Raw genomic sequence first — 144179 nt, 5'->3', positions numbered from 1 at the left:
ACAAAATTTACTTCTGGATACTTTCTTATGATCATAAACAAGCTTCTGTCCAAGTTTGGTAGAAATTCAGTATAGTTTAAGAAAGTTATTAAAATTTCAAAAACTTTAACCACAGAGTGAATAATTGTGGACGCCGCCGACGACGACGACGACGCCGACGACGACGGAATGAAGGATCGCTTAGTCTCGCTTTTTCGACTAAAGTCGAAGGCTCGACAAAAATTAGAGCAAGGGGCTTTGCCCCAAGCTCTTATTTTCATAGTATATACCTTTCTATACAATATCCAATTTAGCACATATTTACAACTTGAGTAATCCTGTAATTAGTCTATTGATATGTTTTGGCTGACTGGATGTAGCTCATTTACGTAGTTTTGTAAATCTACTCACTATAATATCATCATTGTAAAAATGGGATTTCAAAAGGCCCTTGACTTTAGAATGTAAAGAAGGTAGCTGCTGGTGTAAGTATGTTTATTGATATAAAGCGTTGTTAGATTACTATACATGTACTTATTTACATGGTAAGATGACGAAATGAATTGACCAAGAGCAGACAATTCTTAAATTGCAGTGAAAGCTTTACATTCTTGAAAACATTTTGTAATATCACATAAAACCTAAAATTATCTTGAACATGCTTTTTAATGAGTACAAACAGTTGGACCCCCCCTCCACATCTTTGGTTGAAACACCTTCTAAAAATGGCTGGATCTGCCCCTGGTATGTACCCATAGGTAGTCTAGTGGATAGTTGATAAGTTGATATGCATGAAATATTTGTCACTGGACATTAGGCAACCAATTATCGACCAATTTATGACTAAATATCAAATTGCTTTATTAATAATTTCCCTTCAAATGATTCATGGTTGACTCTATTTGTGTACAAAGTAACTGCATGGAAGATAAAGGATTACAAATTTTAGATTGAGTTGTACTTTAATCAAGATATAAAGCACCATAATTGTTACTCTTTATTTTAATGAAAGAAACTTTTTTAATTGTCAAAACAAAATTTAGATCAAAAGATTGATTAGTAGGATGTTAAAAATCTGTTAAAAATCTGTTTGAAAACTAATTACAAACTATTTAGTTAAATTTGGAACACAGAATTTGTTTCAAAATAGCCAGTAGCAATTTTTGTTCTAATATCTTGATTACAATACAATGAAATCTTACCCTTGTGGTCATTCATGCGTAGTTACTTAGTACACGGAAAAAGTCTGTACTATGAAAATTAGAAGGTAAATTCAACCAATTTGATTGGACGAGAAGTTGTAAGTATGTGCTAAACGTGTATGCAGAAAAAAATAAAATCTCAAAAAAAACTGAACTCCGAGGAAAATTCAAAACTGAAAGTCCCTAATAAAATGACAAGACCAAAAGATAAAACACATGAAACGACTGGACAACCACTGTCATATTCCTGACTTGGTACAGGCATTTTCTTATGTAGAAAATGGTGATGGATTGAACCTGGTTTTAAAGAGCTTAACCTCTCACTTGTATGACAGTCGCATCACATTCCATTATATTGATAATGATGCGCGAACAAAAAAGAAATGCTAGGTAAAATTGTCAAAAAAGGGGAACAGCAGTCATCACCGTGCCACAATCTCAATCAGAACAAAAAACAAACACATATTTAACAAAGAAGCACAAAAATGATTCAGTACTGTTCTGAGTCTTGACTTTTTTTTTCAAATCATACGTACACCGTAATTACATTTCATTTAAATGACTGGATACGTTTTTCGTGATATCTCACAATGTACTTGTAAACGTCCGCATCTTTATCTTTGCAAATCACATACTATTATATTGAGGACATGTGATAATACATATCTTTATTTAAAAATCTCGTTCATTTTGGCCTCGCCAATGTACATATTTAAAAATACAAAGTTTAAAAACAACCAAACAAGATAACTTAATTTATGAACAAGTGTTATCTGAAAATATACTTAAATCTGTTTATATGGAGTGTTTAACATCAGAAACTTGAAGACAAACTTTATTTCATCGTAAGTATTTGGTTCTTTCATTTACTATTCATTTGTATATGAAAATCGGTTGATCTTTTCGTTTATCATATAGAGAGAAGATACTTTTCAGCTAAATACTTTTAAATAATTTTTTACAGAAAAAGTTTTAACAATTTTAAATATATTTACACAGTGTTTTACTTATATTTTTAATTCATATTTTGATGTATTACTCAGTGGTCAGTATTAAAGATTTAAAATAATTATGTAGTTTCCAAAATATTTATGATTGAAATTCACCAAATGAATTTCTTACAAATGCGGATAACATGGTTCTCCATAAAATCTGATATTAATATAAAGTTAATCATTCGGTTGTTCAGGTTAATATGTTACTTTTCTAATACTTTTCTTTTCAGATTTGTTTCCTTTTCTGTTTTACTGTTGTGTAGTATATCCTTTGAATGTATAGTGTATTCAATTGCCTTTGTAATTTCTTTACATCTTATTAGTGGTGTTTAAAGAAAAGAATATAAGACCCAATGTTATCCTCTTTGTAGTCAATCACAAAAATGGCAGATAACGAGTTTTGCAAACCCTGTTCACGTGAAAATGGGACAAATACCGCTTGTATGTTCTGCGTAGATTGCGAGGAAGCTATTTGTTCAGACTGTAACATCGCTCATAGGAAAAATAAACTAACACTAAAACATTCTATTATTGATATTCAAAATGTTTCATCTTTACCCGTGGCTTTGGTTCAGTCAAGCCCTGTTTGCCCTAAACACCGTCTATTCGTACAGGATTTAGTGTGTTGCATCCATGATGAAATATGTTGCCGACCATGTATGCTTGAGATTCACAAGCATTGTGATAATGTTCTACCAGTTGAAAGTGCCTCATTGAAAATAAAGCAGACAGGTTTAATAGACGACCTTGTCAAAGAGAGTAAGCAGATATTTTCGACCAGCAACAAAATTGTAAATGTAGGGAATGAAAATATAAAGGAAATTTCTCATCAAGAGGAAATTATATCTGCTGATATTGGATCCGTAAAATCATCATTCATTGCTACAGTCAAAAATGTAGAACAAAAATTGACAAAGGACCTGACACAAACTGTAAAAAGCAATGTTAACGAAATTGAGAAATACGAACAAGAACTTCAGGAGTTAAAAAACCGTGCTGTTGTTTATCAACAAGAAATGGATTTTATCCGAAAACATGCATCAGAAAACAAAGCACTTCTCCTAATTGAAAGATTGAAGCTAGATTTACATCGAGATCAAATGAAAATGAAAAGCGTTACGTCCAATGTTCGGAATGTAAAGTTGATGTATAAAGACACAGTTAACTATTCTGTAAAGTCGTTAGGTAACATTGTGGTACAGAATGCACCTTGCCCAGTGAAGTACGTACCTGGTACCGATATATTGCGCAGAAAAATTAATTATAGAGGTAATCAATTATCAATTCATAATTTCAGAAAATAAAAGTGAAGGACTTTAGTCTTTTTACAAGGAAGTTACGTAGATAAATATATAAACCCCATTGGATGACATAGTTAAGATATTAATTTTGTTTACATTTTGATAATGATAAAAATATAATATTATCTATATTAGCCCATAATAAATTGATAACTTTATTCTGTGTTAAATGAAAGTTTCTCACGATTCTTAACTAAACCTTTAGATGTTTAAAAATTAAAAAGAATAAATTTGTTTTCCGTTTACGTCATTTCTGAAGATTTTCCATTGTCCCGTTTTTATGAGAAATTGTCCACAAATCTTAAGATATCGTAAAAAAAAAAAAAAGAAAAAAAAGATATCATATTTACTTGCAATGTACTTACAAGCTGAAAAGGAAATATGATAATAACCTTATTATTAAAAAAACTAAATTAAAAACGAAAAACCAACATTAAAGAAACAACATATATAGACAGCCTTGCGGTTTCAACAATATAAAGTGAAGATATCACTTAGTGCGTCCTCATTGTTGTTTTTCAAGAAAGTTATAGAAACAAGGGATACCTGAATAATAAGGTCAAGGCAGACTATGACTGCTAACATGTCTTAATTATGTTATCGGGTTGCTGTCTCATTGTTGTTTTCTTAAATGTCCCCGCTGCATTTTTGCGCCTGTCCCAAGTCAGGAGCCTCTGGCCTTTGTTAGTCTTGTATCATTTTAACTTTTAGTTTCTTGTGTACAATTTGGAGTTTAGCATGGTGTTCATTATCACTGAACCAGTATATATTTGTTTAGGGGCCAGCTGAAGGACGCCTCCGGGTGCGAGAATTTCTCGTTGCATTGAAGACCTGTTGGTGACCTTCTGCTGTTGTCTGCTCTATGGTCGGGTTGTTGTCTCTTTGGCACATTCCCCATTTCCATTCTCAATTTTATTTTTGTTCACTTATGATAACAGTTATGATGACAATATATTATCACTTTCTTATTCAGAAGACTCAGAAGACCACATTTTGGACAGGGAAAGATTAAGTCAAACTGAGAAAAGCAAGCAACAGGTATAACATCAACAATGTTTTCTTAATAAAATTATACACCAAACCATTCTTTTTTTAATTATACGTTAAGTCACTTAATAGTAGTTGAAACAATCAGCACACCTTTTTTTCTATCAATATCCACTTTTCGGCATTAATAATCTTTTAAAACACAGTTGCAATTTGCGCTAAAATACCAGGGCCGTAACTAGGGTTCGAATTCAGGGGAGGCAGGGGTTTGGGGGCCGCCGATTGAGCCCCCTTTGATAGGGTGTAGGGGGCGCAGCCCCCCGCCGATTTTTTTTTTCTCTAGAAGTCATTGGCTAAAAATTACCTGCTTCCCTTCGATTTCCTTACTTTAAGAAACATCAATATTGCTTGAACCTGGAAGCAACTTTTATGCAAAAACAAGCTGAGATTACTGTTCGGGTGAGCCAAGGCTAGCTCCGTCTTGAAGGCTGTACTTTTACCTATAATTGTTAACATTAAATATATTGTGACCGTGGATTTTTTCTCAAATGATATGGCTAAATTACCCGTTTTCCTTCGATTTCCTTACTTTAAGAAAGATCAGTTTTGCTGGATCCTTGGAGCAATTTTCATGCAAACAATTATTATCTGTATTTTCTGTATTTAAAGATATTTTTTTTAGAAACTGGTAAGTTCAAAAAACATATAAAGCAAGATTATAAACGCAAGATATTTTTTTTTATCGAGGATCTTGAATTTCAATATTGTTGAAAGCTGAACAGACATGTATATAACTACAACCAGGGACTTTCTATACTAGACTGAAAATAAAACAAATACTGAAACGGTTTACTTTCGATCAAAAATCCGAAAAATGACAGATATTACGTATCATGATAACACTGTTAAAACTGTTAACTTGTGTTGTTTATAATATAAATTCAAGTTCTTCGTGTACATATTGTCAATATTTTATTTTTTTACTTCAAAAAAAAAATTTTGGTGTAGAAAATTCAGGGGAGGCAGTTGCCTCCCCTGAACTGCCTCCCCTGCCTCATAGGTAGTTACGGCCCTGAATACACATAAATCCCAAAATGAAAACAACTTGACGGTACCGAAATGTTATTTTTTCATGGCTATAATTTTTTATTTAATATTTTATTTACTCATTTTGTCAAAATCATTTATCCTGCATGAATTCACCCTGTCGTATAAACTTTGCAGTTTGTGGCCAACATGTATTACCAAAATAGACATATCAAACATACACAATAACAACAGCATCAAAATTTAATCTCCTGTCCTCAGTTCTAATGACTTTTTCAAGAAGGATCCTTACTTATTTGTTTATAAAGGGCGTTGATGGATTTAGTAAATAATGATTTTTTTCTTCTTCATTTAAATTATTAAAGTTATTATTTTTAGTACACATGTGTTCAAAAAAGGCATTTCTTAGTGTTTTATAATAATCACAATAGAGTAAAAAATCTTTCTCATCCTCTAGTAGTTTACATTTATGACAAAGTCGTTCCTCTCTTGGGATTTTAAAACATCTCCCCTTTTCAATTAAGAAGGAGTAATCATTTAACGACCTTGCTTGGCTAAACAGCCTTTGCACGGTCGGTAAAGATTTAATTTTCAATATATAATCCATGTAAATTATGATTTTTGTAGGAGGAAGATATAGACAACAGTTCAGTGTATGATGACATACACGAAGTGACCAAACAAATAAAAAAAGGAAGTACATATGTTAAATCGGCAGGTAATAAATATAAATCAGAATAGTTACATGTTTTTGAGATATGAATTATTTGAAGAAGAGAAGAAAATCAAGTGTCCATACAGTATGTCTAGTTCTTAATATTTCTAGAATAGTTACGAATAAGAAGAAGGTATGATAAGACAATAATTTGTTTAAGCCCTTGAATAAAAAAAATAATCATAAGGATAAAAAATCGACTTAAAAACATCCGTCAGATTAAGACAAGAATGTCAATATTTATGTTTTTGAATTTTGAATTTTGTCTTGTATTTGCATTAGGACTTCTTGTATTTAATAACACTGCATATATTACTGTTTGTAATAGACAATAACTGTTTAGTGTCTTTAAATATCAGCTGTATTTGTACGACGCTAGGAAACAAGGTGTATGCGAGCTTTTGGCGAGCTACTACACCTGTTTCGAGCCGAGTACAAATACAGCTGATATTTAAAGACACTAAACAGTTATTGTCTTTATCCTGCAATTAATTCTGTACATTGTTTGTGTTTTGAAAGACACAAAAACTAACATATTTAGCATTTATTTTCGGTTTGTAATCCCTTGAGGCCCGCGTAGTAATATCAAAATCACACATTACGCTGAAGACGGGTTCGCAAAAAAGAATCTCGAATGGTCAACAATAATACATCGCTCAAGGTGAATAATTATCTATTTTAACATAACATCTAATTTCAACAGTAAAAACAAATAACAAAACATTATCAAATTTGAAACAGAAGTTTACGAGTTGTCCTACGCTTCAGACTTGACATTCACTAAACATGCATGCTGAAATTGACATGGTGGATTTTGTAACACAATCATACACATTCAAGTTTTGAAATCGACAATTGTCATCGTCACTGGAATGCAACTGGAATACACATTCTGAGGTCACACAGGTTCAGACAATACTCAGTCCGGCAGTGGGCGGAGCTTTAAAGCGATATCTGTATAGTATACAGATACAGTATAGCGATATCTGTAGGGCTGTATCTGTATAGTAGAACACCCAATTGCATGATAAAAATAAATATTTGGTTGAGACTGTTGCTCATTTCTATTTTATCCAAAAAGTCATTTCAACATGTTAATATTTCTCACTAAATACATGTAGTTAAAAAAAATTGTGACTTTGTTGAAGGCAGGAAATTAAAAGTTTTCTTTTGATAAAAACACCAAACGAAACATGTCTTCGTACCAAAACGTTAAAAGGATTGAAACTATTTGTAGATATAGATTATTTGTTACAGATATCTAACATATAAAAAAGAAGATGTGGTATGATTGCCAATGAGACAACTATCCACAAAAGACCAAAATAACACAGACACTAACAACTATAGGTCACCGTACGGCCTTCAACAATGAGCAAAGCTCATACCGCATAGTGAGCTATAAAAGGCCCCGATAAGACAATGTAAAACAATTCATACAAGAAAACTAACGGCCTTATTTATGTAAAAAAATGAACGAAAAACAAATATGTAACACATAAACAAACGACGACCACTGAATTACAGGCTCCTGGCTTGGGACAGGCACATACATAAATAATGTTGCGGGGTTAAACATGTTAGCGGGATTCCAACCCTCCCCCTAACCTGGGACAGTGGTATAACAGTACAACATAAGAACGAACTATAAAAATCAGTTGAAAAAGGCTTAACTCATCAGATGGACAAAAATACAGTGGTACATGTACAATGCATCTGTAAAACGGGTAGAGTTAAGTTATTTCCTGATTATTATAATAAATATCAACGAAAAAAAGGTTATCAATGAAATGGAATATATACATACATATTGCAAAACATTAGATAATTGAAATAAGAATAACCATTGCGATATATTATCAATATTAATTCCATGGAATAACGTATGTCGTTTGTAACTCACTTGACTCAAAGGGCTAATTGTCCTTTAATCGTCACTTGACATCCGTTGTCCATTGTCGTCGACCGTTAACTAGAAACTACTGTCTCAAATTAAACTAAGTTTGGCCACAATAATGATTTTGGTATTTAGTTCGAAAAATGTGTCCGATAAAATGAAAGTTTTATCTATTACCTTGAAAATCGAAAGAGAAAGAAAATCTGATAGTAGAAAAATGTCAAAAATGTTGAGATCTATATCAAGATGAGCGCTTCTGTTTTGTTATCTGTATTTTGCATTTGTTGCCAAACACCTTGAAAACTTTAAAACATACATGAAAATTCATCAGCAGGATAATTTCTATAAATATGTGTACATGATTAAATTTTCAGGGAACTCTTGATAGTGTGTTCCCCCTTTATTAGTAATTTGTTCCCATAAGGGGCCACTATGAAAGAAACAGATAAGCGACACAGGCATTTTAGAAACTTCAGTTTTCTTCTATACAATGTTTATCTTACAGATTTAGCACGCATCAGTATGGAAGAGGATCACCACAAAACTGAAAAGCTATCCGAGAAACTGGTATGAATTTATGAATTATTGTTAATAATATTATTTAAATCTAGCTCATTCATGTACTCATTTCGCTATTTTAAAAATATTTCTCATGGAAAACTGATTAACTAATAAAAAAATCCTTTTAATTAATTTTCCATTCAACAAAAAATAGTTTTGTTGGCACAAATCTGGGGAAAAAACACTTACCTACTACACACTTAACAATAAGAAATAAAAAAAAAGTATAATTTTTATCACAAGACTGGATGATATTCAAAAAGAAATTGTACAAACAAATCATTCAACTTCATATGATTGCTAAACACTATATATATATTTTTTAAATTTTGTAGACGGATGAAGTTTATGAGGATATATCAGAGGTCACAAATGAAATTTCCAAAGAACCTTCATATGTAAAATCTGCAGGTATACAATATAAGTTGGGCGGCTAGAAAAGAGAACATTTTTTATTATGCCGAAATAATTGGGGTTTTATGAAGGAACCTAGTATCAATAAATATTGAAGCCTTCCTTCAATAACGTAATGATCTTCAGAACCTGAGTTTATCATGACGGGTAATTTGGAAAAAAAAACTGTTTGAAATGCACGAATTACACGATAAACATCTTTTATCATTATTTTGAAGTCATGTCTAGTAGTGAGTGCCACAAACGGAATAGTGACAAATGTATCATGGAATAAAGGAATAACATTTTTATTTAAGAATTGAATGCTTCTTTTTGTAAATTTATTGGGGTGTAAAAGCGTTGACCGAAGTACATTTTGTTTCCGCGCTTCATTCTAAAAATGTGCACACGGTCAACGCTTTTACAACCCTATAAAGTTACAAAAAAGGCATTCAATACTTATAATTACATTTTTTAACTATGATCATGAAAACACGAATTTTATATATTTTTTTATTTAATTCACCTGTGCACTTTATTGTTGGACCACGTGTTATCATGAATGAAAAGTTGTATTGAGCAATGCAACTGCTTACGGAATAACACGTGATGTGCAGTTAGCCAATCATAATAAAGTATTATAATGAAACATACATCTAATGTAATTATTTGAAAATATACCTACGTTGATATGGGATTTGACAGTCGCATATATATTTGTGAAAATCAAGTTCTTATTAGATATTCGGAAACAGACAACTCTTTTTGTTCTAAGACTTAGTATACACAGTATTCGTAAAAGGATTTAAGATATCCCGGAAACGTTTGTAAATTACTCGTTACCCAGGTACTACTGAATTTACAATGTCACATATCATTTCATTTCAGGTCGGCATAATAATTTATCACCAAACGAAGTTATGTTAGAACACAAACTGAGCACTGGATATTTTACAGAGACATGGAAAGGTAACGAATATGTTCTTTACTAAATCATATTTTTATAAACGTACAAATGAATTAATGATGTAATATATTTCAAGATATGTTTACAAATACGAAACTATACATTGAATAGGTAAATTGAGACAGAACATTCCAGTGGTAGTCAAGATATTCAAGGTGGGGGCCAAAAACATTTCAGTAGAACAAATTACAGAAACAACACACGAAAACATCGTCAAGTTTTATGGAGCATTTGAAGAGAAAGCATCCAACAACATTGTTTTCCAGTACATGGCGCAAAATCTCGTACAATATTTACATTCGAAGCAGGGACAATCACTTCATCAAACAGAGTTGCTTGCTGTTGCAGCCCAGGTAAGACAATGATTTCAAAAAGGGTATACCAACATAAACTCGTTTTTATATAATACATGTATTTATGTAAAAAGTAAAATAAAAACAATACCGAACTCCAAGCAAAATTCAAAATGAAAAGTTCTTTAAAGAAATAACCAAATCAAAAGATCAAACATATCTAACGAATAGAAAACAACTGTCATATTCCTGAACTGGTAGAAGCATTTCATTATGTAGAAAATGGTGGATATATTGTTTTAAATCTAGACAAACCTCTCCCTATACTCATACGTCAATACAACAGCTAGCTTAACCTCTCAAAAACTTGAACCTCAGTGAAAAAGAATTTGCGGTAGTGATTTAGGGAATCTGAAATTACACTGCAGAAAAGATCTTATAATTATCTTTAAAAAATACTCTCATCATATTTGTTAAATTTATCTCATACTCCAATTTTTTTTTGTGCTATCATTTTTAGGTCTTAGATTGAAAGGGTATACTAACTAGCTTAAAGAGTTTTATACAGTCAGCAGGAACTATGTTACTGTACTTCATGTTTTGAGTCCAAGTCATTCAGTCGTGTCAATAATTCTTAATAAACACTTATGTTGGCAAATAAGTGGCAAGTACTTATGCTGAATAACATGTGATCCTTTATGATTTACTTAATTTACATGTGAAAAAACATACTGAAATGAGAATAAAGGTTATGTATAAATGTTCCAGGACTGATCTACTCACTACCCATCAAAATAGTTATTCACCAATGATAGGAACAAACCAAGGTGAAAATCAAACATCTCAACTGGAAGTAAAACATAACATGATATCAAATATCATTCAAACAGCGCAAAGAAGATAAAGTTTTAAGCGATGAGAACCTATTTTTAACCCGAAATTATTATTGTGCCCCAGGTATATTAGCATTTGATACCACTTATGCCATCCAAATTTGTGCTATGAGTAAGCGGATCATTATACAATTATATCTCTGTTAACATGCTTGCTATATTTGTAAAAGGTTGCACGAGGAATGTCCTGGTTGGAGACCAAAAAAATTGTACATTGTGGTTTACAAGCAAGTAAAATTCGAATTGGAGACAATGAGGAGGCTAAAATTTCTGGATTGGAATATGTGACTAGTATGTGCAATAACCTTTCTCACTAAATTTTATTTACCATTTATTCACAACAATGGACGAGTTTACGTTTACAACGTCATCACTTTCACACCGTCATTTTGTAGAACTAATTTCAACTCATATCTGACGGAATCTTCATTATGTATCTGGTGAAGGTTTTGTAATCTGTACATTTACTAACATAATAATAAACATATCGATATCGCTAATACATGATATAGACTTACAATGAGGAGTGTGCTTACGCAACTTTGAAATGGAGTTTGAATTTCCCTCTAGTATCTTTCACCTCTATTTTTTTGGCATCAATTATCAAATTATTACAAAAGGACATTCAAACTCATAAGTCGAAATTAACTGAACTCGTCGACTAAAAAATAAAAAAAAAAAAATAGACGAACAGCAGTATACAAAACACATCATGCAACACTAAAGACTGAGCAACACGAACCCCATCAAAACGGGGGTGCTTTCAGGTGCTCCTGGACGGTAAGCAGGTCCTTATCCACATTTTTCAATTCTCATTCTTCTCTAAGAAAAATGAAGTATTTTACCATGTCTTTTAATATTCAATCCAAACTAAAATATTTCAGCTGAAAAAGTCATTGCACTTTATCCATACGCTGCTGCTAGCAGTGACGAATTGTCATTTCAAAAGAATGACGTTATCACAGTTATTGGTACCGAGGATGAAAATTGGTGGGAAGGTGAAATGAAAGAACAAAGAGGTTTTTTTCCAGAAAATTATGTTGGAGCACCTCAAAAATATATCGGTAAGTTTAATATATGGATTTGATACAGTTAATTATGTTATCCATCTGAGGCTCTCCCCTTCCTCTTGGAAAATAAACATAATGAATCTTACAAGATAATTTTCATTCTAAATGAAAAAAAATGTTTCAAACGTGGTTTAAACTTGAATCTGTAGCAAACCAAAATTACTCTCAATGCAATAAAAAGGTAGTGAGAGGGCGGATTTCACATTTATTCCTAGTTTACTGCTGATCAAAGGGATAACTAACTATCTACTCGTGTAAATCATTGTGTTTTCGGTTTCTCTTCGACACTTATGGATAACGACTCTCTGTTTGGGTTTGGATATTCAACGAAATTTCCTAACATACAATATAACCTAGAAGTCGTAGTGAAATTGACATTTTGAAAGTAATACCGGTTAACAAAGATTTCCTTTACTTCAAATTGATCGTTTTACATATTGTTATCACCACTTTGATCAATCCTCATATTGTTCTAAGATTTTTGGGACGCGGCGTTCAAGATCTGAAAACATAAATTTGAATACACACAGCTTCAATCACAATCTCGCCTTTCAAACTTTTAGATTTTTTTGTCCTATTGACTCCCAAAAACATTTTCGGATGTACTGCGAAATATTGCCGAACTACGAAGACTCAATGGTTTATGCATTTTATTTGAAGACGAATTTTGGCATAACAGTTCTATTGTTTCAGTCAATTTTTATATCATAAATCGTAAATTTATATGACAAAATCATAAATATAAAAGTATCCATTCTGATAATTTATGTTTTCGTGCAAAATTTGTAATCGAAATGTCGCCCTGTCACCCGAAATAATCGGTTAATTAAAGATTTGTATTAAAAGTTATGTAACATGACCCTTTTATTAGATTTTATCAGATATTACACATCGCGACAACAAACTACGGAAAAAGAAAGATCTGATCTGAAATCGGAGTATTCAATCACTACTTTGTAACTACTAGTACGCTTTTGTAACTTTCATATAACTTTACGACGCATTGTTATGATAAGTTTCAATAATTCATAATACCAAATCAACATTAAATTTTATAATTGACACATCAACATATCCGTTGAATAAAAATTATATATTACTCTTTGGATGAAAGGTAAATGAAAAAATAGCTTTAAATTTAGGTCGACCCTGTATATTAGCTTTTGTCTAAGCTACATGTATAAACTGTATGAACTTTCTACCCTATAATTTATTGTAGACATTGATTCGTCTCTGTTCAAATGGTATGCATTGGAAACTCTTCAAAGCGGACAATGTTGTGTAAAATCAAATGTTTGGTCATATGGAATTTTGCTTGTGGAACTCCTGACACATGGGCAAGTCCCATATCAAGGTATTTAATTCATTTTCTTTGAATACAAATCTATTGTTTCTTCTGTTATTCCATTAACATAATGTATTCATAGTGACTTCATCTTAACGAAGTTCTTTACGATAGCTTATCGTATAAACTTAATTCATCATCGATACTAGTGTGAACATTTTACCACCAGACGCGCGTTTCGTCAACCAGTGAGGCTCGAATAAAAAAATAGTAAGACCAAATAAAGTACGAAGTTAAAGAGCAACGAGGATCAAAATTGAAAAGTTTTGACAAATTTGGAGTAGATAAAGAGTAGATGAGGACTTTCGCGACTAAATGTCTTCAAAATTCAAATTTTGCGACACACCAACAGATCCGTAGAATAAACATAAGATATTACTCTTAGTATAACAGATAGTAAAAACCTTGCAATTTTTAAACAATGTTGAATTCATTTATTATTTATTCAGCGATTCGAATTACAATAGCATCACTGTTCTTTTTTTAAAGGTGTAAAAGACACTGAAGTATTATCTAAATTAAAGCAAGGTTATCGACATCCAGAGCCAACAAACTGTCCTGATGATTTGTATGATATGATGCTGAAATGCTGGAACGAAAATCAAGAGAAGAGACCAAAATTTGAAAAGCTATATAACTTTCTTGAAGACATGATATTTGGATTTTAAAACTCTGATTTTTTTTTCATTTGAATACATATGTAGTAACTTTATAAAATCATGTTAAGACATTGTCTTTTCAAATATAACGTCAGAAAACACTAAAGGATTAATCAAAGGTAGCTGTGAGAAATATATAAATTATTTAATCATGAACTCATAAAAGAGAGAGGAGATTACCAGTAGAAAATCAGTTCAAATCAAAATATGATTAACGATAATGAAACAATTGAAGCAAACCTTTTATCAAGTATATTGATTTACGTGAAATAAAGACATTTAACATCAAAATACGTTCTCTTTTTATGGGTCACCTGGAGTATATTAGTACGAACACTAAACGTTTTTACCTGTTTTATATGATTATAATGCCGTTTTCACTACTTACTAGATGTCATTTTACAATCGTGCGACGGTTTTTAACGGTTAAGTAGCAGATGTCTAACAATTCAATATACAAGGTCTCACTACTTCTTTTTATGATTATTCAGTGCAGCCTGATTTCACTCTAATTGTATCTGTTTTGTCGTGATTTTGCAATCTTTAACTATGAGATACCGGTATACTAGTAGTCTTCTTTTATTCAATTTTACCGATTGTTACATGTTTGACTGAGTATGTATTCTCATGACGGGTGCTGCATTGTCAGCTACAGAGTTTTCCTGTAGACGCACCTGGTGTTGCTCATGTTCCTTATGTTGTAACTACAATACCCTTCCATTTTCACGAATGTGACCTATCGAATTAGATTATTTACCGGATTTGTAATAACATAAGCAACACGACGGGTGCCACATGTGGAGCAGAATCTGCTTACCCTTCCGTAGCACCTGAGATCACCTCCAGTTTTTTTTATTGGGTTCGTGTTGCTTAGTCTTTAGTTTTGTATGTTGTGTCATTTTTACTACTATTTGTCTGTTTTTTATTCTTCAGTGATAGCGTTGTCAGTTTATTTTCAATCTATGAGTTTGGCTGTCACTCTGGTATCTTTCGACCTTTTTTTTAAGGGTTTATGCGATTCGCTTAGTTTTCGTTTGCAACCTTGATTTTCTTGTCTTCTTCGATTAACTAGATTTGAACACCGGTAAATAGTATCAAAGGTACCAGGACTATCATTTAATACGCCAGACGCGCGTTTCGTCTACATAGGACTCATCAGTGGCGCTCAGATCAAAATAGTTATAAAATAAAGCCAAACAAGTACAAAGTTGAAAAGCATTGAGGACCCAAAATTCCAAAAAAGTTGGGCCAAATACGGCTAAGGTAAATTATATAAAAAAGAAGATGTGGTATGATTGTCAATGAGACAACTGTTCACAAGAGACCAAAATGACACAGACATTAACATGCCTGGGATAAGAAAATCCTTAGTTTTTCGAAAAAATCAATGTTTTGTAAACAGGAAATTTATAAAAAAAAGTACCATAAAACTACTGTCTTAACTTACGACTTGACTGAATATCTATAACTATATGTACGTTTAAATTTGAATAAATCTTCAATTATTCTGGCTGAACTTAAAAAAAAGTTGTTTTTATAGAATCGATTAACAATATTTCTACTTTTTAACCCTTTCAATATCAGTCTAAAAGGTAAAATCACAAAAATACTGAACTCAGAGGAAAATCAAATCGGAAAGTCCCTAATCACATGGCAAAATCAATAAAAAACGAATGGATAAGAACTGTCATATTCCTGACTTGGTACAATCAACCCAATCTGAACATATGCATTTGTAATATGTATTCGGTTGGCGTTAAATTGTACGAACTTCTTTGTTAGTGAGGATTCTCTATCTATCAGCATGCAACTTATATCACAAAAAAATATTTCAAAACGGAAACTGTTAAAATGTTGTATGGTCAATACTTTTAAAACTGATGAATTTTGTACTCATATTCTCCATATTGAAGATACTGTTGACAATACTTAAATCAATTATAAGTTAAACGTAGTGAACATTGGTTTTTACTTTCATTTTTAAATTATCAAACAAAATTCCTGACATGTGATTCACAAGCAATGATAATGGTATATCCAACATTACCCATATCTTCATCCCTCTTATGACTGTGTATATTGATTACAGTTGCACCATCAGACATTCTAAGTTGTGAGCATCCATCATGGTAAACAGGAAATAAATAGTCTTAAGATGTGTACATTTGAAGGCCGTACTATTATATCATTAGGATGAAGATGAGCTTTAGAGGCACCGTTACTTTGGTTTTGGATGATCAATGGTTTGATTTACTTCAGTGTCGTAAAAAATGAATAACTAAAAAATCCATACCCTTTTTATTATACTATACTAGAGACCAGCAAATCGATTCACAGTTTTTTTTATAATCATCATAACTGATAGTAAGTTATAAAGTAAAAGCCAGAGACAATTGTCATAACAATGGGAGGTTTAGATAGCTATTAAACCAGGTTTAACTTCGAAAAATGCCTAAACCAAGTTAGGAATATGAAAGTTGTTTTCCATTCGTTCTGTATGTTTGTTAAAGTCCAAAGTTCGATTATGTCAGTTTTTATGGACTTCCCGTTGTCTATTTTATCTGGGGGCTCAGTAATTTTGTTTGACTGCATTTTACTGAATTATCGAGAATTCATATTTTCAGACATACACGAAAACTATTAGCATATAATTTTTTCTTAATTTTATGTAAAACGAAGGAATGACTTTTTTTCTTTTTTATTGCATTAATTGAACATAATTTTCTGCACCAGATTCGCAATTTCACAGCAAATTTCAATAGCACAATATCCGTATTTATATGCCAGTGCCGAAGTACGGGCTACAGGGCTGCTGGTACTTTCATGGACTAACAATCTACTATCAGGGGTATCTATCTAGTGGTAGTAGTTACATTAACAGTACCAGCTGGTCTGAACAAGATAAGTATTTCGACAAAGAAAAAATCAAAAATCAAACACATATTCAAAAATTGAGGACTTGATAAAACTAAAAAGGACACAAAGTGAAATCAAAGCCATGCAGCAAAGGAATCAGAGCTTGATGGAAATATATGTCTTAATTGGAACTCATTTCAATAACACAATATTCGTAATTAAATACAAGTACCGAATTTATAAAATTACTCCGTATTCAAGTCGAAGCCATTTAACGTCACAGTACCAAATTGCAACTATTTAGCAAAAAAGTCAGCGAAATTTTACAAGTTTTCTGAAGGGCTTAACAATTTGTATTTCCTATTGCTAGTATTAGACATTAAGCACGTCTTTCAATAGGTAAGTATAATAAACAATTCACAAAACGTTCACAGTATAAATCAACAGATGAAGTATTCACTGTAAAAAGTAAAATCTACAGAAACTTCTTTATTTATATCCTTTATTGACCATTTTTTTCTATTCTGTAAACCATATCAACACCCTCATATAAACATAATCTCATCGTAGGTTGTATTATATCCCATCTCAATATTTTGGTATTTATGCAAATTTTTGTTAGAACGTCAACAAGAGAGTCGTAGTGTCTGATCCATGACTTTATGTGGTTTCATTATTACGTGATTATATTTTGTCTTTACATATGCTATGGTTTTGATAATATCACTTCATAATGTTTTCACATAATTACATGATGTTTTGTTATTTTTCAACTTTTTTACTTGGTATGGTAAAAATCCGATGAAAAATCAATAGCTCAAACACATAACTTTATAGGATTTCAACACTATTGAATATGGTTCTAGAGAATCACTGAATGGAATGAAACCAACAACGAAATGAATGATCTTCATGAGGTGCTGACTAAGTGTTGTTACTTTGTAGCTGATCCATCATCTAAAATGGCTGCCAGCGGAAGGACTTCGTTTGACATAGGACCGTATGGGAAATACATACAAATAAAATTGAGAATGGAAATGGGGAATGTGTCAAAGAGACAACAACCCGACCGTAGAAAAAAACACAACAGCAGAAGGTCACCAACAGGTCTTCAATGTAGCGAGAAATTCCCGCACCCGGAGGCGTCCTTCAGCTGGCCCCTAAACAAATATATACTAGTTCAGTGATAATGAACGTCATACTAATTTCCAAATTGTACACAAGAAACTAAAATAAAAATAATACAAGACTAACAAAGGCCAGAGGCTCCTGACTTGGGATAGGCGCAAAAATGCAGCGGGGTTAAACATGTTTGTGAGATCTCAACCCTCCCCCTATACCTCTAGCCAATGTAGAAAAGTAAACGCATAACAATACGCACATTAAAATTCAGTTCAAGAGAAGTCCGAGTCTGATGTCAGAAGATGTAACCAAAGAAAAAAAAAACAAAATGACAATAATACATAAATAACAACAGACTAGCAGTTAACTGACATGCCAGCTCCAGACTTCAATTAAACTGACTGAAAGATTATGCTCTCATCATATGAACATCAGGTACAATCCTTCCCGTTAGGGGTTTAGTATCATACCATCATAGCATATATGAGAAGAACATAACCCGTGTCATGTCAACAACTGGATTTTGAATAAATTTGTTTAGTTCCGACGCAAAGACCCTATAATTGAATCAATATTAACGCCAAAATATGCAATCTTTAATGACCTGACGACAGTATCGTAACTATATCCCTTCTTAATAAGTCTATTCAAAGGTTTTGTTAGTTTCTGAGGTGAATACTGACACCTTTGTGCTTTATAAAGAATATTTCCATAAAAAATTGGATGTGAAATACCTGAACTTATAAGAAGTCTGCATGTTGAGCTATATTTACGAATGATACCGATGATAAAATTTAGTAAATGTTTTGACTAGTTTGTGATATCGAAAACCCTGATGTTATAATTTTTCAGTAATACATAAATTTCTCTCTTTAAAATCTAAAACACTGTTACATACACGAGCGAATCGTACAAGTTGAGATATATAAACACCGTAAGATGGTGACAAAATGTCTTCTTTTAGAGAACCACTAAATGGAATGAAATAAAGCATGACATAAGTATTCCTTATGAGAAACCTACCGACAATACATGTCAAGGTCGTTATAAACTACTCCCATCATCATTGAGATGCTTTCAAGTGGTGTTTCTGTGAAGCCGATTTATAGTCCAAGTTGTCACCAGTGGGGACTTCGTTTAGCATAGGACCATATGGACAATGCATACAAATGTCTTCATTTAAAGAACCACTGAATGGAATACAACCACACATGGCATGCATGTTCCTTATGAGGTGCCGACCAAGTGTTGTTACTTTAAAGTCGATCCATTGCTCAAGATAGCAGCCAAAGTGGGACTTAGTTTAACACAGGACACTATGACAAAAACATAAAAATGTCTTCTTTGAAAGAACCACTAAATGGAATGGAATAAAACATGGCACAAATGTCCCTTATGAGGTGCCGACCAAGTGTTTTGACTTTGTAGGCGATCATACATCCAGGATGGTCGCCAGCACTAGACTGTGTTTGTAATAGGACCTTATGGACAATACATACAAATGTCTTCTTTAAGAGAACCACTGAATGGAATGAAATCAATGACATGAATGTCCCCTTATGAGATGCTGACCAAGTGTTGATACTTTGAATTCAATCCATCATGTAAGATGGCCGCCAGAAAGGCACTTAATTTAACATATGACACTATAACGACTACGTACAAAAAAACCCAGAATCGAATGAAATAAAACATGCCAGAAATGTTCCTTATGAGGTGCTGACCAGTTGTTTTAACTTTGAATGTGATCAATCAGTCACGATGGCCGACAGCAGGGACTTAGTTTAAATAAGGATGTTGTAAGAATTACAAACACTATTTTTTTTAGAAAACCACTGAATGGAAAAAATTTCAACAATGAATGTTCCAAATGTGATCCTGGCTAAGTATTGTTACTGTGTAGCTAATCAATCATCCATGATGGCTGTCGGCGTTGAACTTTGTTTAACAAAGGACCTTATTTGAAATACATACAAAAGGTTTCTTTTGAAGAACCACTAACTTAATGAAATCAACATGGCATGAATGTTCCTTATGAGGTGCTGACCAAGTGTTGTCATTTTGTAGCAAATTCATCAACCAAGACGACTGCCAACAGGGGACTTAGTTGAACAAAGGACTACATGGGAAATATATACAAATGTATTCTTCTAGAAAACCGATAAATGGTTTACAACAAAACAGGGTATGGATGTTTCTTTTGAGGTGCTGACCTGAACTGGCATTGACTTGTCTTCTACAATTTCACTGAATGTAAGATTCTTCTTCTACTTTTGATTAATTAGGAGGCAAATATAAAACAAATTTGGACTCATTCATTTTTAGGGTACCTGTTATGATTTAAATCAACTTTTACATGATTTCCAAAACCAAAATAGAATCAGGTGAGCAACACAGGCTCTGGGAAGTCTCTAGTTTTAGGTCGTTTTGGGTTTAAAGTTCTTCAACTTGTTAGGTTTTTCTACATCCTTGGCTTTCAAATATTCAGCTATCGGCGTTCCTGCTGGAGGTAAATTCAGGAAAACGCTTCGGACTCGGAAATGTAGAACTTTTTATTTTCATTTTTTTTAAAAGTGCCTAAACAATATTTCTAGGTACATTTGTAAGTCTACAAGAGTACACAAAGAAAAAACAGTGATCAAGAAATTCATCTTACTCTTTTGAATACCGACTTATTCATGTTAGTAGTAATGCAATCAACAAAAGCAAAGCAGTGATAATTTCTGTATAATTGTCTTACGTTATTGCTAACGTTTTTTGTCTGTATGCCTTTTTGTGTTTTTTTCTTGCATAAGACGTTACTCTGTAATAATAAATCTAGTCATTGTGTTATCGTGTCATGGTAAATGTTTGTTTATATATCTGTTTGTTTTATAGGGATAAAGATAATAACACAACGTTGACTGCTGTACCTCTAATTTTGTATTATGTCTGTTTGTTTTGTTCACACATCGTTGTTCATATAATGGAATTTCATACGACTATCATACATGAAAGATGTTAAGCTAGCTATAAAAGCCAGGTTTAATCCACCATTTATACATGAGAAAATGACTGTATCCAGTCAGGAATATGACAGTTGTTGTCAATTCGTTTGATGTGTTTGAGCCTTTGATTTTGTCATTTGATTAGGGACTTTACGTTTTTGAATTTTCCTCTGAGTTCAGTATTTTAGCACCTTTACTTTTTATTAACTATAGATTTCCAGTTATCATCATATCACGGTGAATGAATAGAAAAAAATAATTTAAATTGAAGGATTGTATATATTCTCCGATGTAAGATCATATACATTGTATATATATATACTGTACTAGCTATATTTATTTGCTTTTTGTGTTTTTAATGTGATTTTGGCACCGATTAAATCACTGTTTCGTAAGCAGACCTATCATTTATAAATTAGTATGTCTTACAAAGAGCAACAATCCGTTGAGTTTAATAAAATGTGCACATTTATCAAAATAATTAATTATCGCATAGAAATTCTTTTGTATTGACTTTATGTCTCTTTCTTATATTTGTATTTGTATTTCATACTCCGTAAGATTATTTACTTGTACTTTGGTTATTGATAATAATAAGAGATATATTTAGATATACGACATTCACATTGAGAGTGTTTTTGATATAACAAAAGAATGTTTTGAACTAGTTTTAAAGACCATCTCATCGTTGTTTTGTTAACAAAAAAGAATGTCATAAGACTGTATAATAGTTTAAAAAAAAGTATTGGCACATTATGTAGGGTTATTGAGCATTATTCAAAAACTTCCTTCTTGAGAAAAATTAAACTAACAATTTCGAATTAAAAAACTATTTTTGAATATGTCTTTTCATACTTTTCTGCAATATTGGAAATCTTCCAGGTGAAAGCATTTCTGTCACCAAATATGCTCTATGAATATAATCGTTTAGGAAATATACACACATACTCACATATGTTGTAGACGTACGTATATCTTTGATTGCAACAACTCCACCAATAGACGCAATAAACACTATATACAGATGTTTTACCATTTCCATCAGTTAAACAAAACGTCGTGTATTCATGTAGCCCAATTATATTAGAAATGTATTGTATACTTTCAATTTTATACGATTTCGTCCCTTCCTTTCCTATAACAGACACTTTCATTGTCGACCTGATCTATGGACAAAAAGAAGATATAAATATATGCAACCGCTGACAAAATTTTAAATGATGACAGAATACCAGTCTTTGAGTAAAACGATTATAAACAAACTAGTACAAATCCGCGACATTGCGGGTCCGTGACGGAATTAAAATACTAACGCCTCATTTTCGGTTTTGGTTTAATATTCGTAATGTAATCAGATTAAGTCATAATGATTATAACGTGCACAGTTTTCTCTGTTTTCAAAATCTTTCGTTTTGAAACCATCTTGGTTTTCTTAATACATAGATAAATACGAAACCGTACGGAAAGACAAACATTACAGCACAAAATGTGATGAAATTCTCGGAGTTATAGGACAAACAATATTTAACAGTGAAATGAATAAGGAAACGAAACCAATCATTGTTTTTTGCTTTACATTATGCTATGATAGTGCATCTATAGATCAAATGTGTGATCTTTTGTTATGTATCCTAGATGGTTTTGAGTCATATAAAACATCAAAAGAAAAAAAACCAATTTCAACTATAATATTATTCCCTGTACCAATATTTGACTATTGACTTCCTTTCTCGTATGCATTGACCATTACTACGAAACCTCTTGTTAAAACTTCTTCAACCACACAGCTCATGTAAGTGCGAGGGGAAAACTGTGATAAAAGAATGCAAACACGTGCTTTTGAAGGTACATAAGACTACCAGTTTCTTAAAGGACTTATTTTAAAACAAATCATTTAACAACTGTTAATGAATAGTTATCAACAATTGGGAACGCACGGGAAACATAAAGACTTATGGCATGCCTCTTTCAATTCACTTATCTGCCATGCTTTCCTCGTCCGTTGTTTAAACTGTTTGTCATTATCACGATCCGGTAAAAATCGGCAACCAAATCGAAAGTTAATTAGCTTGCGATCAACAGCCACTGATTGCCATATCTTTGTTGATAATACGATATAGATATGTAAAAAATGTCAAGAAACTCGTTCCATATGACTTTAATACGGAACATTTACTTTCAAATTGTACATATCCAAACCTATCAATAAAAGGTTTTTTTTGTGTTTTTACCTTACTTTTGTACAACTGTCGATTTTGAATTTCGTTCAACAGTGTTAAACTCATTTTAACTTGTTCAGACCTTGTTCAAGGTATTGCTTTGTATATTAACCTGAAGTTGAACTTGTCTGTTCTGTCTGTCTGACGTTCAATATCCATATCTAACAAGAAAACTAACAAGAATGCAACATATATATTTTTGTGTAATGCTTGGTCCGTTTCTGTGTGTTTCCCTCAGTTTTAGTTTGTTACCCCGATTTTGTTTTTTTGTCCATGGATTTACGAGTTTTGAACAGCGGTATACTATTGTTGCCTTTATATATAACGTTTACAATCAAACGTTGTTATATTTTGAAATAATAGAAAATATAGTATACAAACAGTAGCGAAAAAACGTTCTGATAAAAGACTCAGGCAGGGTGGGATTAACAAAACCGAATTCAAAAAGTTTATTTATCAGGCACTGATCTATAATAATATGTTGACACAGCAGATATACAATGCATACATGATGTTCTTTTTTAAGTGTTAACTAAATAAAACCAAACGTCTTTTGCGCCGCTGTAATTGCAGCTGCATATGACAGAAAACAATTGACATGAAATTGATATTACATGCATAAAACATATCATCTTTATTATATTTTGAAATTGTAGACAATAAGAATTGGCACAGTTGTAATTGAATAATAAGTTTTGACAGGCTACCGACAGAATTTTATTTAATCTGTCTGTGAAAGCACTTTGCAATCTTAGTATAATAGCATATACATGTTTGAATAAGAATAACCAAACTATGTTTTTTTATCACCTGACAACCAGTTGAACGTTTTTAGAAAAATGATTTGTTTACTTCACATGCTATAGTTTCGTATATAATAGTAATCACAACTTATACACTTTATTAAGGACAACTTATAAATAATATGAATGCAACAATTGAACTAGTTAAAGGTATGGCGTCATGCGTATTCAATAACTTCCTTTTCTACTTCCACGAATTGGTTATTTTCAATGTTCAAATAGTATAAGTATTCAAAAACATATGAAACTATCCAGAAGAATACTTTGTTGGTTCCAATTAAACCATATACTATTTAAATTTTAGGGAATTAAGAAGTCTAATCCAAATCTATTAAGATATACTCAACTTGTAAGAAGGACAGATAAATATAGGAGGTATGTTACACCATAATTATTTTTTTAAATTTGAAAAATGTAATCATTATTTTCATTTTTTAAATAATAATAATAATAATAATAATAATAATAATAATAATAATAATAATAATAATAATGATAATAATAATAATAATAATAATAATAATAATAATAATAATAAAATGATTAATATCGGAAATTACTATTATTATAAATTTTCACAAAGTCATACAAGTATAACAAAAGCTATACTTGTTATTTTATTTGTACCTTCATGAACATTTGATCTGATCAGATTTATTATCATTTTTACTATTATTATATATGTTTATTATTACTATGCTGTTATGTTCGCTTATGGTTCAGAGCTTCATTTTTATTCTTTTCATTTAAATTTATAACCGATTACGAATAATTATCAAAATTCTAGATGTTTTAAAACATTTTGATATCATTACAAGGGTGCCATAATCTCAATGTTGTGTGCAATATTAATCTCGAGTGTTCAATGCATTTGGAATTCTTTTTTTTTCTTCTCTCTGAACATGGTGTTTTCTTTTTTTTATCTTAAGGATAGATTACTTTAACTGTTTTTGGCAAATCTTTTAAGAATTTATGGTATTCAATGCTCTTCAACTTCGTATTTTATTTGGCCTTAAATATACACCATTGCGTTTCGAGTTTCACTGATAAAGCTTTTTCATTTTTAGCCATGGCGTTGTCAGTTTGTTTTGGATTTATGAGTTTGACTGTCCCTTTGGTATCTTTCGTCCCTCTTTTGTAGACGAAACGACTAAATTTCAATCAATCCTGGTATCTATGATAAGTTTATTCCTTAACATACAAAAAAGAAAACGTGGTATGATTGCCAAAGAGACAACTCTCCACAAGAGACCAAAATGAAACAAAAATTAACAACTATATGTCACGGTACGGCCTTCAACAATGTGCAAAAACCATACCGCATAGTCAGCTATAAAAGGCCCGAAATGACAATATTAAACGATTCAAACGAGAAAAGTAACGGCCTATCTACATAAGAAAATGAACGAAAAACAAATATGTAACACATAAACAAACGACAACCACTGAATTACAGACTCCTGATTTGGAACAGGCACATATATACATAATATGGCGGGATTAAACATGTAAGCAGGATCCCAATCCTCCACCTAACCTAGGACAGTGGCATAACAGTACAACAAAAGAACGAACTATAAAAATCAGTTAAAAAAGGCTTAACTCATCAGATGGACAAAAATACAAGTGTACGTGGACGGGTACTTGTACATCCCAACAACAAGAAGAGACTAAGAACAGACATACATAGTTGTACTAGGAAGAAACATGCATAGTTGTACTTTGGTTACTGAACAAAAAGAAAAATGAAACATCAAACGTTATGTTATGTTTCATTAATTCATATATTTAATCAGTGATTGTTAAGATATTTATAACACCGTATGAATTACAAACCAATTTCTACATCGTCGATCATCTTTGGTTCTCAAGTTAAATGATACTAAATGAATTTTCATTGATCTGCAGAACTGGTATTATGAAAATGAAATAATAATTTTTCAACATGTTTATCTAAAAAAAAAAATAATCTGAGACTTAATTTAAAGTTTTTTGGTTTTCAAGTGCTTAAACGATACATTTTGATTTTTTTTAATTTATGAAATTAGACAACTTGCATGTTGCTCCCATTATAATCTGTATCATCCATTGCGTTTCATATGTCACATATTATTAACACAGTAGATTTTCCCCAGTTCATGATATAGATATATATGAGAACATAATTATTTTTTTCAGAATTTTAGCGATAAACATGAAACAGTCTGCTTGGATATTTCTGTTGATAGTTCCACTGGTTGTAGGCAATATACTCGAAGATGTAGTAAGTATATTTTAGAAGTGTTACCATGACAACATCATCCTGAGTATGAAATAATTATTACATGTTACATAAAACGCAGAAAAAGGTAATAAGATTTATATTATCCGCATTGCGAAAAATAAATTCGTTATTCTTTATTTTAAAGTCATAGTGTTCAACGAGTTTGCAAAACTCTCACCTCAACGCAAGTTTATAACGGCTCTTCACCACCGGTTTGGGTGTACTAAGCGACAATCACGCCACAAATGAATACACCTGCGGTGAAATATCAATACATCATACAAATTTTATGAAATTATGGTATGTCTGACAAAAAAAAACATCTCGATAATCTCATTGAAAAATACATCAGCAAAACAAACATTTAGTGAACAACTGGACAAATCAAAAGATATGTTACATAACTCTGCATGTAGATTCGTATGCTAAAGGAAGATTCAATGTATACCGCCATCTTGGATTGCCCAATTACAGTACACAATCCGTCGAATTCTTTGCCCAATTCTGAAAATTTGTAGATAGATTTGCACCTTATTGGTTAGACTGTTTATTTATATAAAGAAAACTTAGTGATCTGTTTCATTTACTTATATGTTTAAACAAATGCCAAATAAATGTTTTTCATAATTAATTTTCAACTTAGCAATTTAAGGGGAGATCATTCTTTTAATAACAAAATTATACTGGCTTGATAGGGAAATTATAAATTTTCACTTGTAGCAAGAATACAAATTCTTTGTATTTTCTTAAACATATTATAAAACCTATTTCCTAATATTTTATTTCAAAATTCTATCTCATAGATTTATTTTCATGAACAATAAAGTGCTTTTTCACGAATAATCTAGGCAAATTTTGGCAATTTTGAAGGATTCGGAGCTTGAAAAGTAGCACTTTTTATTAGATTTGTGAAAAAAAATCAATGTAATTATTCATACGATTTGTCCTGAAAGATCTATTCATTTTCTTTTTATCATTTAGATAAATAAATTTCAAAATGAAAGAGACAACACAAATGTTTGTAGTCTCCCAACTGATCGTGAACTTCTCAGATGTGAGGTCCAACCACTGAATAACGTGGTTTTGGAAGGGACGAAGTGCTCCTTTATGGATACCGATAATTCTCGATCGGAAAGAGTTGTTGTCAACTACGTTTGCGAACGTAGAATGCTAATTGCGATAAATCACATGCACAGAGGTGAGTGAGGATTATCATATCATTGTCAGTTCAAATATACAATAATCAATCATTAAAATTACAATATTATAACCCCTTCCATATAAATGGTATTCATTACATCTAAAGGTACATAAACTGCCATATTCATTACTCATATACTCGTCGTATAAAAGTTTATAAAATATAATAATCAAAGCATTGTAATACAACGTCAGCACTCGGGCATATTTTAGGACTAAGCAACATCTTATTGATCATCGAATTGATATTAAAAACCTACCGATGTTCGTGTGACCATGTATATAAAAACTGTTATCACAGAGATATGTCTCGCTTTTTTGTAAGTTTATGCAAATGTTGAAACTAAAATAGCAATACTTAACATGTTACATACGTTAGACAAATATTCAAAGTCAATGAACCATGACTGAAGGTACATGGCTAAATAATATCCTTGTGAATGTGCTCTGCCAATGCTAATACAACTGCTTACCAAATATCATTGACTTATAAGTTGTACCCTTTAAACAAACCTAAACAGAAACATTAACTTGTAAACTATGTAAAAGTTTCAAAGTCAATGAACCATGCAGAGGATGTGGAGCTATATAATATCCACGAAACAACACTTTCAAATGTCATTTTTTTTTATACCAGACATCATTGAATTTACATTATCAGTTCATCTTAATCTAATCTAACCACAAACAAATACATTCAAACTAATCAAAAGTTTCAAAATCGATAGACCATGACTGAGGGGACTAGATCAACTATTCTCCATTGAAAAGAGATGTACTAATGCTTATACTACTGAACATCAATAAACATTGGCCTAGAACTAATAGTTCTTCTTGAACTGACCTAATTACAAACTAAAACATGTTAACTAAGCTAAATTTGCAAAGTCAATACACCATGGCTGCGGGGGCAGGGCCAAATAATTTATTCGAAAATGAGATATGCCAATGCTTATACAACAGCATACCAAATATGATTGACCTACCACTTGTGGTTCACCACAAACTAGACCTAGTCACAAACTAATACATTATTGACGCCGCTGACGCCGGAAACAGCATACCCATGTCTCGCTTTATGATTCCGTAAAGCGAGACAAAAACTATCTGGCAAAAGGATACTTGTGGTCCGAATTAGTCAACGATAAGGTTCTTCCTGGTAGCTCACTTGGTTTTACTTTTCAAGCGTGATGTTCTTTTCTTTTGGACTTACTGAACATGTTGATCACATGTGGCAACCAAACTAAAGACGAATGAAACATACGAACCATAATGACATCACACAACTGTCTTGCACGACGATAATATATCAGCTATGTTGTTGAGATTATGGTACAAAGTTGAGCTAAATTGCCTTCATGTAACGCGACTTTTAATTTTAATATTACCCTTTTATTAAATTTAAACACAAAAGAAACTTCACTATTTGATGGTCCTAATCGTAGTGAATGCCTTTCAGTTAATGTACGAAAAGTTTGTTTTCACTTTTCGAGCAACAGAATTCGAAATCACAAATATTGAAAATATGGCTCGTTTCATATGCCACTCAGTGAAATTGTACAAGCTTTTATATACTTCAGAACGTTGGCCCGTTTTAAGTTTGTCCCTGTGCGTATGTTAAAAAATTGTTGCCACTGTAAAACATAGAATTGTTTCGGTTTTGCAATTTGGTATGATTAATACCCTTGCATGTTTGAAGCATCGACACAAATCAAATTGTAACTTTAGATTTAGTACCATCCAATATGTTCAATATTGGAAAACATATTATTTAATCGTGTTACTTTAATTTTCATTATAACGTCTCGATGCAGTGGGGAAATGAATGACAATTCACATATTAACGGTACACATCAAGTTTAAATTATATTGATATAATATTTTGATTTTTTTATACATTGGAATGAATCAGCTATATTTAAGAATATAATTGAATAAAAATAACATTCCATTTTGTTCTTTGCAGGAACGGGCGAGCATCATGTCATAACGAAACGATTTTTCGGAGCTTTCCTTTCTATCATATCAGTTGCAACCGGCATCGCAGCATTTATATGTGGTTTCTTTTGTCGAGGCGGCGGCACAAGTAGTTCAGGTGGCAGTAGTAATTCAGGTAATAAAACATATCATACTGCTTTCCGTGCACATAAAACACATGTCTGGAAAATACGTCGTCAGGTACACATAAGAATAAACATTTCGAAAATCAATTTTAAATTTGTAATATTGAGGTCATTGATAAAGGATGATATTTATTAACCAGTACTGTATTTTAATTAACTTCATGACACAGTTTGCTTTTACTTATAAATTCATGTAACTCGATAAAACCTTGGTTATTATGTAATCATACACTATTTTATTATAAAATCAGTTCCAAATAACTTTGAAGCAAAATAACTTATTTTACGTAATCAAAACATTCACGTAGTTAAATTAAGGCAACAGAAGTATACAGCTATTTTATAGTCATAATTCGCTTAAGCAAAAACAAATTATGGTCACAAACTAGAACCGAGGGAAACACATCAACTATAAGAGGAAAACAGCTACACAGAGACGGACTTTAGATAACAACTGCCATATTCCTGAATTGGTACAGAATATTTTGTGAAAAAATATGGGTTGAACTTGGTTTGATAGCTATCCGAACCCCCCGCTTATATGTTAAAGAATGAATGGTCTGTAGATTTTCAAATAAAAATCAAACAAATGTTCTTTAATGCTACCATATGTGTGAATATGATGAATGAAAATATATCCTATACTACACCATCTTCGCTAGCAAAGTGTTACGATACACTCTCCTCCTCTTCACCCTTGGCGGATTAAGATAGGATTGCTAATCCCCGAAGTAATGATTTTCATTGGTCGCAGGTTTAACTGGCTGCATCTAATTAAAAAGCGCCATTAAAGATCACATGTGAATGTGGAAAATGTAAATAAACAATTGCCTCGTGTTGAATGTTCAACACATATTCATTCCCAAAACATTAGACGATATTTAGTGACAATTTATAATTTCTTTATATATCAACTAATAAGAGTTCCTGGATATGTTTTCTGCGCAAATTTTGCAATGTCAACGTATATTTTTGGTTTCTGCTTCCCACATTTTGTAAATACTATATTCACCGTTTAGAACACTACATGCGGGGTGTCGGATATGTTTGACACGGAGTGGCGGCTTTGAAGCAGTAAAAAACGATCAAGTATCAAAATTTCATTTTTGAGAATTGTCAGTACCAAATAATGTATTGCGCGGAAGGAACCGAATCATAATGTATTTCCAGCAAGCAGAAGCAGGCGTTTACAGTGATCTTGTTTCTCAAACATCTCTCTCTAGTTTTCCGTTCCGTCTTGCAGATTTTGAGGTTTTATATGCAAGTTTCAGGATAAAAAAATACTAATTTTGACGATGGTTTCCCGTATGATTTATATAGAAATAAATTCCAATCAAAGAATCTTACCAAATCGTAGTTTCTTAGATACATTTTATTTGTTTTAAAAGTATTGTTCATCAAAATTAAAATGTATCGCTCGGGGTGTCAGATTTTTTGCCTCAAGGGGTAAAAGCATTTATTAAAAAAAAAATGCATATATTTCGGCCTTTATCTAATACTTTATAAATTAAACGCGCCTACTCTTTTATGAAAACAAATAACAGACTTCGTGTATTTCATTTTGCCCGTTTTTAGTCTCATAAGATGTGTGCTTTTTAATTTTAGAAATAGTGAAAAAAAGACTTAAAGTATTTTGTTTTATACATAAATATGTTTTTTTTTATTCCTTCACGACTTTTGCTCAATGCACTCAAACATGGAGCAAAATCACAGAGTAGGCCTCCGTATAAGATTTGCCCGAAGCCATCAACAGTTAAAATCCATAAAATTCTTCAACAGTTTCCAATACAAAGCACGTGTTCACGTCGAAAAAAGCACTCACTCCCAAAAGATTTCGAATACTCTCTCGATAGAAATTATTATCGGCATCTATATCAACAAATGACAGCTTTAAGTGGACCCGAAGACGATAACGCACCTTTTCTAAACGATTTCCGTGCAATACATAAGTTGGTCAACATTATTCTGAAAAAAAACAATTTTGATACTTGAACTTGCCTTGATAGTTTTTATCTTCGCTTCAAAACCACAATCCCATGTCAAACATAGCCGACACCCCGCATGTGACGTCTACACGATGATATTTGTCCACACAAAACGATATTTACACCTCGACATTAAAGAGAGTTCAAGTGTGCCATTGGTAAAATAAACCGATACAGTTGAAATAGGCGTTACTATTGTCTACCGGTAGATGGCGCATCATTGGAATTTAAAACTTATGCATAAAAACATAATTCGTTCTTTAAACGATATATTGCACGATAGTTGTTCTGTTTTAAACGTATGTGTAAATTATAAAGCAAACATTTTTTGTTGTTGTGTTAAAATCTTCAAATAATCAATCATTTTAGATGTGAATTTGACGTTTTCCCTTTTTTGTCATAAAACTAGTGTTATTCGGTGCAAGAAGTGGAGCAGGAATTACTAACCAAGCTGACCATGGATCAACTGAGTTTCCCCCTTGTTGTTATGGTTTTCGTGTTCCTAACTCTTAATGTGGTGTTCACACATTGCCGATTATTGCTCCCGTTTGAGATCAAACAGCGATAAGACACAAAAAGTGAAAAAGTTTGATTACTATCCTCAATTATCTGGAATTTCCTTTCATTGCCTGAACGCAGTCGTTTTAGTTCGTAACAGATTCCTACGGGTCGGGAATGGTCCGGATAGTTCGGCTAAGCACCCCGACAGTTAGGTGCGTCCCGTAACATTCGGGGTAACTCAGCCGATTTTGTCAAACGTGACAGATTCTGCTGTATCGGATCAAAATCCTAACAATATTCAGTGTTTTCTGGACGGTGTCCGGTGGAACTGGAATGATCTGGGGAAATTTTTCATTGCTGTTTTTCTGCCGATTGACTCCAGATTGCATCCAGATCTTGTCGATTGTGAACCGTCTTTGCCGAAACCTTTCCGGAACAGTCTCATTATTAATAAAAAATTCGTCAATGATACCCAAGTCAGAGTGCCGACAATTACAGAATACAATACGACAATAAAGCCGTTTGCAACATGATAGAGCGGACTGTTATAGGATTATGTTCCGACAGTACATGATCATCCCGAGTATGCATACAGTTTTCGAACAGATAACTTTCGTCAGCGTCAGTTTACTGTCTGCATGGTCACTGTCTGATCTCTGTCGGATTACATTCGTTAGAATCGGGACGCAGTCGTGACAGACTCGGTCGAATTTTACGATGTGAAAAATACAAATCGGATTAGATGCGGATTGAGAACGGGATTATCGGGACAAATTCGCTTGGAAACGGTTGAATATCGACGCCTCCTGAACAATATCTGATTGTTGTCGTGATTAAATATTTCTTTTTACAAATCAAACAACGATTCACAGGATCTTTTGACAAATTTTAATCGGGAATGGTCCTGTCAAGGACGGCAGTGAAAAACGTGAATGTGTGACCCAAGCTTACAGTTTCCTTTCCGTTCCCCCCACCCAAAACTGTTTTTTTTTGTGTTTTCATCTCTTTTTTTAATGGTAACACAATAACGTCTCCTTTTCTTCAACGTAATATAATTTGCATTATTCTTGGTATATTCACCTGTCTTTTTTGGGACTCAAATGGTAAAACAACATTTTTTTGGGAATCCGCCGCTTGATCTGCTCAAGTCCTATAGTAATTGGTTGTAATGGAACTTTTTATTCACCACTCCCAGGGGCGTAGCGAGGTATTCATTCAACTGTAGGCACAAATCTGCAGGGGGTCTGTAGGCACAAATCAGCAGTTAGGGGGTTCAGGGGGGGGGGGGGGCACAGCCCCCCGACGGAAAACGGATTTCAGCGTTTTGGCTGCAAAATTTTATGCACAAAAATATTAAATTTTCTGGTTATTTAATCATAATTATAAAATACATGATGAAAAGTTCGAAGAATTATGAATAATTTACCATAACATCTGAATGGTGAATTAAATAAATCAAATATTAAAAAAAAATTATTTACAATATGTACTGTCCAGCATAGATCTGCGTATCCCTTTAATTAAGCAGTACACCCTGTTTGGTATTTTCAAATCTATTCCGTTATGATCGATATATACGTTTAACTTAATTGCTAGTACATATTGACGATCCTTCGTCAAAAAAAATAGGCACGTGCACGTAAACACTAATATTACTATATATTAACACTATCCTTTCGGCTGGAAAGACATCAACCATCAATCTTTTGATTCTTAAACCTTCACCCTAGCCACACAAACACACATAGTCGATGCCTAATGCAAAAGTTCTGTTCTTTTCATACTAACGTAACAAAATTCAAGAAATCCGTATTTCTTTATATCCCGCATTTCTGTAAAATCCCTACCTGCTTAGGAATTTGAATAATTGTGGTCATTACACGTAGATCTGAGAGTACTCAAAACTACTGGAAGCTAGTTGATAGATTGATTTTGAGTGTAAAATATTTATGCAAGTTTAGAACAAAAACAAATTGATTATTTACAATAAACACAACAGGGAGCTTAGTCCTTTAATAGGTGTTGTACAGGACGAAGGTCTGGAAATTTGAAAATGCCATGCATTGGAAAATGAGGGATTATTGGATAGGAGCAGAAACTTTGCATTTCAGTAGACCAACTACGAACTCCTCAAAGAGTGGCATTTTCTCTACAACTAGGCATAAAATCAAATGTCCCCATTCTGACCAGACGTGACTACGTATTTATACATCCTGCACAGCCAAACGGACGACCAACATTGGCAAGTCGGGCGAAGACAAAGTGGAAAGCTAGTTGAAAACTAACAACAACTAATTAAAAATCCATGTGTCTAAGTTGAGGTTCATTCAAGTTTTTATTGATAGAATTGAAATGATCTGAACCAAAGTTCTAGTTTATAGATTCTATTTAAGGTACACACATAAAACACATTCAATTCTATCCAATATTTCATTCACTAAGGACGAGAGACTAGTGTACACATGATATTCGATAATTAGAGTTGTGACAACTTCACTGGAGTTCATCTACATATAACGTTGTTTATTTTTTTTTTTAATAAAAAAAAAAAGAATATTTGTGAAAAAAATTATGTGTAGGCACGTGCCTAAAGTGCCTAACGGCAGCTACGCCCCTGACTCCTTAAACATATATCGGTTACAAAAAGAACAGTGCGACAATCTGTGATAGCTCACACCATTATCATCCTCTAGTGTTTGTAATTTTAGTCCTTTACTATAGGAAAACATTGTTTTGTATTTTAGTGAACAAACCACCAACTATAACCTGTCCAGATGTTGCTGATACATTCCTGACCAGCCGATTGAAAGATACCATGGTTATTACATGGGATGAACCAACAGCTACTGATCCCGAAGGCAAAAGTGTTGAGTGAGTTATTCAAAATTTAAACGAATTAAATTCAAATTCAATACATTCAAAATAATTTAGAGTTTAGTTGAAGTTCATGATTATTGATTCAAACACACTGTGAAATTATGATTTCTTTTGATTATGCATAAAATAATGTTTTAACATCAACTATATGTAGCTACATGTAACATAGCAGTACCAAAATTTTTGCACATACACAAAAAGACACATATATATTATAGGGTTTCTAAGAGACTCAACACCTTTTTTTCATTTATTATTATGCACGTCTTTCAACATGCAGAGCGAAATATTCTTAGATATATTCAAAACGGTCACAACATTAATCAGTAAGTATCCAGCATACAAAGAACTAATTACGTCAACGTTGCATTCAACGTCTAAAAAAAGTCTACTCTCAAATAAGAAATTAGAATATGTCACAGACATCAATTTCATACAAAACGTATTAAAAGTAAAAACTATTGTCAAATTGATAAAACCAATGAATGTAGAGAATTAAACAAAACATCAGTTATTCAATTTTTGTGGATGTGAAGTTAAATATGTGCACGATCTAGGTACTCCTCATTTCAAAATCTTAGATCGGTTGGAGGTCGATTCAAACCCACTTTCATATGATTCAGTATATATTATATATTCAATTTTTGGAACTTAATCTTGTTCATGTATTTAATGAAATAAAGACACATCTACTAAATAAGTACAAAACAAAACAATCACTATGCAAAGAAGATGTGGTATTAATGCAAATGAGACATACATCCACACAAAATCAGATGAAGTTGGTGTAAATAATTGTAGTAAATCTTATACATACGGCCTTCAACAAAGAGAACAATCCATGTTGTATAGTCGGCTATAAAAAGCCCCTATATAGAAAGTATTAAATAATTCGGTTTAAAAATCTAACGGCCTAATTATAACAAAATATTTAACATTGAAAGCAATGCAAATATAGGTATAAATTGAGTACTCACGTTAAACAAACAATACGTTATATGTCAATATGTTTTATGTAGCATTTTATATGTGCATATCTTGAAAGAGATATGGTTTTAACTGTATGTTAGCATAAAAGTAATTAAGTTTATCCAGATATATGTTCGTATACTACAAATACGCCTTACAGTTTTAATTTTGTTGTTTTACTTCATTTTTGATTGAATTAGTGTTGTCGTATATACTCTAATGAACTCTTCACCATCATTATATACTAAAGATTATTTATGCTTTCATAGGATCACCAGATCGGGTAATTCATCAGGATCTGCTTTTGGAAGTGGTAATCATGTCGTCACGTACACAGGATCAGATGACGTGGGAAACAAAGACACATGTAGCATTAGATTTAAAGTTTCTGGTCAGTGTACATCATCTATATATCAATCATTTGCAAACACACATATTCTACCTTTCGAATACTCAAATGTATAGAGTTTACATCAGATGTATTGCTCTTATTTCTGCATATTTCTTCATCCAGTACAGATGAACATATTTCTATACCCTAGGTCAGAGATGGGGTAATCGTAATCTGTAATCGTAATCGATTGTAATTGATTGAATTTCTCCCAGTAATCGACAGTAATCTGTAATCGAGCACATTTTCGATTACATGTAATCGTAATTTAATCAATTACAGCAAAAAATAGTGATGTAAACATAGGTTACTTTCGATTACATTTCGATTACTTTAGTGAAATAGTTTAATAAAAATAACCTATTTTAAAGGAAAGTATGTATGTATTCATCAGAAGTTAGAAGTTCAGTATTTTTGTGATTTTACTTTTCACTTTATAGTTCAAATAAAATAGTTTAGGTTCTGTTCTACATGAAAGTAGTAAACTTAGGCCGTGGTCACACCAAACGCCGTGTACAGTAAACATGTTTACAATTTGTTTAATGTCATGTACACTAGTTTCACATTTAATTTGTTCACATCGAAACACCTTGTTTAGTTACCTGTACATAAGATTTGTTCGCACTTGTAATTAACTATATGTCATTTAAATGTTCATCACGTAGAACCGAATTCAAATTTTAGGGCAACTTTTCTAGCAGTCAGGGAACGTCCATTTGACTTTAAAAAAGGGGGGTGGATTTTTCACGGATTTTGCTCCGCAGTTTGATTAAGAAAAAAAAACCGGGTCATACAGATGATTTAATTAAAAAAAAATATTCTGAATCAAAAGTTTCCTCAAACATTATGGTGCTAAATATTGATAAAAAAATCATTTGATTTGTACCATCGAAAAAAACTCAATAAAAACGTTCGCGCGAGATTTTTTTTTTGACTCAGAACCCCCCTCCCCTTTTTTTTAAGTTAATTGGTTGCTCCTTTAGGAAAGTCATTAGGATGATTTGCAATAGTTAAAGATACAAAAGATGTCTCGATTACGCATTAAAAAACGTTTGTTTCAAATTTGTATTTTTTCAAGAAGTATTTGGCTAAGGGAGGGGGTAATGTTTTTTTGTTTTATTTCCTATTGTATTTTAATGGATCTGTGATACTAGACAAACAAAACAATTTACGTCACCCTTTTTCAGTAATGCATTTATGAGTGAATCGTTGTTTGAGTGAAGACCAGTGGCAAATATTTCTGTTTACGTTCAGTCGATTCGGGAAGACCTTTCAAATGAATTATGTGTTCGGCAATGATGATGGATGAGTCTTGAAAAGGTGTTTATAAAGCTACGTAAAGTGTTTTTATAACAAATAAATATATCAAGTTTAGACAAATATTTCTATAAAGAACTTTATCAATAATTGTTATAAGTATCAATTTTATTTAAAAATAGTTTCTTCTTTAAATATACATGGGAAAATTAAAGTTCTGAATGCCTAGTTTATTGTACACTTAACGTACACAAGGCCTACGTTGACTATCGACTGCATGTAGACAAAACATGATTTAAACTACATGTAAACATTGCGTTTTATCAATGGGAACGTAATTTTGTTTAGTTTAAGTGTGAGTTACACTAACACAACACCGAGTTTAGGTCAATGTGAACACGGCCTTATTTGTTTTTAAATCCCTTCAAGTATAATTTACAATAAGGGTTATGTACTAGTAAGTTAATTTGTAATAAAATTCCTTAAAGCATATTTTTCAATAAGAGTTGGAAATCTATTTGAAAATAAATCTATGGCTATGCATTGAAATTCTTTTTTGAAATAGATACATGTATCCCATTTTGATACTATAAATATATATTTTTTTATAATTTTATAAGAGAATAAAAAATTCTAAACACACTTCTTGTCTTTACTAATCAAATGATCAAAGTCTTCTAATCAATAAGATACAGACTTTGTTTTCATTTCAATCATGTCTATTTAAGAAGGAGATTTACATTATTTTGCTCCAGGTTATAAATTGAACTCCGTTGACAGATTTATAACCTGTAACTAGGGTGGTTATCTAAACAAAAGGATTAGGTAATTCATGTCATTATAATTATAAATTTTGATCTTAAAAATTAGCTGAACTGATCAATTATTCAACTTTGTAATATTTTTTTCAGAGAAAACTTCCAACATTGTAATTAACTATGTTAAAATATACCTGTACAAACAAAACTGAAGTCAGTATAAAAGCAAAATTATTTAAGAAACCTTTGCCTTTGATATAAATAAGCGATAAATGCAATGCAATATCGACTCTCATTCATGTTGAAAGTCAAAATTCTAAGATTTTTTGAATATTCCTGATTTTCAGTAAGAGATTCTGTATGATTTTGAAACAATTCTTTAAATGATTTTTTGGTAAAGTTCTAAATTTCCACTTTAGTTACTGTATATAAACATTAAGCAGCACAATAAACTGATAATTGTGTTTAGCTTACTATATAGACATAATTTTTAAATTTTGTCAAGTAGTTGACAGTAGTCGAAAGGTAATGTAATTACATGTGATAAAGTAATCGATTGCAATCGAATACAAACAAAAATCTCAGTAATCGATTTTTAATCGATCGATTACACAAAAATCCTTCATGTAATCGATTATTACATTTGTCAGTAATCGTGCCCATCCCTACCCTAGGTCAATCTTGTATGAATATCGGAGATTAAGATCATATAAAGATGTGCAAAATTTAGAATGTCTCCTGTTTCACTGATTTTTTTTATACATATATAGAAGGTTCAAAAAGAGGCGAAAAGACCAACAGACAAACTACATTACACAAAACATAAGATAGAGAACTAATAAATGAACAAAATGAACCCAACCAAAACTGGTATTTTCTGGTTAATATTTATTAGTTTGATTTGGAAAGGATTTCCATATGTTATCAACAATGATTTTAAAAAAACCCACTTATTTATGCACTACCAGATAATTCAATTGCATTGAAGATCTCTTTTTTATTTTTTAAAATCAAGATAGAATCAAGATATAAAGTATAATTTTACACACATTTTAGCAAAGTGCTACCAAAGACATCTTAAATCAATTTGTTTAAATATACAACTGAAGAAAAACTTATCTTCAGGGGCACTGTTTTAACATTTATACGTTTACATTTTACTCGATTAACTGATCGGTTGAGGGTGTTAAATGCAAATTTTACATTCTTGGCAATATCGTATCAATCAGGTTTTATGGATGTAGGACGGTGAAGTACCTTAAACATGCAATCTGGTATTCCTTTTCGATAACGATAGGAGTTGAGCGGCACACAAGCAGTAAAATAGGCAATGTGATGAATAGGACATGTTTTAGTGTATGCATTAACCATCTATGTAGAAACATAAAGGGAGGCAGGCCACTCGACCCTAAAATCCGCCTCTGACAAAAGTCAAACTACTGATGCAACTAAACTTATTCCTTTAATATTTACCTACTTTTTTCTTTCGTGTTGTTTTTAATCAGCGATATAAGAAATTACTATTAAACTTTGTAAAATTAAGATTTCTAATATAAAAGTCTGCAATCAGTGCGTGTTCAGTTGTTTATAAGTTTTCTTTTTTAACTAATTTTATTATTACAGTCCTTTACTGCTTGCAAAGTTTGTATCTTGAAAATGGGAAGGTTGATTGTGATACTTCAAATCGTATATTTGGAACATCGTGCATGTTTTCTTGTAACAATGGTTACCAACTGTCTCCTGACAACAGTTCTTCAATTACATGTGACATTACAAATTCCGAAGGAACCTGGTCACCTTCATCTAATGTAACATGTACTAGTAAGTATGTGTATTTGAATAGACGTCAGATACTAAGGATGCAATACAAATCAAAAGCCCTGATGTCAAAGTGTCATACAAACAAATATTCAAAATCACATTACAAAATACAACACAGAAAATTTAAAACTAATTATATAGGCAATATGAAACGGTTTTTATGGGAGGATTGGTGAGAAGTTCCCCCATCACTGTATTGGGGCAACTTACGGGCATACGATACAGTTACAGGGGAGGTAATGACGTTGCTAACGTGAATTGTTATTTTCGCGACGTCAAACTATGACTTATCGGGAAAAGATTCAATTTTCGACTGATTTTTATCATTCAAACTTATCTAACTTGAAAACGAATTCATGGACCGCTCTTTTTAAAAATGCCATTTGGTTTGATTACGCGAGAAGATTATGTGTGCCAATTTTCATGAAAACGTAAATAGTAAAAAAATTATTTGATAAATATACAGCAAAAAATGATGTTTTTTTCTACATTCATGAATATTTGATAAATATGAGTTATTTCTGAATAAAAAATGTATTTTTTTTTAAGATACTTATAAAATACAGAAAGTACAAATTATTTAACAAAAAACAATTTGTGTTTATCTTTTAAAACAACAAAGAAATGTTTTTCTTTCGAAAGGAAAAATACGGCCACAAATCCGAATTTAGAGCAACTATACAAAATTTCGACCTCATTTTTGCAAAAAGTAGCACATGAAGGTATATTTTTTATTACATATTTGATTTAATCAGGTAACAAATAGTCTATATGGAAATTTTTTTATCAAATTGTAAATACGGGATCAAAACTGTATCGTATGCCCTTAAATACTGATATCGGTAAAATATAAAAAAAGAAAACGGGAAGGTGGCTACGAAATATGAAAAAAATGACCGGTCTATCAATGCACATCAAGTCGATACGATGATGTGATGAAAACAGTAAGAATTTATGTTCATATCAGTAATATATTAAGAAAAAAATTGAAAACAACACGTTTAATAATTTATTGCGTCCGAAGCGCTTTTCTGGATTTACCTTCATCAGGAACGCTCAAAGCCAAACATTTGAAATCCGAAGATGTATAAGTAGGGAAACCGTTGAAGAGCTATATGTCAATAATACCTAAAATAAATAGCCAAATCCATCTAAAGCCAACTTTGCCTGAGGGAGTTGAAACCTTAGTTTCTTAATAATTTCAAAATTTATAAACGGACAATTTTAGTAAAGTTTGTTAAATCATGTCAGTACCTAAGTACTGACCACTGAGCTGATGATACCCTCGGGGACTGATAGTCCACCAGTAGAGGTATCGACCCATCGGTGTAAAAAATTGAAAACAACACGTTTAATAATTTCTTGCCCATTCTTACCTTGCACATTCTTACCTTGATAACATAATAAATACACGTGTTTTTACTCACTGATTCCTTGCCAAGCTTCGGTAATACTGTCTTGGTTTATACTGCTTCATATCTTTAATAAGCGTTGCATTTTCAAATATTTTGTCCCCGAGCATCAATGAAGAGACATTGATTGTCGAAATGCTTATCTGGTGCAGAAAAATTGGTACCGTTTATGTAATTGAACGTGAAATGATTAGCAAATCAAAATGTTACGTCAATGCAATCACTTTGAAATATTATACCTGCATCATAATCCAGTTGAATAAGATAAAGCGTGTCTCTTATTCAATTGTAGAAAAAGTATGCAGCTCTCCTTATCAGCCTTGCAATGGACGCCTGACCTGTACCTCTGACAAATACGAATACGGCACAACTTGTTATCCGCTGTGTAATGACGGGTATTCTACAGATTCCACGAAAAGCATGGTTTGTAACGGCGATGAGTGGATAGGTATCATCGATCCTTGCTTAGGTATAAAACACATTAAAATATGTTACGTGATCAATCTATAAAATCATAATTACATAATCAAAATCTTGCTGTGACGTAATATCATTCATTAAACATATATTCTCTGTCTAAATGCTACGCTTCTCAAGCCAGCCACTGAGGTACTGTATGTTCAGTTATAAATCATGAGGTCTTTTACATTCATGTTAATATTTCTTTTTATATTAATAAAAAAAAGTAGTATATACAATTCCGTTTAATAATTTTTTCGTTGAACAGCATTACTGAAAAATGATACACACATGTATAATGAACACATGTGGCTGGCACCTTTGAATATGTAAAAACGAGCTTTGCATGCGGTTGGTAGCTGGGAAGTGCAGATGAATTGTACTGTTAACGTTGGAAGTAATAACACATAAATAATACAATACAATTTGGAAGGCCAGACGTGTGTATCGTCTACATACGACTCATCAGTGGCGCTCGAATTTAGACAGAAAGTGTTTTAGTTTTGTTTTCATTTCATTTTTTCCCATTTTTCTTACTCACAAATTAATGTGTAATGGGGTTTGCAACGAGCACGGATTTTCATGATTTATTGGTTCACTAATGACTATTTTTATTATTTATATGAACATTATCACGTTTGTAAAGAACATTTACTATGTATCTAAATATCATTAGAGTAGAACAAATTATACATTTCATTCTATACAAAAGATTCTGAAGAACCAGAATTTACCTTTTGTCCTACAACAATACGTAAAATTGCCGATAGACTTACGGGAGATATTATTGTCAACTGGTCGGCACCCATTGTATCTGACAACTCCAAATATACAGAATCGTGTGGTTTGGGTTCATCAGTTGAAATTCAACAAATACAAGGATTGCCACCAGGATCAACCTTTGAAGTTGGATATCATAATATTTATTACAATGCCACTGATAGTTCCAGCAATATAGCCCAATGTACTTTTATCGTGATAATTGAAGGTATGTATATAAAAAAAGTCTCACAAAATACCGAACTCCTTCGTGAATTCAAAAAGGTGAAGTCCATAAAAAATGACAAAATCCATGTTATCAATTAACGAAACGAGTGTGAAACAACTGTCGTATTCCTGACTTGATATAAACATTTTCCGAAGAAAAAAAACCTGGTTTTAAAGCTAGCTTAACTTCCCAGTTGTATAACATTTTTTTTTATCTTATGTATTGACAGAATTTGGTGAGTTAACCAAACAGACATCATAGGTTAATGTGATATTAATTCGGATGCAGCAGCAAACTGTGTAAATATACATCATAGACATACAAAACAACAGACTAAAGAATTGAAACAAATAATTGTATTAATAAAGATAGCGCATCGTATTTATAGGCAATACAATAAGTGTTTGCAATTTTAGATACACATGTACGATCATCTACATGAGTATACAAACAATTCAGGAAAGTGTTTCCATATTACAAGGTTTAAAATATTGTGGATAACATGGTAATATAATTACAGTAAAATGAAATCAGACGACATATTTACAAAAATTACTATCAAGGTGTTTTATTTTAACAACACTTACTCTCATCGAATTCAATGTATACATATTATAGTTTCAATCTATTCTGTTTACAGAAGTATCATGTGACCCTCTTGTAATGGACGACGAATTTGTATTGGTAACATGTCCAAATGGTTACGCCTACGGGTCGACGTGTTCTCTTGCCTGCTTCATGAGCTACGAATTAGATGGTGATGCTAATGTTACATGTGAGAGAAATACAACTGCAGAAGATAAAGCATTTTGGAACTGGAGCAATGAAACTCAGGCATTCTGTCAAAAACTATGTAAGTTAGGGAAACTTGTATGTTTACTCATTATGTATCGGCTATACATGAACAATCACTTTTACAGGTTCTTCTTTTTCAACAGTTCCTGCAGTGTTCTTCCGTATGTAAATCGCCATAGTGCGCAGTTAAAAGCTAATGAATGGGTGATGATGTGAAGTTATTCTGAGAAATTATGAAAATGCCTCACCAATAGTTATCAAAAGTACCAGGATTATAATTTTATACGCCAGACGCGCGTTTCGTCTACATAAGACTCATCAGTGACGCTCAGATCAAAATAGTTAAAAAGCCAAATAAATACAAAGTTGAAGAGCATTGAGGATCGAAAATTCCAAAAAGTTGTGCCAAATACGGCTAAGGTAATCTACTCCTGGGGTAAGAAAATCCTTAGTATTTCGAAAAATTCAAAGTTTTGTAAACAGAAAATTTATAAAATTGACCATATAATTGATATTCATGTCAACACCGAAGTGCTGACTACTGGGCTGGTGATACCCTCGGGGACGAAACGTCCACCAGCAGTGGCATCGACCCAGTGGTGTAAATAGTTATCAAAAGTACCAGGATTACAAAACACATATCAGAAAAGATGCCATTGCTATTTAATTTAACAGTGACATTAATGTTTTTTTATTTTATTTCTTTATAACCTAATATCAGAAACCTCACACCTCGATATGTACAAGGAAAACTAAATTCCTAGTTAACTCTTATTTGTGTGAAAAAGTAAAACCAGATACTTGCACCTGAGATCATCCCCAGTTGTGTGGTTCGTGTTAATCAGTCTTTAGTTTTCTATGTTGTTTCTTGTGTACTATCATTTGTCTGTTTGTCTTTTTCATTTTTAGCCATGGCGTTGTCAGTTTATTTTCGATTTATGAGGTTGACTGTTCCTCTGGTATCTTTCGCTCCTCTTTTGCATCTTTGCTATTCTGCCTTTTTATAATAACGTCACGCACGCTGTTCCTACAACCTCTATGATTTAAAACAGAATCTTCGAAATTTCCTCCGCAAAACAAAATAAAATGTTAACAAACACTAACCACTATAAAAACTAATTGAGTATATGTTTTTCTTTATGTTCTTATAACTCTTGGTCATATGCTTAGTAATATCTAGTATATTTGAGGATTAAAACAACAAAGCTATGTGAAAAAAAAACGGATGTCCAACGTTACATTTTTGAACAACTGTTTAATCTCTTATGTATAGTGATCCTATTTCTTATTCTCTGATCTTCCCGAAACTTGTCAGAAGCAACGAAATGTGTCAGTTCTTGGTTAAATTAAAGCCGTTCTTTTGTCGAATTTCGTTTGACTCGGTGGCTGCATATTAAGCTGGAATAAGAAAAATGTCCAATGATGTTTTCGTTGACTTAAGGGCTGAAAGGTAGTTTTATAAGTAGACATAGCTAAAAATGTCTAAAAATGTGAGATAATTATAACATCTACCGAAAGAACATACATTTGCCTCATTGTTTGTGAGTTCAAAAATTGTAGATTCTATAAAACCATCTCTACACAGTCGTTTTTCAAGCGGTAGCCATTTTGTCCAAGTTGATATTTCATTTGTCCAAGCAATTAATGCGGGTTTTTTACCTGATATTTCAATAAGTAATTTATAATTTACCAAAACAAAAGTAAGATACACGAAAAGAAAATAAAGTCTGGATTCTTTTTTTTATTAACTGCATGTTTGCGTCTTACAGGAATAAAATGCTACGAAACATTACTAAACGGTAGCCATTTTGTCCAAACGTCAAAAAAAAAGTCGAAAAATCCAAACAAACGCTTTTTTTTCGACGTTACATGTGCAAAATTTGTTCCATTGTATATTCCTGATACTTAAAACGAATCGCGTGGTGAAATTTTATAAAAAAAAATTGCTGGTTGTCGAAAAAAAAACCACAATGCATGTTGTGCATGAAACGGAGGTAACTGAAAGACTTATCGAAAACAGCGACAAAAACAGTTTCATTGAATTAATGCAACCCCGTATTATACGGACGATTCAGGAGAAGATTAGTACATTTTGAAAGCAAGCAACTTCAAATGACTGGGAAAATAATTTTCAAGATCGGTTTATAATAATTTTATTTAATGGTTGTATTTCGACAAGTTACGTGTCAATCAAATTTTTAATACAATTCAATTCAAATTAATCAAGGGTAAATATGTTTTTATTTACTTGCAGAGTGTCGGATATATTTGTATTAGGGTTGAATCAAGATATGAAAAATTTACAATGACAGATGATATGCACCATGCAATTTTAGCAGCCTGCGATTAAAGTTTTGTTATAATTCATTTATTGAAAACCGTATACTTCTGTCCCATTTTTCCTTCCTTCAAGTTCATTACTTACGACAATACAACATTTTAAGGTGAATTAAGGGTATAAATTATTTAATCGATTTCCACAACTTGAGGTAAATAAATTCATGGTAAATAGACATCACAAAATTAATAGAGACAGATTTAGAATCAACCAACTACATAAAAAAAGCAAATGAAACTTGCAAATTGAATGTACGTCAAAAGTTTCAGAAAACTCTCTTTGACGTCGTGGTGGTGTAACGTCGTGTTGTAGGAACATCGTGCGCAACGTTAATATAAAGTTGAATGACAATAGAGAATCGTGAAGTTAGTGGATAATATTATCATCTTTTACTGTATTACGTCAGTCTGTCGTTCCATTAAAGCTGAAGAATACTTGTGTAAAAGGGTATGGAAAGCAAATGATTGTTTCCTACCGCATATATATGAGGAGATGAACTTATATCGTAAATTCCGCAATTATTCCAAAAAGGAATAAAATTGAAGTCAGATCTTTAAATATTTTGGCAGTCATGAAATGACTGTATCATAAATTACATTTTTACTTCAACTGGCACAAAGGGCCATGTGAGCTTATGCCATTACTTGACATCCGTCGTTTGTTGTCGTTTGTCGTCTGCGTCGTTAACTATTTCAAGAATCATCTCCTCTGAAACTATTGTACAACATACCTTCAACTTTTAACTGAATGTTCCTTACGGTATCTAGTTTATAAATTGTATCTGAAGTTTTGATCTTTCAACGACGCTGTTGCTTAGATTAGAACATAGGCGTCAATGTAGTTTTTGGCTTATTTCTCCGACACTTAAGCTTTTAGAGCACATCTGAAACGGGTAAGAATATTCATCAGGTTTAGATCTATCTGCCCTGAAATCAGACGAATCAGACAACCAAACTATCCCTCAATTGGTAATTGTAAGGAAAGTTTACAGTTTTTGATTATTATCTTAACTATTATTATAGATAAAGTTAAACTGTAAACCGCAATAATGACCGGCAAAGTACGATCTAAAATAAGTCAATATGACCAAAATTGTCAATGTCCCCTTTAGGAGTTATTGCCCTTTACAGTCAAAATCGTAAATTTTATAAATGATTTACAAAAACAATCTCATTGACAACTTAATCTGTAGGACCAAATAGAATTAAACTTAGACACAATTTTCATTAGGTGATCTTGATTGAAAAAAGTATCCGATGACTCTGCCATCCAATAGTTATCAAAGGTACCGGGCGTATAATTTTGTACGTCAGACGCGCGTTTCATATACATAAAACTCATCAGTGACGCTCAGATCAAAATAGTTGGAAAGCTAAACAAGTATAAAGTTAAAAAGCATTGAGGGCTCAAAATTCCAAAATGTTGGGCCAAATACGGCTAGTTTAAAAAATGATAAAGGGTCTTCAGAAACTTTTGAAAGACTAAAACAGAATGACCTGCTTTTGATTTAACTACTAGGAAAATTTAACCAAACTTGGACTATATCATTATTAGGGTATTTTTTACTATTTATTATGATTTTAACTTTATTTTACATGATTTCCAAAAACACAGTATATACAGGTAAGCGACACAATCATACATTTTTTTATTACAGCATGCCCAAAGCTACCTGTTCCCGAAGGAGGGGCATTGGTTTGTAGTACAGTCAGCGAAAATGAAGTGTGCGAGATGTCTTGTTCGAATGAATATCAAGTTGCAAAAGGAACATCGATTATGTATATATGCAGTGATGAACAAATTTGGATACAAGGAATACCTCCAAATTGTACAGGTTAGGGACAATTATTATGACCTAAAAATGTGCCCGTCTGTAAATGAATAAGACCTAGCGAATCAGACTTATTACCGGGTTTGTACAAACATTAGCAACACGACGGGTGCCACCTGTGAAACGTAATGTGTTTACCCTTCTTGAGCATCTGAGATGACTGCTAGTTTCTAATTGGATTTGTGTTGGCCAGTGTTTTTTCTTTTATGTTGTGTTTTGTTAGTTTTTTTAAATTTCTGGTGATCGATAGATCTCGTTCCGGTTATCAACCATCTCCAATTTCAACACATTCATTGTACATATTGAATTTCTAAGCTTTATTATATTATATAACTTATGTTATCAGGAAACGCGTTATTTAAAAATAGATATTTATTTCATTTGCAAGCATTTGCTTCGATACTGTAACTGGTGGGGTGGTAGTCCTAGAGTGAGGGTATCATATTAAGCTCTTTATGTAGTCTTTCGGTACTGATAAGATTTTTATAACATATACTTAATATTCCGTTTTCAATATATTTCTCCCTACGTTGCATTGTATCTGTGCTTCCATGGTATTCAATGTTTAGCTTTTAGTAGTCCGTGTGGCTTTTAATCCAAATAGAAAAGTGCTTAAACACATAAAATTTAAACAGTGTTATTTCATTTATTAGTCAGACCATAAACCCCATGGCCATGAAAAAGTTTTGTCAGTGTATATTCCTGGTACATGAAATGTGAAATCACAGTAATGAACAAATAACCATTAGGTTACATGCGGATCATTATAATCATACAAACGCATGATTTTTTTTTTAAATCATGATATCTTAATTTATTTTCAAAAATGTGCTTACGATTTTCAATATATTGTTATAGACAAGGTTCATCCCAGGAATGCAATTGGAGAAGGGGAGTTTTTCTTATACTATGAAGGGAACTGTTCCGATCTAACTACGATTGAAACAATAAAAAGTCATTTTATTGAAACAATAAGAAGGGCAGAGAGTACAGAAGGGTGGAGTAACCTCTGTCCAGGTAACTGTTCAATAGAGGATGTTGTTGTGGATTGTGGAACCCTAAATGGAAAACGCCGGAAGAGGTCTACTGAAACAGATACGTTTCACAAAATTTTCAAGCGATCAACAGAGCCTGTGAAGATTACATTTAACTTTAAATTAAATTTTCCGTGGCAGAAAGACAAGGGCCTTTGGGGAAATGATGACATTTATGGAGGATTGTCTAATTTTATGACCAATATAGTGGAAGACGGTGCGTTCGACTTACTTAATGTAACAACAGGTGCCATGCAGTTTGGTTGGCTTGAGTACCATTGTCCATTGGGACTAGTACCTACCTTTAATGACGAGGGAACTTGTGGTAAGTGTCATACCGAGAGACAAAACAAGTAATTAATATACACTGAACCAAACACATGAAACTTATACATATTCTATATATATATTTCTCTAATTTTTACACGATTCATCCTTTTCCTGACCTGTTGATTATTTTATTTTTTAATCAACGTGTGGTTCGTTTGATCTGAGTTCTTTATTGGTCAAAACTCAATTATGACGTCAAATGTTCTGGCTTTTCTCTGAATTTCATATATGTAACGTCATAAGAAAAGGTTACCATGCCTAATGAGGTAACATAGAAAGAACACGTCCTTATACAGCTCATTCAGAAGGAAGGATTGAATGTGTCTATATGTCGTTTAAAAATCATTAGAGAAACCGATCCTTCCACCAAATATTTATCCTCTCTCGAAAGTTAAGTTTTAAATATTTAAACACCTCGGGATGTCAGGATTGCCCAAAGAAAGATGGTCAGTCTTTATCCGACAAGAAAAACCTTAAAATATGCATTAACTATTACAGAATAATTTTGAAAATAACGAAAACATGAACAGTGAATTTGTTCGCATGTTTCAATGAAACTGAGAATTGAAATGGGCAATTTGTCAGAGAGACTACAACCCGACCAAAGAGCAGAAAACAGGTGAAGGTCACAAAAGGGTCTTCGACACAGTGATAAGACTTTGTTCACAAAGCGTAGCAAAGACGGGATCCTCTTCACAATGATGTGAATGCCAGAACAAAAACTTAATTTCCGAGAAATTTCTTATTTCTCATTTCCTAATTCTTGGAGAACAAACACAAATTCAAATGTATGTTTTACGGTAGCTTTTAAGCGCATAATAAGTTGTATATTAAAATATTAAATTTTGATCATCAATCGTACGGATTCAAATGATTAATAAACGTAAAGATGTCCTCTTTCAAGTTTTTAACTTTATTGTTCCGGGGGTTAAAACTGGTGATATTGAAACAATACTCATCTTTACATCCCAACTACCAGACTGAGTTTAATTTCATCTTAAATCCATTATTGTACTGACTTAAAAAGCTTCATTTGTTTTTATTTGCAGAAATAGTTCATGGATTAAAATTAAGAAATATAGATGTCAATATTATTATTGTGTTTTGTTAAGGGACGACATCAAAAGATCAATGTAGGATAAAAAAAACTTAATTCGAAAAATTTTTTTTGGGGGGGGGTGTCAGTGAAAAAACTATGTGTGAATTAAGTTTTTTTTATCCTACATTGAACTTTTGATGCCGTCCCTTAGCTTACTTTAAAGAACTTCAGGTATTTTATGAGGCCTTATCTGGTTATTTATTATCAATAAAAAAAATGTCGTCTTTATAAGTGATATTTGAACTTTTTTAAGCTTTATTTAAGGATGTCTCTGACACGGATTAGGAACACATTGTTATATGGCATATTATTTTATTAGTTGTGTTATTGTGTGTTACATGTATTTAATACCTCTTTCCATGTATTCATTTAGTTGGTTGTCCTCCAGGACAGTACCTGGACAATGATGAATGTCTTGATTGTAGCAAAGGATATTACCAAGACACAGAATATCAAATTAACTGTGAAAAATGTCCATCAAACCAGTCAACGGAAAGTACGAGATCAACGTCAAAAAATGATTGTCAAGGTAATTCTTTGCCACAAAAATAAGAAAAACATTAGATTTTGTGTGTCAAAATTAAGGATATGTTAATGTCGTAACTACAATCCCGTTCCCTTTCCACGAATGTGACCTACCGAATTAGACTATTTACCGGGTTTGTAATAATATGAGCAACACGACGGGTGCCACATCTGGAGCAGGATCTCCTTACCCACTCCGGAGCACATGAGATCGCCCCCATTTTGGTGGGGTTCGTGTTACTTAGTCTTTAGTTTTCTATATTGTGTCTTGTGTATTATTGTTTATAGATATAAGAAGATGTGGTATGAGTGCCAAAGAGACAACTATCCATCCAAGTCACAATTTGTCTGTTTGTCTTTTTATTTTTTAGCCATGACGTTGTTAGTTTGAATGTCCCTCCTGTATCTTTCGTTCCTCTTTTAAAGTAATTCACTTGTTCGAATATGATTTAAGACATAAACGTTAACCAGTTTTTTTCGGTCATAGGATAAAAAACCGAAATATGTTGAAACCTACTAGAAGTTATATTATATTAAGAGTATAAATATAATGTTAAAACGATTGTTTAACAATTAAAACGTATCCTCGAGATCAATGTCATTCAGTGTTGCACATTGCTGTTGTGCACCATTTCTTATTGAAAAACATATTTTGCTGGTTTTTTTTTTATTGTAGTAATATGTTGTTGATTTCAGATGTTTGCAAACCAGGCACATATTCAAATACAGGCGTAGTTCCCTGCTCACCGTGCCCACTTGGGCATTATCAACATGATTATGGTGCAACAGTGTGTATGTCATGTCCATTACAAACATTCACCTTGTCGACTGGCTCTCTTGATTGTCAAAGTATGTTTGATGTCGTATTACTTGAATTCTAAAAACTACCATAAGCAGTTACCGTTACGTATTGCAAGTACAACAAATGCGTACATGATGCTTTATAGATTACTTAAAGTGTAATTTTTTTAGTTTTAAACTAAATGTCCATAGAAATAAGATCACATGGAAAGATCGTTATTTTAAGACTACATGTACATTTATTTCAAATAAAATGTTATATGATTCTCTAGTGAATAAAACAAAAACAGTAAGTAGGGGTAAACAGGGGGTTAAAATTCTACCAATGCAAGAAGTTCCAAATATGAATTCATTATATAACTTTATTTTTAAATACTTAACTGAAAATAAATTAAAAATATACAGATGGAAATTACTACAGTTTATTGTACCAACCAAAAAGCTTTCATTACAATGGAAAATAACTAATAATAGTACGTGCACTTTTTTTAACGTAGAAGAAGACTAAGCTCTTTTTTCAATTATTCTTATTTGACAAGATTGTGACAACACATATATTACCTCTTAAAAAGGAATAATTTAGATTCTTCAATAGAATTACAATGCACCTGATATTTGGATACACAATCGCAGACAACAAGTATTACTCAATTTTTTTTTTTATCACAAAACTTAGTTTTTCAATATATAAGTCGTACTATGTATCTGAGCAGAAAACAAAAAACAAAGACGTCTACAGAATTAAAAAACATATCGCTATGTGCAAATAAATGCACGTTTATGGACTCGCACGTACAAAAAAAAAACATTGAAACGAAGACTTTAATACAAGTATTGCAAACACAAAATGCCTGTACCACGTCAGGAATATGACAGTTGGAATTCAATCATTCGTTGCTTTTGATATCGCCTGTTGTTAGGGACTTTCCGTGTAGAATTTCACGGGGTTCGGTATTTGTTATTCTACTTTTTATCGAAAGTATAGTTTTCTTCCTTTTTTAGGAATGGATGCCTCTTTCACTACAGAAAACGGCTTGATGAATTTAAAGTCATTGCCATATAGTATTGAAGATTATTCACTTAGCGTCTTCCTAAAACTTGATTCAAATTCGCAGTGCATAGCATTGACCCTTTCCAATTTCCAGATGAAAATTGGGACGGATATCGAGATGTCAATTGCAAGGTATAATGGGATAGGATTTTTAGAGGAAAACGGTTAAAATATTCGTAATGTATATATGCTTGCTTTTTAGTTTTATGTTTTTGATTTCTATAATTAAGTGCAAACCTCCTATAAGATTTGATCTATAGTGGAGAGTTGTTTCAAAGCAATCATACAACAACTTCTTCATTTCAAACACACTGGAAACAATAATATTCGACCAATAGCTCTATGCCTCCTAAATTCCTATGTATATTTATACGGTAATAAAGATTAGTTGAATTAGGATAGGATTTAGTGTATTCACGTACTAAATAGTGTTCATTTTCTTCTACACAAACAGACTTCTTACTCAATATCAAAATAATCCACGTCTTATTCTAAAAGTAAAACATATGTTTATTGTAGTAGGCAATATAGCTTCACAGTTCCTAATGATACAGTATCTACAGAATGGATTCATGTTTCAATTGTTTGGAAAAAGTCATTACAAGAGACAAGCTTCTTTTGGAATGGAAATAAAATTACTTCACATATATTTGACACTGTGACAGCTGAAGAAATTCAAGTACATGTCGACAGTTTCATACAAATCAGAACATTGTCAATAGGTAAAGTATCGTTTCTTTAGGATATTTGTTCTTTGAAAAAATAATTCATCTGTAGTTTTACATGTAACAATTAATATTTGCTTCAAGCAAAGTTGTATCTTGTATTACGGAGATCTAATATCTAATGATTTGATGTGCATAGTCATTTCAATTTACAACTGTTTATATAGGCAATAACAACACAGAACATAAACAAATATTCTTAGTAAATCATGTGTATAAAAATGTTTTGAAGGGTATAAAGTTATGATATATGAATTTCCAAGGATCACTTGATTATGTTTTTGTTGGAAGTGGCCGTGTTGTTGATATAACGCAGATGATATCATGGGCTCATCCAACTGATATTGACAATTTTGAATAAAAATGCTGATAAATCAATTCAACATATAGTAATAAACTCTTACTTTGCACATTTTTATATGGATAACTTGTATTTAATGATTTGATTTTAGGATGTTCTTTTACCGGATTTATGTTTGCAACTGAAGTTCTGCCAGACAATACAATAGAAAACCTTGCTAAAAGTTGTTTTCCAACTTTAGATGGAGTTGTCTTGACTATGCAGGACTTATATATTTCAGAACAATCGGACGTACAGTTAATGTATTCCAAATGCGATGGTAATATTTTGTTGTGGCATGTTTAAGCTGCTATGTATTTACTGGTTAATTTTGTGTTAATCCATCGAGTGATCATATAATTATATTAAACAATTGAAATGAACTCCAAGGTGAATTAAAAATATAGTATTATTCATATTTTGTGACATATCTATCCAAAATATCATCATTGTTTTTTAAAGAATTGGTGAATGGCTGTTATATTTTGGTATTATTGACTATTAATTTATATCGGCTAAAATGAGTTTTGATATTAAATTTCACATGAAGAAACCATGTAGCAAGTGATGACAGCATGACATTTTGCACAAATACTTCACCTTCATTGTGTATTTTGGTCTCTTTTTTGTGTCCCCGTATTCTATATCCTTTATGTTATTCAGACTGATATTTGTATCGCAACCTGAATAAATTACATACAATGCGGTTACTTTAAGGCCGTCACGTTATAACCCTATGGATCCGTACGGGCTAGATAGATTTTAGGGGGTATCATGATGTCACTTCTAATACTAATTTTTATTGAATTTAATTGCACATGTTTATACAAGACTTAGAAGGAAACGTATTGTGTGCAAAATTAACTAGCTAAACCTCTGACTTGTATGACAGTTCCATATAGCTCACAAATATTGACAACAATGTGTTATCAGACATAACAGGTAACAAGGTACAGCAGTAAAGTTAAATGATATACAAAGAAAAATAAAAAGTACGCTATAACGAGCAACAATTTCGTTATACGGTTCGCTTCTGACTACTACGGATAGGTAAATGGGAAAATCCAAAATCCAAAGAGAATTCGACATTCAACCTAACCCCCTATGGGACTGTTAACCTGTTTTGGTCAGCAGGGAATCAATATCAATCCACATAACTTTCAGGATGGAAGTTGATGTTCCGAACTTTTCTCCAATAGTGATTTAATTTTTATGTACTCTTAATACTGTTATTCTGTATTAAGTAAATTAAACTTTTTCCCAGTTTTAGACGAGTGCATGTCAAGTCCTTGTGGTCATGGCAACGTCTGTGTAAACAAACAGTCCGGGTATCAATGCAAATGCCAAGGCGGGTACAGTGGAGCTAACTGTGAGGTCCCTCCAGACTTCTGTGAATTAAATGATTGTAGAAACGATGCAACATGTACGAGTCACTTCTCCAATTATGCGTGTCATTGTTTAATAGGTTTTACTGGTACTTTGTGCGAGAGTGAAATAGGTGAGATTTATTTTAAAGATCTTTGCATTCGTTTGGTTGTTAAAATCAAATCAAAATGTAATCTATCAAATTCTAGACTAGTTTGTGCAAAATGCTTTGTACATTTTTTTTTTTTTTTTTTTTTAAAGATATCGTAATCAAATGATTTGTTATTTCAGCGTATTTTACTTATATAAAAGCATTAGTTATATAGAGTACAGTGAGTTCGTACCTTATTATACATGTATTCGAGTATTCTCAAAGAAAACACATAATATTTGATGTGTTTATTTTTTTCTAGTCCACGGCAACTGGGGTTCTTGGTTAAGTTGGTCGGAATGCTCCGCTTCATGTGAAGGTGGTATCCAAACAAGGGAGCGTTATTGCAATAATCCAACTCCCGATAGATATGGTTCAGCCTGTGTGGGCAGGAGTACGTCAAATCAATCATGCAATATATACCCTTGTCCAGGTATGAATTCAGTTAACAGGGCAAAATGTTATATTTATGTTCAAATTTATCTTAAAAGATATAACGCTCAAAATTATGAATGAAATGCAAGTGTTTGCTGAAAGAAATTAAGAAAACGGAATATCTAATCGGAAGAAATATTTGATTCATTGATACATGTACTACTCGATTTTTTGTTTTATTTTCTATAATTTACCGATATATTTTTTTTATGTCAACAACTATGGAAGTTTATTAACCTTGTTTAACTTTCCACGCTGATCAAAATATATTACAATTATTTTTCCTGAATGAATGATTTGTCTGCTAACTTTTGTTCAGTAAACATTGTTACTTATATACAGTGATAATTTATTATACATCAACAAATTTGTTAAACTTTCACGGAAAAAAGGCAAGAAATTTCGCCCGAACAAAATGTTGAGTGGAATATTGTTTGGTTTATTTTACTTATATAAATGATTTTTGTTTATAGACAAATACATACTTTTTAATAAATGCTATAGCATATTCAATTAAATTGATAAATAAAGTTCGTTTTCTTTTATTCAGTGTGTCCTCATTACTTTACGATATATGCATACAAGAACGTCTTCAATTGTACAACGGCAGCAGGTACTATATCATGTACCGTAACCTGTCAAGATGGCTATACATTTGTTAGAGACTATCTCCCCCTCGATTTGTATGAATGCGGACCTTTGACTGCATTTACCTGGAATGCTCGACCGCCACCATGTGCAAGTAAATTAATATTATTGTGTTTAGTATTGTTTTGCGTCCAATAATTATATCTGAATGTGTCAACATATTTTATATTCTAAAATATGGGTTTATATATATATTTATATATGAGCCTTATTTAACTTAAATCTAAATCACAGCAAATAAGAATGCTTTTCAATTCGAAATGATGCATTGTTTCAAATGTCCCTTAATACCGTTAAGCACAGGTACAGTGCAGTTTGAACTATATAATTTTATTATAAAATTTTATGTTTGAACATAATAAATATGAGATAAACCTATAATCACGACTTGTTTCTATAACCAATATGTGTAAAAGTTCTGTACCAAATGAGTATTTTTTCTTTTTTTTTCTTTTCCTTCATTGTAATATTTAGTAATTTATACGTGATGTCCATATATAATTAATATATAAAAACTACTTTTAATGTAAGATCGTATAAATAGGAGTAAGAAATTATCAATTAAGTGAAAATAAGTGGAAATAAGACGAATTAAAACAATAATAATTCAAAAATTGAAAACAGCACGTTTGATAATGTCTATGCGTCCGAAGCGCTTTTCTAGATTTACCTTCATATACAGGAGGTAAAAATCAATCAATCAAACGCCGATGGTTTCACTCATGGACGAAAAGTCAACCCGAAATAAAAAAAAGGCGAAGACAATTTAAAAGATCCACTAAGATTAAGAATACTTGTCAAAGATTAATGATTTTACATTCGGTACATTGTGCCGATTTTAGTTTGAAGAACGAATAGAATTTACTCGAAAAAAAAATTACCTATACATGGTCTAAATACGCATGAGGTCTGACTCGTTAAGATCAATACGAGTATTTACGCATATGGTCCGACCATACACGTCTTGTTTAAATAATCGTATGGTCCGAAACATATATAACGGATGTCTTAATTCAGATTGTTTCCCTATATTCTTATAAATTTCACATATGGAGCTAATATATATATAATACTTGATAAAATTCAAAAAGTCACAAACCAACTAGTCTTGGTACTTGCAAATTACTGTGGATTTTGAAGAATCCTCTGAAAATCCAGGAAAATACTATTATAAAAAATGTACGTTCTTGCCAAACTATATGCATATTGAGGACGAGAACACGTGATAAATATATAAATACGAACCATGCCATGAACTAACACGACATCTTGATTTTTATTTTGAACTCGCAAGCTCTTTAGGAAACAGTCCGCTGGACATATATTTTGGCTTTATAAATATTTTGATATGAGCGTCACTGGTGAGTCTTATGTAGACGAAACGCGCGTCTGGCGTATTTAATTATAATCCTGGTACCTTTGATAACTATTCTGAAACAAAAAATCCGGTTTTAGTCTGCTATAGGTCTGAACGTCCCTGTGCTATGCGTAGAAGCAGCAACAACCCAAGTGATGCCTAAATTTTCAATTGTTTGTAAAATGTATGTATCTCTGTGTCTTGAAATCCCGCTTCTTCACCTTTGATCTTTTATAAGTTCTCATAGAAAACTCTGCTTTCAAGGTACTATGTCATTATATAAAAATAAGTAATATAAATTGAAGCGCTTTCCTATATTGATAAAATGTTTCTACAAAGTTGGGCCGTCGCATCCTCTTTTGAAGACTACTAACATTTTGATATTTTTAGGTGCAAAAAGTCCAAGGACACTACAAGTCAGCACTTCTGTGACATATAGTGTCGGTTGCAGCAACGAAATCCAAATTTCGACAGCTCTAACCCAATCATTAAACGAACTTCAGTGTGTTCAGAATAAAACATGTACAGCTGCGGCTGTTACATCTGGGTGTGGCGACAGTCGGAGAAAAAGGTCAACGTCATCATTAAATTCTGTAGTACAGCTATATACAGAACTTTCACAGAACGCTTTGAATCTAGATACATTCTATTCAAACAATATAGGTAATATTGTGGGTGTTGTTTTAATTTAATTACCAATAATTGCACATATAATTTCATTATGACATCTAAGTTAACGAAAGAATAAATATTTTTGGTACCGGAAATTGGGATATTTTGGCGGTTGACATTTTTTGGTTTATTTTTAACATGAAAATGCACAAATTCAACACACTAAACAATAATACTCATTAAATTGTATCAATACAGGGCTTTCTTAATCTAAATATATATCAAAACCATAAGAGTAGCACTTATACAGATATATAAAATGTTTTAATAGACACCTATTATACCATTAGCAGTATAAACAACACATTATGTTTTGTCAAAAAAATATTACTTTTCGGTTAAAAATCCATTCATTCATACAGTTTCAATCTATTTATATTATCAAAGATTATAATAACAATTATATCGAATTGATAAAATAATCACTTCAACTGAAAAACTTTCAGTTTCAATGTTAATTATTGCAATTAATACAATCTGACTTTGATACTTCCTTTTATAAAAACCTAATGGCAACATCAAAAGCTAAAACACAGCAAACGAATGTAAACTGTCATATTCCTGACTTGGTACAGTCATTTTCTTATGTAGAACATGATGATGGAAGTTTTAACGACCTTGATTGGCTATACAACCCTCGCAATGTCGGATGTAGAAAATGGTGGCTTAAACCTGGATTTATAACTAGCTAAACCTTTCACTTGTATGACAGTCGCATCAAATTCCATTATATTGACCTCCATTATAATGGTGTTTGATTTTGATGTGCTTGTGTTTTGTCCTCGTTCTGGTGACACAACAATATTTCATTTACATAAACTATAAAATCAAAACTATGAGTCACTCATTTAGATTTAAACAGTGAACTCCACTATGACAAAATTTAAATAGAATTATGTATTGACATCCCAAAAATTATCATAAAATTGAGAATGGAAATGGGGAATTTATCAAAGAGACAATAACCAGACCAAAGAGCAGAAAACAGCCCAAGGCCAACAATGGGTCTTCAATACAACGAGAAAATCCCGCAACCGGAGTCGTGCTTCAGCTGACCCCTGAACAATTTTTTTTTATTTTTAGATTTCAATCCTCCACCCTATACATCTAGCCATTGTAGAAAAACAATCACACAGTTATACTCACAGTATAACTCAGTTCAGAGGAAGTCCGAGTCCGATCTCAGAATAGGCAACAAGAAACTAAAAAAAATGACAATGATACATAAATAAACAAAGGACTACTAGCAGTTACTGACATGCCAGCTCCAGATCTCAAGTTAACTGGTTAAATGATTACGTATTCATCACATGAATATAAAGCATAATCCCTTCCGTTAGGGGTTTAGTATTATACCATCATAAAATATATGAGAAGAACATAACCCGTTGCATGCCAACATCTGGTTTTAGAATAAATGTGTTTATTTTCGATGCAGAGACCCTATAAATGAATCAATATTAAATCCAAAATATGCCATCTTCAATGACCTGAGAACAGCATCGTAACTACATCTCTTCTCAATAAGTCTGTTTAAAGGTTTCGTTAGCTTTTGGCGTAAAAGTCGACATGTCGGTGCTTTGTGAAGAATATTACCATAAAATATTAGATGTGAAATACCCGAACGTGTAAGATGTCTGCATGTTGATTTATATTTACGAATGATGTCCTTGTACCGATGATAACATAAGTAAAAGTTGTGATATCGAAAACCCTGGTGTAATAATTGCAGTATCTATTTTATATCATGTCTCAAGGTGAATTCAAAGATTTGAATTTAGGGAGTTCTATTTTGTTTAATCACACTGATGCTTTTGATTTTGTTGTTTGTGACGCCTCTCAACAAATATGTGTTCAAACCTTGTACAAAATGGTATTGTAAAATAAAAAAGTTTAAAACATTTCAAAGTATTAATTATGCAAACTACTTACGGGAAATTAAAATTGCTGCATAATTAATTATCTAAAAATACTTAAAGAATAAACATTTTCTATTTCTTTGTAGTTTCTCCTGGTTTGTCAGAGCTGATAGCAGCATATACTGATTTAACTATGTCAGTTATACAGATGAATACTACGGATGTTTTAACACTAGATAGTAATGGCAATATATACACAGCGGACCTTTCATCATTAATTGTCACAACTAATATGATATGCCCAGATGGATCAGTTGAACAGGACCTGATTTGCGGTATAATATATAAATAGCAAAGGAGTTGGTTCCCTAATTCATAATTTTAACCTTAAAAATATGAACAATTTTCGTAGTGATTGTGTAGTGAGCATATGCTAAAATGTCCTATTGTTTCTTTAAATACCATATTCTTTACATTTCAATCATGATTTCAAAGGATGAGGGTGGTACTAAATTCAAAATCATGGGAAAAGGAGAAAGAATTGGTAAATTTCTAGAAAATGGACAAAAATCAAATCTATCCCTATTTCAGACTAATAAATTAAGAAAGATGAAGCAGATATATATACAATTCTTGTTTAAATTTTCTAAGTATCATACATTTATCAATGCATACTCATTATATTTGCCTTAATAATTGAGATTGAAAAAACCTACCTTAACAGGGGCCCCTGGCTATACTCCTTTCAAAATTAATCAACCGTTATTTTACATAGTATAATTGATTACTGAGTTCACAACCTTGAAAACAAACTATGAGTTAGTCAAATATTCTATGTTTCCCCGATTAGATGTATTTGAGTATAAATGGAAATAAGTATTTTACTATACAATTGTCTAATTGATAAAAAAGTAAAATATTCAACAACTAAATTTTCTTTATCGAATGTTTAAATTTTACTTTCAGTGGAATGTCCGTATGGTACATTCTGGAGTAATGGGTTTTGTATTTTGTGTTCCAAAGGAACATACCAGGACGAAAGTGGACAAATACAATGCAAAACATGTCCAGAAGGATTCACAACCAACTACATTGCGTCTACAAACGCAACCGACTGTAATAGTAAGTGACTAAGTGGTACATAGATTATCATGAATTTATTATGAATTAAGGGGAGTCATCGGACTCACAACAATCTGTAGAATGGTTAAGCTCAAACACCTCGTAATCAACAATTAACTACTAAAGGAGTTGACTTTTATTGGAACAAACTATCACATAAAGTATACAAAAGCCTGAATGGATTTCTGTTTTTGTTATTCTTCAAAATATGGAACTTACATACACATTCTTTCGAATTAGTCTTTTACATAGGGATAACCCGTTTTGAAATAAGTCTACAGAAAGTTTTGACTCTTTTGTCTGTTTCAGTTGAACAAGCTACAGAATCAGCAGAAGGCTCAGGTATGTTTGCTATCATATTTTAACCATGTTCACACTGTAACATAATTTGTAAAACGGCTCAGTAATTCATAGTTTCTAATATATCAGTTATCTTCGATGATCTCCTGTTTTGCCGAGACATTACATATTTCAATATATTGTATGAGCTTTAAAATGTTCGTAATACTTAACCAGAAGACTATTATATTTTGGTGACCAGATAGGCAACGATGAGTTGTTGAATGTGAAAACATTTTATTCTTTTTATCTTTGGGACACCTACTTCTAGATTCCAATATGCGTGTATTCTTATTAAAATTGTATTTTAAGCAGTCATCAGTATACCAATAAAACTCACCAAGACACTTGGCATAACTTTGTAAGCCATACGCGCGTTTCGAAAACAAAAGACTCACCAGTGACGCTCGAACCAAAAATGGTAAAAAGCAAAGCTGTTAAGAATTCATTTCCGGTGTTTCTTAAATCTTTGACTTTATTATCATTATTAAGACATAGAAACTGCAATTTGTCCTAAAGACAAGTCTTGAAAATATTATAATTTCCTCGTGTTTCGATCGATATATTTTGCCATCTACAGGTTTTCATACGAACTTTAATGGTTAGTATAGTTCCTGCTCCACGAGTTACAAATTTGAACATGACCTTAATTAACAAATACTTAAATACGGGTAGAATGTTGCACATTTTTTATTCAAAGAAATAAATACGCTCCTGTGGAGTCTGATCTGAAGAGTATAATTTTTTTTGGAAACAGATCTGTACACCAAGATAATTTTACCAACAGCTGCCTGTGGAATCACAATGCTTCTCATAACCATCATTGGTATTGGAAGCTGTATTTATAAAAACAAACAAAGGTACTATACTATCTTTTAAATTTTTTTATAAGAATAAGAAGATGTGGTACAATTGTCAATGTGACAACATTCCACCAAAGACCAAATGAGATAGAAGCTAGCAATTATAGGTCACCGTATGGCCTTGAAAAATAAGCAAAGTCCATATTGCAATGTTTGCTATAAAAGGCCAAAACATGAATAAACGATTCAAACAAGAAAACTAACGAACTGATTCAAGTACGATACAATCAACAAAAACAATTATGATATACATCAACAAACGACAACCAATGAATTACAGGCTCATGACTTTGGCCAAGCACATACAGAGTGTTCGTTTTCAAACTTTTATGTTGATTAATCGATATATTTTGGAAAAAGAAATATACCTTGCTTCATTCTTTAAAGCTTATATATATAGACTCTTGGATTACCAAATACAACGTTCTTTTTACTTAATCAAGGGGCCAATGTGGTCGAGTGGTCTAAGAAGTATCTACTGTAATCACTAGCCAGTCATTACTGAGGTTGTTAGTTCGAACTAGGATTGTCAGTTTTCCTATGGAAGGTCGGTGGTTTTCTCTGGGCACTCCGGCTTCCTCCACCAATAAAAACTGGCCGCTGCGAAATAGCCCAAAAGTGGTGCCTGAAAGTGGCGTTAAAACACAAAAAATCAAAATCAAATCAAATAATTTGTTTAATTGTAATCTTTTTATCAAAGTATCATTTCTGTCCAAAAAATTAAGGTCAAAATTTCATATTACTAGTAAACAGATAAAAAAATAATTCCGTTGAGAAGTTTAACATGTTCTTTTTTTACTTTGTAGAAAAACAAGAAGGAGCGGCAGTACGAAATCCCTAAGAAGTATTGGCAAACCATGTATTATCTTTCCGACAAAAGATTGCTCAAACGAACTTAAAGTTCCTTCGGATAAATCTAAAACCGAGAGTGGCTGGACAGAAGATTCCCCATCTATTTCAAATGGACGAAATTCTGTTGCTAGCTTGACCAAGGTCAATATATTTCCAAATGGGTCTCATATTGAAGGCAATCTTAGATATACAGGTCTACCAACAAAATGGGAAAATAGAAAGACACCTTTGTCTGGACACATTGTGAAGAAAAATTCGGAAGGATGTTTGTCAGTAGAGAATCTAGATTAATTACGAGACCCCTCTCATTGCTATGAAATTATGTTTTGCAATTTTATTTATACGAAGTGCACACAAAAGTATGTTCCATATATATATAGAAACTATTGATATTAAAAAAAGAAGGGTCATTATTTTTTCTTTCACTCAAAGGTTTAAATCAGAAGTTAAAATTGTTCAAATCTACTGTAGAATATGAAATCATTTGAGATAATGAGATAAATTACTGACTTGCAAGTCAATGATTCATAAATCACAAGTGATCTTTTTACCGGATTTTTACAAAATTTCACCAAACCTGTCTAAAAAGAGTGAAATATCATTTATTGCTACAGTTTGAAACCAAAACTTAACATATTTTATTTGTTTGTTGAAATCGTCGTTCATGCCCCTTTAATTAATAAATAAAAATCACTTGTTGAAATATTAAGAAGCTGTATAATATTATATGCATATTTGCCTTACACTTGTACTTTGAATATTGTTAAAGTAATTTGTATGATATCGTAATATTTACCTGTTTTAAAATTGTATGTTTCATTTCAATTTCTCATTTGATTTTTTTTTCTCATGTGTGTGTTTGTTTGATTATCTTGTAATTCTTTTGTTGTGTGTTATATTCCACTGTATTGCCTTAGGACTTTAGGAATGCTTACCTTTACTGCTAACTGTTCAATCACTGTAAATAAAGAATTATTTTTATTTTTCATTTATCTATTTAGTGGCAACAATAATGTATAGTCGTCAGGTCAAAATGTTATTCATTTCTATGTATTTTTTCAATGCCAACACACATATATATATATATTCGTCAGGTCAAAATCTTATTCAGTTTAATATATAACCGTCAATACAATGTAAATACAATGTTGCAAACTAGGATGTTTCAACATTGATCGACGTCAACAACTAATATGAATTTATAAATTTATAAAAAATAATGTTCAGCATATAGTTGAAGGTTCATGAAAGGAGTAGAACACTTAAGTGTCTATTTCAATTGATTCAATTAGTTTATGTGCAAGATTTTAACTGATTAAGTCATTAAAAACGCTCCGATTCAAGCTTAAATATGAAAAATCTATCAAATATGCCAAAACTCGTCTCTTTTCAGATGGTTTTGTCAAAAATGAAAGTGGCCGCATCCGTGTTCATCCTCAATCTTTATGTATATTATGTATTTTCATCAAATACAACTTACATTTCAATATTATGGATGAACATGAATGCGGTCACTTTCATTTAAGACGGAAACCGTCTAAAATGTTACTTAAATGCAAAAAATGATAAGATTTCAGTAATTTAACATGACTTAATGATGCTAGTACTCGATATATGTGCATTGTGTTGTCAAAAACAGCCCATATTTATGTAGCATAAGCATTCTACTTTTCAATAAATATCTTAACGATTACATATTCACAATTTTCTGAAACTGCTATATTTTGGAGGCCAAAAAGCGGTCTTACTGAACCTACTCCTTTCTGATTGTAATTGAGAACGCACTTCTTTCACATTTAAAAAAAAAATCAAAATGTTTACCAAGTCTTCAAATTTGCAGTTTTAAGATATCTTTAGGCACTCATAATAAGTCAAACGTCTTGCAATAAGCCACGAAACTAGAACATCAAAATACACACATACAATGTATCTTTAGCAGTTTATTTCCTTCTTATGAGTTTAAATGGCCATTCGTTATCTCTCGCCTCTCTTCTCTTTTTATAAATCAAGTTTATTTCCTTCTTATGAGTTTGAATGGCCTTTCGCCTCTCTTCTCTTTTATAAATCGATGATACTGCTAATTTAGTATCGAATGAGACACTATAGATATGTTCATGGTTGTTACAATCATTCTTTAACGGATAGAAAACATATGATAATTATGATGTTATATTGTATTTACACTGTGTCATAGATCAAATGTTATCGTTCAGAGTATGTTTACTTGTTTTTGTGAGTATGTCTTTTGATGAGTTAAGCCATTTCAATTTATATTTCTTAGAGAGTCTTTCTATGTTTTGGTGTAAGACTGCTGTTTCAGGTTAGGGCGAAGGTTGGTGTCTGGTAGAACGTTTAAACCCGCTGCATTTGTTGGCACATATCCTAAGTCAGGAACATGTTGTTCAGTGGCTGTCGTTTGTTGATGTGGTTCATAAGTGTTTCTCGTTTCTCATTTTATATAAATAAGACCGTTGCTTTCCCTGTTTGATGATTTAATTATAGACATTTTGTGGCCCTTTACAGCTTGCTATTCGGTGTAAGCCATTATTCATTTATGATGGTTTACTTTTTACAAAGTGTGACGTGGATGGAGAGTTGCCCAATTGCCATTTATACCACATCTTCTGATATTAATGACAATGTCGGTCTCCCTAAAAGACCTGTCGGTTTAAACATACAAGATCATACAAATGTCGATCATTTGACTGCTAAATACTACATTTCGCACCGTACGAATACAATTTGCTCCAATCCAAAGGCGTCGGAAAGTACTCAAAATAAAATCGTACATTTTATATCAAACAAGGTAGAGAAAAATTAAGGAGAGCAAAAAATATATTATGAGTGGATATAGTTTTAAAACAGATTTTTTTAAAACTTTCATTCAAATTTTATTCAACCAATTCACATTGTCAAAGTCAATTATAACTCTTCATATAGATTAAAGCATTAAAAAAATGTTCGGTTCAGTAAACAAAATAATAATAGTGTCATTACTTATATTTAAACAATGCAAGTTAATTGTTTAACATATATACGACATTTACATGTTGTCTTCCCAAACGTTGAAATATAATAAAAGCATTTAAAATCAGATCTTTTTATAACTTATATAGATATAAAAAGATGTGTTTGTCAATAAGGTTAAATAGGTATTATACTGTACTGTTTACTTTGTTCTAATTAACAATCATTGTTGTCAAATTGAACAAAGATAAAACTTCCTGCTTCAATATATGCATAGTTTCGATTCAAAGAATCCAGAGTGACAACGGTAAATCCAACATTGAGGAAGGCTTCCTTGTGTTTTGTTGTTTTGAATCTTTACATTTCGAGTATGAGATTTACTAGATCTAGGTTGTAAAGGTCCTATTACATGTTTGATTGCCAAGAGCGTTGAAATAATTCTGTGTGTATCCAATATAACACTTTGCTTGCTTTATTTTTCATTACCGCAATAACGTTTTGCGTTCGAGTTCATATACCATATATTATAAGTTACTTACAGTTTAGTGACTGTGTGAATCCTGTATTAATTTGTAATTGACAATTCTTCAAAATAAAAAGTATGATATCCAAATTGCAGATAGTATGTATGTGACGTATAGTCATGAAAGCTGGTGCAGGGATATTATTACAGCATAAAATCAAATTAGTCACGGTGACAAGTACATTTTATACTACACTGATTTGAAAAAAATCTCAGTTTAGTTCTCAGGGACAAATAAACTAATTTTTTTTTAAAGTCATACACCATGGGGATTGTAGCAACATCAAAGAAAAAGTAGACATCTCTGACTGAACTATTTTTTACGCTTAGTTGACTAGTAAAATTGATTTCCCTCTTTTTGGTGTATCTGATTTTAATGAATATCTAAACTTATGAAAATTAGCAACTGGAAAATCACATGATATATTTAGTATAAAAGCAGGGATCAGTTCTAAAAGTATCTATGGCAAATACTAGAAAATTTGAGATGGACTAAAAGTCATATAAAAACAATTGCTGACTTTTGAATTCAGTTGATACAATGATTTATCAAATTATTAGTGACATATACATGTAGTTGTTAATTTCTGTGTCATTTGGTCTCTTGTGAATAGTTGTCTCATTATAATCATACCACATCTTCCTTTTTTTATATTGTACAATAGAGTTCAGCAGGCGGAGACAAATTATTTAAACTCGCATATCAATTATAACGTCCACGTTCTAAGTTACTATTCACACGGAAGATAAATGTTGCTTCCATGTCCAATTTAAAGAAGATTCAGCAGGGTCGGATCCAGGTGAGGGCGTAATGGGAGTATGCCCCCATCACTTTAAAAAAAAATATTGTAATCTGCTTATATTGTATTGAAAATGGCAATTTATTTTAATCATTAATCAAACACATGCTCTTTAACTATAACACATACAGGCTCCAAGTCAGGAACCGTTACATAAGTGCATTTCACAATTATCGTATGGTTTTAAGCAAAAAATGGTCCAACAAATTTTTATCAGTGCAAGTTTCTTCGTATTCCGCCCATTCGTTTCCAAGAAGTCGCGGTAAACTGTATTCATGCGTGAATTTAGACGTCTAGTTCAAAGAGACATAGGGCGTTTTTGACGACTATATGCGTACTGGTCATAAGATATATACTACATCAGTCATCTTATTCATTACAGTAACAACGAACGTCAATATCCTTTGCAAAAAGGATTAGATATGTAATAAAATGGTAAGGTGAGATTTGTATTTCACAATCTAAAGAATGTTACGGTTCAAATGTTTCTATTTTAAAGATATAAAAATATAAAAATAAGACGATGTGGTTTGACTTCCAATGAGACAACTCTCCACAAGAGGCCATATGACATATAAACCAACAACTACAGTCCACCGTACGGCCTTAAACAATGAGCAAAGCCTGAGTGAAGTTTATTTCCTGCGGTATAATTTATTTTAGATCAAACAGCTAGATATGTAGTGTTCCGTCATATAAACACGATGATATGTTAGATATGAATACAGAAAGTTTATCATAATAGATATACTCTAATCGCGATAATAGATATACACTATTAGTTTACAGGTCATCAACATGTCAATAGTAAGTTGAATTTTCATACAAAAGAAAAACAACGAATTTAAATTATTGAATTAGGATAAATGAAACTAGTCAATTGTAATGCATAAGAATTCAACACGTGATATTATTCATCTTTTATTTGACTTTGAAGTTGTATTTTTATATTCACCTCCCTCTTCCAATATAAGACGTCTATAGTGATGTGTTGCAATGCGGAGCTGCTGAGGTTAACAGTAAATAATAAGTTAAAATTGCAGAACAAACAGACTAGATTTTGTACGTTTGGTAGCTAAAAAAAAATATCGTATTAACGAGCCCATTATTAGAACTGTGTCCAATAACCAAGGATACGTATGAAACAAACAAAAACAAAAATGTGTCCATAGTACACGAATGCCTTATCCGCACTATCGTTTTCTTTGTTCAGTATCTTTAATTTGGCATCAAAATTAGAAAGATCATATCATAGGGAACATGTGTACTAAGTTTCAAGTTGATTCGACTTCCACTTCATCAAAAACTACCTCGACCAAAAATTTAAACCTGAAGCGGGACAGATGGACGAACAAACGAACGAACGGACGCACAGACCAGAAAACATAATGCCCATCAATGGGGCATACAATAAAAATGTTCTGACATTGAAACCCAGTCTGATAAAAAAAATCGTTTTATCCTTCTATTTATACAATTTAACTCAACGGGAAATGGGCGAGATTAAACATAAAATATCCCTTTATAGATGTTACGCATCCGATACGCTCTTCTCGATTTACCTTCATCAAAACAGCTTTAAGCCAAATATTCAAAAGGCATGGATGTATAAGTACCGCGACGGGACATTACATTTGTTTTGTAACTCGCAAAACACTTCTACTAGTAATAATTTCCAGTGCCTTCATAATTAGAAAAAAATCAGGAAATGATGCTAATCAGACACCTATTCATCTGAGACCAAAGGACTAGGATATAAGCAATTATTGGTCACCATACGGCATAAGCAATTTGCAGGGCCCTTTCCATAAAGACCCGGGATAACTAAATGTATTACAATTTAAACGAAATTCCAACGGCGTTATTTATGCTTATAAATGTAAAAACAATACTAGCAAACAAAATCCAACGATAACTCTCATTGGCAATCATACCACATCTTCTTTTTATATAATGTACAAAAGAGTTTAGCAGTCGAATACAAACTTTTTAAACAATTGCACAAACCTACCAAGAACTATCCTGGTTCCCGGGACTACGTTCCAGGTATTAGCTATTAGCATACTCTCTCACGAGGTTATATTGGTATATGTGTAACATACTTAATATTGCGATCGGGAACCAGTCTAACCAAGAACCTACCCGTGAAGCAAAAAATGTTCAACAGTTTAATCAGTAATCAAAACTATGTAAATAAATAGTACAAAATACACTCGTCATCTCTGAAAACCAAGTTACCAAACCAAAGAACAACACAAAGAAAGCACGAACCGTAAATGCAGAATGTAATGCTTCTGCTTTTGCTTTTTGGTAGCCGATATCGTTTCTGATTATTCTACCAATTTTGATCAAACTACTGCACGCATATACTGATTTACCAGACATTTCTAACATGCTGTACATATAAAAATGTGCTAATTTAAACAAACTGATTTCATTCTGTATGAATCAGATTACTGAGTCTTGGTTGATTCAAGACTCTTAGTAAGATGGTACTTGAAAGGAACAGCTACTGATATTTCGACTAAATCTGGTTGGTTTAATTAGTCTGTCAGAGACAATTTTGTAGACTAGTCCATTTACGATTGTACAAACGTACTAATCTCGATTTTCTTCTACATGATGCCCGGTCTCATTTTTCTAGCATATCAGTGACAGATGAGTGTTTGGTGTTTGATTTTGAAATCACAATGACAATGAGAGAAATATCACACTATCAACTAGGTATACTGGAGGAAACACCAATGAAACCAAATTGAAGCCATTTAACAGAGAAATTTTAAAATTGTACCATGTGTAAACAATACACGCTTCGCGTAGAAATAGTTAGTGTCTCGGGGACAATATTTGATATTGACCTCATAGCCAGTGAATATGTATGTATATACTATTTCAGCTCAACTTGGCAAGCTTGAAATCAATATAATTTTGTTAAACATGTAGGAAAGTAACTTTTCAGCACTTTACCTTGTAAACATAAGTTTTTGGAATGATCAATTGTAATTTTACTGTCATGCACATATGAAATAAAATACATGTATCGATATTTTCAGGAAAAGAAAATTTGGTTGGAAGGCCTTGTTCCTGCTGTCTTTACTCCGATGAAAGAAAATGGGTGAGTTCGAAATGTAACAAATAAACAATGGATGCATCGTTCAGTGCGCATTATAAAAGGTAATAACGACAACAATGTAACAGAAAATAAAAAAAACAAACAAACAAAAGTTTCGATACACATTATCTCGTCAACATAATGTTACAAAATCAGTACATACGTGTACATAGCAAAATAAAAAAAAGTAAAGGAACAGCGCTTCTATTGCTGTCCTTCTCAAATTTTAATTAGATTGTTCTTCTTAAAGTCACAGTGACGCCTCAAATATAGTCAAAAGGAAGTCTTGATTGTTTTCTCTCTCTTATATAGGAAATCATGTAAAAAGCTATTTTTGTATACGGCAAAGAGATCACAGCACGATGCTTGGCGCAGACCAAACCAGAAAGACATTTTGAGGTTACCGAACTTTCCTAAAGCATTATTTGGTGACAGTAAAGAACAATCAAAAGTACCAACATATCGTGACTAATTTAAAAAAAAACCATGTCAACTGTACAAAATGTATATGCATATAGTTAAACATTTACTAAAATGCTAATTTGTTGTAAAGGAAAGCGATAAATTTCCAAGTTTGTGTCTTATTTCTTACACATGACCTGTTTTTTTTTCAAATAAATTACAGATAGAAAATTGATTTCTGTTGGTTGTTTTTTTATTTTGCAGTGACATAAATTTTTCACAGATTGAACCATACTGTGAATATCTAATAAACAACAATATTACAGAGATCTACGGTGAGAACAATTTTTTATTGCAATAGATTTAATCATTAGTAATAACATAAACGATACCATTTTTCTGATACATGTAACAGATACACAGAAGATGCTAAAGGGATATATGAACTCATTAGTCGAGGACAACGCCATGGTACACAAACGAACAAACAACCAAAAGACAAACAACAGTAACACAATTATACAGAAAACTGAACAACACAAATCCCGCCAAAAAAGGGGCTGATCTCAGGTACTCTCAAAGGGTACGCAGATCCTTTCACAAGTGACACCTGTAGTGTTACTCCTATAAATTACTTTGATAAAAGCATCTAGCAATAACAGGTTTGAACTTGAATAATATTTAACCTTGAGACATCACAAACTTTGTAAACAGTCAGGCAAATACATTACCGAACCCTGAAACCTTACCAATATGAACTTCTGTTAGAAACGTTTTTCATGACAAAGACTTGAAAAGAATGTTACCGGTATAAATAACACAGAAAAAATATCTTAATCAAATAAAAGTAAACAACGGATAAATATTTCCGAATCGGATAAGAAATAGTCGTCACCAGTATCAATTACCGAAGTGTGTTATTGGTGAGAAATGGGAAATTTACGATTGATTTTTTTTAAATCACGTTTGTAAATGTATATAGATTATAGTTTGAAGTCGCTATATGTGTCAATATCAAGGTTAAGATCAAGATATAAAGCATACGTCTTACTTTAGTTAGTATATATATCGTTATTGCAAAATTACACCCATAAGGGTCAAGAAATACAAACAAACAATTATTCATTTTAAATACAGTAACAATGCAATACAATGAAATACAATACAATATAATAGAACATATTTTAAGAGTTCAAATTATAAATTGATGTATAATACATAATCATGAGCTTGTCTGACATGGGTCTGACCCACTCAGTTCTAAAGACTGCTTAATGAAGACTCCAATAAGACAAACAATTTCAGGGATGGGGTTTAGAATGTGTTTTAGTTTATTAAATGCATCAAGATGTCGAAATAATGGTACATAGTCTTTTAGATAAGCAAATAAATTAGAACGCAATGATATGTTAATGTCACAATACAACAAGAAATGAAATTCGTCATCTAGGACTCCACATTTTTTACATAATCTTTGTGCTCTTGGAATGTTCCTGTACCTTCCCAATTATCATATTCCAAAGTTCAATAGAACTAGAACACCCCCGCGAAATCTTTTTTTGTACATAAATAAGGCCGCTAGTTTTCTCGTTTGAATTCTTTTACATTGTCATTTCGGGGCCTTTTAAAGCTGAGTATGCGGTATGGGCTTTGCTCGTTTTTGAAGGCCGTACGGTGACCTATAGTTCTTAATTTCTGTGTCATTTTGGTCTCTTGTGGAGAGTTGTCTCAACATGGCAATCATACCACATCTTCTTTTTTTTTGTAATCGATGAATTTTGTAAAATGACTGGAGAATTTCAGAAAAGGTATCAAAAGTTCACATGAATAATTTTGGCGCTTATCTGTATATTATGAACATTCATTACTATAAAAATAAAGTGTATTTACTTTCAATTCTAAGTTAACTAATCGATCCATGGTGGTCATTGATATAGTATACAGACCCTTTCTATTTAATAAACTCCGCCGTGGATAGTAAACTTGAAAATGATAGCAGATAAAATTCTGAAAATACACTTTATTCGTAGTATATGTATGTTTAAAGTATACAGAAAAACGCAAACCGGAAGTCTTATCTGACTTAAAATTTCGTCCAATGACGGGGCAAGATCCGGATGCCATATTCTCGTTTTTCTCCCAAAATAACTCAATCTGAATAATCATATGAATGGATGACAAATGCGACTATGCACTGTATCTATATGACACAGATATGGCACGCCGTTTTTATATTTATTAAGTATTAAGATATCTTTAATTTTTATAAGATATCTTATTTAATTTGAAAGTAAATAAGATATCTCTATTAGTCTATAAGATATCTTTATTAGTTTATAAGATATCTCTATAAGTTAATAAGATATCTCTATTAATTAATAAGATATCTTATAAAGTTTATAAGATATCTTACTTCTTTATAAAGATATCTTTTAAATACATACTTTATAAGATATCTTATTAATTAATAGAGATATCTTATAAACTAATAGAGATATCTTATAAACTAATAGAGATATCTTATTAATTAATAGAGATATCTTATAAACTAATAGAGATATCTTATTAACTTATGGAGATATCTTATTAAGTAAATACGATATCTCTATTATAAACTATATAAAAGATATCTTATATAGTTAATAAGATATTTAATAAGATATCTTTATAAACATTTTAATAAGATATCTTATTTAATATATAAGATATCTTATTTAATATATAAGATATCTTATTTAATATATAAGATATCTTATTTAATATATAAGATATCTTATTTAATAAATCAGATATCTCAATTAATATATAAGATATCTCTCAAAGTTTATAAGATATCTCAATTAGTTTATAAGATATCTTATTTAACTAAATAAGATATCTCGAAATTGAATAAATATAATAACGGCGTGCCATACACAGAGGAGTGTTGATTAATTTATTGTGGAAAGAAGAGAAGCGACACACAAAATGAGGTCTTCTCGTTTAATAGTATAGAAGATATATCATATGCAAGCACTCATTGAAATGTGGCCTGGTTGCTGAGTGACATAACTTAATATATATGCCTGAAAGTGAAATTAAAAAACTTTGCAATATACTCATAACTTTTAATCTAGCTTATATTCAAATAAAGTTATGTCCATGCAATTCCTGGCCACATTTATATAACTTAAAGGTTTAACTTATGTACGTACAGATGTTTACTGAAATAAACAGACTGAGTGTTCTTTTACTGAATAGTTCAAAAGGTGGTAATTTACTTGTAATTCGTAGTAGAAATCACATTAACCAATTGTGTTGAAACAAATGAAACCAATGAATATAACAATTTTGAAATCTTTTGCAGTAAATGGAACTACAGGTGAAGGGAAATCATTAACAAAAGAAGAAAGAAAAGAAGTCGTAGAACATTGGATTAAAGTTTCCAAAAAGAGGTACGGATTCGACAGTTAGGTAAACTGCCATTTTTTTCATTTCAGTAAACCCATCTACATTATAGTATGAATACCAACATGAAACGAAACACATGCAATGTATTTCATTGAAATTATCTTACATTATTATAAAACAAACAATTTGTTATGCTTCATTCTGAATACAGTTGTATTTTTCTTTTTTTAAGATTGATTGTAATCGTGCATGTTGGCTGCATTAACGTGAAAGAAAGTCAAGAATTGGTATGTTAATTCTGTGGTAGTCTTTGGGAGAAAACGGGTATTGTATATATATAGTCGTCATGATACAAAACTCGTGTATGCGCTTTTAAAAACAAGGAGAAGTGGTATAATTACCAATGATACAAGTTGTCAGAAAAGTTCAAATGAAGTGAGTGTAAGAATAACATGTATAAGGAACCATAACCGCATTTTAAATAACATTTTAAAATGTTAATATAGTGCCATTTGGTATTTTAAATGTTTGTTTATTATATCATACACCATTTAGTACAATAGTTTGCAATGAGTTTTAACCATTTTTTTTAAATTTCTTAGGCTAGACATGCTCAAGATGTCGGTGCTGATGCTGTGGCATCGTTACCGTCTTTATTCTTTAAACCGTCAAACATAGGTAAGTAAAGTTGTACGGTAATATTTTCAATGTGTTTTTCGTTTGAAGAATTTGCTGATAATTAATATTGTTTTTTAACAGTTTTTATTTAATTCATCCACATATTTAGAATGTGGGCAATGGTAAGGACACCTGTCTATAGTTGTAATTTTAGATGTCGTTGGTAATATGCTGTCTTAATCAATGGTATCTCTATTCATTCATATCAATAATCTTAATCATCAACTATCATGTTGTTCAGATTGTAGTATATTAAAACAAGTAAGAATAGACCCCAGAATAAGTTATACAGTTTCAGGAAATCAGACGTCACGATTTCTAAGCATAGTCGAATCTTTATAGTCATAATTATAACATTTAAGAGTCAGTTTCAAAGAAACGTATTTTTTTTTCAAGATTTTATTTTACAGATGCCCTCGTTCATCACTGTGCAGAGATTGCTAAAAGTGCACCAACACTGCCTTTTATTTATTACCATCTCCCAATAATGACGGGAGTAGAATGTTAGTATAAGTATTAGTATACATTTATATCTATTTTGTCTATAATTGTATTGAAAGCTTCACCAGTTATGTTTTGCAAAATACGGATTCTAAACTGAAACGTACTTCACTTTACTAAATAAATTATGTCATAGGAATGAACACCAATTGTAATCAGACTGCCATTCATTACGAAGATCAATGCAAAACAAATAGTTAACTGAAAGTGTGGTAAATTTCATTGAAGGGGGATAAGAGGGATCGGGGGTCTAAATTAAAAAGATAATAATAATAATTTATCAAATTGTAGTATATATCATGCTTCTTAATATGTCAAAGTTGTAAAGAATGAATCATACATTGCATTTCTGTAATTTAACACAAATTTGTTTTGCTAGTTTGACGATTAAACGAAGAATTCACAATGCCGATTAAAAGACTGCACTCAGTTACTGAGTTTCTTAAGCTTGTTTTCAAGTACTCTTTCATATTTGTTTCAATATTTATATTTTAGTAAACATGGAGGACTTTTCATATAGAGCACAGAAAGAGATACCAAACTTTGGAGGAATAAAATTTTCTTCTAAAGACCTTCCAGATATGATTGGAGTGGTTTTCAGTGGTGTAAATGTTCTGTTTGGTTGCGATGAGGTAACGTTTAGTTTCTTCGTTATCATCAGTATTATTTTTATCATCATCAACTCTGCTTAAATTATATTGAACCAGCCACAAAAAGGGCAGCAATTTGTTTTTTTTCCCCATGATACTCACCTAATTTTAGAAACGCTGACTGTAATTTGCGCTTGAATTGGTTGATTAATTGATTGATTGGTGTTTAACGCCACTTTAAGCACTATTGGACACTTCGTGGCGGTAAGATTTTTATTTAAGAAATGACTGTAATATTTTTTTCTGTCTATGAAGAAATAACATAAAAAAATTTGGTGCACACTGAATAACGCGCGTAGCTGGTTATTTAACAGTGTGCACCACATTTTTTATGTTATTTCGAATAGACAGAAAAAATATTACAGTCATTTCTTATAATTTAATTCTACATTCCATTTTAAACCGTAGAAAACCATGAAAAAATGTTGATGACGTCACGGTCACATGACTAAATTATGTCTATGAGCTCATAACAAAATAACGTCAGCCAATCAGAAGACACGTTACATCCGAAATTAAATTATTGAAATTTGTTTCCCGATATATAATATAATCAAAAACCCCAAAACTGGAAACAAAATTAAGTGACTTATTTAATTTGTAAAAAAAATTACCTTTAATTATTTCATTAAACTTTTTATGGTTTATATATATAAACACGATTGTCAACACGATTTAATAACAACATTCTCATATAATAATATATAAATAACACATAGCTGAGAGGGTGATAGAGCAGATTGGTACCCCGAGAAAACATTGTCAACCGCGGCGAAGCCAAGGTTGACAATGCTTTTTCAAGGGGTACCAATCTGCTCTATCACCCTCTCAGCTATGTGTTATTTAATTTATTATACTGAACGTCCTACCATTTTTGTCTTTTACAGATTAATTTTATTTCAAAAGGATTTTCTATGACGTCACGTACATAACAACGTTACGAGTGTTAGAAATAAACAACAAGATGGTTTATTTTTTTTCATTTTGACAGTTAAATAATAAAATTTGATCCAGAACGTAAAACTTAAGCATTGACTTTGTATTCATCTACTTGATGTAAATTCAATCCATTGTCCTTTAAATTGTCGATTTTTGATTGGTTTAGACGAGAGGGTAACATTCAAAAAAATTGTCACCCTCTCAGCTATGTGATAGAGTAAAATGACACCCTCGTATTAGCCAATCAAAATATGGCATTTTAACGTGAAGTATAATAACATCTTATATCAGTACCGTTGTGCAAATTTTTAGACTGATATATTGTTTTCCTTATCTGCATAGTATCGCCTATTCTAGACGATCTGGTACGTAGTAAATTTGCTGGTTGGTCCTTTATATATATATATATATATATATATTTCTAGCAATTTGTTGGTGGTTTAGCAATGGGTGCACATGGTGGGGTTGGTAGTTTGTATAATTTTATGCCGAAGATTTACCATAAAATGATAGCGTTGATAAAACAAGGGAGTCTGCCAGAGGCCAGAGAAGAACAAATGAAAGGACAAAGATTATGTCGTGTTATGTATAAATATGGTAAGTTAATAAGCAAATTTGGAATGTTGTTGATTATATATCTTATTATAAGTAACAAGTGTGGACACAGATGAGTGTGGATAGTATGTTTGAATGTTTGACAGTGTTTTATGATAAATGTAGTTCTATGATTTTCCTATATGTGTTATTAACTGTGTTGCACGATGACAACCAACCGGAGCATTAGGAGTATTGTTTATTTTATATGTAGTTTAGTTTTTATGTTCAAGACAGGCATGGAAGAGACACTTATTGCATTAGTTACCAAATGATTATGATAGAATATGTTCCACATCTTTGATTTTGGATACATTTTATAGCTAGGAGAGCAACACATAATAGGTTCATTTTTCGTGATTTTTTTAAATTGGGAGATGATATCTGAGAAAATGACATAAGGAGCCTGTAATTCAGTGGTTGTCGTTTGTTTATGCGTTACATATTCGTTTTTTCTTTATTTTTTGTACATAAATAAGCGTTATTTTTCTCCTTTGAATTGTTTCACATTGTCATTTTGAGACCTTTTATAGCCGACTATGCTGCATTAGCTTTGCTCATTGTTGAAGGGTGTGTGGCGACCTGTAATTGTTAATTTCTATGTCATTTTGGTCTTTTGTGGAGAATTGTCTCATTGGCAATCATATCACATCTTTTTTAATATGTATTTGCTAACTATTTGTATGGTTCTATTTATATATACTGAGTGCCAATGAAAACGCAACACTTGGTTTTTCAAAAATAAAATTTATATTAGAAATCATGATCTTTCAAAATGAATTGTTCTTGAAAATTAACAATTCTAACAATAGATCGATATCAAACAAAAATGTTTCATTGTCATCTTTCGGGCGCAATAGATAAACGAAACATCCAATGTTGAATCATCAAATCACAGTCCTAACAAAAAATGTTACAACCCTGTTGTGCAGCGCAATCTCGACAGCGCCGCGGAATTGATCATCCCGGACGTTTAATGTGATCTCGAGGAATGTTATTCCACTTGTCCCGCAAAGCAAACTCAAGCTGACTTTTTGATATTGGTGGTGGTTTTCATCGTCTACACCATGTCAAATCTGATGCAAAATTTGCTCTATCGGACCTAAATCTGGCGAAACGCATGACTTTTGGCCAAGGCGGGTGCCAAACGTCTATGTAACCACCACTGACGATTTTCGGTACATAATGAATGATTTTTGGTCTACAGAATTCGATGTTTACGCCAGACGGCCATTAAGATGTCGGCTGTGGTGTTCTTTAACTGTTGAATTTCTGCGCAAATGGTGCTTTACTGAAATTGCTTCAGAGGATCTACCTTGACTACCATTGAACTCTCGTGACCTTTGGACATCCATCAGAGTCGATATCGGATATGTTAAAGACCAAATGTATCGGTTTTGCTGAGCGTTTCTTGCTTTTTGAACCCCGGGATGTGGCTTATCATTAACTGATCCATTTTTGTTGAATTTGTGGATGATTTGGGTTATTGTAGAGGCTACAGTCTTCTCGAAATTGTATGCTGTGAAAGGCTTCATTGGATCATGCCGGAAACTGCATGTCGCTGGTTGTCAGAAAGTCCTGGCATTTACTCAGATGTTTATTGCAGTTTCCTTACAATAAGGGCGGGAAAATTCATGACATTAGCCAAGCTTTAAATGACAAAATCGTGAAAATGGTGCGTATATTGAAAAGCGGTGAACTCGGTTTATGTCCGTTCAAAATAACCCTTACTTCGCATTTGTTCCAAAAATCACCCAACCGTAAAGTTGTCGACAATTGTCTTTAAAGTCATTTTCAACCAACTTTACAAAGTTCTAATATAAAATAAATAAAAATTATCAGACTTTTTTGAAAAACAAAAGTGTTGCGTTTTCATTGGCACTCAGTATATCTTTGTGGTGGCTTGTCAGTACCATTAGTAAAACACTTTAAAATGTTGAATTGATCCTCAGATTAGAAGAAATTTATTGGATTTTAGTAATGACAATGCCTAACATGATGCTTGGGCCTGATGAGCTAGAAAGTAAGCTTCTGTGCTGTTTTCTATCAATTCTTTGATAATATCTCCTTCAAAGCTGGTGAAAGCAAAACAAATTTGGTCAATGGACAAATAATGTTTGGTTCAAACAAAAAATAAAATGCTTTTATCTCCCTGTTACTTACATTGTTTATAGAAATGATAATACATGGAGACATCCTTGTACATGAGAGTTGTCTGTAAAATCTTTACTTCACAAAGAATGAATTGCATAACAATGAACCGATCTCAAAGCAAAGCACTTTAATAATACACTTAGACAGAGAGCTCAATCCAGTGATATACTTTGTACTACAGGTCCTTCGTGAACATCAATCAACCAGAACCATATCTCAATAACATGCCATTCTACATGGTTGGATCAGAAGTCCTGAAAAAGACATGATTTTTTTTTTATCGTATTTAAAGTATATATGCATATTAGGTTAAAACTTTCACAAATTAGAGGTATAATCATTCAGTGTCTGGCAACTATCAATCGCTTCATGCACAAACTGATATAGGTTGAGCATGAGTGCCCTCTGTTGGAAATAAAAACATACCTCCACCTAATTTTAGTAAACTGATGAAGAAACATTCAAAACTATAAAATGTTATCCAAGACTTGTCAGTGTCTATATATAGCTATTCACCATCGCCACTGAATCAGTGATATATGTACACATAAATACATGTAAGACTAAAATTAAAGTACATATATAAGACTAAAACTGACATTCAGTCTTTACCTTTATTCCCCAAGTCCTGTTCAAATCTAATTCATGATAAAAGAAATTTACAACCAATGAAATCAAAGGCGAATTAAGAGGCCCCCCCCCCCTGTCTGGAAAAATATGGTTGATTATTTAGAGGACCACTGGAGCATGATCAGAGTGGGCCCTCTCTTAGGCAGTCAGTGGGCCCGCACTTATGAAAATTTCTGGATTCGCCACTGGAAATATCCCTCTAAGGCCACACCAAATTAATTAGTAGTTCTTTGGAAAACCCGCACCTAAATTGCCGAAATTAAAATAAAAAATAAAAATAAATTTCCCGCACCTCACCTGCCAAACCAAAAAATAAAAATAAAAATAAAATTCCCGCACGTCGAAAATAAATCCGCATTTTCGACGAACTCGATTCCGGTATTAAAAAAAAATCTTTATCAATTAAGCGTTTGAAAATATGCAGTGTTTGTCATTTGTCAAGCATATTTTTGATTCTGATAAAAAAAGTTGCAAAGATGGAAAACGTGCTGATTGTTTCTGTGGTGAAACATTCAGACAGAAATAACAACAAGGCATACATATTAAAAAATACGGCAACACAAACAAAATGTCGGACATTCAGGGAACTATATATATCAAGAAGCCATTGAACGATGTAGCAATGCACAAAGTGAGATTATTAATATTAAAACCATACAAATAAGTAAGTCGAACAGTTTCGATGATTCTAGTATCGAAATATCTGACGAAAATATGGTATGGTCAATATGTAATGACCTAAACTTAAAATATGTGCAGTTCACAATTGATGATGGATCTACTGCTACTAAAGATGCATCAAATTCAAAAGCAAGTGGAATTAATGCATTTTCGGTACTCGTGAGCTCACAAAATGAGTTACACATGCCTGATAAACCTGTCCCCTTGTCTGGGAAACAGCTCACTGGGCCACAAATACTTTACTCTGATATCATTGATTGGGCCTCAAACATTGATCTGATATTTAATTGTGAAGTAGCACTAGCTAGAACCCCCAGTTTCCACTGTGCTTGGATTGACTGGTTAGTGATCCATATGCATAAACACAAAACACACACCATGCAGTTATGTTACAAGAAGCTAGCTAGCATACTACAGAGGGTGTCTAAGGACCAGAAGGTGCATATACTACAGATGAAAGCAGTGCATATCAAAAGCAGATAGCCATATAAAGTTCATGCATAAATAAATATGTTCAAAAGTGTATATTTGTGCAGTGTTAATTATACAAACAACAAAACAAAATGAAAAAGAATGCAGAAAGTTGAAATACATATAAAAAGGGAGATTATTTAATTATATCAAATTATGTCCCCTTTCAATTAAGTGAGTTGAAAATTCAGTTGCTTCTTTTGGGTAAAAGATATAAAAACTGAGAGAAAAAAAATATCGCTCGCTCCATATTTCTTCAAAATTTGAGGCGAAGAATTTAAAAATATAAATTTAAATTTCGCTCGCTCGCCCCATTTTTTTTGGGTAAAATCTCAAAGAACTATTAATTAATTTGGTGTGGCCTAATAGACTAGCATTTAAATCCCAGTTTTCTAATATGGTAGCTAGGTGGAACCTAAAACTAAAAAATTTGAAAAAAATATTTTAAATATATTTCAAATGCATGTATATGTGATAATATAAATTCTCCAGATTTCACTGTATTTTCCCTTTTGATGTTTTTCAACTACAGCCAGTTTGGTGTGGGTTGATGTTTGATTGTTGTACATGTTATATATCGACATGAGATTTGTTTATATACATAATACTTATTTCCCTAAATTCAAATAAAATAGAAGTGAGAAATTAAAGGAAACCATATGCAAATATTAAAAAAATAATTTGCATTTGTTCTGTTGATTAATAGTGGTACACATATGAAGAAATGGTGAAATCACTTATATAAAGTTCTGATCAAAAGTTTCATGATAGACATGCATGGTAAATAAGTAGTAGGTTGTTTGAAGTTTGCAGCATATTCAACTTTGAAAATCTTTTTCAGGTCTACAATCCATATAAAAATCTGTATATATGTGGTATAATTTCCAATGAGACAGCTTTCCAGAGGTTAAAATAACAAAGTATTTATAGGCAACCATACAGCCTTAATAAGTGAGAAAAAAACAGTCTAGACATGTTAAGTAAGCAACAATTAATGTAATGGCCTGATTTGCAACTTATAAACAACAGGTTTGGAACCCTCCCCCCAAAAAAATCAAACAGCAGATTGCTCTGACGGATACGATTACCGTTGTTTCGTTGACACATGTACATGTATACATGTAGCTGGATAATATTATTTTCAAAACTAATTCAACTGCACATGTAAAATAGTTACAAAATAGCCAATCCCGGATAAAAGTGTATGAACAATGCGATTAGGCCTATTGTGTTTTATTTTTGTACTATCAATTCCAAGTTTACTTTCCACAGCAGTCACTGAGACTCAGAGTGAGAGAAGGTATTTCACTTCGTATCTTATCACCTATTTTCCTACGTTAATTCTAGGAGGAACCCCATTCCTACCTCTTTAAATATTTAATTTCCTTTCGGTCAGTGATCATGACTACTTTCCGTACACATTTATCGGTTTAAATTTCGATCATTTTTAATATAATACACTTTATTGACAGAACGAGCTAATACTCGACGTATTGTTTTAATTCAGAATTCACGGAAGTTACTTCCAGAAGGGAGACAATTGGAAACAATAATATGGAAGACTCCATATTGCCTGAAGGGGTGTTCTACGATGTGGACTATATTTATTTTCATTTAAATGATGCATATGATTTAAAATTATGCAACAATAATAACCTTCAATAGCAGACATACATAGAAAAGATCCTATGAGTTTAAAATTAATTAATTGAGTGGGGAATCCAGAGCAACCATTCAATCGAAAACCCCTCAAAGTCAAGAAAACTATACGCATGCGCATAATTTCCAAAAAAAAACCTGGAGCAAGAACGTATATTAAATGTTTATTAAACGACCTAGATAGTTCTCTATTTCTTTATGGAAGTACAATCTCAAATATCAGTTTCATAAAGGTAAAATATAAGAAAAACTCCACTTCAGTTCCTATATGACAGAAATAGATTTATCGGAATTCAGAGAACTCTCGCATTTTATCAAACTGGGAATTCCCTCTAACGTGTTTCTAAATTTAGAAAAACACTAAATATAAATACTGCGTAATTCTGATTTTCCGTGTTGTTAAAAACACGCATATAAGTCAAGGGAATTATCAAACATGAAGATTATGAAAAGAACATTATAGGAAAGTTGTTAAAGTTCAATCCCTTTGTTTGTTTTTACCTTTAAAGCAAGACAATCATAAGAATCTGAGATGTTCCTTAATGTTTAGAATAAAACGATTGACGTGAGGGCAATGCTCTGAGCCACCAGTATAAGTCTACAGATTGCTTGAAAGCAATCGTATCCCAAAAATTGTTCCAATGAAGATAAAGGCAAGCCTGGAGGGGATTCATTACATTTGGAACAACTTTTCTGAAGGATGGATACGTATAAAAATTAAAATATGTAATAAGATTGCCAATAAGACAACTACCCACAAATGTTCAAATGACAAAGCAATTATAGGCAACCATACAGCCTTCAAAAATGAGGGAAACTGTCCCAACATGAAAAGTATACATTAATACAATTGAGAAGAGAAAAGGCCTGATTCACAATTCCACTAATAAACAGGTCGGGAACATCTTCCCTTCAAATAAACCAGATGCTCCACAGGGCGCAGCTTGATACTATAGCAGAGGCCGAACCCTGAACAGTTGGGGCAAGTATGGACACAACATTAAAGCCTGATACAGCTCTGAATTTGGATTGTGATCAAATAGTCAAAACAGAATAGGTTTCTGACACAGAACGAATGTAGTTATTCTGTTACACCGTTCCGTAATTTATATAGTTCGTTTGATTATATTCTTAATCTATTTATGTGTTCCAGTCTAGGAGGATTATTCATCTTTAACCTTATAAGAACATTAAAACATCGTATCATCGCTACCTTTCCCCTGCTCACACGGATCTCAAACCGAACATTGCAAGGTCATACCAGTTCTGGAGAACTTTTCAAAGGACAAACGTCATCTAGGACACAATTCGTGGCTAACCACAGAGTGAGTTAACTTTACAACATATAGTTGGAACTGGCAGAACCAAGATGTTAAGAACAAATTCATGTTTTTGAAGCCTTCAAATTACTCTATACATATTTGAACATTCTCTCCGTGAAACACTGGAAATTTAACTGCTCTTGAAAGTACAATATTTTCTCGGATTCAACGGACTGTGCTATCTATTACCTTTGACATTTCGTTTTAATAACATCAATTGAACACATTGTAAAATTGTATTTTATTTGTTTTTCAGCTTTTTACCATTTGTTAGATTGGTTTAAGAATAAATTATCAGCACCTGATAGTCTTGTTGCTTGAGCCCAATCGTCGGTTAAACTTAATGGTCAGGCCATTACAGTAAAAAGTCTACAACTTGCCTGTTGTGTCTCACAGATAACGCCACTCCACGTTAGTTATACAGCTACATAACAACCTACCTGTTGAGCCCTGCATGTACGCGTCATCCCTTGACGTACAGTAAATTGACAACAACTTGTCTACACATCTCCTGATCAGGAAATGCAACGGAGCATCGTTCGTAGCTGTTACATCGACACTACGCAACACAGCTTATGCGTCCTAGGCAGCAAACCAACAACGTTGAACAAACATTGCCGATTTACATCATGGATCCCAGTCACGCGGAACAGCAAGAAGAGGTTCAGCCCCCAGAGGGAGATGTCACTGAAGAACCTATAGAGAATCCGTCTATAACCACACATGTAGATGAAAATCCCGAGACGAGGCGAGTACGCGACCTTACAGAAAAAGGTAAAGGCGTTTACACAGAAAAACGTAACAAGTTCTGTGAGGAACTAGAGGCCCTTTGGTCAGATATAACAACCCAGTTATTGGAAATCACCACACCTCCCAATGAACTTCAGCAAGTCTTAACAACTCAGGACAATCTTGTAAAAGCCTGTACAAATTATCGTAGGCTCACAGACGAGTATCTGGACTTCCTAAAAAGGACCAGAACGTTGGACAGTCAAAAAGACATCGACGCATGTAACCTCACATTGGATCTTCGTCTGTCCAAAGTGGAACTGGCCATGGAATCTCTACACGAGCATCGCCTTGCCCTCACTAAGGCTAAATCAACTAAAACAAGGACCTCAGGCTCAAAGGGTAAGAAAACCTCACGCAGTGGTAGCTCTAACGTGTCAGACATGTCAAGCCTAGCACGGAGAAAGCGTGCCAAGGCAGAGGCTGCCAAGTCTAAAATAGCCTTTGTAGAGAAACATGCCATTATCCTACAACAGGAAGCAATGTTAGAAGAACAAGCCCTGTTCAGACAAGGTGAAATGGAACAGGAAGCTGCACGCAAACAGGCAGAAATGGAGCAAGAAGTCGCTCAACGTAAACATGAGACTGCCCACAGAAAGATGCAACTAGAACAAGAGGCTATGCGCAGGAAGGCTGAAATGCAACAAGAAGCCGCACGAGTAAGCCGGGAAAAGGTCGAGCTTAAAGCCAAATTTAACCTACTTGAAGCACAGAGAGAAGCTGCAGCCGCAGAAGCCGAGGCTCGTATCCTGGAATACGACGATAGTCAAGCCTTTAGCGAACTACCTGACGAAAAGGAAGACCCGCTCCAGCGTGTGCAAGATTTTGTCAACAAACTTCCTGTATCAATAGCTGTAAAGGAAGTAACAGCACCTCAAAAGAAAAAACAAATTCCTGTTAAGATCGAGCTGAGTCACGAAGCACCAGCGTTCATGCCGTCAATGGCACTGAACTTGCTGTCACAGACATCTGCTGTCTTACCTTCCGATACTAAGTCACCGGAAGTTACCTTAATCCCAGATCTGGAATTAGTAACTGGCATACAAAGACTAGGCCTTTCAGATGAGAGCCCTACTGAACACCAAAAACAGGGTGTTAAAGAAGCGATCCCTGTCTTACGCACAAATCAAGGCGTCATAGAAGAGATTCCTGTTTCACACCAAAAACAAGGCGTAATAGAAGAGAACCCTGTAGCATACCAGCAACAAATCAATCCCACGTCGGAGATAACTAGATTTCTTTTACGCAAAGACCTATTATTCTCCAGGCTAACAAATTTTAATGACCAGGCAGAATCCTTCCATACATGGAAATCTAGCTTCAAAAACGTCATAGACGAATTACAAGTTTCTGACTCGGAACAAATAGACCTACTGATAAAGTGGCTAGGGCCAGAGTCTGGTAAACATGCCATGAGTATTAGGGCATCAAATGCCAACAACCCTACTAGAGGCTTACAGAGGTTATGGCAAAGACTGGATGAGCGATATGGTGCTCCAGAAATGTTGGAAGCCTCTATCACGAGTAAACTCGTCAATTTTCCTACCTTGACGAACAAAGATAACGCACGTCTTTATGACTTGTCTGATATTCTATCAGAAATCGAATATCACAAGGAAAATCCCAAGCTGGGATGTTTGCTTGCTTATTTCGATTCTTCGTCCGGTATAAATCCTATTGTGGAAAAACTACCATACGGACTCCAAGAAAAGTGGATAACAAGGGCTTCAAGATACCAAATATGAAGTTGCCTTTCCGCCATTCACAGAATTCTCTGCCTTCATCAGGGAAATGAGCAAAATTAAGAACGATCCTGGGTTCATCTTTGGATCAAAAGTAACACCAAATACAAAAGACTCTACGCCAAGGTTCACACCTCAGACGTACTCTAAAGTCAACGTCCATAAGACGGCTGTTGAACAGCAAACTGAAGACAGCAGTCAACAACAAAATCTGTGTATCCTACACAAGACAAAGCATACCTTGAATGAATGCCGAGCATTCCGAGCCAAACCAATCGAGGAACGCAAGGAACTGTTAAGACAAAACAATGTATGCTACAAGTGTTGTGAGTCAACCACACACAGAAGTCGGGACTGCAACGCAAGTATCAGTTGTAACGAGTGTGGAAGTGAACGACATACTACAGCACTTCACATCACTAGACCACAACAATCTGAAAGTTCCCAGTTTAGCTCACCCAGACAAGCCTACGGCGGGGAGCAGACAGAGTCAGCTGAAACAAAGTTAACCTCTGTAAGTTCAATCTGCACAGAGATCTACAAAGATCATAAGAGCGAGAAATCTTGTGCCAAGATATTACCTGTGGACGTGTACCACAAGGACAAGACAAACAAAATTATCAGGATGTACGCCATTATTGACGACCAAAGCAACCGGTCTCTTGCCTCGCCTGAATTCTTCAGTCTGTTTAACGTTCGGGAGAAACCTGAACACTACTTTCTTACGACATGCTCCGGCAGAGTAGCTACTTCCGGGAAAAGAGGAAAAGATTTCGTCATAAAATCTGTACATAGTGACGTACAATTTGATCTGCCTACATTAATTGAATGTAAAAATATTCCCAATCATCGAGACGAAATTCCTACTCCTGAAGTTGCAATGCATCATCCTCATCTGAAAGATCTCAGAGGAAGCATTCCACCAATAGAGGAACGTTGTCAAATTCTTCTCCTTATTGGAAGGGACCTTATAGAGGCACACCACGTCCTTGAACAACGCCTAGGACCATCCCGAACTCCATTTGCCCAAAAGTTGAGACTTGGTTGGGTCATAATTGGAAATACATACATTGACAAGCAAACTTCTCCTATTCAAGTCAACACAAAGATAACTAACGTTTCAATCACGGAATCAGAACAACGTCTTGCCTCAAGACCGGAAATAGCCGTCAAGGACAAGAATCCAATTGTTGTTCAGTATAACGACACAAACTTTCATTCGAATGCCAAGGTCGCTAAATCGCATTCAATGCGATCCCTTGAATGTACAGGACCTTGTACCAAGCCTGGTAAACGCACAAATTCATCAAAAGGGACATCACTCGCGTCACTAAAAGCAAAATCTGTGACTTCTATAGAAAAATCTATAGATAAAGAAAGTTTCAATCCGAAATCAACAGAACCTAAAGTTCATGGAGAGGAAATCAATAGCATTCACAAACCTATTCCGAAAAAAGGACCTCTTGCCAATCTCAATCTGCCATTGCATGAGCAACGTCTACTACGAGGAGGAAGCAGTATTGTCAAATCTGACTTGAATATAAGTGAAAAGGAACCAGTAGTCTTATCTGGACATCGTCACAGAGTAACACCTTTTCTTGGACATTACTACGACGAAATCAAACATAGAGGACGCCACTCTACAGATAGAGCGACTAGATCTGCAGGATTGGACGTTATGACGAAACGCCTAATTTCGTCTGATACTCACAAAGATGTGTCATATCGCCAAATCGGAAGACAACCAACTACTAACTCTTGTTATACTTCGATCTCTCTTCGATCGTCATCGCCGTCTAACTACGTTGGAGAAAACAGTTCCCATTATCGATACAGCAGTAATAGAACATTCTACATAACACAACAATGTCGTCCGAGACACCCTTCTTCTAAAGGACAAAAAACTGTGCCTACCCAGTTTCACGTGGAACGTACTTATTAGGAACCTTTATAGTGAAAAATCGTTGAGATCTGATATTTCTCACACGAAATAGTGGACATTTCACCTGTATATATTCAATTTATATTGGGATTAATTCATTTGTGTAAATCTTGTATACATATTCGAAAAATTTTAGAAAAGTGATATCAGATAGACATCAGACGGGGAGTATTCTGTTACACCGTTCCGTAATTTATATAGTTCGTTTGATTATATTCTTAATCTATTTATGTGTTCCAGTCTAGGAGGATTATTCATCTTTAACCTTATAAGAACATTAAAACATCGTATCATCGCTACCTTTCCCCTGCTCACACGGATCTCAAACCGAACATTGCAAGGTCATACCAGTTCTGGAGAACTTTTCAAAGGACAAACGTCATCTAGGACACAATTCGTGGCTAACCACAGAGTGAGTTAACTTTACAACATTGTTTTTGAAGCCTTCAAATTACTCTATACATATTTGAACATTCTCTCCGTGAAACACTGGAAATTTAACTGCTCTTGAAAGTACAATATTTTCTCGGATTCAACGGACTGTGCTATCTATTACCTTTGACATTTCGTTTTAATAACATCAATTGAACACATTGTAAAATTGTATTTTATTTGTTTTTCAGCTTTTTACCATTTGTTAGATTGGTTTAAGAATAAATTATCAGCACCTGATAGTCTTGTTGCTTGAGCCCAATCGTCGGTTAAACTTAATGGTCAGGCCATTACAGTAGTCTAAGAACTTAAAACATTTAATATTTAATTGGACTTTTACCTATTGTGGTCCTTTATCCAAAAATCTTAATACATGGTTTGAGGCCCTTGTCGCAGAAAAAAATCCTATAGACTTAGGGGTCGACCATTTGATATTCTGGGGGAGGGGCAGGTGGATTTGTTTTTGATCGGTTATTTATTTTTGTAATCTAAGAGGACAAATTATTCATTTTCTGCACTAGTGAAGCAAGATTTTTCATTAAAGCAAGGGACTGATTATTCATTTTCACAACTGTTTTTATGATATTCGAAAAACATACAATTTTGAAATGATTTTTTTATTATAAACAACATATTTGTGTTTCCTTTAAATTTTTATTTTGATATTTATTTTTTTTGCATACTGAATGCTATAAATTTTTATTTTGACATTTTTTTTTGCATGCCGAATGCTATAAATTTTTATTTTGACATTTTTTTTGCATGCTGAATTGATATACACGCAGTTGCGTGTTGGCATATAGGGAGCTATGCGCCTGAATACAATTTAATTAAATATATTAAATAACTTGAAATCATCCCCTTTTATAAGTAGAGACAATCCATAACCTCAGAAATATTAATCTTAAATTTATATAAATGAAAAGTAAGCTTCCATAAATAAAATTCAACAATGTTTCTTAAAATTGGTAAAAGCGGTATAGTCATACCCCAACATGTTGACCATAGATAGACAAACAATTCACTTGCATTCGATTCGCATTTGAACTATGTGTTTGTTAATGTAAACCGTTTCAAATGTGAATTAAACTAATTCAAATTAGTTAATGTCAATCCAATTCAAATTAGGTGTGAACTCAGTATGATTGTCAGGTAGTTTCAAACTGAAAGATACTTTTAAGGGAAGGGAAAGAAACGGATAAAACCATGTGTGTTACAAACACTGTTTATTCAAGTCAGAATCCTGGATCTCAATAGTACTTTCATAATGTCAAATAAAAACATGAATATGATAGTTACATACAATGCTACATGTATTTAATACGTATTAAATAACATTTATTTTAGTGATTGGTAATTCGGAAAAATCTGAAATTCAGGCGTAAATTGAGACAAACAATATCACTGAATGCAGTTTCTAGTCAAGTGACCAGCAAACATGGAAATTTACCTTTTGAATGAAAGGAGAACTCTTACATTGAAAATGAATGATGTAAATCTAGATTCTAATAATAGCCGAAGGGAGCTCACATTCACAACAGTTAAAGCATTGCTGAATTAGTGAACAAAGCATTTTTCTCATTAACTTGAAAATCCACCTATTTTTATAATAGAAAAAACCCGAATTTTAAGACATAAATTATAAAATTCCTGATAAAAAGCGGTGCTGAGCATGCATGTAATATGCTTGAAACATATTCAAGAGGGGGAGGACAGTGGTAAGGGAGAAAGGGGGTAGGAGAAAGGAGAAAGTAGGTAGGAGAAAGGAGAGGAAGGCTGGGAGAAAGGAGAAAAAGTTGGAGAAAGGAGAAAAAATCAAATATCTCTACTTTTAAAAAAATTTCTAATATTTCAAGAAAAAATATCTCAAAAGGAGATGTTTTATTCTAATTGGAGAAAGGAGAACGGGGTAGGAGAAAGGAGAAGAGGGGTGGGAGAAGGGAGAAGGGTACCCCCTGTCCTCCCCCCTCATTCAAAGAATAAAGTTTTATAACTTCCTAATGTCATTTCCAAAATTTATCAAAACCTAAATCTTACTGTGGATTCCTATATTTTTCGTGGATGTCAATTCTCCTGGATTGTTGAAAACTTGCATATTCATCGATATTTGATTTTGTGGTTTTAACAATCCAGACAGACAAATAGCAATAAGGTGTTTAGGAAAACATGACCTAAAACCTCCTTCATATAAGACAAAAATACATGGGAACTCATACTGAATGGTCAAATGTGTTCAATATGAAAATTGCAGTTAAGATGGTAAAATCACAAATCAGCCGTTTCTGTAAATGGACTATGACTTTTGAGCAAATTTAAAAGTAGTCCGAGATTACTCTGACGTCCAACGGCTGTTTTGCCAGACAAGCTGGGGCCGTGGGACGTCAGGGCTCGTCCCATATCAAAAAGTGGATATTTGCCCACCCAAAATAGATGCGCTGCTTCGCCGCTTCTGATGCCGACTGACGGCCATGGAGTTATATAAATCGGGCACCAATCTGTTCATTTTTCATTTATCTCTTCATTTATGTAAGTTTCACCTACCTGCCAACCTTTATTTTTCCATATTTTAACAGTTTTCACAGTGACCCATCGATTTCGGCATTTTGACGTTGGACGTCAGAGTAATCTCGAACTAATTTAAAGGGAAATGACAGGGAAGGGGCCAAATATTGTTCAAGGGGAGCAAATGCCCTTTCATTTGGTATGCAGGTTTCAAAAATAGAGGGAGAATAAGAGGAAAAGTTTAGTCATCTTATTAGACTTCAGTTAAATAATGTAGACTTATATACCACTAATTTAAAAAAAAAAAAACTCCACAGAACTATGTCCAATTCACTTTGACTACTGATATGCAAACCTAAAAACAGAAAAATATATCATAAAATAGTGATTGAAAGATTCATAACACTTTGAAAGGATAATTCAGACACGTGTTACACGGGGAGCATGTTTGTTTACAAATAATAATGTCACGTGATCGCGCAGACCTCACATGTTGCATCGCCCTTACAATCCACTGATACATAACCCATTATCATGCAAACATGCAACGTGAATGTGATTAGTTATCAAATAATACAGAAATAATGCATGCACAGTTTATGAAGAAATTAGTTCATCAAATAGATCGATTTTCACTTTTGACACGAATAGGTCGGGTTGACATTTCTGTCATCGGGGATAATATTGAGATCTATTGAGATAAATGGGATAAAACTGACCGTCAAAAAGGTCTAGAGATGCATATCAGTAGAACCTTAACATTAATAAGTAATACTTACCAAAATTTCTCTAATTAATAAACTATATAACTGAAATTTCACAAAGATAACGGTAAATAATTATGATGGTGGCGGTGATGCTGGTTAAATTGGCGCGAAATAATATTCTTACTCCTATTGCTTTACGTAAAAAAAATGTATAGAATTGAATTTGACTAAAGTTGAACATAAAAAAACGTGAATATGCAAAAGCCTGGTAATATATTAATGATAAAAGTGTGTATAAATTTCTGTAAACGAATTTACCCGTATACTTCACTAAGAATTACATTTGAGCGCAAGGAGATCTTTATTGTGAATCGGTTTATTAACTCAGGGTCGAAGTTCAACATGTTTATATTAACGGAATTTTTTTGCGTTGCTTTTTAATAAATCATTGAGGCCATCTATTTTTATTACGGGTTTCCACATCTTTAAATCGGAATTATAGAAAAAATGGAATGTTGTTAGCAGAATCAAAACAGAAATGATGAACACTGCAACATTTTCAGCAAAACATAAATAGGATGGAGGATCTGTGTATTCACATTATTTGTAAAACTCTCCTTATTCATGTGAAGCGTGTGCTTTACATCGAGGCTTTCTATACTTATCATCGACGCCACAGTACTTCAACCAATCAGACAACGTTTATTTGGGGCATTCGACCTGTTTTAACTCAGATTTTGGAATTTTTTAATCGAAATTATAGAAAAATGGAATGTTGTTAGAACATATAAAATAGAAAAAGATGAATACTATTAGTTAAAGCAAGTTTGGATGGGGTTCTGTGTATTTACATTGTTTGTACAACTCTCCTTACTGATGCCATATTTTGGAATTTCCGTGACCTTAATGGTTCGCGAAAATTCATATTTTTATATATAGTATAGTAAACATGTTTTACCTAAAGATTATAAATTCAATAAAAAAAAATTCCTCTGGCAAAAGACAAGCGGAAGATATTCAAGAAACATTCAAACTCATAAGTCGAAAACAACGTAATGCTAAAAAATAATAATAATAAAACAAAAAAATAGTGCACAAAAAGCAACATAGAAAACTAAAGACTGAGCAACACGAACCCCACAAAAGAACTTGGGGTTATTTCAGGTCCTCCGGAAGGGCAAGCAGATCCTGCTCCGAATGTTGCACCGTCGCAATTTATCATAAATACATCATGAGACTTCTAGTCTTTGTATTCTCGACCTTCCTATAGTAGTGAGCTGAGCATATTTTGACTCTACTTTTCAATATTTTTGCCGTTCTTGTTCTATTATTTTTATCAAAATCATGTTGGTAGCTGCACTGTGCAGTTTTGTAATGGTTCTTTTAGTTTTCCGTCTAGATAACTCACCATAATCTGTTTAATTTTAAAGCAGTCTACTTTTATCTGGCCTATGTTTTATTTGTTTGTTATATATGGTGGGGGTCTTAAGTGTCGGGTGTTGACGGCCTGTTATACATTCCGGTATATTCTACTTTTATAATATCGATTTTTGTCTCGTCTAATGCAAAAGTTGCAGAATTCAATATTGTCCTTCCCATTAATTTCATGTTTCACTGACTGCTTGAAAAAATTGTGTTTTGTCATATGCGATACTCACTTATTATGAGTAGTATTATAGGAAAACTACATTTGGTATATGGCAACATTGTAAGGTCTACATGTCCGTACGACAGTATTAATCTTACCTCGACCATATTTAATAGACCAGTGATACAAATGTTATTGGTTTAGGAGTAAAGTCCGTATCTCAGACATTATAAGTAGTTATGGATTAAATGTATTTGGTAAATGGGATGGTTTCAAGGTATAATATATATTGTAGGACAGGGTTCATCTGACTTGTCCTCATTTTTAAGGTTCATAGGTCATAAAATAAAAATTGTAATTATGTCTTTTTCTCTGATACTATAAGCAATTATTGTAGTTTTAAAAAAAATGTGCAATGTGTGAACAAAATTCGTAATAAGTAAAGTAGGAGAGACATCTCAGCGTGTGTGCTATTTAATATGCCATATGACCTTGCCCTTTTATCTACTGACATCGATTTTAAAAGATTTTCTTCATAGCGTGGTCTGAAATTTTGTTTTAATAGGTTGGTCACAAACCCAAAAGATATCCCCTAGAGACCAAAAGTTTAACAAAATATAAGTCTATCATTCGTCGTTGTGAACTTGTCAATGACCTTCGACCTCAGCAAAGAGGGCTTTTTTTTTAAATACAGCTTTGAAAACTTTTAAGATAGTGTGAGAATGACCTAAAAGATATTGTCCACAGAGAAAAAAAATTGTCGTCCGATCGCCTTTATAACCTGTCGGTTTTCAACATTGTGTAAGCTGACCAGGATCATGGCGTATTCATCATGTTCATCAAGGCGTTTGACTATGCTTTAAATGCTGTTTTTTTTAAATATAAAGTTACAAAGAGTATGAAAAGGTCGAAGTATACTTCAATTAGACACGTATCCTACATATATACTGGTCAACATTTTTATTTCAATAATAGACAGGTGTCAAACAATATGTAAAAGTGTTCAACATGGAACTTGTGTGTTTTCTCTCATTATTATATGATACGTACATCGTACACTTATTTCACTTCTAATAAAAATGATAAATCACAAGAAAAAGATAGAGAGATATTTACTTTTTCGTGCATTTGCTTGTCTACTATTATTGATTCTACAATAGATATAAAAAATTGTTAGCGAATTCTGAAAATCTGTGCTTAAAATGTAACATGATATTAAATTTTTCAGGCAATCTTCAAGGCGGAAATGTTGCTGCTTTAAAACAAATTATGTCATATACGGGAGTAGAGATGGGACCACCAAGGTCGCCAATGAGAGAATGTACAAAAGAAGAAAAAGAAAAATTCAAAAACGAACTTAAAGCTATAGGTTTCTTTGAGTGGCTATAGTTCATAGCATATAGTACATTGTATATTTCATATATACTATAAAAAAAAAATCCAATTAAAAAAGGACGTCTTGTTAATTCGTTTAAAAACATAAAAAAGAAGAAAATTATAGTTTTTCCGGTGGACTGTCATGGTAGTTTTATTATTTATTTTTTTTATCAAATATTAGTTGTTCCTATTTTCGAAAGATATTTTCTTCGCTGCTGTTATTGTAGTTTGAAAAAAATCGGTGCACTGTATGGAAAATTAAAAATTAAGTGTGGAATTTTATTATCAAAGTAGCAATGTGTAAAAAAAAAAGAGGCGCCATATACCAAAAGAACATCAAAACTCTTTGGTCGATGCAATGGCAAAAAACGAAAAAAGACAAACAGACAAACAGCAGTATACAAAACTCTACATGAAATTGAGCAACTTGAACCATAAAAAAAAACCGAAAAGTGATCTTCGGTGCTCCGAAAGTGTTAGAGATTTTCAGAAACCTCTTCCTGTTTGGAGGTACTTAGATAGGTTAGCTATCTTTTTAATCAATGAATATGGAATTGTTCGTTAATGTATAATAACGATTGTGGAAACGTTGCAAGATTTCGCGTACAACCCATTGTTTGAATTACCATACTTAAGGTAGGAACACAATGTAAATATGACACTCCTATATGCATTAAAGACAGATAACCTACAAAATGTAGCTGGTAAGTTGATGTACCAATTTATTATTTGAAAATAAGAGGACAGCTCTCTCATTTGATATAGTGCACACATATTTCTTTTGTAAATTTTCGACCACATTTTCTACAATGGATATACATGAAACCAAAGCAAATTTGAATCAACAGATGCATCAGAAAATGTTACGGTGGGAAAAATAAACATGCACAAAAATAAAAGGAAGATTCTTTGAAATTTTCATTGAAATGCGTTTAGAGATTAAGATGCAGTTACGAATACGAAGAGATAAATTTTAAAGTTATGAGAACCTCTCATGCAGATCTGTTGAAATGGAAGACCTTAACTTAATTTGGATGATGAAATTTCGAACACTGTAAAGTGTACAATCTGATAAGAAATTGAATATTCTGTTTATGCCTTTCTGCAATTAACGGCTTTGTTCCCGATTTCAGGTTGTTTGGAAAAGAGAAAAAAAAACATATAGTTTATAGGATATCTTATATAGTTTATAAGATATCTTATAATAGTTTATAAGATATCTTATATAGTTTATAAGATATCTTATAATAGTTTATAAGATATTTTAGATAGTTTATAGATTTTCAATGCGTGACTAACTTTTTTTGCAATACGATTTTCACAAATCAAATTTAGTTTAAACAATATCTTATTCACATAAATTGAATTGGGTTGGATTGGGCAACAGGCATAGCCTATGTAAGCCCTCTCCACAAAACAAGGTACAATATATTACATTCAAACAAACAACACGTACACAAACATAATGACAAAACAGAATTATTTTTCACTCTTAGCTGACTGGAATGATGTTTCAAATAGTTAACTCTCAAAAATAAAAAAAAATAAAAAATTATGAAAAAAGTTTAAATATTTAAATCAAATTAAAGTATAATAATAATTAAATACAAAACGATGTGGTATCATTGTCAATGAGACAACTATCCACAAAAACTAAAATGAAACTGGCATTAATAACTACATGTATAGGTCACCGTACGGCTTTCAAAAATGAGCAAAGCCCATACCGCATAGTCAGCTATAAAAGGCCCCGATAAGACAAATGTAAAACAATAAACGAGAAAAAAAATGGCCAAATTAATGTACAAAAAAATGAACGAAAAACAAATGTGTAACACAGCAACAAACGACAACCACTGAAAAACAATCTCCTGACTGACACATACACATATAGCATATACACATATTGCGAAATGTTTTTGTTTACCCCGTCCTGAATATTACACAACGCACTCGTTTTATTTGCTTTGCATAGACAGGAGTACAGTTTGTCCCACTAATTTGCTGTTTCTCCTTACAAAAAGGTCTAAACTATATAAATTGAAAAATGACTATTGAATTAAATTTCATGAAGAAACCTTGATTCTCTGGTTCAGGAATAAATGTGATTGAATAGTGCGGACGGATAAACGAACAGATTCTCTGGTTCAGGAATAAATGTGAATAACTAGGGTGAACTGATAAACGAGCAGAAAGATAATTATACTAAGCTTATACTAGGTATATTTATCTACGTTATTTGGTCTCTATAGTGGAAAGTTGACTCTTGATAATCATACGGAATTATCTATAATTGTATGGCAAATATCTAATCTTGCATCCTACATACTGCCATTTTCCGATGAAAGTTGAAATTTTGTTTGACCGATTTATTGTAAATTTGTTCTCGTCCTGAATTTGCAGCCATCTTTGCCACTAGATATTAAATGTAAGCAAAAATAATCAATTAGAGGTTTGACTTAACGGATTTTCATTGGACTGGCAACTTAAACATTTGATGGACCGTCTGATATGCCGGTCTAAAGTTTCATTATGGTAATCGTCAGACAGAAAATGGCTATTTGTTTTTAAAATGTACTATATTGTTAACTCGAATAATTCTGCGCCCTCTAGCGGCATAAAGCCTATCCAGGTTTGTAGCAATCGGAGATTAGACGGAGATCGGCGGAATATAACGACTGACATTATTCGGGTTACTATGTTGTGTGTTTGGATCAATTTACTGCAAAATTAATACTGTTGTTGTGTTTGGTGAATGCATAATTTCGAATTTTTAAATTTTTGGTTTGTCATTCTAGAGTCATGGGACTATAAACAGTCATAATTAAAACAATATTTATATGACATGTATGTTTTCCCCCCTTCAGAGTCAATCTATATTCTTCGTACTGAATGTCTTAATTCTATCCAATTTGAAACAATTTCAATATGCACATTAAGAAGTAAAATCACAAAAATACTAAACTCAGAGGAAAATCAATTCGGAAAGTCTATAATCACATGACAAAATCAAATAACAAAACGCATCAAAAACGAATTGACAACTGAACTGTCATATTCCTGACTTGGTACAGGCTTTTTCAAATGTAAATTAAAGGCATATATGCGGACATTTTCAAAAGTAAATTAAGGGCATATATGCGCTCTTGGTGCAGCTATTTAGTTCTTATGTTGTGCTAGCTGTTACACTAATGTGCAAGGCTAGGGAAATATTTGGAACCCCCGCCACATTATTTGACTCAGGCGTGTCACAAGTTTTATTTTCGCTTAGGCGATTGTCTCAGAAAGGAATCCTATTTGAGAGTCACTGATGAGTCTTGTGTAGTCTAATGTATAATCCTGGTACCTTTGATAACTATTTACACCACTGGGTCGATGCAACTGCTGGTGGACGTTTCTTCCCGAGGGTATCACCGGCCCAGAAGTCAGCACTTCGGTGTTGATATGAATATCAATACTGTGGTCATTTTATAAATTTCCTGTTTACAAAACTTTTTCGAAAAACTAAGGATTTTCTTACCCCAGACATAGATTACCTTAGCCGTATTTGGCACATCTTTTGGGATTTTTTTTTATCCTTAATGCTCTTCAACTTTGTACTTGTTTGGCTTTATAAATATGTTGATATGAGCGTTACTGATGAGTCTTATGCAGACGAAAAGCGCGTCTGGCGTACTAAATTATAATCCTGGTACCTTTGATAACTATATACCTGCCTGTTGTTTTTCGTTTAATTGGTATCTTTCATAATTTAAGTGAAGAATGAATAAGAGGCAGTAACTGGGTAACAGTTTTATTCACGTGATGACAAAATAATATCCATTGTTTACCTTATTTCGATAACAATATTTGTCAAGTAAATCATCTTAAAGTACCTATCATATTGAATCCCTTAACGATTAAATTAAACAGCGATGTGTTAGATCTTTTTAAACCAATATGATAAAATTGATACTAAATTTATTAACTATATAAACCTTTAAAACAAATCACCATAAGAGACCAGATTTATTGATAAGCTGTAAAAGTGTGGACACAGATCAGTATGGATAGTATGTTTGAATGATTGACAGTGTGTTCTGACAAAACAGTTTCTAGTAACTGTTTTTCTTCTCTCCATAATGTTCGATGTTAAACTGTGTTCCCTTGTGCATATCAGACCAGCACCAACCACTAAAACAATTGAAAACAACACGATTTATAATGTTATGCGTCCAAAGCGCTTTTCTGGATTTACCTTCATACAGGAACACCCAAAGCCAAATATTTAAAAGCCAAGGATGTATAAGTACCGAAACAGTTGAATAGCTAAAGACAAAAAATACCTTAAAAAAAGGCCAAATCCATCTAATTTTTTTGGTCAACTTTGCACGAGGAGTTGAAACGGACAATTTTTAGAAAGGTTTGCTATAATTCATGTCAGTTACGAAGTACTAACTACTTAGCGAATTATACCCTCGGAGACTGATAGTTCACCAGCAGAGGTATTGACCCAGTAATGAAAAAAATTGAAAATAATTTGAGGCGTCCGAACCGCCTTTCTTGATAAAAATTAGCAGCAGTGTCACATATTCAACATTTGTTGTTAATTGTCAAGACTGTCATGGAGGCGACACTATTTGTATATTTTGCATGGATGACTAAATGATTCTGTTAAACCATAAATCAATATAAATATTTCAAACTAGAAGCTCCATGATGCCTGTATTACTCATTACGAGATAGGGTACATGTATTGCTCATTTTTGTACGGCGCACTGTGACATGTTATAGAAGCTTACATGTAAGTCTATTGGCTTCTGGTGGATAGGTTGCACGTTGCAATTGATTCTAGCATAATTTAGAATAAACCTCTCTAAAATTGTTTGCTTATTATTTTCTTAATTATGAAAAACTGAGGTTTTAACCCTCGCAGGAAAAAAATATGGATTTGGCAATTGATTTTGGTCCTTTGTAGTCATATGTTTTGATTTTTATACATCATTGGCTCTCAAATGTTGGGCTTTGCGAGTTCTTGATGAAGACAAATCCAGAAAAGCGTGTCGGACGCATGAAATATACAACATTTTTTTTTTTTTTGCAATCTTAAAACGAGAGTGTTTTTGGAATTGATGAAGAGTGTTTTAAACATAAATGCATAACACTCTCGAATATTAGAGTTTAAATGTCTAGGTTGGTATCATGTGAAGAAGTGTATTGAAACAATTCGTATATTGATTTTTTTTAAATGTAGCATTTTTCCAAGAGACATGTGACAACTAACGTATATGTAAGAAAATAATTATCAATAGCAAAACCCAATCGTTTGATTTTGTTATGGGAAACACCCGAAATTAACTCGAATCCAAAACATAAATAAGAGGTGTCCATCTGCATGTCAAACAGAAGACTACACTACGTTTACTGAAATTCCCTTAGCTTGTATTTCAGGATTTGCGACAATCAATATTTATAAGTGAATTTAAAGGGTTCAGTAACAGAGGTTTAAAATTATGCATTACAAAAACCTTGTAGTTATAAAACAGGTCAAATTCCGAAACCTTAATTTGCCTCTCATTTTGCGTTTTATTATTATATCTTTCTGAAATTATTTCTTAAACAAGTTCATTGCCCTTCATTTAACATACTTTTTCTAACATTAAATTGCAACGATTTTTATCGAAAACAAAATATGATAAAGATGTACTGTAACACTTTACTTGATGTGACTGCTTTGCATATACACTACGAACAATTTCTTGTTAAGTAATTGTTCAAATGCTTCGGTTTTTATGTATCTAAATTTTGAACTGTTACGTTAACGCTTATCTCTAAAGAGTACCTTTTATACTTATACATTCCATTTGTAACGTAGTAGATAATCGGTCTGCAAATTACTTTTTCGATAAAAGTAGAGCGTAACCTTAAACAATCAGAATTATGAACATGTGATAAATATATGTGTTAGTTAGTCACCATAACCCCTTATATACCTTAGATATCTTCAGAAGTTCACTTTTCTGCAAAGAGATGGCAGTTAAAGTGTCCTATCTATTGTTTCTGTTAGTTGCAAAATGTTTCGGGAAACCCAGTCCAGAGGATAGTTTGCCGGCAACTACAACAGAACCAATTCCTACCGAGAGCTTTGGTAACGTCTGGAAGTTAGATGTACAAGGGAACTACTGGCTGTTTTGGAAAACGAACACATCACACGTAATCTTTGAGACACACGTGAAAACTAAAGGATATGTTGGTTTTGGGCTTTCATCTAATGGTAAAATGTTTCCTTCAGATGTTGTCATCGGATGGGTTGACAGCAATGGCACAACACACTTTAAGGTTTGCGTTTGATAGAGTTATAACATTGATCATTTGTAATGAGAGGTAGAGAAAGGGCTATAACTCAAGTCATCTTACATTATACAGTTTTTAAATATTATTTACATCTGTACTTATTAAAGTGCCATTTTGACAACAACGCTTCAAGGGACAGTATCTTTTTTTAAATAAAAATATTAGGCTTGATATAAATGAAATGTTCATATATGCAAGGATTTGAATTTTGTACGCAAGACGCGAGTTTCGTATACAAAAGACTCATCAGTGACACTCGAATAAAAAAACCCTAAATTAGCCATCGCTTAGTCTTATTTGGAAATACAGTTCTCGAATATTTCTGTTTGACAAGAATTACTCAAAAGAGATAACTGTTGCATTGACAGCAATGTAGTGTGCTAAGCTTTCAAAGTTCCAAATACGAGCGTTGGACACTGAAAACAAATTACATACATGTACATATTTAGTAGTTCATTATGTCTAATTCTAATCAGTTCAATGAAATTCAATTAATTTGTAGGATTGTCATACAGAAGGACATTATGCACCGATAATTGATGCTAGTCAGGACTGGTTTTTGTTACTCGGCAAAGAGGATAATTTTGGAACAGTTCTTAAGTTTACTAGAAAGTTGGACACATGTGATGATAAGGACTATCTTATAACGGTAATTTATACAATACATAGTTTACTTTATTTGATATTTATCTTGCATATGTATGGATTGGATTTTGAAATAATAATTTTGCTTATCTTATGGAATCTTGCTTAAAATAAATGATAATCGGACTCTCATTACAGATCGACAAAACCATCAAGTACTAATAGTAGAGTTTACAATAATGAGGGGTCAATAATGTGTTAATGGGTTTATCTTATTTTTTCAAGTGACTTAGACTAAGTTATACTGGAAAGTATTATCATGTTTTTACTGTTGTATGTATAATTGTATTCAAATTCTGTTTATCTGTCCGATAAATAGATAATCAACCGAATATCTCAAAACGGTACCAATGTTATGCTGCTTAGTAATTTTGTGTTCTTCTCTGGCCGGGATTCGCGCTACCAATCTCTACATAATTGGGTAAATGAAAATACATTTAATGAAATTAGATTCAATGAGGTATAATTATTCACTTGCAAGTGAATAATTTATCAGTGATGTTCTTTTCTTATCATGACAATATTGAATCAAAATGGCTGCAAGTCCAGATAACCAAATTATACATAAGGCAAATGTAACTTCTAAAGAATGTCAATGTAGTTTGAAAATATAAAAATTCAAAAAATTAATCAGGAATTGTCTCCCATAGATTGCCATAAATCGGCCTAAGTCTATAAATTGATTAAGAAACTTTTTTCCCTCAGGTCAGAGTGACTACCAATGACTTATTGTTATGTCAATGACATTGAATATAATATTTTGTTACTTTGTTTAAAATTCCCCATTTCCATTCTCAATTTCATGTAATATAAATTTATCAAATTATTTACTGTTCTTTTTTTTTTTAATTCATTTGATTTTATAGCTCAAACTTTGGACACCATGATTGGTCAATACAATATCTCGAATATTGTAAGGCAATTTTTAAGTGTTTATCCGTCTGCCTTATCACGGAAAGATTTTCACATCTATCTAGTCTACCACAAACGGAACAAAAGGCAAATCCACTTGACACTTTGTTCGAAAGCATAGTTCTTTCAAAAGAAGTAAATGCTAATCGATACCCGTAAGCAATTCTCAGATAACGAAAATGATTTCATATCTTATATTTCAGGAAAGTACTGTCAAAGTAATATACTCATACCATCCTGATGATCCTGCTTCGTTTAGTTCCCTACCTTGGCATGGTGCAGAAAGACGAGGGACCAAAAGTTTGATGTTGCTGACGTCTGTAAAAGCAAATGAATACGTCACACCCACTGATGCAGAACAGTTTGATATGCTTTACCATAATGTAAGGCACATTACTATTTTTTTTAAATACGAAAATAAACACGGTTTAAATTTTATAAATATCACTCTTACGCTTTCACATTTCGTACGACTAGTCTGTATCCTTTTGTGGAAGACCCGTTGGATACGATCATGCAGCGCAATTGTCGTAAAGAAACATTTTTCTTTTATTATTATATCTCCAATTTGTGAAACAAATAAACTGGTAACGGTTTCTGTTTACTGTATATTGTTGAAATAGTTCAGCATGACTAATGATAAAGTTGATTTCATGATGTTTGATTATTTGTGCGTCGGGTTTAAACTCAACTTCAATTTATAATCCGTTTGTATTAAATCGTCAATGCATTTGGAAATGGCAATTAAGTGATTATACTAAAGAACAATACTAATGTTTTAGCAGTTATGATCAGAAATTAAAATATTACAAGTTACTCTTTGAAGACATTGATAATCTTAGACCTTACGTTCCTGACGATGAAAACGCTCAATGAAATATTTGATTATTACTGATAAAATAGCTGGTTGCTGAAATATATGATGATTAAAAAAAAACATGATAGAAAACTTGAAAAAATTGATGTCATTTTGGGATCAAAAAGAAGAAAAAATATTACATTGGACATCTTTCCTATTTAAACTTAATACTCATACTTTCCATCCTTTTAAAACGATCTCGATACCAAAATGTTGTACTATTCATATTAATATCATAAAAAATGGATCATGACAAAATGGTTTGTAAAAACACTGTGTATGCCTTTGTGGCCATTTAACTTAAGCAACCTTACAAGATTGATAAGAAATATTGCTAAAGAACAGCATCATTAAGATCGTGCCAGTGTGCAAAACAAATTTGCTGGAGAAATTTACGTTCTCGATAAAAGAGGGGCGAGCGATAACAGAAAAACAGTCAGACTCACCAATCGAAAACTAACTGACAATGTCATGGCTAAAAAAGAAAAAGACAAACAAATATTTGTAAACAAGACACAACATAGATAACTAAGCAACATGTACCCCACCAAGAACTAGGGAAGATCTCAGGTGCTCCGGAAGGGAAAGCAGATCCTGCTCCACATGTGGCACCCGTCTTGTTTCAAATATTATTACAAACCTTGTAAATAGTCTTATCCGATAGGTCATATTCAAGAAAAAGGAACGGGATTGTAGTTATGACATAAGGAACATATCCGATATCAGCTGTGACACGAATATTCTGTTACGGTCAACCAACTCGTGATGGCGTCCGTAAAATATACAAAGAGATGAATTCAACTTCACCATTTAGAACTCTTGGTTAAAGCTTCCTTGTGAGCAGCAACCCTGTATCAAAGAAATCATGAAAGGAAATACAAGTCCGGGATTATCGTATCAATTGGGAGATATATACTCCGTATTATTTTGTTCACGTTATATAATTTTCTTTTTGTATATTGTAGTTCCATGTACCAGCAAAGAAAACGACTTATCAATGTAAAGTTTTTAAAGTCCCGCAAAAACCTCAGAAGTATCACATGATCAGGGTAGGTACTCTTACTTGTTTCTCTTGTCGAAATTCCCGAGAATACTGCTGTTATTTTATTTAATATCATCTTGAGATTTTTTATTAAAGTTAAGGTAAGGTAGGCAAGGATGTAAATATACACCGCCCAAAAGGAGGACAATGTACTGCTTTATCATGTCATAAACATTTTGTGGCATTTGTATACGCCCTTTCGGGGAATGTATTGTGGTTTAACGTTGTCCGTCTGTCTGTACATGTCCATCCATCCGTCGTTACCATGTCGGAGTTTGCCCCATATTTGCATGAAACTTAAGGGAAATGTTTATATTACTAAGTAATTGATTTTAGCTCTCTTTCGATTTTTATTAATATTGAATTTAACATATCCGAGTTATTAGGGCTTAGTCATTTAAAATGGTGATATCCAGTTATCGGACAATAACTGAAAGATTCTTCTGGCAGTTTTCATGAACCTTTAAACAATAAAAACAACACGTTCTAAGTTTCATGCGGGAACATTTTGCCCCAAGGAGTTGAATCATATCAATACCAAAGCACTGGCTACTTATCTGATGATATTCTAGGGGACTGATAGTCCACCAACAGAGGTATCGATCCAGTGCCTTCCTCAAAATTACACAAAGTCGATCATTTGTAAGATAAGAATGTACAAGAAACAAAACAGTCGAAGAGCTGTATAACCAAAAAGTACAAAAACATAGCCAAAATCCATCTTACTTAAAGGTCAATTTTGCCAAAGGGAGTTTGAACTTAGTTTCTTTATAATTTGTGAATTTATGAACAGACAATTGTAGAAATGTTTGTTGATTATTCATGTCAGTTCTGAAGTATTAAAATAACTCCCCTTTAGTTTTTTTGATAATTTTCTTATATCACATTGAAAAGTTATGGAACTTGATTCTTGTTAAAGCGACGGACGTATCATGCTCTAATGGCACAAGTCTTTATCATTAGGAACTGCATTTCACAGTTTCCAGAAATTTGGTAAGAATCTTTGTTAGAACTTGATTCACAGTGTACTGTAATGTATTTTCACATCCATCGGTCATTTACTTTCGATCAACCGAATAATAAAAAAATTCTTACACATGAGGATATGTATGAAATTAACATAAAATTTTCGTCGCTTTTTTTTTCTGGAAATTGCTTCCTGAAATTTTGTGCCATGCTTTAAGTTTAAACTCTACCATAATATGTATTTGAAACCTTTGTTGTATTAAAGTAAACAATTATTGTATCATTTGATAATTTCAGTATGAACCAATAATAACACCAGGTAATGAAGATTACGTTCATCATATTGTGGTTTCTAATTGTCCAAACGCTACAGATGCTGATAAAGACGAGGTATTTGAATGCTATGGACATCGACCTAAACATCTAGAATGTAATGATATTGTGATTGCATGGGCTGTTGGAGGTGTCGTAAGTAAACTTACTAACGAATTTTATTTCAATTTTATTTTCAGTTAAGTAAGAAATAACCTTCGGTTTTCCTATAACCGGTGGAAATATTGAATAAAATATTCTCAAAGAATTTAGTAATACAACATATCTTGTTTGTAGTATTTTAATTTAAATTTTAGTGTTGAGAACTATGCAACCTATCCCATGTCTGGAGCATCTGGCCTTTGTTAGTCTTGTATGATTTTTGAATTTTATGTTCTTTTGTATAATTTGGAGTTAAGTATGACGTCCAAAATCACTGAACTAGTATATATATATATATGTTTAGGGGCCACCTGAAGGACGCGGTGCGGGAGTTTCTCGCTGCATTGAAGACCTATTGGTGACCTTCTGCTGTTGTCTGTTCTATGGTCGGGTTGTTGTCTCTTTGACATATTCCCCATTTCCATTCTCAATTTTATTTAACTCAAATTAGTAAATGATTTGTTTGTAACTAATGTTCGTTGACAGTGCATTAGACGTCTATGATCGTGGGGTAAGGATTTTCCTTTTTTAAATGTCCTGTACCAAGCAGGAATATGGCAGTTTTTATCAAAAAGTTCGTTTCTATGTATGTTGGCGTTTGTTTTTGTTGCACTTCATTTTTCCTGTTGCTCCTTTGTTTTCCTCTTATAGTGTTTTATGTATTTCCCTCGGTTTTTGTTTGTAACCCTGTTTTGTTTTCTCTAAATCGATTTATGACTTTTGAACAACGGTATACATCTGTTGCCTTTATTGAAGGCATACTTAGACATATGATCACACCTTATTTATGATATTCAGTTGACAATATCTGTCAGATAATTCCATTAAAAATAAGAAAATGGACACTTACAGAACTTAATAAGAAACATAAAGTATTCTATAAGGAAAGTTCAGGGAAAATGAGCATTCGTTCTTATGTTGTACTGTTATACCAGGTTAGGGGATGGTTGGGATCCTGTTAGTATGTTTAAACCCACCACATTATGTATGTGTGTGTCTGTCTCAAGTCAGGAGCCTGTAATTCAGTGGTTGTTGTTTGTTTATGTGTTCCATATTTGTTTTTCGTTCATTTTTGTACATGACTTAAGCCGTTTGTTTTCTCGTTTGAATTGTTTTACATTGTCATTTCGGGGCCTTTTATATCTGACTATGCGGTATTGGCTTTGCTTATTGTTGAAGGCCGTTCGGTGACCTATAGTTGTTAATTCCTTTGTCATTTCGGTCTTTTATGGAGCTGTAATACCACCAAATCATGGTACGTCACATCCGGTTGTATACGAAAGTATGTCGAACAAAATATTCCCTTGAATTTGATAGCTGTAGGTAATTAATCCTACATTTTATTGCAGTAAAACCATTTCTGTGTCATAAACATATGTCTAGGGTATTTCAAAACATTAATTTTTGTTTGGGATTTCTATAGAAAATTTTGTAATCTTGAGGTTACATGGTGACTAAAACTCGTACACAGATAAAATAAGGGGAGAAATTTGATTGGTTAACTTCCAATGATGGTTATTTTCTTATATGCAATGAAATGTTATGTGAATTTTTTCTATAGAACTGGACAGGATAAAACTTTACTCATGCCAAGTATTATTTCTTTATTTGAAACAAAGATAAATTCTGCACATTTTTTTGAAAAGTGCAAATTTAACAAAGACTAATAGGGGAAAATCAATGGTGGTATTACACCTGGAGTGTTGTCTCATTGGCAATCATAGAAATAAAGGCAACAATAGTATACCGCTGTTCGTAAGTCATAAATTGATTGATAAAAAAAAACCGGGTTACAAACTGAAACCGAGGAAAACATATCAATTATAAAAGAAAAACAACGAAACAACAGAAACACTGAAGTGAACAAAAAAAAAACGACAATGCAACACACACAGAAACGAGCTATAAGATAACAGCTGCAATTTTCCGGACTTGCAACAGGACATTCTAAGAAAAACTTGTGGGTTGAAACTGGTTTTGTGGCTAGCCAAACCTCGTAATTGAAAGTCAATATTGAATATAACACTAAAATGACACCGTTAAATGACAGGAATACAGTACAAATAAATGCATGAACATTTCGAACAGTGAAATACACACATAAACAATACAATAGTTCATTTCGACATGCTAACCATAGAATAAAAACGAACACGTAAAACAACATAGAACAACACTAAAACAACACAACAGGAGCCTGTAATTTAGTCTATCTCGTTTGCTGCTGTGTAGCATTTTTGTTTTTGATTCATGTTTTGGTACATTAATTAGACCTTCGGTTTTTTTTCTTGAATTGTTTTTGTTTGTCATTTAGGGACCTTTTATAGCTGATTATACGGTATGAACTTTGCTCATTCTTGAAGCCGAACAGTGACATGAAGTTGTTAATGTCTGTCCCAGTTGTGTCTCTTATGAAGGGTTGTCTGTGAATTTGTGAAAAGCTTATATAAAACTGTGAATAAAAACTGGGAACGTGTCAAGGAGACACATGCCAATGTCACCAATGGGTCTTTAACACAGCAAGAAAATCACGCATCTTGAAGACGGCTTCAGCTTGCACCTAAACACTGATTTATACTGGTTCAGCAATAATTGACGTCACTAAACTCTAAAATATATAAATGAATTAAGATTAAATAAAAACAACACACAACATTTACGAAACACCATTGGTTCCTTACTTTGGACAGGGGCAAAAGTGTGCAGGATTAAACATGTTTTGTAAGATCTCACCCTTCCCCGTATACCCCGAGCCATTGCGGAATAAGCAAATAAACAGAAGTATGAACAGTAAAACGTAGTTGAGAAAAAAAATCCAAGTCAATTGTTAGAAAATTAACAGAAAAATCTAAATTTTTTTTACAATAATAGCATAAATTAACAAAGACTACTAGCAGTTACCGACATTCCAGCTCCAGACCTCTAAGCACAATCTTTCCTTCTATGGATTTAGTGTAATTACATCATAAAATATACGAGAAGATCATGACTCGTTGTAAGCCAACATATACAATGGTTTTATTTCTAAGGTCTCAGGTTTAACTATTTTTAGTCAGATAAGTTAAAAAAAAATGTTTGTTTAATTTCAATGTGTTTAAATATTAATTTCGGTATATTATTACGTTTTTTTAGGCATTTGATTTTCCATCGAACGCTGGATTCTCTTTCAATACACCAGGTGACCCGAAGTTCCTTTTAATGGAAACTCACTTTAATAATCCAACAATGAAATCGGGTAAGATTTATCAAACTATTTATAAGGCATATTGTGTAATAGAAAATATCTCCTCTATTCAGATTTAATACTGCCAGCCAAATACTACTTACCGTTGTGCTGACATAATAAGATATGTTTGGCTATTTCTAATTTGAAAGGTCTTCAGTGTGAATTATATTGGATAACAATAAGAATTAAAATTGACATAACTGCAGAGCTTTAATATTACAATTTTTTTTTATTAAGGATGTACTTAGGTGAGGTTAGGTGAAAATTAATGAATTAAGAAGTTAAAATTGATACTATAAGTTGGTAGAGCATCAATTAAGGATAAACATAAGCTAAAAATATTGATAGGTCATGGACCTCCTTTTCGAGATATTTGAGAATTAAAATATGGCGGGAAAAGGCTGAATCGGACTTTTACCTTATATTTACATTGGTATTGTTGGGTCTCAAAACAAAAGAAAGAAAATTAAGAATCTTTTAAAATTTTGGTCAATGACTTTTCATGAGCTATTTAGTCTTATATGAAAAAATAAATGGGTGTTATGGGGCAAAATATTTTACATTGTATTGTATGGAAAAACACCAAGGAGTCCGAACATTTGACACAAATTCCAAAACCTCACCTAAGTACATCCTTAAAGCGTCAAGCGACACAATACAAACTTATCTTAGGTATAACATGCCCTGAGAGATCATTACTAAGATGAATTCGTCTTGTTATGTATTTCTTTTACAAATGCAGGTATTATTGATAGTTCTGGTATAAGGATAACAGCTACACAGAGACTACGTCAATATGACTCCGGAGTTTTGCAAACAGGTGCTATTGTTAATAAACTTCAGTTTATTCCTCCCCATGAGAAAAACTTTTTATCAAGACATTCATGTAGTCAACAGTGTTTAGAAAAGGTAAAACATTTAAAAAAAATAATTTAATAAATATATAGAGAAGATTTATTTTCTTTGTCGTGAATTTTTACCATTACACGTTATTTCCGTATCATCAACGATTTTTTTTATTCGCTTTTAATTACTATATAGCATTTAAACTTCTTCAATTTAGCAATGGGAACATGGGAGGAATTGAAATCAAGTACATATGACTGTGTTAATGTATTCAAAACTAACCAGAACTAGTGCGACTTCCTAAAGGGAACATTTAAAGTATAATGTGATATGTCACTCGCATATCAAAACATTTTTTATAATATGTAACGTTTGTTGCATCTACCAAAGGAATCCATAGTTTATCGATGTCACGTCATACGTGTACGAATTGATTGGGTTTTTTTTTTGTATGTTTGTTTGATACGAAATGGAAAGTATTCTATTTTCAAAACGAGAGAGAAATTAACAATAACTAAACATTTATGATTTGTCAAGAGGATGGAACAGAATATTTTATCATCTCGAAATGGCACTTCCTTAGCATGTATCATATTTTATATATCCAGTTATCCATATAATTGTAAGTAATTTTAGCAGTTAATTGTTTTATTGTTTTTTCACGAATGTGCAAGTTACCTAATTTAGTTCTATTATTTTATTTTGTGTAATTTTTTTAAAAGAGAAAATATACATACCTTTTTTTTAGGCTTTGGTGACCCAACAAAACAGTATGAAAGTTTTTGCAACACTTCTTCATTCCCATTTACTTGGCACGAGTATGGTAGCTCATCATATTCGGGGTGACGTAGAATTAGAACCATTGGCACAAGACCTTTCTTATGATTTTGATTACCAAGATGCGAGAGTTTTATCAAAAGAGAGAGAAATTAAATATGTAAATAAGATATATATATATATATATATATGTACTGACGATTGATGCAAGCTGTGTTAAATAGACAAAATAACAAAATATATAGATATTGAGATACAATTGATTACAATGATACAGATTGATTAAATGATTGAATTTCATTGGACCATTGAATAGCTTTGACTGATTCTTTTTCTTTTTTGTTTTTGCTGACAACGAAAAATGAAATATAATGTGGGAAAAGTGATGTCAGTATAAAAGTTACGTCTATTATCAATATGACGGTATCAGTATACCTATGATTTTATTGTTTTGTTTCTGAACCCGATTAATAGAAAAGTCTATTTTGTACCGTTGATTTTCATAAATGATTAACCGATATATATCTCCATTCTCAAAATTAATGCTTCCTAAGAATAATCTCGAAACTAAAGGTGATGCTGTATAATTTCTATTACCTCATATTCAATACAACTTTGTAAAATTTAAGTATTTCTGTCTTATTATTGTGAACAAGAACCTATTTTTGAAAAGAGATTGCATTGTGTTTATTAGAAGACTAAAAGAGGGGCGAAATATACCAAAGGGACAGTCAAACCGATAGATCGAAAATAAATTGACAACAACATGGCTAGAAAATAAGAGAAAGACAAACGAACATATAATAGTACGCAAGACAATATAGAAAACTAAGCATCATAAGCACCATCAGATGAGAAGACATTATCTGTTTTAAAAATAAATTGCATCGTTTTTATGTATGACACAATGGTAACTTAGATAATTGTTTAATTATTACTTAATAGATCTTGTTTTAATTTTTCAGGGCGATAGTTTAACAATTGATTGTCATTATGATTCAACAGGAAGAACTAAACCGACATTGGTAATATATTTTATTTCACAACTGCTACTGGGGGATACACATAACCAAACAGTGGATGTATCCAGTTTGATGCTATTAGTAACGATACAATTTTCCTGCACCAAATGCACATTTCGACTAATGATGTTTCTTGAATTGGCTTTTTTTGGTAGAAAAAAAAAACCTAATTAAAGTTTGAACTATCCCATATATGAAAAGTACAACCATTACTTATAGCAAACAAAAAGGTAAAATCACAAAATACTGAAATCGGAGGAAAATTCAAAACGGAAAGTCCCTAATCAAATGGCAAAATCAAAATTTCAAACACATCAAACGAATGGAAAACAACTGTCATATTCCTGACTTACATTTTCTTATGTAGATTAAACCTGGTTTATAGCTAGCAAACCTCTCACTTGTATGACAGTCGCATCAACGCGTTGTAGTGGGAACTGTGTTACAGTCAAACCAGATTAAACCGGACCCGGAATAAACTGGATTCCTGTCCATTTCGGTCGTAAACTAAGGTTCCATTTTCCCCCTTCAATGTCGTTGTTAAAATACCATTGTGAACCGGGCCCTGTGTATTCCGAATTCCCGCTGAATGATTGAGTCCCAATACTCTTAATTACATCAATTATTACCTGATAAAACCGGTTTGTCTACTCGAAGTAATTTAAAATTATAACAGTATTGATCGATATACATTCAAAACATATTTGTTTATACAATAATTAATTAGTCAGGTGTTGAACCTGATAAAGTTATGACATTTACCAACGTCGGAAATGACGCCAAAGAAAACTCTCCTGTCACAACACGAGGATTATGATGCAAACAATGAACACAAAGTAAAAGTGAAACTGACAAGTCCGACACTGATGGTACCAAGGTCTTTTTGACACGGGAAATCGATCTGATAGGCTTTCCAGTATTAAATTGATAAAATCTCCGACTTTACGAGACTTCGTCATATTTGTGGATTTTGGTAGCGTCTGACTGAAAAAGTATTAGAACTGCACAATAAATCAACAACACCGCTAATATATATGTTCACACTTCGACATACGAGGATAAGTAAAAAATAAAGTTGAATAATACTTAACGGTCGAAGAACAACCACTTTCTTGACTTTCTATAGACAATGCATAAAAAGATACATAACGATCGTGCAAAGTTATTACGTTTTTACGTTTTGTATTTATTAGTTTATAATAAAAATTTATATTCAGACAATAACCTTTGCATGCAATTTATCGGACATCACAAGTCATTCACTTCCTGTCAAAACAGAAACCTGAATATACCAGCCGACTGTCCAAACCAGCCGTTTATTATAGTCCAATAGCCGGCCGGTTTATACAGGTTTTACAGTACCTAAATTGTTTATTTGTAGTCTTTAGTTGTCCGTAATCTGTCTATCTGTTGCATCTGGGTTTTTCTTTCTTTCTTTATTTTGGTCATTGTGTTAAGCGTATTTGTTTTTTGTTTGAGTTACGATTCTATAAAAGGAAAAATCGTTTTCCAATACTATTTCAAGTAAGTGTATTAAAAAATATTTAATATTTTTTCTAGGGAGGATTGTCAACTGCAGAAGAGATGTGTTTAGCCTTCATCTATTACTATCCAAAAGCTGAAATAAGCAACTGTCAAAGTTTGCCATTGTATGATCAACTCGGTTCAAACCCTGGTCATAATGTTGATATGATGTATAGTTGGAACTGGCAGAACCAGGATGTGAAGGCCAAATTTCAAGATATTATGAATAAGACAAATGTTTACCATATATGCAATAGTCCCACACATCCTGATAGCACAAATGTATGTATTGATTGTTTTTGTATGTTGATATGATTTTGATGATATAGTTGAAATTAGCGTCTTACAAATAGAATTCCATATTTTGTACACACAAAAAGGACTTACGATCTTTTTTAATTTCACTGTTTTTGGGAGACGTGGTATGAATGGGTTGATATGATACTTCAAATTCAAGTGTTAAATGTTGCTTTCAGTAAATACATGTCATTGATATGGTTGGGTTTGTTAAGTAATGTTGTACAAACGAAAAAGAACACAAAAAATATTTAATATCTTTATTTATATTTTATTGTGTATTGATTTATGTTTGTAGGTGTAATTGTGTATTTGTTCATTTGTTTTTAATAGGCAGTTATTATTTTTTATAATATATTATTGTGTGCATTATCGGGAAACATTTTCTTTTTTCAGTATCAACAGAATATGTACCGTGTACCGGAACCTCGAACAAAATACACACCACCTCCTAGACAGTGCCCGGGTAGCCAGTAAAGGAACAGATTATTTTTTTATTTTACGCACATTTATATAATAACAATAGTTTTATCTTTTGATGGATTTATATTATTGCAGAAGATTCTGTTTCGAATTGTAATAAAAAGAGTTAAAATTCAAATGTCTAATTTTATTTGTTTAAGATAACATTTGTGAACGGTTAAAATTTTCTTTATATAGACGTTGATCTTTCTGAAGGTTTGAATAAATTGAAACGAGAATTAGTTAGAAGAATCATAATGATTAAAGACATGAATTTGTTTCAATCTTGCTTTAACTGGCCTACTCTTTGTTTTGTATGCAAGGTTTGTCTAAGATATGAGGTTTGATATTGTAAACTATTGGCATTTATTTTATGATGACATTGTAAAATTATTTCTATGAGCCGTAACAAAAATGTGGCACGAAGCTATGCACATGCTATATTTCTTTTTTTCTACATAAAAACGTTAAAATGTCAGATTTTGATAGGTTAAAGGGAGATATTTTCGTCTTATAGCCTAACAGGGGGACAATCTATTTTAGTGTCATCGTTCTTTTAGATTTGATTCTTTTTTTTCTACAAAGAAATTGTAACACATAGAATAGAACAGTGCATAAATAATTTATGTCAAACTTTGAGCCAAAAAAATAGCCTGTAAAAATGCTACATCATATAATTATCATAATTCTTTCTCTCTCTTATTCTCGTCCTTTTTAATAGTATGCCCGGAGGCACGTAGGACAGGGAATAGATATGTCCACTCATCTCAGTTGTGTTTTCTTTTCTATTTCGTCACAGCTGATTCCATGTTCTTTCATTTCAGCTTCAACTGTTGTTCTTCTCCAAGTTGTTTTGGGTCGTTCTTTCTATCTTTTTTTATTCAGGTGCCCATCCTAGGACGACTTTGGTCAAGTCCTCAGCTGGTCCTCTAAACACATGGTTAATCCATCTCCATCTTTTATTTGCTCCAAAAGAGTCTCCATGTTGTTGGATCCTGTTGATTCATTGAGGTCTCTGTTGGTTATTCTACGCGGCCAGAATATCCTTAAGATCCTTCTAATGTAACTGTTATGAAATCTGGAGAGATTATTGATGTCTTTATGCCCCACCTACGATAGTAGAGGGGCATTATGTTTTCTGGTCAGTGCCTCCGTTTGTTCGTTTGTGCGTCCGTTCGCTTCAGGTTAAAGTTTTTGGTCAAGGTAGTTTTTGAAGAAGTTTAACTCCAATCAACTTGAAACCTATTAGTACACAAGTTCCCCATGATATGATCTTTCTAATTTGAATGCCAAATTATAGTTTTGACCCCAATTTCATGGTCCAATGAACATAAAAAATGATAGTGCGAAGTTCAGGTTAAAGTTTTTGGTCAAGGTTGTTTTTGATGAAGTTAGAGTTACATCAACTTGAAACTTAGTACACATGTGCCCTATGATATGATCTTTCTAATTTCAATTCCAAATTAGAGTTTTGACCCCAATTTAACGGTCCACTGAACATAGAAAATGATAGTGCGAGTGGGGCATCCGTGTACTATGGACACATTCTTGTTTTGTCATTCTCCAGAATTCTGTCCAATATAGTATCACTGCTAGTACACAACTAGTGTAAAGTCTAAGTCTAATGTTCTTACTGATGTTGCTTGACTTTCAGATTTGACGTAGCTTTAAAAATGCAATTCTGGCTTGTCCTATTCTGGCTCTGATGTCTTTGTCTGCTCTTCCTTTATATGTTACAATGCTGCCCAAGTAAGTAAACAATGAGGTGTAATCCAAGTGTGTGCCATTGAATTCTATTACAAGAGGCTCTGGGATGTTTAGAGGCCTGACTTCTAATTTCTCGATGTTGATATACAGTTCAATCATACTTGCATTTTTTAATAGTTATCGTAATATCATGACTTAAGTTTTAATTTTTACGGCAAGTTCTCATTTCGCCATTATGCTATTCAAAAAATGAACAACATCCAAAATCTGAGCTGAAGGAAAATGTTATCTTCATATAACTTTATAACAAAACAACAAAATTGGAGAAAAACCCTCACTGTACCATATCGTCAGAAAATAAATTTAAATTAAGGAACACAACACGTATCCCAATTTTGTAGATATACGGTAGCATTTGAATCATGTTAACAACATGCCTGCAATAGAAGTTTAATCAGCAAATAAATCAAAACCAAAAGTGTACCATATATACATAAACCTTTACCGTATTCTAATCTACAAAAGGGTCATATGGTATAATATGAAACCATTCAAAAGGGATAACCAACAACTATATTTTTAATACGTAAACAATAAAAAAATAATAGGATAAATAGGATAAACATCAATTGCTTAATCACTGATTCCTGCCTTAAAACATACACATAACATTGGTGGTATTTTTGAGCGCCCAATCATTCACCTTAGCTTGGGCAGTGGTGTCACAACTCTAAAAAATCTATAATTTCAATCAGAAGCTTGAAAGTGATTAACACATCAGAACAAAATCCAAACAACAAAAATCAGTTGATATATAGTAAATATCTAACAGTACTGGCAGTGCAGTGATTGAAAGCTAGTGAACTGATTCCCTTTGATTCTAAAAAGATCGCATGAGATCACCCCCGTTTTTAAGTTGCTCAGCCTTTAGGTGAATGATTTACTACGTGTTTGTTTTAGTGTTTGTCTATTGATCTTTTTATGTGTTTTGTCATGACATTGTTTACTTGTTTTCGACGCTGAATATCCCTTACGATTCTCTGCCTCTCTTTTTTTTTAATGAAGACCAGGGCCGTAACTAGCCTCTTTTAATAGTGATGCAAAATTTATTCGCCGAGAGGAGCGAGGCGAAAAATTTTGGGCGAAGGGTCTGGGGGCCGCTTAAGGCCCCAGAAACTCTGAGGAAAATAACGCAAAATCGTGCATTCTGAGCGTTTCCCAGATTCTTTCTTGCATTAATTTTTAGATTTTTTTTTCGACAATCAGGTACGAAAGCAAAAACAAAGATTCATTGTAATTTAAGACTTTTAGGTATTAGAGACAACATTAAAAGACCGATATGTAGGATAAAGCAAAAATCGTAATTCTCACAATTATTCATACCGTATCTGTCTGTTTGTTCTTGTCTTGTATTGTAATTAGACTTTGGAGATTTTTTTATGACTAGATTTAAATATAGTGACATTGCAGTATTATACTTTAAGTACTAGTACTGCTTAAGTCCACACTAGGGACCGTCTTCACCTTGTTTTACGATCTTTTACGGTATTATTGATTCTTTAAAAGTATTGTTGAAGACCATCCGGCAACTATCAAGATGAAGAGCAGAACACAAACGTTGACCATTGATCATTTGTATTTTTTCTATACATTGACTTTGTGTGCGGTTATGTCCCCATACTCCTTTATTCTCTGTTAAAGGTTCTCAACACTACTTAATGCAAGTTTAACCTTTCAATGTAAAAGGTCATATATGGCAGTACCTTGTTTTTTTCTTCAAATTATTTGATACCGGGAAATATGTGACCTTACTTTGATTCAAACCATGTCAGCTATCTAGTTTTATTTACAATAAAACAAACAGTTTTGTATTCTTTGATATAAACTCTGAAAACTAAAATGAAACTAGAAACATGAATAACAAGAAACATCCAGGGGATACACCAGAGATTGAAGAGAACGTCTTGCTTCTTGCAAGACACTTTCCGCGAATTTGATATCAGAACAACCTTTTGTTCCATTTTTTTTTCTTGAAATGTTTTACATGAGGCATTTGCCTCATTTGCCTCAATGTAGTTACGGCCCTGAAGACTTATCTCACGAAATAGAAATGCAGTGTTCCTCCGAAAAATTATGATCCACAAACTACGGTGTTGAAAAGTTAAACTGACAACCAGTTTACTAGCTTAACATTGAAACAGAAATCAACGCTGGTTGATGATGATGAAATAATGTTGAATTACCAGTTGCAATACAACTCCAACTTACATGTATGGTGAGGAGAATGCGTTCATTATTTTCTTCTGAAAACGAATGCTTTGATTTGCTGTCGTAGCATTTTAAGTATTCAAACTACAGTTGTTGTTCTGACATACAAAAACATGTGAGTACTACCATAAAAGTACTTTATTGTCATTTAGTAACTACATACTATATGTACTATAAGTATTATAATGTTTTCTATTATATTTCTCCGTTGTCCGCATTCAAACTATATTGACAATTTAGAACTAAACACTTTAAATAATTATGAACAACTATCACATTAAATCATGTCTGCATCAATATCATCTATCATGTTAAGCCTGTTAAAGGGTAATGGATTTAAAAAAAAAAATAAAAATAAAAATAAAACCCACGGAGCTGACAGTATTATCACGACTTACAAATAAGAGGGAACAACCTCCGTAATACAATACTACAAATCCATCTCTATAAACATCATTAAAAAGGCACCAAAACACAAAATGGTAATAACAGACTTCGACTCTAAGACATACAGTTAACACAGTAAACCAATAAAATTCAAATACATATCTACTAGTATCTATTCATGCAAACCCCATTTCCTAGTAATATTGTAAGAATTCGTGAAAGCATAAAACCGCGGTCTCCAAACTGATATTGCCATCTTAAATTTCTCTAAAGCTTTCGACAAACTTCTATCACAATTGGCGAGCGTGGAATTAGACGGCAAATAAAAAAGTGAAAAACAGGAAAAGGAAAATGTTAATAGAAGGAAAACATTCATCGAAAGTAACAGTAGAATAAGTAAGAAGATATGCGTGACATGTAGAATGATTTTATAATCTAAAAATCACCAATCCGATTGAAAAATTATTTCTCCGTTTGAGTGTTATGTTTTTCCAAATTGTACATATTTGTTTAGTGGCCAGCTTACGCTTACGGGTGCGGAAGTTACTGCATTGAAGATCAATTAGCCGTGGCCTTCGGCTGTTGCTTGCTCTATGGTCGGCTTGTTGTCTGCTTGACACTTTACCCATTTCTTTTCTCAATGTTATTCAAAAATATGTGAAAAAAAAAAATTCTGTGAGTTAACAGTTCCAGATCCTTTATAAACATGTAATACATAATTATTTTTTTAACATGCATTTTTTCTAATGATGTCATAAAATGTTTATCCCCTCAATCAATGAATATTCAAACACCTTAAGTAATGTCTTCATTAGCGTTTTTAAATTAATATCATAACATCAATATTTTATTGTTAAGAGGCTGTCCAAGTAAATATCAGGCAAATCCTGTGATATAGGTGGCTTTGAGAAAGAATGAATTTGTGATATGAAATAGATGAAAAAAATTTGAAGCCAAAATATGTCATGTGCCATCCACTGCCTGGTTTTTCCATGGACACCCTCTTAATTGTTTCGTTTAGAATGAATTGCAGTAGTCTTAATTGTCACTGTTATCCTCAACTTCGCACATACATTGTAACCCGGCTGGATTCCAAAAATCTACCATGAACAGATGACCAGGTTAGTTTACCTTTCTCAATGATTCTTTGAAATCGACATTGTTATTACCTAACTAGAATTGCACATGACCCCAATTAAGGAAAATTAAACGAGCCAAAAGGTTACTCATAGCTTCGTTTTCACTGCATAATTTTGCCAATCAGGAATATTCACATCTAGATCAAATATATCCCATCTGATATTCTGGTAGGTTTTTTTTAGGGGTAAGTTGTCTGCGCGTTTTTACTACAGTAGAAAGGGAAAAAATGAAATAATAAAAAATTGTTTTCATTCATTTTTCTGTAGATTATAATCGAATTATGTACAAGAGAGTGAAAGATTGACTTGGTCGGAAATTTGTAGCTTCATTTTTTTAGTGTTAATAATTATTTCAGCTTTTCAAGTTATCGTTTTTGCAACTTACATCTCAACGATCTTGACCATATCTACAAGAAAAAATCATTTACATTCATTCACGATGACACTTTGTTAAAGTTGGCGATTCTCTTATCATGATTAGCATGCTAACAATGTTCATCGCCTTATCAACAGAAATCGGCGTTACTAAGAGAGGAAGAAAACTGAGTTTTGGGGAACGAAAGAACATTTTTGATTTACCTTCATAATTGGTATTAGGGACATGTTTCCTTTTTATCACAACGTCCTTTGAAACTATAAGTCTTTTTTTTTATGTTTTTATGGCAAATAATCATAGAATAAATTTTTGCATTACCGCCCCCCCCCCCCTCTTTTTCTCTTCCAACCACACACCCTTTTTCAAGATTTTTTGGGAAGAAAAATAAATGACTATCGAGTATGAATCAAACGGCAACAATTCTTTAAACGTACCTTTATTTGACAAACAAATCCAACTGACAGATATAGATCACGTCACTATTTGATTGACGTATCTAAAAGTGTAGACATGTTTTATTGGTTAGGGTTTAACCTTTAACATGTGTCATAGCCAATTAATGTTACAAATCATATATAGACACGCCTTACTCATTAACATATTTAATCCACTCAAAGCTACGCTTTTCGTAAATCAAATAAAATAATTCGTAAAAAGTAAAATCCCAAAAATACTGAATTCAGAGGAAAATCAATTCGGAAAGTCCATAATCACATGGCAGAATCAAATAACAAAACGCATAAAAGGCGTGCTATATATATAACTTGTATCTACATTCCAGTTGCCGATTATGTCTCGTTATTATTTGATGTTATTCATTATTTTCTTTTTGCGTTTTCTTTTTTTTTTATCTTGATTACTTTGCTAATCAAAAGGAAGAAATCCTCGTGTAATTTTGTATACACTGAAAAGTACTCGACAACGATTCTATCGATGAACTGACGTGCACTAAAATGTACTTAACAGTACTGGATTTAACGTTATGCGTATTTTCTTCAATACCCAAACCAGTACTGGCTGGTACCTGATCGATCGCGATAGTTCGTGTATTGAACATGTACTGAACAACTGACAAAAATCTTGACATTTTTCCTTGCGGATATTCAGGCATTTAAGAATTGTTCAGTTTAAAATTACCGTTTCAGTAATAAAAACAGTTACTAGTGAGTTTACTCTGCTGTTCCACAAGGCTCCGTTCAATGACCGTTACTCTTTGTCATATATATTATGTTATATTATTAATTCGTATATTTTAACAAATTTGATTCGTTTAGGGATAGTCACATGCATATGTTAAACTATATTTTCGAAGGTAGAGAGAAAACGGCGGATAGCAAAAAGCATATTGCACGGTTATTTTTAGAATAGCTAAAAAACCGATATACTTTGTGACGTCATGTAATGAATTTCAGGTTATCGTTAAACGTTTTGGAACAAATGATATCTGTGAGCGATTATTTGACGAAAAAAATCTTCAAATACATAAGATGTCACACAAATAAAAAAAAGTAAATGAAATAACAACTAATATGTTGATATTGTTAAGGAGACAATATGATATCTATAAAATTCAAACAAAATCAAATGACGATTTTGATACAAATATGGTCTTAAATTAATAATATAACAAATATAGCCTTTGTATTAGATCAATACAGGATATATCGACCCAAAGAAGTATATCGACCTCGGACAATATACTTCTTTCAGGTCAATACATCCTTGTATCGACCTCATACAAAGGTTATATTTGTATTATATTATATGTAACTATTCAGATCCGCAGAGACACAAAACCAGTGACATTCTAAAAAAGATCTTCAGAACTTAAAAGTATTGGCTATACACTAGGAAATAAGGTTCAACGCAAAGTAATGTTTCATTTAAAGCATAAAAAGAAGAGAATAAAAATTTTATGCTTTAAATGGACACATTTTACAAAAGTGAAACATAACCTATACATAAGATCGCGACTATGAAACCTAAGAAGACCTAAAATAGACCATTCATAGTTTTACCTAAGCGAAAAAGTAGAACTAAACACTAGGTTTTCTGAGAAGGAATAGGAAATAATGTCCCCAAGAATGCAAGAAAACAGCATATAGTTCACTTTTGAGGTCAACAATATGTATGTAGCGAAATTAGAGACACATACACACCTCCAGACATCAACCGACGTGTAAGAATACAGCGACGATCAGCAACATTTATAACAGTATATTTCATATCAAACGAAGATGGTTGTTTCCCTTATAGTTTTCTTACCTGAAACTTCCAAATCTCCAGCAAGGAAAGGTCTTTTGTGGGTTCAAAGTTAATTTATAGAACCATACGAATATTCATAGGTTGCACTTTGTAAATACAGTTGTTTCACATAATATGTTTATCTAAGGATTATGTACTCCTGTGTTGATTCAATGCTAAACATATGGAAATTTTATAGAAAAACAACAGCCTTATTCCTTGTGCTCTCAAATTTGGCAATTCTGTACTTGATAGATAAAGGATTATTGCATGCAGTGCTAGCAATGATTTCCTTAAAACAGACTTATAAATTTAGATATTGATTAAAATAAATACAAATATAAATATGGACCAATTCAAATACACCTTCTAGGTTGCGATCGACTTTAGTGACTCAGCACGAGGTGTTTAGGAATTTAAAGCTGATAAAAAAAAAAGAAGTTGGTAAATTATATTTAATAATAAAAATATCTGTATTAAAGTCTGTGCATTTGCTACAAAATTTTTGATTTTATTTTCACCAAATTCCCTTTTTCTATTAAACTATAAATAATTATGCTTTTCACAAAGGTTCCCTTGGTATATGTACAGAATGGCCCATCTCTATTATTCATTATCTTTGCTGTTTTGATACTATTGCAGTTTGAAAAGTTCATAATTCACAGGCCACAGAAGGGGTCATCAACCTTAAAAGAGATATATAACGTTTATAGATATTTTGTTTAGTAAACTACTGGTTCCAAGACAAGATCTCTATGTTTCATTTCGTAGAGACATAACTTCTGAATATTTACCAGTATCAATTAACATAAATAGCGGCCAATTTGAATTACGGAGAAAAACAAAGTAAAAGGAGAGTCTGCACAAAAATATTGTACAAATTTAAACAGTAAAAAGTGTCGGTGTGGGGGATAAAAATGTTCAAAATTTGCCACACGTACCTTACAACCGTTAAAGACAAAAAAATGATAATACGAACACTTAATTTGCCTCTTATTTTGAATTTTGTAATGATATCTTTCGGAAATGAATCTTTTGACATGTAAACTGTACTAAATTAGACAGATATTTACATTAAATTGGAACTATTTCATTTGAAAATTAAGAACATGGAACCGATTTACAGCTTACTTGATGTGAATACTTTGCATTTACAAACAATTTCATGTTTATGGAGGTACATGCACATTTGTTTAAGGTTCGGTGTTCTTGTACTAGCGAAATTTCAAACTATGAAAGATAACGCTTATCTGAAGAGGAAATTGATAGTCATACACATTCCATTTGTAACGTAAACAATCGCTTTGACAATCCAAATTCCGATAAAACTATACAGTAACCTTAACTTATTAGAAATAAACTTGGGATAAATGTGTGTAATTTAGTTACTATAAACCCTTGTAGATATTATATATTTTCTTAAGTTTACTTTTCCGCAAAGAAATGGCTGTGAAAGTTTTTCTATTTATTGTCCCTGTTAGTAACAAAATGTATCGGAAAACCTAGTACAGAAGATAATGTTCCGGCAACAACAACAGAACCAATCTTACCGAGCGTTTTGGTAATGTCTGGAAGTTAGGTGTACAAGGGAACTACTGACTGTTCTGGAAAACGAACGCAATACACGTGATCTTCGCGACACACGTGAAGACTAAGGAATATGTTGGTTTTGGGCTTTCATTTGATGGTAAAATGTTTTCTTCAGATCTTGTCATCAGATAGGTTGACTGCAATGTATAACCGTTTCATTTTTTCTTTTTTTTTTGCAATCATAAAACGAGAATGTTTTTGGATAGATGAAGAGTATTTCAAACATAGATGCATAACACTCCATAATATAGAGTTTAAATGTCTAGGTTGGTACCTGTGTGAAGTGTATTGAATCTAGGAAAACTAGAAACTAAAAAAAGACTACAATACGTTTACAGGAATTCCCTTAGCTTGTTTTCCAGAAATTTGGACAATCGATATTTATCAGTGAATTAAGAGAGTTCAGAAAAACAGGATTAAAATTATGCGATACAAATACCTTGTAGTTATAAAACAAGCCAAAAATACGAAAACTTAATATGTCTCTCACTTTGAATTTTGTGTTGACATCTTTCGGACATTATTACTCAACAAGTCAATTTCCCTGAATGTTTCAGAGGAGAATGTGCAACTGAATTACAAAATTTAGAAAGAAAGATTCGTAATATAAACATATGCAACCTGCTAGGAAGATTAGAACAAGAAAACACAGAAGAATATAAACAGGAATTAGACATCCTTTCGGTCTTTATTGTAAAACAGGACGTTTTTACTTACCAGCACATCTGCAACCTCAATCATAACAGCAAAAACAGATTAAAGTACACGGAGGAAAATACATGGAGGAAGATTTACATAGGGCGTGATAAGCACCAATGAGAACAGTTATGCCATAAGGCCATAAGATTGAGGAGTGAGGTCCCTTTATATAACATACCTTTTTTTTACATTAATTTGAACGATTTCAAACAAAAACAAAATTATGATGCAGATGTACTGTAAAAGTTTACTTAGTATGACTACTTTGCATATACAAACAGTTTCTTATTTATATAGCTTATTGTTCAAATGCTTCAGTTTTTATTCTACATTTTGAACTGTTAAGATATCTCTAAAGATTACATTGATACTAAAACATTCCATTTGTAACGTAGTAGACAATCGGTCTCAAATTCCATTTTCGATTAACTTAGAACGTAACCTTTAACAATCAGAATAATCATGTGATAAATGTGTGCGTCAGTTAGTCACTATAACCCCTTATAAACATCAGATACCTTCTGAAGTTTGCCTTTTGTGCAAAGAGATGGCATTCAAGGTGTCCTATCTATTGTTTCTGTTAGTTGCAAAATGTGTCGCAAAACCTAATCCAGAGGATAATGTTCCGGCAACAACAACAGAACCAACTCCTACCGAGAGTTTTGGTAACGTCTGGAAGTTAGATGTACAAGGGAACTACTGGTTGTTTTGGAAAACGAATGCAACACACATAACCTTCGAGACACACGTAAAGACTAAAGGATATGTTGGCTTTGGACTTTCGTCTAATGGTAAAATGTTTCCGTCAGATGTTGTCATCGGATGGGTTGACAGCAATGGCACAGCACACTTTAAGGTTTGCGTTTGTAGAACTATAAAATTGATCATTTGAACATAGAGATAGGGAAAGGTGGTAACATAAGCCTTTGAAAGTGTTAATACTATACTGTTTTGAAATACTAGAATTAAGAACAATTGTATTATTCTAATTACCAATTGGACAATAAAATCTCACTGCATTTATTTTAAATAAAGTGTATTCTGTGTTTTTTTTAATAAATAAAATAATCATAGATACCAGGATTTAATTTTTATTCTCAAGACGAGGCTTTCGTCTACACTAGACTTTTCAGTGTCGCCCAACTCAAAACAAGTTAAACCACACCATAAGACATCGCTGAATTTTATCTGGAAATACACTTTGATTTTTTTTTTTGGTTTTTATATAAGAAATACTAAAAACTGAAAAATGTTGCCTTGTGAAGGATAATGTGTCTTCAAATTTCCAAATTACGAGCGTTGGACGATGAAAACAAGTTTTAATTTAAAATAATATGCATATTAATATTTATTAAAATGTCTAATATAAATTTAATGAAATTCAATTAATTTGTAGGATTGTCATACAGAAGGACACTATGCACCGATAATTGATGCTAGTCAGGACTGGTTTTTGTTACTTGGCAAAGAGGATAATTTTGGAACAGTTTTAAAATTTACAAGAAAGTTGGATACATGTGATGATAACGACTATCTTATAACGGTAATACATACAATATATGATTCATGTTAATTGGGTCTGTATCAGCTGTCATTAAAACATGTACACCACATCAAATAATTTTGCATCCCTTGAAGTTTATACCCAACTACGTCAGATTTATATATCTACATATTTGCATATATAATCTACCAGAAACGCATCAAAAGGTTATTTCACTTGAAAAATCGTTTAAGAGCATAGTTTTTTTCAAAAAAGAAAATAATAATCAAGATGTATAACCTACCAATCTAGGCCATCGTGACTGTCATACCCGTTAGCAATTCTTAGCTATTAAAATTAAATTTACATCCTATATTTCAGGAGAGTACTGTCAAAGTAATCTACTCATACCATCCTGATGATCCTGCTTCGTTTAGTTCACTACCTTGGCATGGTGCAGAAAGACGAGGGGCCAAAAGTTTGATGTTGCTATCATCTGTAAAAGCAAATGAATATGTTCCACCCTCTGATGCAGAACAGTTTGATATGCTTCACAATAATGTAAGAAACGATAACCAGGTCTAAATTTTATTAAATATCACTCATATGCATTAATACCTTACACGTATAAGTTTTAAGGCCTGTTGGATACGATCATGCAGTGCGAATTTCACAAGAAAACAATTATTTTATAATTATTCTTATTAGAGAGATACTTTTAACATATTTGGTTTACTGCATAAGTACTTCTTGGTCTATTTTTGTTCCTTTTGTAATAGCCAATGAAGTTTGAATATGACAATAACGTAATTTTACGAAAAATAATCAGATTGTACAATTTTTCAGACTAGAGTGGAAACAGTTATGATTGTAAATAAAAAATACCAGATATACTTTGATAATAATGTACATGTCATGTGTCACAAGTAGAGCAGAATCGGCTTACCCTTCTGAGACAACTGGTATCACACTGGGGATTTTAATGGGATACATTGTTATTATGGATTGACCGTAACAGACATCGACAAACACGATAACAAAAATGTTTGGGAAGCTTTATAAATTCATAGACAAATATAGCTTTACGACAAGACAGTAGAATATTTCAATTTTATATAAGATTTAAAGAGAGACAGAAAATACCAAAGGAATAGTCATACAAACAAACCGACAATGAAATGGTAAAAACCGTTAAAAAAAACAATAAAAAAATTGATAGTACACAGAACACAATATAGAAATATATAAAGTATAAGAAAAAAGATTTCTTCAAAAAACCGGGGGTGATCTCAGTTGTTCAAGAAGGGTAATCAGTTTCTTCTCCAGGTGTGACCTTTACGTGTTTATCATACACTTGAAAGTATGAAACCACTGATTAGTATGATTCACATTTCAGAAAAAAAGGACGGAATAGTGGTTAAGAGTGTGGTTATTATTTAATTTTATTGATATACTTCATGTTAAAATACCAGATTTTAATTGGTTAATACAATTTGAAAGTGGACAATTGACCCTATCCCATGGCAAATACTCTATTACCATCCACTGAGACGCTTGCTCAAGTGTGCACTCTGATAAATACGGATGATTGTTATGTACAAAACGACATAGTTTATAACTTTTAATTTTAAATTTAATAGACTCTGTAATAATAAATGATGAATTAAATAAAATATATCTGAGAGGTTGATATAGCAGATTGTAACCCCTCGAAAAGACATTGTCAACGTTGGCTTCGCCATAGCTGATAACTTTACCGGGGTAACACTCTGCTCTATCACCCTCTCAGCTATGTGTTGTTTATATAGTAACAAGTGTTATTCACATGACTATTTTACTGAAATTTTGTAAAAGAGGTTCATCATTTAAACTATTCCTGTGTTAAAATACAAATAAAGTGGGAGGGCACACGAACCCTCGGGGATTACAGCCACACCGCCCACAGATACATAGATCTGTATGTATAATTATATGATTTTCTTTTAAATATTGCAGTTCCATGTACCAGCAAAGGAAACGACTTATCAATGTAAAGTTTTTAAAGTTCCGCACAAACCCCAGAAGTATCATATGATCAGAGTAGGTACTTTTAATAGTTTCTTGTCAAAATTCGTACGTGAGTATTGCTATTAATTTATGTAAGTTTCTCGTCTACTTTTTAGTTAATTTTAAGGTAGGTTAGGGTGTTATTATATCCTGCTCCGAAATAAGGCAGCATTCGGCTTTATCCTTGTCGGTTCGTCCGTCTCATCAAATTCTTATGGCATTTTTACCAGGAACGTCATATCAAAGCTACCAGAAATTTGAAATCAATTTTTATGTGAGCACGTAACACAGTGAATTGTATTTTCACATCTTCCAATCACTAACTTTCGTCTTACCGAAAATTAAAAATATCCTTACACATACGTCCATGTATGAAATTAATATGATATTTTGATGTTTCTAGAACTCAAAATCACTGCTTCCTGAAACTCAATATGTGGACATGTTTTACCATATAATGCATTTGGCATCAATCGTACAGTTTAATTTGTATAGGTGTTTCATTATACTTAGTTCCTGCTACAGAATTTGACTATAGTTATTTCATTTCATGATTTCAGTATGAACCCGTAATATCTCCCGGTAATGAAGCTTACGTTCATCATATTTTGGTATATAACTGTCCGACCGCTACAGATGCAGACGTTGGCAAGGTGTATGAATGCTATAGACATCGACCTAGAAATCTCAAGTGTAGTGATGTGGTGATTGCATGGGCTGTTGGTGGTGTAGTGAGTAAACTTACTGATTAATTTTATAGATTTTTTCTTGTTAAAGTTCATGTTGAGAACAATGCAGACACCTTAATAAATGAAAACATAATTTTAAACAATTTCATTCGTTAAAGAACTTTTCAGATTACCTTCATCAAGAACACTCAAAGACGAATATTTGACAGCCGAGAATATGTAAGCAGTTCCTATTACTAGAAATGTTAGTGTTGCATGACAACCATAAAAATATTTATCTTCATGCGGCAAATTTTTACATCAAATGCAGTTGACATCGTCAATTTTTTGGCTTAAAAAAAGGCAAATTTGTAATGACTCCGACGAACAAAAACGTAAAATATAAATACAATTAATTTAAATCAAGTATCATCCAACCAGAAGGCGGATACGATTCTATATCGAGTACCATCGTTAAACACTTGCTGGAAAAATGTTAACAAATAATGGCACTCTTGTAACCAGGGTTATGTAGCTCTTCACGCAGTCAGATGCTAATACATACTTAGCCTTCAAATTTTTGATTGAGCGGTCCTGGTGAATGTTACTGAAGAAAAGCGTTTTGAACATATTAACATAGGATAGCGCTCTCCAACCTTACAGAATATTTTTGTGGGATTTCGATAAAAGTAAATACTTCAATTTTAACACAAGATACACGTGATATGAACACTGTGCTTATTTAGTTGAGTAGTGAAGTTGTTTCAACGAAGTTTGTTAGCGAGAAACAACTACATTCGGTGATAAATTAATAAGGGTTATGCAATTTTCGAAAAAGAAAAAAAACGAACTAAAATGAGATAAAAATGCTGTAAATTTAAATTTTGATATGACTGTCTCACATAATATTGATATTCATGTTCTTGTGTTTCGCACTATTTTTGTTAATTGAATTTGTGGAAAGCTTACTATACCAATGCTTTTGCTTACTCGTATTTGACTATTCAGTCACAGTAGTAAAACTATATATCTGATTCATTTTTTTAAATACTTTCAAATTTAATTTTTTAATTCAAATTTTAATATATTAACGTAGGCATTTGATTTTCCATCGAACGCTGGATTCTCCTTCATGACACCTAGTGACCCACAGTACCTTGTAATGGAAACTCACTTTAATAATCCAACAATGAAGTCGGGTAAGATTCATAAAAACATCATATTTTTGCGTATTGTGTAATAAATCTTTTGTTATAACCTCTTATATTAAATGCGTTTCCCTCGGTTTTTGTTTGTAACTCGGATTTGTTTATTTCGATCGATTTATGAGTTTCGGACAGCGGTATACTACTGTTGCATTTATTTGTAACTAATTCAAATAAGCCGTCATTGTAATCAGCTTAGTACTACCTTTGCGCTGGCTTTATGAAATATTTGTTTGTAGTTTCGAATCTGAAAGTCAATTTGTAAATGAAAATTCATCCTTTTCTTGAACACTCTCAATCTATTTACCGATCATACAAATTGTACCACTGCATTGAGTTTGATTCGATACTTCTCATCCGAGACATTTGAATATCCAAATTAATATTTAAATAAGGAGACGTGTCGTTCAAATCGTATTGCATTACATTTTGAGTTATATAATATGTAAACAAGTTTTGTTTTTCTTTACCTTCACAAGGGATTGACTTGGGTATAGAAACCCTGAATTAATATGAGTTTTCTCACGGGGTATCAAAATTGTCCCTCTAGAACCATATCAGTCTTGTGTTGTTTAATCAATATCATCTCAAATTCTAAACATTATCATGTCATCCTTTCGTTTTGATGCTATGTTTTAAATTTGGAATACATCCATAACAAACAAAATATTATGTAAAACATTCTGTTTTCAGAACTAAATTATTATGTCTGTGATTTAAATGTCACTTTATGATTGACCTAGAAATCCTTTTTTTTTCTGAATGTTAACTTTGACATCATCTGACCAGATGTTTTAGCCATTACATCATCAAGTCCTAATACTTTTTTTGAGTTTTTTAACCGGATTTTTGTGACAAAAATGTCGGTTATTGATTTGGGGATGTACGGCGGTCGGGCGGGCGGCAGCCAAATGTTGTTCGTGCATTTACTCATGAATCATTTAACCAAAGCTTTAAAATTTTTGTTACTGACAACAAAATGGAGGTCAAGTTCAATAATGACGCTTTTGACTTTTACGGTTCTGGAGTTATAGTTCTTGAAAAATTGAAAAATGGTGTTTTCAGTCCTGTCCGTGCATTTACTCATGAACTGTTCAACCAAAGCTTTTAAAATTTTAATATGTTGTTACTGATGACAAAATGGAAGTCAAGTTCAATAATGACTATTTTGACTTTTACAGTTCAGGAGTTCAACCAAAGCTTTTAAATTTCAAATATGTTGTTACTAATGAAAAAATTGAGGTCAAGTTCAATGGAAGCGATATTCACTTTTTCTATCCAGGAGTTATGGTTCTTGAAAGATTGAAAAATTGTGTTACCAGTCATGTTGTTGCATTTACTCATGAACCATTCAATCAAAGCTTTTCAAATTTTAATATGCTGTTACTGACAACAAAATGGAGGTCAAGTTTGATATTGATGATTTTCACTTTAACCGTGCATCAGTTATGGTTCTTGTGATATTGAAAAATGCCAGGACACGAATTAATATAAATAAATCCTGTTGCAGTTGCTCTGACAGCCTCTTGTTTTCTCTTTCATTAGTTTATGTTTCTGAACTTGAATTTAAGTTCGATTTTTTCTCGGAACTGTAGGTCAAAATCATGCTTCAAATGAACATTTGAAAAACTGAATTTCGTCTAGACTTATAAATTCTTGACTAGCCTCATAAATGAGAATGTCTAATAAAAAAAACACCTTTTAACTACGTTGAAAGAATTGTTTTGTATGGACCTGCCTCATTTTTCCTTTAATTTCTTTTTATAACAAATGCAGGTATTGTTGATAGTTCTGGTTTAAGGATTACAGCTACGCACACAATACGTCAGCATGATGCTGGAATTTTGCAAGCAGGTGCTAAAGTTAATAAACTTCAGTTTGTTCCTCCATATGAGAAAGATTTTCTATCACGACATTCATGTAGTCAACAGTGTTTACAAGAGGTAAAAAATGTTCTAAAATGTAGTTCATAGGACAGATGACGCAATAATAAAATATACTTCATTCATTCGTTACTTAATATTGCTACTTTTTGCTTATGCATACAAATGTTTACATATCGTCTAATTTGTAAAGTTATCGTCATATTTTCCTGCCAAAAACACGCAAGGCCTTTGTGAACTAGATCCTCTGTATTCGCTAACGATTATAGATCGGTACAACTCCTTGAATTCAATTTGATGAAAATCCTAATAACCTTAACTGATTCTTCTTTAGATTTGGGCATGACGTTTTGCACCGGCCACTTCAACTTTTAGTCTGATTTTGAATATGTGCGTGGTTTTTTGGTGAGGGGGAAGTCCATACTACAAGAAATATTACTCAGTGTGTCTATTAATCATTCTATGTCAATAGGATTATTCTAAGAACTCAAACGCGTATACCTTTATGAAGTCTTTTGATATAACATATAATTGCTGCATTTCTAAAAACACTCAAATACTGCCTTTAACATTTCGTCGCACTTCCCAGGGATAATTGCATTTTTAAATAATATTAACTATGGTTCCTTTATATAAACAAATATAAGTTGTGTTATTATTGCCAATTAGACAACTATCCGGCAGAGATTAATTGATGTAGAACTGAAGTTAACTATTATATGTTACAGTGCAGCCTTCGAACATAAGAAAAATCCATACCCTAAAGTAAGCTATAAAAGGTCGCTATATGACAAATATAAAACTAACTGCCTAGTGTCATCGTTTGTCTTTTATTGTGGCTTTGATGTCTTTATATATATCTTGATAAAAAATAGAAATTTTTTATCATATCTCAGACTGTATATATTATCACTCAGTCTCTTTAAAGACAATCGGTGTTGTATCTCTGACCCTGTATAAGTATTTTACCGCTGTTATTACATATGCAAATACGGGTTCACAGACCTCAAACCCAAACATTGTTTCACAGACCTCAATCCCAAACATTGTTTCACAGACCTCAATCCCAAACATTGTTTCACAGACCTCAATCCCAAACATTGTTTCACAGACCTCAATCCCAAACATTTGATTATTCTTTCAGAATCGTTCTCACATCGTAAAAAAGTAAAACTTAAAAGAAAATTAAATGTTTCGTTCTGTTGTGACATCTTATGTCTGCATTTACACATCTCATCGATTCTAAGGTTGTGTTTGTTTATCTTTTATTTATTTTCTATTCAATTTAATTTTGTATTCTGATGGCGACAAATGAAAGTTTGTTACGATATTTAACCAGTTAGGGAGCAACCACTTAATTTCAAGGGAGAAGGGGGGATAATGTTTTGTTTTTTAACACAAATGTTGGTTTTTTTTTTATCGCAAAGTGTTAACATTTTTGTAGATTTTCGACGCTACCAATCAAATTGTTTGTTTTAAAGAATTTAACAATTTAAAAAAAATAAAAGGTATGCGGAAACTCTTTATTCATATCTTTTTTGTCATCTGCTTGACCCCAATTTTTTTTCTCTCATCAAATTAGGTATCAGAATTCTTTTTTTTTTTTTTTTTTGTTGTTGTAAAAACAATAACCTCCCCCAATTTATTTGGACGTTAAATGGTCGTAAAGTAATGGATTTATGATGATTTTTTATTTTTTCTATTTCAATCAAAAATAGGAACAGTTTTAAAAACGCTTTATGTTTCCATTTTTGTTATGTTTGTTCGTAGCGAGGTAGAAACTTCTAAAGTCAGGTCCAGGAAGAATTGAATATTAGCACAACATAATAAAGTTTGTCAAATAAATTGATAGGTAGGCGTTAAATGAAATTTGTCCAGACAACAGGAAATAATTGATTGTACTCTTTTAAGGGTAGATAGGTTATAAATGAGCAGTCAAGCAGTAATTGAAAGGGTTACCCCGTATACAACACAGGACATATAATATTCTAGTGCTCCAATAGTATAGATCAGATAAAATATAACTATTCACTAATCTATATACTTGTAAGTCATATTGAAGGATGTACTTAGGTGATCTGAGGTAAAATTAGATAAATCAAGAATTCAAAATTGATACTTTAAGCTGGAAGAGTGTTAGTTAAGGATCAAAATAAGCTAAAAAATATCGATAGATCATGGAGCCCCTTTTCCAGATATTTGATTTATAAAATATGGCAGGAAAAGGCTGACTCGGACCTTAACCTTATATTTTCATTGGTATTTTTTGAGGAGTCTCAAATCAAAAGAAAGAAAATCAAGAATCTGCCTAAATTTTGTCAAATTACCATTTATGAGCTATTAAGTCTTATGTTAAAAGATAAATATGTGTTATGGGGCAAAATATTTTACCTTGTATCTTGTGGAAAACACTGAAGAGTCCGAACATTTGACTCTTGTTCTAAAACCTCACCGAAGTACATCCTCTTTCAATTATTGTTGGTGATTAAATCAATTACTGCGTTTAGTATTATATGAATTTTTTTATTACATAGGCAAGCATGTAACTATAATACATTTACTCTAATTTTCTCAATTATATCATTTGAATAATTTTTAGAAAGAGGAAATTCACATACTTATGTTTCAGGCTTTGGTGACAAAACAAAACAGTATGAAAGCTTTTGCAACACTTCTTCATTCCCATTTACTTGGAACAAGTATTGTTGCTCGACATATTCGTGGTGACGTAGAATTAGAACCTTTGGCACAAGACCTTTCTTATGACTTTGACTACCAAGATAATAGAATGTTTCCAAAAGAGAGAGAAATTAAATATGTAAGTACTCAATGTTTGTATCGTGGCGCATGCTGTGTGAATAGATCAATTAAACTATGTTAAAATATTGGAATATTATAGTTTATCTAAAATTACACTTTACAGCCATATTAACATGAACATGAAACATGTTTTTACTGTTAAATTTGTTTTCTTGTTTGTGTTGACCAAACATACATGAAAGTACGAGTGTGAAACGTCATGTCAGCATTTAAGGTAAGGTGCGTATGTGACTGATTCAGACGAGTGTAACTATGAGAACATTAAAGTAAAAAATAAATGCATTCGGTTAGTAAAGGCAACAGTTGTATATCAGTGTTCAAAAGTCATAAATCGATTGAGAAAAATCAAATCTGGGTTACAAACTGGAACTGAAGGACACAAAAGAACATGATCACCATGGTGCAACAATAACAAACGTAAACACACAAACAAATGAACTATTTGATAACAAATGCCACATTCCTGACTTGGTAGCGGATTGGTTAATTTTGATTTATGTTATTGTTTCCTTACCATATAAATATGTATATTATGTATGTATTTTTGTACCGTTATTTTTTATAAATGAATTGACTGTACTCTATCCTCCAAATCATTGCTCATAAAACTAGTTTAGACTCAGACAAAATTGATGCTGAATAATTTCTTTATCACATATTTACGTTTAAACATATTTATTTATAGTGGATTGGGAAACAAGTTTTGCAACTTGTATTAATCCCTTTCTACTTTGCGGGTTTAGCATAGCGTTATGATATTATCATAGTTTTGTGAATACGAACATATTTTTGAAATAAAAAGAGACCAAAAGGAAATATGTAGTAACAATATCTATATTCAAATGATTGGCATCTGTATAAGTGTGACAGACTTGGCAACCCAGACAATCTTAATAGATAGTGTTTTACTTTTTTCCAATAGATCTTGTTTTATTTTTTCAGGGCGATAGTTTAACCATTGACTGCCATTACGATTCAACAGGAAGAACTAAACCGACATTGGTAACATCCACTTATCCTAACAATAACTAGACATATGGGTGGGGCAGATATACATAGGTTGATGTGTGATATACATGAACGAGTCATTGCTGTTTAAACATAAATACAACCCTCCCCAATTATTGTTTATTGATATTTAGTTTTAAAGGTCTGCAAAAGTTTTTAACATATAGCGACATGAATAACTTAAATTCAAATACAACACTATCATGAACTCTACGAAAAGGGTTAGAGTATCAAAATTAATATTTTATTGTCTAGGTCTATTTTTATCTCTATCTTTAAAAATTCGGTTATACAAACATGTTTTGAGTTAAGTATTTTTTTCGTCTGGTATATATCTATCGTACATTCTTTTATGTCGGTTTTAATAATCTACTGACCGAAATTTAGACTAGAGACTACCAGGAGCCTGTGTCGCTCACCATATATTTTTATTTACAATTGGTGCATGAAATAATGCAACCGTTATACTTTTTTGCTTTATGCTTTAGGTTTAGAGATATAAGTCAAAAACTACATTCCCCCCTATGTTCTATTTCCTACCATTTTTGCCATGATTGTTGACAGGCAGGGTCATCGGACACTTTTTTAACAAGCTACCCTTATAATAAATGTGGCCAAGTTTGGTTAAATTTGTCTCAGTTGTCTCAGGAAAATGTAAAAGACTACAAAAATTTCAAGAAAAAATGTTACATTTGTCTTTAAAGGGCAATAAATCCCGTTGGACCATTTTGATCCTGTTGGCCTTTTTGTAGATCTTGCTTTGTGAACATAATTGCTGTTTATAGTTTATCCCTTTCTTTTTAATTATATTGAAGATAATAACCAAAAACTGTAAAATTTACTTACAATTACCAATTCAGGTGCAGCAACCCTACAAATGCTTGTCTGATACATCTGAAAATTTCAGGACAGATAGATCTCAACCTGTTGAACATTTTGACCCATGTAAAATTTGCCTTAAATGCTTTAGTGTCAGAGATATATTTCAAAAACTATACGTTCTATTTTTAGCCATATCGGCCATGCTGGTTGGCAAGCAGAGTCATCGGATACAATTTTTAAACTAGATACTATAATAGTGATTGCGATCAATTTTGATTTAATTTCTCTCAGTAGTTACATACTAATATAATGTGATATATTAAATTTATAACCACACGAACAATAATTAAATGGGTGGGTAGTTATAACGATCTGCTGCTACGTTAATTAACGGCAGGCAAACTTCGTATAAATTAATTTTCTAAAACAAACCCGTTAGATTATACTTGATCATGCTTTTAACGAATCTCATGAGCTGCATGTACCCGTACAAATCTGTTTTATTTGATTTCTTCGCTGGTCCATTGTTTGACTATCTGTTTCACATGGGTAGTTTCTATTAGTCAATGTCAATTTGTATTTAAAACTTTAAAAGTTTCTTTACAGGGAGGATTGTCAACTGCGGAAGAAATGTGTTTAGCCTTTATCTATTACTATCCAAAAACTGAAATAAGCAACTGTCAAAGTATGCCTTTGTATGATCAAATCGGTTCAAACCCTTACCACAATGTTGATACGATGTATAGTTGGAACTGGCAGAACCAAGATGTTAAGAACAAATTCAAAGATATTATGAATAAGACCAATTTGTACCATGTATGTGATAGTCACACACATCCAGATAGCCCACGTGTATGTATAGATTGATTTATATGTAAAACCATTTTGATAATATCATAGTAATAAACCTCTTGCAAATAACAGCAAATGTTTATAAAACGCAAACAACAAACAAGACTGTTTGAAATAAACGATATAACTTGGTTGATATCATAACTAGAAGTTTAATTGTTAAGTGTTGATTTCGGTAACAACATGTTCTCAATGAAACGGTTGGTTTTTTTTTGTAGTAATTTGGGTTATACGGCCACAGACCACAAGTAATTCCTCTGTTAGTTCTTTATAACGTTATGTCTCATTAAAATTGCACCCTGCCATTTTTGGAAATCTTTTGTATGTGTAATGTATACTGTAGTCCAAAAATATCTCCAAAATTTAGAAAGATTGAAGCGATCATTTCTACAAATTTAGCCAATACACATCCTTACCCCTATGGACAAGTCAAGCGATGTTCGGAAAACTGTAAATATGAACTTCTTGCACTTGGCCTAATCACTCTTTCCATATCAAACTCAGTTAAAATACAACATCCAAAAGTTTATTTCACCTCTCTTCTTGAATTTCCACCACACACAAAAAAAAAAGAAATGAAAGAGGAAGGGAAAGAAAAAAAATAAGAAAAAATATACTCTAATTGAAAATAACTATATGGACAACGAAAAGTGGGTCATTAATTTTGGCCTTTTGCCTTTTACGTAATTGTGCGAAAAGGTTTTTCAAAAGAACCAGGACCCAAAAAAATCTTTAAAAAAAAACAGATAAAATCACGGATCCATTATTATGTATCAACATTGCATTTTTTTGTATTCTGCATTTAATTAACTAATGAACTAATTTACGAAGAAAAGAGAATTTTTAATTCCACCTCATTTTTTATAAATTTTTGAAACAAAAAACCAAAAACTTATTTCGATTTTTTGTTCTCAACATCGTTGCCAATGTCTCCCTTATTTTTCTTCTCTTTTTTTTTGTTTGAACGAATAGAGGCTAGATAAATGTATAATTTAAATTGATTCCATGACTTTATTCTAATTTTATGGTGTATTAATTTATGTGTGTTTGTTTATTTCTTATTTTATTTATCTTTATTCTTTCATAGTTTTCATTAGAAACGTTATTAGAACAATTTTTTTCTTTTTTTCAGTATCAACAGAATGTTTACCGTGTTCCAGAACCTCGAATTAAATACACACCACCCCCTAGACAGTGCCCGGGGAGCCAGTAAAGGAGCAGAATTTAATATATTTCTTGCACATATGAAATACTAGTATTAACCTTTTAAGAATTGATTTAAAACATAAGATTCTTTTCTCGAATTGTAATAAAAAGAGTTAAAATTCAAATGTCTTATTCCAATTTATTAACGATAACATTTGTGAAAGGATGGAAAATGTTTTGGATTGACGTCAATCTTTATTGCTTAACTTTGCTTGCTCTTCTTTTGCGTCTAAGGTATGAACAACACTGAAAATCTGAGATTGAAGAAATGTATCCTTTCATAACTATACAACTTAAAGACAAAATTGGGAGAAAAATAAGCAGCGTACTGTATCGTAATAAAACAATGTTAAATTAAGGAACAAAAAGCATATCTTAATTTTGTAAATATACGGCGGCATCTGAAACATGTAAACAAAATGTCGACATAAACATAAAACTTAAATCAGTAAGCAGATCAAGAACAAAAAAGAAACATGTGTACGAAAGCTGACAAAATATCAAAGGAGAACCAATTTAGTTTTATACTTTTCAAGTCACAATTGTATAAAAACACGATATTCTTTAAATATTTCTCACTATTTGTTACTTTGCACAATGCCATACATAATAGACGGAACATTATTGCGTACTTTGCCACACGTAATACACATTAAAATACCAAATGTATAGCATATTAAAAGTAATTGTTTATTCATTTGTTAAGAAAATTTTAAATCTTCTTGAATTATTCAATTGATTCATTTATTATTCATATAAATATAAAATTTTATAAAATGCTACCATTTTACTGTTTTATACAATCAGAAAAAGAAGTAGATTTTGCGAATGAAACAAATATGGTAGACATCAACCACTTAATCACTAGTCTTGTTCGTATCTTTACTTCCATCTATATATAGACAATGGCTCCTAACAAAATTTTGAAACAAAAGAGGTGATTTCAGTTTCAAAATTGTGAACTTTCCATTTCTATGTAGCAACACAGTAGCAGTACTTCCATATGAAGTATTTATCTCCCATTTGAATTGATATGCCATGGCTTGTATTTCCCAACATGATTTGCTTGATAGAGGGTTGCTTCTCACAATGAAGGTATTAAATCAATAGTTCCAAATGATAAAAACATCCCTTCAATTTTTTACGGACAATATATCACGAGATAAATCAACGCTGTGGAATACCGGTTTCTATTTCTGATGACGACGGATATGTACAAATTGTCGTTATCGCAATTTTGTCTTCTTTCCTCCGAATGTGACCTACCGAATATGACTTATCGACAATTGGTACTAAAATGATTTGCACTAATGGTGGCCCATGTGGATCATGATCTGCTTACCCTATCAACGCACTTGGGATCACACACAATTTATGTTGAGGTTCAAGTTGCTTTGTTCATTTTTGTTTGTCTCTTGGTCTTTTTCGTGTTTTGCAATGGCCTTGTCAGTTTGTTTTCGACTAATGAGTTTGAATATCTCTTTGGTATCTTATGGCTCTCTTTTTAAAGGTAGAATTATTTCAATAAATAAAATGCAATGTCCTTTGACTAACAGTCTGAATGATACAGAAATTAAAGTGATGAAGGGATATATTGACAGCAGGCCTTGCTTTACAATGAAACTGAAATCAACGCTAGTTGTTTCAGTCCGGAATGCGGTTCGATAAAATTGCTCCCCTTGTTTATTTCGCTCTCCTGTCAAATCATGTAATTTCGCTACCTCCAATGGTAGCCGCTATAACGATGGGTGTCGTCATGAATGGTACGATTAAAGGAATCAGCAGAGCTAGGAATTAGACGTTCACCATTGGTATAGATGAGTTGTTTAGTAGTTGTTGCTTTGAGATAAATGCATGTTTTGGATTTATTTATAATCAGGAATAGCTGAAAAGGAAAGAAACGTGTTGCTACGTGAACCCGGAAAGGCCGGGACGAATTTTAAAAAAAATCTAGAGACGATCGTTCTGAGTGTGCCACCTACACATTCAAACGTGTACACAAGCACCGTATTCCCTATCTATGTAATGTGTGTTCATAATTATGTGATATAGGGCAAAAAAAGGTAGCAGCTTTTTGTATCTTGTTGTTAAGCATTTCCAGGGGAGATAATGTTATTTTTCACGGTGTGTTCGATAGGTTTGTTACATTGTAACATTATATAATACACACGCATAAAGTGGATTAAAATAGCCTCCCACACTCAATTAACCGAATGTCAATTATTCTATTTACCGTAGTGCAATTATATAAGACTTCGGAGGTTCATATCACTTATATTCAACCTTTTTATATCGGATTTTTTTTACTATTGATGTTGAACGGTTCATAGTAATAAAAAAAAATCCGATAAAACCGTTGAATGTAAATGATATGAATCTCAGAAGTCTTATATATTGTCCTTTACTATAAGACCGGAGGTTCATATCATTTACATTCAACATTTTTTATCGAATTTTTGTTTACTATCAATGTTGAACGGTTCAACGGTTCGACATTGGAAGTTAAAAAAAATCCGATAAAAAATAATGGTTCAACAATGATAGTAAAAAAAATCCGATAAACATGTTGAATGTAAATGAAATTAAACTCTGAAGCCTTACATTATAGGACTATCGTTTATTAGTTCTTTATCCTAACTAAATGTTTTTTGTGGTGTATATTACAACAACAACAAAAAAAGGGGGGGGCTTTTAAAAACACCAAAATGCCTTAACAATACTACAATATCTGTTTACAGAATGAGAGAGATATTTCGTATTCTAAAACTAATTTTTCTCACATGTTTGTTAGATATGTTGAAAATACAGACAAATGTTTAGTACGTATCTTCATCCCCTCTTTTTCAATTCATTAGTTCAAGATACAGCTCTGAAGAATATGCAATAACCTACATTTTTCTAACATGTGAAGACCAATGAAAACATTTGATATGATTTGAAAACATGGCCAATTAAGTAGGAATTTTGGGTTTCGTAGACATAAATTATAATTCAACATTTTCGATTTATATTTTTCTTTATTTCATATTCTAGTATATTTAATAATATGTTTATATTTTGTGATGCATCTGATGTATAAATCCAGTGGCAGATCCGGGAAAGAGCTCTTAGTTCCGATCCGTTTGTACGGGGAACATGTGGTTGCAACCCCCTCTTTAATTGCCTGTTCGATTTTTATGTTTGCAGTGTCGAAAAGGGAGATAGACAGCAGTTTTATCAAGAAGTTATGTGAAAAGTCTGCTATTCATCTGACAGTCAGGAATTACTCTGAAGTACACATGTCGACAAGAGGCATAGACCAGAGAGGATAGGTTTTAAAGTACCAGATGCTTATCTGAGATTCCAATTTGAACTAAAGAAAGCAATTTATAAAGATATGTAGGAGAAATAATCTATATGAATAAAGTTATGCCACAAAAGGAACTTGTTTTTTTTTATATACAGAATTTGTCAAACGTATCCATAACAGAAGAGATGTGAATGCATCCTTCTTAGCCTTGTAATACTGATGGTAATAATTTATATAATTTCTGAGATGATATAGCAGTGCCATTGGTTTCCCCTTTCTCCTTCTTCAAAGAACTTGATCATCTGAACCCTACTTCTTTTTTTTTTTTAAATTGGAGCCCTGTTCAAGAACAGTTAAAAGGGCATATGCTTAATTATCTTTTAGAATCATCATTTTTTTTTTAAATAAAACAGGTTGTACATTCTACATAAAATATGCTAGTCAACCGTAAATGTTTAAAAACACCCCAAAAAGGTCTTTAAATTATATATTCATTTTTCAACTTACAAAATATGTCAAAGGTTTAAGCATCCCAAACATTACCATGTGACTTGAATTTTTGATTTGTCAATATCAAGCAAACTCGATATTTCCCATAACATCATAATATTTCTGTTTCCGGGGGGGGGGGGGGGGGGGGCTTTCGTCGGAAAAATATGTTTGATTAAACATAGGGAATCACTGAAGCATGACTGGAGCGAGCTCCCCTTAGCTCAGTCAGTC

General features: G+C 32.5%; 5 protein-coding genes across 7 annotated transcripts; all 5 read left to right on the top strand.

Annotated features, from left to right (window-relative positions):
- Nucleotides 1–379: 379 nt before the first annotated feature.
- On the top strand, nucleotides 380–14595 carry LOC143063705 (uncharacterized). Of its 2 annotated transcripts, none has more exons than XM_076236023.1 (12): nucleotides 380–464; nucleotides 2548–3445; nucleotides 4451–4515; nucleotides 6139–6229; nucleotides 8629–8690; nucleotides 9020–9095; nucleotides 9966–10046; nucleotides 10156–10397; nucleotides 11401–11521; nucleotides 12115–12294; nucleotides 13520–13654; nucleotides 14135–14595. In XM_076236023.1, exons 2-12 carry the CDS (start codon nucleotides 2560–2562, stop codon nucleotides 14311–14313), a joined length of 2118 nt encoding a protein of 705 aa, XP_076092138.1. In that variant the 5' UTR covers nucleotides 380–464; nucleotides 2548–2559; the 3' UTR covers nucleotides 14314–14595. The 2 variants fall into 2 exon arrangements, with proteins under 2 accessions (XP_076092138.1, XP_076092137.1); XM_076236022.1 differs by lacking the exon at nucleotides 380–464 and adding an exon at nucleotides 1824–2026.
- Nucleotides 14596–24545: 9950 nt separating this feature from the next.
- LOC143063704 (uncharacterized) lies at nucleotides 24546–64804 on the top strand. 2 transcript variants are annotated; one of them, XM_076236020.1, is made up of 26 exons: nucleotides 24546–24666; nucleotides 26470–26554; nucleotides 27536–27752; nucleotides 29721–29867; nucleotides 35108–35234; nucleotides 36479–36600; nucleotides 40239–40436; nucleotides 42141–42317; nucleotides 43020–43295; nucleotides 43936–44148; nucleotides 48086–48262; nucleotides 49118–49618; nucleotides 51096–51251; nucleotides 51944–52096; nucleotides 53051–53231; nucleotides 53619–53821; nucleotides 54277–54444; nucleotides 55429–55662; nucleotides 55943–56113; nucleotides 56666–56857; nucleotides 58511–58783; nucleotides 60798–60986; nucleotides 61618–61773; nucleotides 62083–62115; nucleotides 62870–62972; nucleotides 63782–64804. In XM_076236020.1, the coding sequence occupies exons 2-26, from the start codon at nucleotides 26486–26488 to the stop codon at nucleotides 64116–64118; spliced, it is 4773 nt and encodes a 1590-aa protein (XP_076092135.1). In that variant the 5' UTR covers nucleotides 24546–24666; nucleotides 26470–26485; the 3' UTR covers nucleotides 64119–64804. The 2 variants fall into 2 exon arrangements, with proteins under 2 accessions (XP_076092135.1, XP_076092136.1); XM_076236021.1 differs by lacking the exon at nucleotides 51944–52096.
- A 4047-nt stretch (nucleotides 64805–68851) lies between these two features.
- Nucleotides 68852–96522, top strand: LOC143063703 (N-acetylneuraminate lyase-like). The gene is made up of 10 exons (XM_076236018.1): nucleotides 68852–68924; nucleotides 71171–71232; nucleotides 71896–71966; nucleotides 74978–75065; nucleotides 75254–75308; nucleotides 75624–75699; nucleotides 76110–76202; nucleotides 76696–76832; nucleotides 78215–78386; nucleotides 96231–96522. Exons 1-10 carry the CDS (start codon nucleotides 68916–68918, stop codon nucleotides 96389–96391), a joined length of 924 nt encoding a protein of 307 aa, XP_076092133.1. The 5' UTR covers nucleotides 68852–68915; the 3' UTR covers nucleotides 96392–96522.
- Nucleotides 85068–88943, top strand: LOC143061943 (uncharacterized). The gene is made up of 3 exons (XM_076233804.1): nucleotides 85068–85303; nucleotides 85557–87120; nucleotides 88929–88943. The coding sequence occupies exons 2-3, from the start codon at nucleotides 85876–85878 to the stop codon at nucleotides 88941–88943; spliced, it is 1260 nt and encodes a 419-aa protein (XP_076089919.1). The 5' UTR covers nucleotides 85068–85303; nucleotides 85557–85875.
- A 5825-nt stretch (nucleotides 96523–102347) lies between the features above and the next one.
- LOC143062041 (uncharacterized) lies at nucleotides 102348–140292 on the top strand. The gene is made up of 22 exons (XM_076233891.1): nucleotides 102348–102697; nucleotides 103215–103361; nucleotides 104473–104652; nucleotides 106094–106177; nucleotides 107434–107604; nucleotides 110743–110845; nucleotides 111579–111745; nucleotides 112431–112619; nucleotides 113425–113484; nucleotides 115042–115287; nucleotides 115699–115776; nucleotides 126635–127030; nucleotides 127571–127717; nucleotides 128039–128218; nucleotides 129653–129736; nucleotides 130264–130434; nucleotides 131468–131570; nucleotides 133353–133519; nucleotides 136089–136277; nucleotides 137222–137281; nucleotides 138716–138961; nucleotides 140094–140292. The coding sequence occupies exons 1-22, from the start codon at nucleotides 102389–102391 to the stop codon at nucleotides 140172–140174; spliced, it is 3558 nt and encodes a 1185-aa protein (XP_076090006.1). The 5' UTR covers nucleotides 102348–102388; the 3' UTR covers nucleotides 140175–140292.
- The last annotated feature ends 3887 nt before the right edge of the window (nucleotides 140293–144179 follow it).

The sequence above is a fragment of the Mytilus galloprovincialis genome, chromosome 2 (assembly GCF_965363235.1).
Source record: "Mytilus galloprovincialis chromosome 2, xbMytGall1.hap1.1, whole genome shotgun sequence".
NCBI classification, from domain to species: domain Eukaryota; kingdom Metazoa; phylum Mollusca; class Bivalvia; order Mytilida; family Mytilidae; genus Mytilus; species Mytilus galloprovincialis.
Note: the sequence above shows the minus strand (reverse complement) of the source record. Positions and strands in the feature narration are given on the sequence as shown.

Bases quoted from the DNA above. Each gene is read 5' to 3' on its own strand.
- LOC143062041 (XM_076233891.1), top strand. From the start codon at position 102,389: ATGGCAGTTAAAGTGTCCTATCTATTGTTTCTGTTAGTTGCAAAATGT. The intron at 102,698-103,214 runs GTTTGCGTTTGA...ATTAATTTGTAG, and splicing joins ATGGCACAACACACTTTAAG to GATTGTCATACAGAAGGACA. The intron at 115,288-115,698 runs GTATGTATTGAT...TTCTTTTTTCAG, and splicing joins CACATCCTGATAGCACAAAT to TATCAACAGAATATGTACCG.
- LOC143063704 (XM_076236020.1), top strand. From the start codon at position 26,486: ATGAAACAGTCTGCTTGGATATTTCTGTTGATAGTTCCACTGGTTGTA. The intron at 43,296-43,935 runs GTATGTATATAA...TTCTGTTTACAG, and splicing joins TTTTATCGTGATAATTGAAG to AAGTATCATGTGACCCTCTT. The intron at 54,445-55,428 runs GTAATATTTTGT...ACTTTTTCCCAG, and splicing joins AATGTATTCCAAATGCGATG to TTTTAGACGAGTGCATGTCA.
- LOC143063705 (XM_076236023.1), top strand. From the start codon at position 2,560: ATGGCAGATAACGAGTTTTGCAAACCCTGTTCACGTGAAAATGGGACA. The intron at 6,230-8,628 runs GTAATAAATATA...TTTATCTTACAG, and splicing joins TACATATGTTAAATCGGCAG to ATTTAGCACGCATCAGTATG. The intron at 11,522-12,114 runs GTATGTGCAATA...AAAATATTTCAG, and splicing joins TGGATTGGAATATGTGACTA to CTGAAAAAGTCATTGCACTT.
- LOC143061943 (XM_076233804.1), top strand. From the start codon at position 85,876: ATGCGTCCTAGGCAGCAAACCAACAACGTTGAACAAACATTGCCGATT.
- LOC143063703 (XM_076236018.1), top strand. The intron at 75,066-75,253 runs GTACGGATTCGA...TCTTTTTTTAAG, and splicing joins ATTAAAGTTTCCAAAAAGAG to ATTGATTGTAATCGTGCATG. The intron at 76,203-76,695 runs GTTAGTATAAGT...TTTATATTTTAG, and splicing joins AATAATGACGGGAGTAGAAT to TAAACATGGAGGACTTTTCA.